This window comes from Amphiura filiformis, chromosome 8, assembly GCF_039555335.1.
Source record: "Amphiura filiformis chromosome 8, Afil_fr2py, whole genome shotgun sequence".
In the NCBI taxonomy this organism is placed as follows: Eukaryota; Metazoa; Echinodermata; class Ophiuroidea; order Amphilepidida; family Amphiuridae; genus Amphiura; species Amphiura filiformis.
Window position 1 is genome coordinate 23,932,619 of NC_092635.1, and position 121,896 is coordinate 24,054,514.

Genomic DNA, 121,896 nt, shown 5'->3' on the forward strand with positions numbered 1-121,896 from the left:
TATTATTACTCTTGTTACAAACAAATGGAGTACACATTTTAGTCATGCATTCCACTACCTTTAATGATAGCGAAATGAAACTACTCGCAATGCCCAAACCTGGCTGAAAATTTATATCCTGTCCGCATAGGCGTAGATCCGGGGATGGGGGATTTATCCCCCCCCAATATTTTGCCAGGGGGGGATGCTCCATACAATCATCCCCCCCAATGTTGACGCCTGAATATAGGTTTCTGACCAAATTAACCTCATATTTGCCCATTTTAGCCCCAAAAGTGCAAATTTTCGCGCGCTTCGCGCGCATTTATTCCACTTTTGCACCATATTTCATCAGTTTAGCTTCAAAATAGTAAAATTTTTCGCGCGCTTCACGCGCATTTGTAACATCAACTTATTCAGTGCAAAAACGTGCTGAATTCACTATTCTTCAAGAATTTTTTTCAACGCCATCCCCCCCAATGTCAAAAAGAAATCTACGCCACTGCCTGTCCGACTTTTACCCGTGCAGCTACTTTCGAATAAGACCTTTGCATATCAAGATCGGAAAACCGCCGTATTTATTCAATGAATCAAGCGGAATCCCTTTTGAGTGAAAATACAACGTATTTAGCCAAAATGACTCATCACGAGAAATATTTTCTGAAGGTATTGAACTAACATTTCCACTATACTATTTGGCACTTCACAATGTAACAGTAGAAGAAAGAATAATGTAAATGTTTGTCGTCTGTGTCACATTTGATTTGGTTTTCGTGTGGTCTTCGCAATATAAATATCCATCTCTTGCACGCTTGACCGTGTCTTTCACGCAGATTTGTGTCCAGACGTAATAGTTGCGTTTGCATTAGGGTCGATGACCCGGAATTGTAAACTGGGTAATCCATAACAAACTTCGGAAAACTTCTATTTGAAAAGTTCTATAGTAGAACTAGTTCTAGTTCCCCGGCGGGGAGCGATGCGCGCAGCGCCGAGAAGCGATGCGCGCACCGGTAATAACTTGAGCTATCGTAACGAAAAGATGGACAGAAAAACAATCGAACTATCTACTGGCCTTAGTAGAATTTGCTGGACGATCATCAAATTTAATTTCTTATCTTTTTCAGCCAATGCCTCGAGCGATATTTGGAAGTTGTACACATGTTTTAAATCTGTTCTAAATCTACTTTGTATCTTTAGGGAATGTAATTTCGTGTCTATAAACTTCCCACGTTATGTCTCCCAAGGTTTGTTTTTCAATCTACTGGATCTAATGTTTACTATCTGAATTATAACAAGACATTTCTATGAGACGGAAACCTCGAGCTTTTACAGTCATGCTCAGAGAGATAACACTTTTCTTTGGCCTAATATAGTATCGACAGCAGATGCTAATTGTGGATGTAAAATGCTGGGGAAATTGGAGTAGGAATGAATAATTATCTCGCCTAGAACCTATTTTCTTCCCAAACTACACAGACTTAACCAATTCTGATTAGTGAGCTTGGAAAAGTTGACAAATGACCTTGAGAACATTGTGACCCAACATTATATTTCCGTTGATCTAGAAGCATAGCCAACTACTTTGTAGCTTGGTACAGTGTGGACCTGTTATCTTTGTCGATCGTACGTGCAGGTAACCACGTGCAAAATAAGTCTTGCAAGTGTTTGAATATTTTAGCACATTCAAACACTCGGTCTTCTTAAAAGAAAGGTGTCGTCGGCATACTGGTAAATTGTTGAATTTAGGTGTAAGTGGAGATCATTTGCATAGATGTTAAATAACAGTGGACCCAACACTGATCCTTGTGGAACTCCTGAGACGACATTTGTCCAACCAGATCTAGCAGCACGAAACATCACGTATTGGAGGCGGCCAGTTAGAAAGGATGCTATCGATTGCAGCAGATTACCACAGGTTCCATAGGTACGATTGATTTTCCAATAAGAACTTGATGCGAGATTGAACCAAATGCCCGACTATTATAGTCCACAGAAATAAGATCGATGCGATCATTTGGCCTTTGGGTTTGAACGATGGTCAAGGATTTCAAGCCATTCAGATGTGGTCTTACACAATGCCGTAGCATATGATTTCTAGGAGAGAAACCGTGTTGGTTTCTAGCATTTTAACAACAATAAAGTTAATGCGATGGGTTTGTACTTTTTCAACATCGAGCGATCACCTTTTTATAATTATACATAAACTACATTGGCAGTTTTCCAACCCATTCGTAATTCACTAGATGAGAGTTACATGTTAAAAATCCTTGCCCGATTTGGAGCCATATTTTTGGCACATAGTTTTAATATACGCCCTGATACGTTGTCAGGTCCAACGGCCTTGTCAGGAGATACTAGTAGCATTTTTATCCTTTTGAGCACCATTTCAGGGGTCACAAAAATCCCAGACAGCCGGGGAACTTCAAACACAGGACTAATGACCATGTTGTCATCAGTAGCTGTAAAATAACTGGCAAAAAGATTGTTGAAACCTCTGCCATTTTTGATGGATCAGTGCACAGCTCATCGTTGACAGATTTGCATATTCTGAGCGGGATGACTTTATAAAGCTCCAGAATGAACAAATTTAAAATATTACCAAAATCAGCCAGTGCACATAAACGATGATAAAAAACAAAAACCAGTCCATCTGGCCGGATTCGAACCGGCAACCTTCGTATTACTAGCATGACGCTCTAGCCATTTGGGCACACTGGAGAAGAGCGGAAGATTTAAATCTATAGGTATTAGGTTCGAATAATGTTCGTCGCATTCTTAGCGGAAGGCATCAAAACTGCATATTTTTATATTCTATTTAAAATCTTTTAAGGTTGTCATTTTGTTCACCGGGTTCTGCCAGTACTCATGATAAGACCTTTTAAGAGCACATTTGACATAATTTCTGAGTGTTTTATATTTATCCCAGAGTAAAGCATTTGTACTACTCTTAGCCGTTTTAAGGGGTTGTTTGGAATGACAGGTGAGTCAGGGGTCAAAAACAAAATTTTTACCTTTTTGACCTCAGCACATGTGTATGTATGATCTGCCATACAAAAATTAAAAAACAATACCTCAAAGTATCATTTTTAATGTTTTTGTCATAATCACGCTTTTCTACAAATTTCATCTGTTTGTACCGGGGGCGTGTCTGTTGCCAGGTAGGCCTACATGACAGCATAGACACACGTTACAACCTTGAATAATAATACAGAATGACGTTATATTCTTCTTAACCTATCTTAGAACTGCCTATTATTTCAATTGTTATACTGTTCTGGTTGGTTTATTGCATATACTGTATAGAAATTATGCAATATGACGTCGAGCATGACAGAGTCATCTTCATTCAAATAAAATTCAGGTACCCGTAAGGTACCACGGAGCAATTCGCACGATAATACAATAAAACAGATGAAAGGTATGAATGGTTGTGGAATCGAATTGCAGACCTGTCCCTCTGTCACCTTAGAACTGCATCTCGTAGGCAATGGTAGGTAATAAACCAACCGGAACGATATAACAATTGAAATAACAGCATGTCTTGGTCTCAATTCAAGATGTGCAATTTGGACACACCTACTCGTTGGCTGATTTATACTTCAACAGTTCCTCAAAGTGATATCAGAAAAGCCACTATCTCATTGTTCATTGGCCTGCAGTATGCGCTCGCCCTGGGGCACTCAACTTTAGAATTGATGGGTATATGTGCCTACATTTTGTACAAGCGTCGCGAAGTAGGCGCATATCAGTACAAAACGTTGGGGTTTTTTTTATAAAAAAAGGGTCAATTATGTACAATCAAAAAGAAAAAGGGGTCATTGGGTATAATATTTTGAAAACTGAAGGTGCCTGGTCGTCGGGTATAGTCGGCTTCAAAAGAGGGGCATATATTGACAGGCACATACCGTCACCTCTAAAGTTGATGCCCCCAGGTGCTCGCATTATATTTTGTTCATGGCTCGGCTTTTAAAACTCCCACACATCACAATAAGGCTATTGAAAAGTGTATAGAATAGCTAATGATAGACTGGTCCCTGCGATTAGTCGCGGACCCGAGCGACAATATAGTAAACACATCGAGTTTATAACACAAGTGACAGTAGTCGTGAATTATGGAGGGTTTCATTGAACTTCTACCAGCAAAATATGGAATAATACTAACACAAGACACCAATCGAGATGATGATACCAGCCATAATGGAAGGCTTGTATTTGACCTTCTTATGAATCCAATTTCGTGGCGAGAAGTTAAAAAGGTAATGTATATTTCAAGAAATTTGGGTTCAAAAATTCCGTATCAGCTCGTATCATCAATTCCGTAAATATGGCGTATAGAGGCACAACTTGACAATAAACTGAACTATTTAAACGTAAAGGACGCACTGGATACACATAAATTTGTGTTTCCTTGCTGGCGGAATAGTTGTAAAACTCTTTTTGTCAAAAAGTTGGACAATTTATGAATTATGATTGGCAAAATAGCGAAAGGAAATAGACTTTTCCAACCATGTAAAACTACACTGGGTTGTTGACATGGTCGACATACATTAAGACATACGCATGTTCCTAAAGTAGGAGGTAAGTACTATAATTAATTGTTTAAAGTGCTCAACATACCAGCAAAAAGTCATAGGGTCATCAGAGTACAGGGACTTTGTGAAATACTGGGTACAAAAATAAAGTGCGTGAGCCGATATGCAACATCAAATATAAAAGCCGATTTACATAATTTCCCATGACCTTACAGAAGTGATCGTGCTCAAATATAAAACTATAGAGTTTGGTCCTTGATATGCACCATCAATTGTGTACTTGTGATCAATATTGCTAGGCAAACAATCACAGCAAACATGCCAAAATCCTCCCATTTCTCCTCCATTTACACACATACAAACCCATCCCTTAAAGCCTTGCGCTTTTAAAGGCCACTCAAAATATCTGGAAAACACATTAAGTTGGGAGCGGTGTAAAGTTTGGTGGTATAGAGGTGAACATTGACTTGATTATATTTTAAGCCTACTTAATTGGGTTGCCCTTGAAAGTTTGCCTGGTCAACTGGATGGGTCTTTAAGTGAATGATTTTTTAACATCAGGAGTTATCCATGGTTTCAATGACGAGAGCATTTGGTAGTAGGCCTACTCATATATTCTATTAATGCATGAGAAGAAAGCATCATCAAAGCCGCTCCATGTTAAATTTATATTACCAACGATGATGATACTGTCCCGGTTTATTTTTGTATGAGTTCATTATTAAAATGATTAGGGTCAAACTGCTAGAACTTACGACGTGGGTTTGCAACAGATTTAGTTTGATCATTTAAAAGTGTGAAAAGTGACCATACTTATAGTGATCTGATGTAGCTAATTTTTTTAGTAACTGTGACATCAGACACTTGATCTGGATGTGTAGAATAGACATGACGGACCACAGTATATGTCTGTGGTCTGTGCCACAATACCACAATGCATCATTCTGCTATTGTCCATCTCTTTATACTGGCATCATTATTGTATTGATTGAATTTATGTTATCATCCGTTACATCCTCGATGACACTTCTGTCACTTTCAAAGTCATCAAAATTCAGATTTTGGCACATTTGTTAGTGTTAAATTGAATTAGCTTGAAATTCCCCTAGACACTTACTGCTAATTGTCCAGTAACCCGTATGAAACTCGGGGAGCTGATCCTGGTTCCGAAGTTCTATTGTGGAATGTCTAGGATGTGAACTCTTGAAGCTGCAAAGTCACTGAGTTGTTGTTAAATGGTTTATGGAATTATGTGGGCCGTAGTGATCAGCGCCTTTTTACTTTTTTTTGTTATAGATGTGCTAACATAGCCTGCTAGTAGTTAAGCCAAAAGTGGTGTATTTAAGACAGAATAAGACATTATATCTCTAATTTCTCTACTTATTAGAGAAATTAGCTACATGTATTGGAATAGGGTTTCAACTTTTCCAATATTGTTGTTTTTGCTAAATTAGTGACAATTTTAATGATTTATCCTTCACCTTTAGGCAATATATACACAATTTGTTGACAAAATTTAATCAATTGGTTCTGAGAAATGAATGTTCATAATGTAGTTTGAACAATCGAAAACAAGAGAAATGGCAGAATCTCAAAATTGACAAACATTGTTTGTATCGGCTCATCATACGAATGTCCTGAAGTATGAAAGAAACCCGTGACACAAGTAGTCTGCGACAATGTTTAATGCAAGGAACTCAGTGTAAGTTCTTAGTTTTAGAAGCTATGATCATTTTCTTAGTCATTATATACTGTTTTGTATACTGTATTGTCATCATTTATACTGTAAATTACATTTGACATCAAATTACTCGTAATTTATTTCACATTTCATTTAAAGTGTCCATGAAATTATTTTGTAAGTATTATCATGATCATTTAAGGGCTGGGGTATGAACGTTTGGACAGTATTTATTTTGGGACATTAGAGCACATCAGACATATCGAATTGCATTCTGAATACGGAAAAGGTCTTTCTGATATCAAATAATTTTGATTTTTGAAATTCGCAATTTAATACACATTTTATGGCAAATCATTAAAATTGATATTTTGATATTTAACAGTACTCGAAGTAAACTTTATAAACTGATGATTTATACTTAAAGAGTATGTAGGTGGGATGAAAAGCCGACGATCAATTGAAAATTTTGACCTTTCGTATTGAAGATATGGATTTTTTTTCCAAAACACCAAAAAAAAAAGGTCTTTTTGGGAAAAAATCCATATCTTCAATATGAAATGTCAAAATTTTCAATTGACCGTCGGCTTTTCCTCCCAGCTATATACACTTTAAGAATATATCATTAGATTAAAGTAATTTACTTCGAGGACTGTTATATATCAAAAATTTGAAAAATATCAAATTTTTATAATTTGTCATAAAATTTGTATTATATTGTGATTTTCAAAAATGAAAATTATTTGATATCAGAAAGACATGCTTCGTATTCAGAATACAATTCGATAGGTCTGAGGTGCTCTCATGTCCCACAAAAAAATACTGTCGAAACGCAATAAACGCTCATTCTAGATCCCTTAACGTGACAATATTAAACGTGTATGCGTGGCTGTCTCTTTTTTGTGTGTTGTCCCAGTGCAAAAACACAGAGCAATAATCTGTTCCAATTTCAGTGTCACTTAAACGCATATTATGCTGGATAGGATATGTTCACCGGAGGGGCATGTGATATACCTAGCGCTTCAGAGTTTATCAAAGTAATTTGTTAATGTATGAGGAGTCAATAGAACTGATAATCACATCAACTATAATTTACTATAGTCTCCACTCTCCATGCATCTCTGGTAATATTTCAATGGTCAGAGATCTTAATTATAAACGAATGCTCAGAAAACAGCCGAGGAAAACGACTTTGATAGTAGGGGGTGCTAATTAGATCGGATGAATTTGATGACAATGGTATAAAATGCTCAACAAAAATAGGATTGAAAGGTCTTTGCTCTACAATGCCAATTTTTGACAAATGTAAAATATTATACCCAGAACCAACAGCCCAGAACCTATACTTTCACCCTAAAAATAAAATTGTTTTGCAGTCTTTTTTTGACAAATTATAAGCATTCTACTAACCGTCCAGTGCGAATTGCACAAGGTCCTATGCATACGCTTGACGTCGCGCGCGTAATACGCAAAATATTTTAGTGATTACGCAGCTTCATATTAAAGGGCATATCTATTGCAAAAACAAGTTTAACTCCATTCGAAGAAAATATTATTATTAAATTACAAGTTGACACGCGTTGCAATTTTTTTTTTATTCGTATTTCTCCTGTTGGTAAAATGCTGGCTCGTACGGCCCTTTTCAGCGTTCGAAGCCAAATTGATTTCCAATGTAGCAGACTGATGACGTACATTATATGAATAGTAGCCAGTTTGGTTACGCGTAACCAAACTGGCAGTGTAGGACACTATGTTCACGAGCAGCACATACACATGAGCTCTCGGAGAACTTTTTGATGGTCATTGTTGTATATAAAGCTCGACCTTCTTCTCGTGAAATTGGGAAAACACAACAAAAGGTTAGTTCCCGGGCTATGGAAATTGGTAATTTGCATAATAAATACAATAATATGTCATGCTCAAATCTACTCGTACGATGAAATTGATCTAAAATATTTATTTTTTATTTTTAAGTATTTCAAGTTGATATACATATGAATTGTAATCACAATTTACTAATATATAATAAAGAAGCGGCCTGATTTTATTCATATGGGTAAAAACCATTAAACTTGATTTTCGTTTCTATACCAAATGATACATTTTTTTCTGTGATAATTTTTATTCTATCAAACATTTGTGTGTAAATTGAGGGCGCTATTTACATATATGTTAAATTTAAATTAGCCAAATAATATGAGTTATAACCCTAAATTTCATGAAAAAAAGTTGTTAGAAAATTCCCTTATCATTTGTTAGTCTTTTTGCTGATGATCCCAATGTTTACCAATATACAAGTGTATATACCTCTTGTAAAGATGCAAACAAGATTTAAGATAAATAGCGCCATCATTGTTCAACTTTTCTTTAAAATTATTCCGTTTTACATGCCATCAAACAACCGTGCACAGTATACAATGCACGGGGACTTTGGCTGTTGGAAAATAGTCTGTACTAGTCTATGCTTTGGTGTGACAACAATGATAGCCTCATTGGGTAGTCGTTGGCCCAATTTTTACAAAACATTTGATTTCCCTCCACGTGATAATAAATTATGTCCGCTTTTGATAAACAGAAAAAGCATCAGCCAACACAGTATATTGCATTCGAACAATCCGCAGACTCAGACCTCTCGTTCTCAATTAATCTCGAATTACAATATCAAATGATGGCTCTTCTCGGACCCACTCACTAGCTGGACAAAGAGCATTTATATTTGCATCACTTTTATCGCAAAGTGTGTCTCTTTAATCCAGCAAACTATCGTTGTTATAGTATTTTCTGGGTCGGGCAGCTTCAGTGGTTTTATGTTTCATTCTACGCCCGCTCCTGAGAGTCGGAGAGAAAGAGCATGTCAACGCGTGGGCATATAATACACTGTACTTGAAGTAATAAAAAAATCAAATATTTCAATGACTATGTGTTTACAGTGTTATTTTATCTCTTAGTCTCTTGACTACCATTCTCGCTTATGACACTCTCGTGTTCCTTAAAAGATACTTAAAATGGGTGACAATGACAATAACAACGAGAATAAATCAAAAAGATTGTCCAAAGGAGCAGATTGTTCAAAGGCAATAAACTGTGTTGGCTGAAGCTTTCATCTGCATCAAAACCGGACATATTATCACGCGGAGTGAAATCAAATGTGTTGTAAAAAAATTGGGCTTACGACTCCCTTTTTTTGGTTATCATTGTTGTCACGATCGTAACGTCCGTATAGCTTGCTTCATCGTATCACTTACAACTGGAGCTGTGGAATCACTCAAATATTTTGCCAATCCTTTTCAAGCGTAGTCCTCGCGTATTACTCGCACGACGTCAATCGTATGCATATGACCAAGCAATTCGCGCTGCGCTGGAACGCTTAGAATTTGTAAAAATAAAAGATTTGGCATCATACAAATACAACATGTTTTGAGGGGAAGTGGAGTATTATTCTTAGGGTGAAAGTATAGATGTGGGTGTGCTATTTTACATTTATCAAACATTGGCATGCATTGTAGATCCCATTTCAGTCCCATTTTACACCATTTGTCATCAAATTCATCCGATCTAATTTGCACCTCCTACTATCATGACCATCCACGGGTGGAACCAAACTATTTCCCTACGGTACATTTAAATGAACTTCTATATATTTTGTTATTAAGATCTCAGAACGTTGAAAGATTTATTAGAGAGGTATGGAGACTATACTTAATTATAGTTGATGTGATTAACAATTCCAGTGACAACTCAATAATTGCTTTGGACCTTTGAATACACTATTATAGGTATTAGAAAATTACTTTGATATATAACTCTGAAGCGCTAGGTATATTAACAACTAAAATCAACACATGCCCCTCCGGTGAACATATTCTATCCAGGATAATATGCGTCAAATGTCACTGAAATTGGATCAGATAATTACACTGTATTCTTATACTTGGAAAACATACAAAAAGGAGACAACCACGCACACACGTTTAATGACCTAATCATGATGCCCGTCATGATGATACTTAAAATAATCTAATAGGCACTTTAAATCTTTAACTGACTGTAAGATGTATTATACACATAAATGACAAATGTTAAATAAATTACGAGTAATTTGATGTCGAATGTAATATACCATATTATATCGAAATTGTAGCTCATTTACAATTGATATAATTTGATCAAATTAACAAACATTTTATATAATGCAGAGAAGCTGTATCAAATTAGCAACACAAATTATTTTTATGTTCATTGGATAGGTATAGCTTCTCTCAAATGTAACTTCCTCTTGAAATGGGAACAACCTGTTTCTCCAAAGGGTCATTAGTCCGAAAAGGGTTAAGTTTTTCGGTTATATTAGGGTTTGAGTTACGATTATGGTTAGGGATATCAGGTTTGGGTCAGTATTAGGTTTAGAGTTACGGTTATGATTATACTTAGGGTTAGGATTACGGCTTAACTTATAGATTAGGTTAGGGTGACGGTATAATGATTATGAGTACCCTTATTGGGTTTTCAGACTAATGGCCCTTCGGACTATCAACCTCTATGTCTTTCTCCGTCCATACACACTTATAAAACAAAAGTTGAACGATTAAGGGATCGAATAGCACCATTCTGAACGTGACGAGGAATGCCCTTCTGATATAAAATAATTTGATTTCTTTGAAATTCGCGGGATATTATGTCCCCGAAGTAAACTTTATAAATCTAATGATATGTACTTAAAGTGTATGTAGCTGGAAGGAAAAGAAACACGCCAATTTGGGCAACAAAAAAGAGGAAATCAGCTGAAAGAGGAACGCTCACACCCTTGTATATGCAACAAAATGCCACTTTTTGTATTGTAACCTACCGTACTTCCTATACTTCTACCAAACAGAGTATACAATGACTAAGAAAATGATCACAGCTTTAGAAATCAGGATCCTCTTGCAATAACCATTGCCGCACAATACATGTGTCAAGGTTTTCTTTACTTCTGGACATTCATAGCATAAGCCGATGCAAACAAGTCCAATGTTTGCTAATTTCAACATTCAGCCAGAGCATGTATGCCATTTCTCTTGTTTCCGATTGTTCAACCTACACTATAAACATTCATTTCTCAGAACCAATTGATTGAATTTTGTCAACATTCTACTTGTTTTGCTAGCTAGCATCACGTATTACTTAAAGGCTCATTCAGTGATTTGTTCATCCGAACTATCGCAAAAATCATCAAAATTCAGCTTTTGGTACCTTTGTCATGGTCCTAAATGTGCTAACATAGCCTGCTAGTGGTTCAGCCGAAAGCTGTGTATTTAAGACAAAAATAAGGAATTTTTACACTAATCTGTAATTTATATACTGACAGTATATAAATTAGCTATATGTATTTGAATGGGGCTTCAACTTCGTCAATACTGCTGGTTTTTTTCATATTTTGCCAAATTTGTCATTTTAAAAATACCAAATGACAATTTCAATGACTTATCCTTCACTTTTAAGCAATTTATAAACAATTTTAATATTTGTACACTTTAGCTGGGATCACTGAATGGGTCTTTAAAAGGAAATTGTTTACAGCAGACAATACATTGGTCAGTATCACCTTGTAATCCTGACATTTGAAAATGAAACAACTTGGGCTGAGTTTCTAAAATAACTTTAATTAAAGTATACAACTCTTTCAGTCAATTTAACTTCAAATTTCCTGGGCTATTGAAAGTACTCAATTATGATTAACAAAATATTGCAAAGAAATACAAGGTCATACACGACTTTGACATTTTGTGTAATCAACAACTACAAAATTGGACTCTTTTTCAATATATTTCCATTTAAGATCCATAACTAATTACCTCTAATAGCTAATAATTTACAGGAAACAGGTTTCAAAAAAGTCGTTTTCTGTGAGGCATAATATAATACAGCCATTATTGACTAAACTACCTTAAGATGGATTTTATAACTTCCCATGATGCATGTCTTAACCCTGAAATTATGGAAACTTTCGGGCTTTATAACTTGCTTGTTGGTCTAAAGTATAGAAAAGTATACATATTAAGAATGACAAAGACTTGATGAATCCATCTGTGATGTCAAATTTGGGCAAAAATGCTTAATTTTGGAGGATATAAAAAACAGGTTTTTTTTTCGGACAACATGAAAAAATGTTTTTATTAATTTTTAAAAACTAGATATTAATATAGAGGACACGTTTTTTATTTTTTGGAATTTTGATCAACAATACAAAACAACGTCTAAAATTTACCACTTGAATGATCCTGTGTGCCCCATTAAAACTCTAAAACTTAAACCTTATGCATGTAAGGATTTCAGCATTCGCACCTGTGGTTCCTGTGCAAGTTGATTTATAAATATCTCAATTTTAACAATTTGATTCTTCGGTCTGGTGGATGACCAGCCTATTTCAATTTTCCAAAATTTTGCACTGAATTATGGGTTAATATCAAAATATCTCAAATTAAACCAACCATCATTGTCTTTCCTGAATACTGTTAATCTCGAGCAATAAAAATGACAAAATATGACATAAAAATTAGCGAAGCAAAAAAACCATTAGCACATTATCTGTGCACAGAGCATAACATATCTAGCAGCAACAACACAGCAGAAACGACTGCCTTATCAAGACACGCATGTCAAAATTTTGATAGAAATTCAATCTTGTTTTCAAATCTGATTTTTCATTTTCTCCATAGTTTAATCTTGCAATACATTTTCTTCTACGGATTTTTCTATTCAAATTTAAATGACAGCAAAACGGTACAATTCACTAATGCGTCTTAATTGCTCAATTTTAATTATTGTTATAGTTTTTCTTGCCGCTAAATTTATGGTGATGCGTTACAGTTTGTGATTTCAAAAACAGTATGAAAACCAATACAGATAGATCGCCGATATCAAAATATAATTTGGCATGATTCAAATGTTATTTAACCTTTGGCTCAAAATGTAACACCCTTGGTAACACCACACTCAAAGATAGGACTGTGAATTCCCTTCCTAAATTCAAACCTGCGGGTCAGTATAATAGTAAGACTTTGTTGAGCAATTTCTGTTTGTGATATAAAATTGTAGCGCATTATTATACTCTGCTTACCTAACGATGAGTTTGTTAAAGAGTATGCATTGTATGTCCCAACTCAAGAGGAAACTCGGACGGCAACAAAGCTTGTTCTGGAAATACATCCAGTGTCTTTTGGGGGATATGGACAGCATGCTTAGTCAATGTCGACTATCAGCGATGGCCCCAGACCGACGTAGGAGGAGGGAGCTGGTAGTGACCTGCGCCGCAGCCGAAGGATGATGATGATATAAAATGCTACAATTTGTGGTTTTCTTCTGCATTTATTTGGAATATCCACTGTCATTTTGCACCTAATTGATTAGTTTTGTTCTTCTTATGAATGTTTAATCACTGTGATATATTTTTGCGGCTGAAACTGCTGAAAATTACTGCAGTGCTGCTAGGGCTGCAGTGTTTCTTATAACAACTAAACACACGCATATTGTACAATGTACTAGCCCAAATGGCATTTGTTCTCAAGTACAAGATATATGATACAGTTTGTCAAAGGTTTTTAGATATCAGTGTTAATGCAATATAAAACTAAAATTGTCTAAAATACACAGAACTGAATGGGGATTACCAGAGGTCAACAGGCAATTACTGATTAAACAAACCACCTTCTCTGAACTCCTCGTATTTTGATAAGTAATAAAGGGTATCATATCTGAACACAATCAGATTTTGGACAAATTTAATGGTATGGAGAGGAAACAATAAACATAATTGATATTACCAAAGTTGAATACAATATTAGTCTTCTGACTATATTCCTGTTGTACATGTATTCTGAATACTACTATAGTTTAGTAGTATTTTTGTGGTTGAATGTATTCTCCTGGTTTCAATACTAATTTCTTCCATGATTTCAGTGAGTATTTAGGATTATATTCTCTTCATCAATAAGCCAACACTTTTATTGGCCAAGTATGTCTCTTCACATGTTTAGGGATTTATGGGAACAGTAATATACTGACTTATTACATGATCATTTCCTATTAAATGATTTATAAGGATGTTGTCTGCACAGTCTGAGCCCCGGCTTATTCGCTACTACAGGGTGACCCAGATTGATCTATTCAAGTTGAATATTGTTGGGTATGAATGTCATTGCAATTGGTCATATTGTTTTGAAATCTAAGTTCTATATATATTTTAGCTTTCTTCGAAATTTTCTATTTAAAAATTTGGATATTTCTAATAGATGTCAAAATAGTGAATCTTAAGTTTTAACAACAAAACAACCTATTTTGAAAATTTATAAAATTACTCACCGTTCAGCACAAAGTTATTTGGAAAAAAGTTCAATGTGCATATATTTTTGTTGTGTCATGTTACAAAGCATTCCTTGTACTTATATGGATTAAAGGATTTGTGATGCTTGAGTGACCTAACAAGATTCTTTATTTGGCAGCAGTTTTGAGGATAATGATTGTGGTGTGTGAATTTCATCATTTGAGTGTCACAGCATGTTAAATTATTGATTGGCTCCAAACAAAGGATTTGAACAGGTATCCTTCGCCGTACTCATAGTGCAGTGCAGTCCATTCAGTTGTTATTAACCAAGTTGATCATTCGCTACTTGCACGGTTCCGCCATTATGTACTATGTGCGGGGAGAGCCTCGAACTGGCAGGATACATGAAAGGAAGAATTATGTAACCTTACACAGAATGTTATATGACTAGTTCAATTCCCATTCATGTATGCTGCCAGTTCGAGGTTCTCCCCGCACATAGTGCATAATGGCGGAACCGTGCAAGTAGCGAATAGTTGATCATTGTTATGTGTGTGAGACGAACTGTTGCAGTAGATTGCAATCATGCTTTTGTTGAAACCATTTGAGTAGTCCGCCATATTTATGGTATGATACGTCATATGCACAATCTCTATACATTGCAAACCTATATCTACGTTAAGGTGAAGATTTAATTTGCAGCAAGGTTTCCTTGAGCAAATTATATCCTCTGTAATGACATTTTTGGCTACAAATTGTGATAAAAATTGCATAAAAAGTATGTTTAAACTGAACTCTCAGAACACATGTTCAAAAATATCACTTAATCCCATATCAAGAATTATTTAGCGTTTTTAAGCCCAATATCTGTGCCACATTTTGTGCATTTCCTATGAACGAATGCATAATTTCTCCAATATATTGCACAGTATGGCTGCACCTTGGTGATACATCCATATGTTATGAAGCCTTTGCATTGTAAATTTACACATCCAGATTTCAACCATTTTCAATATTATCAATGTCATGCCAACACAAATCACACTATTTCAATGAAAGTAAAAAAATAAGTAGGCAACATGTGTGCCATTGTATTTCACATATTAAAATAAGATACACTGTTGATTTATATATTTTTTTTTCAAGCATGGTGTAGATCATTCTGGGACACCCTGTATCTGTTGTAACTATCACTATCAAATTGTGTCATTTTCACAAGCAAATTAAATTTTGCAAACTTCACATAGACAGACAATCAAATATATATTTATAAAGGTATCCAATGTTGGCAAAACAAATTAATAAAAATTAATAGATGTTGAAGAGTGGACTCTTGTGAACAAATTGTTGCCTCATAAATAAGTTGTTGAACACATTTCAAATATTGATACTGTCTGAGTCATGTCTGAGTGTCAGACTGACAAAAATATATCATTGGTCATTATAATTCATTGAGATTGGCCTAGATTTTCAGTATTATTTGCAAAATAAAGTGTTTTGGGATTGATGCATCAGCACAAAAATAAAATGGCTGCCATAAATATCATTTCAAATTGTTGTTCACATTTCCTTCAAGTACCTCCATTGAACCTTGGCTAAAACAGTAAATTCTTAAGCCCATTCTTTCCATAGTAAAGACCCTGTCAAAATATTATTCTTTTGACTCAAAATCCAACCAGTGGCATAGCCAGGACCTTTAAGAGGTTTTGCAAAGGGCTAAAAACAGCCAGCATCCCACAGCATCAAAATCACTGGGAAGCTGCCATTCCCCCTCCCCCAGCTACAGCACTGTCTACAACCCTGCTTTCCAAATGACACATTCCCTGTCTTATAATTCATTATCAATTTATCTGGAGACCCGTTCTTGGCTGTCCTGTATGTAGAGCCCTCAAGAGAAAAGGGTTCTTGAAATTTTAGATCCAGAACCCTTTTCAGAATCCTTTTCAGGTCTGAAATGGCTCTTTTTCTTCTTTGTAGAACCATTTAAGGTTCCACATACAGAACAGCTCAAGAACCATTTTAGGTTCTTCTTAGATTCTTAGTGCAAGATGATTGATGCCATCCTGCCCTTCCCAGACAGATGTCATGTGTGATTTGCTCACAGCAACTCCCTCAATTTTTTTGAATGTCTACTTTTTGCATGATTGGTGTACAAAAAATACCATCTGAAAGACTAAGCCTAAAGGCAATACAGTAAAATTGAAAGAGTTTTTGATTAAAATCTGGGCTCCCCGGTTTTATTCCCCACTTGCCCCAAAGAGCTCCACAGTTAAACGGCTAAGTGGTTTTCTTTCATTTCACCTCATTATGTCGGCTTAAAATGATCAGAAAACCTCCTGGACAGTTGTTACTAATATTATGTGATATTTTTTGACAAATAAGAAAATAAAAATTTGACCGAAATCATCTCCACTAATAATATTTGGAAAAACAACAAAAAATTTATACATAAGGCAGCTAAAAGTTTGGCACAAATTTGTTTTCCTGAACACAAATAAAGTGTTGTGGATACAAAAGTTTATACATTATCTAGGTCTACATCATTTGATCAGACTAGAACATATAGCAAAGTAGTCCACATGATGCTATACAAAATTGGGAAACTGCAGAAACTCTACATGCAACTCTTACAAAGACACAACATAAGCAAGATTTTATGCGATATTTATCATGTACAAATATATTTGAGTACTGATATTTTATTCATCATTTTCTATCATACCCACTTGGGTATTTAAAGATCAACTATGATTGTAATATAAACCAACACTTTATTTGTCAAAACATGTTAGCAAAAAGGTGCACCAACATATAAATCCAGTAGTATAAATCTCAGCTCATAGTATACAAATATTGATTGCTATAAGAGCATGGTTAACATTATAGGCCCAAAGTGATCTCAAAACCATGCTATGACCAAAGGCCTTCAAACACCTCCGGTCATAGAATGATTTTGAAGCTTTTTGAGATCACTCTAATTCAAGGCATTTTTGAAAATTGAGTTACTGTAATTATTACATTATACAGTCAATAGGCTATTATTTACTGAAAACACCAAAGGTCTAGCATACTTGGTTTTAAAGTTATGAAGTTTTTTGATGTCTATTTTCTTATGTATTTTATTAGTTTTTTAGTCCATATTTTTGCCATTATCTCAATTTCAAATTTGCCGCCTTTGGCCCCCAAGGACCAGATCGTGTCACATATGTGACATGATCTGGTCCATGGAGGCCAAAGGCTGCAAATTTGAAATTGAGATAATGGCAAAAATATGTAGAAAATGGAAATCACAAGACTTCATAACTTAAGAACCAAGTATGCTAGATACTAATTACACTCAGTAACTCAATTTTCAAAAATGCCTCATTTGGCCTCCATGGACCAGATCGTGTCACATGAGGTATAATCAGTATTTCAAGGGTCATTTGGGCCCTTGTGTCTGAAACTCTCTAGGCCCTTGTTAATACAGGCTAAAACTCAAACAGGCCAAAATTCAAACAATTCAGCACATATATATTGTGGTTATTTTGCAGTGTCAGAACAAAGCCAAAAAAAAGGAAATCTGCAGGTCCTTATTAATTTTGAAGGGCTTTTGGCCCACTGAGAGGCCCATCTTATTGCTAATAATATCCATAAAGTGCATCAATGAAAACTCATATATTTTCAACAATGCTAGACAATCAAAATAGGAAATTTGATCCTACGCGAATTACTTAAGAGGCAGCCTAGACACCTGAACATAATATAATATGGTAGACAAGTGTCTAATAGGTCTTGGCTACCTTGCCTGTTTAGTAGCCAAGTGCATTTTGTGGTCGACTCAGTAATATCATGTAACATTGTTTGTAGATCTATTCTGCTATTAAAGGGATGGGGACCAGATTGTGATCAGATTGTAACACATTGTGTTTTCTACCTCACTTATCCCCAAAATGTTCTTATAACTAATTAAATGCTCCAGCAATCTGGATTCTAGAAGCAAAATAATGTGTATCCTAGTGGTCCATAGAACAATTGATGGCTTTTTGTTAATACTAAACATATTCCAGGTCTAAATTTTCACAAGGGGTTATAAGAAAAATATGAGCTTTCATTTTCACCTGATACCAACATCTTCATTTTCATGGGATAATATAAAGAGGGGGCATGAGGATGTCAACCTGGCCAAACACCCTGCACTAGCTAGCACCATATTTGTTCCATTAACCACCCATGCCCCTATAAGCACCCACCCAGCGACTTTACTACACGGTAAACAATGTCAAAAATAAGCGCCCACCCAAAATGATGTTGTTAAGCACCCTTATTACCTGGACGGTTAATGGAATAAATATGGTATATACTTTTCTGGTATAGCCTGAGCCATATATAAAGCCCCTTATTATGAACAGAATGTGGCATCTAAGGTTTAGGCTTACCCGAGTCTATTTATGATAAACTTATTAGCCAACATCTTTGTATACTCCAATAATCATAGTTACCACACAATAAATTGCAGTGACTCATACAAAATGGGCAAAAGACTATTTCAGCATTATCTTTCTTTATTATTACAAAATCACATGGGGAAGTATACATATTTTTCAAGAACTTGCATTTAGTGCCATTCAACATATTTATTATGTGGAATTAAATATAGGCTAACAAGTGAGAACTGAAACCAAGTGGTTTAAATACTTTTAAAATTAGGTTATTCTTTTGGGTCAGAAAGGAAATGGGTAAATCAGAGCTTCATGATAATTGAAGAAGTTCTTACATATAGCCTTACCGATATAGGGTAATAGAAATATCTGTTACACACAAACATCAAGGTATGGAAAAAGTTATGTTTATACTAAACTGGGGCATGGATTGGAAAAAAGACTTTGGGGAAAAGGTAAGCTTAACTAAAAGTCTAGATAAAAAGGTGTACATGTAGGCCTACATTCAAATGTTATTTGAAGTTGTGTATTAAATAGGTAAACATGCTTGACAAACCCAGAATTTTATGACAAATCACAATTACAATTTTCTATACAATAAAAATACACCAGAAAATAAGCTTTAAAAATGTCAGCAAGATCATAATTGTATACTTTGTTCGATTTACAAATGGAAAGACTCATAACATCGTAGATAAATTGGGAGCAGCACCTAAGCAAGTTGCACTTTATGCAGTGCTTGACTGGCACATAATGTGAATTTACACAAGCACAAGTTGGGCTTTATTGATGTACACAGTATTAACAAAAAAAACTTTTGCCATTTAGAAGTCAAACAAAGTATTTAAGTACTTTTCAAGACACCGATGATTTTGTTTAGTATACCAAAGCCTGGAACTTCCTACAACTGCACGTCAGAGGTGCAACATCCACAAATACTTTCAAGAAACTGTTAAAAACTCATTTATTCTGAACACTTTTGTTGTTCTACTGTTTTGATGTATTTGTCAATACAATGTTGCCTTGCAGCGAATTGTGTCCTAAAAATCTTTTGCATGCATGTGTTTGTTTCATTGCTACTTTTGAAAAACAGGTTAATTTAGTGTTCTACTTCTACCACATGAGTGAAAGGGATTAACATAGCTTGACTGTTATATCCCACGGGTTATATCTTGATTGACTAATCCTTATTTCAATTGCAATGTTCATGTATTTGATAAGTCCCTAGCCCACTCAATAACCACTAAAGTACTTGTAAGTTTACAGATACTTAAAAACATGTCTTATAAACTTGCTACAAGATTTACATATTGAGGGATTAGAGCCAGAAGGTCCTATCTGCAATAGCTTCTCTATGTACATTTTCACAATTTCTGCATTCTGTATTGTATGAATCTAAAATATGACACCTGGCAGCTATTGCAGATAGGGCCTTCTGGTTCTAAACCCTATTATGTTCTATGAAGTATGGCAAATAAAAGAAAAACATCAAAATATTAAAATTCAAATATGACTTGTTCTTTATATTTCTCCTCTTCTTTTCTTGCATAGTTCTTTCATTACTATTCAGGTTTTTTGTCATATTCACTTTTACAAATAATTTGTTGTATTTTCACTACTTAAAGCATATTACAACAGAACTTGAGCACAGCCGATGGTACTCAAATACCGCGATTCACAATACGATACGCCACCAGCTGTTACTCTTGCTAGTCCAAATTTTGGCCATTCTAGCCACCAGTGGATTTTCATGCGGGTATGATAATAATAATGATGAAAAGAGTTCCGCAAGGGATTCCATGTGATCAATAAATAGAAAATTAATCTACTGTAATTGTAAATTGCTCTTTTAGTATGCATTCGCATGTAACATCACTATTGACATTTAAAAACTCAATGACATAATGTTCCTGTATATGGCGGGCTTTGAATGTTAACTTTTCCCATGATGCACTGAATATTTTAACCTCTCCCTAGCAATCGCTGGAGGCGCATCATATTGCGAATCAACCAAATTATTGCAATTATATTATTGACATAAAGGCACATTAAAATTGAATTTCCTTCGTTGTTAACTACTAGTATTTAGTACGTTGTTGCAGTTTGACTGCTAAAGGTAAAGGCATATTACTGCTCACAAAAAGTATCCAAACAGTTAAAACAAAAGCCATTTCTTAAAGACACTAAAACGAAATTGCAAAATAAAGTATTTGATAGATGGAGAATTTTGTTCTGCATACTTTGAAACCTCATTCGGCATGATGCAACTTTATTCCACTAACTATTTGAATGACATAAGGTAGAGTTTCAAAAGTGACAAATGTTGGTATTCCTCCTTCAAGGTGATTTCTGCTGTTCTGGCCTCAGTACAGCCTTGCAGATAAATGCTCACTCCACTGTGTTCAACATCTGTATGCTTCGAGGGAAAGGCCATTATATGAAAGTTCTCTTTCTTGTTCAAATTGCTATAAGTTGGGGAAATAAAGTTGTATTGTTTCCAATGAGGTATCAAAATATGCAGAACAAAATTCTCCATATGTTGCCTACTTTATTTTGTAATTTAGTTTTAGTGTCTTTAAGAAATGGCTTTTGTTTTAAGGGTTCAAATACTTTTTGTGTGCAATATATATATAACCGTATCAGATAGCACCCAATTATAGAAAGAAAAACAGTATCGTCATAAGGACCCATTTAAACCAAAAAACACAATATTACAACAGGACATTCATGTAAGGGAACAAACAAAAAGTTTGATTATATCCAATAAAACAAAGGTCCTTTCGTTAGGGGGGAGGTGTCAAAAGGTCCAATTACATGTGTAAACAACTGGTTAAAATATCAGACAAAGATGATCTTTCTGTATATTAACTCTTGATCTCAATACAAAAATATTTACCTCAGTAATTTTCAGCTTTTCTTACTGCAGCCTTCACCACCAAATGACCCAATTAATATATGATGTGGATGGCTTCCTAATCACCTCTCTCAAACCAATGGGCTCCCTATCCAAACTTTTGACTTTGTCCAAGTAAAAGTGATGGCCCAGTGACTCGATATGGATGCAATTGAAGACCTGAGATGAAGTGGTGCTTAAACATAATTTATGTGTTGATCATTTTGGTTGGAATTTTCAACATTTCCCACTTATGTTTCAGGGAGGGAGGGATGTGGTTCATCTACTAAAGGGGCTGGAAAAAATGAATATTCCCCTGGAAGATGATCAAAATTTCCCTTCAAAAAGACAAATTTTCCTCCAAATTCTTAAGTATTTCTTTCTTTAAGGACCTTCATTTCCCTCCAAACTTCCCGGGAAGGAGCTTCCCACTTTCAACATTTTTTCAAGGCCTGCTACTAAAGGAAGCACTTTCATTTATAGGACATCATTAAACTTTTGGTTTGTTCCCTAAATGAAACCAAAACAACCAATATTTACATTAAAGCAGTGGATATATCCGCTTTCCAGCTCTATACAGATAATTGACACAAACAAATCCATAGAAATAACATAAAAACATACACATAAAATAATATAATATAATATCCTGAAGTATTGGAAGACAATTGATTGATATCATTGACTTATTTGCATAAATATAAGTTGTTAGTTGAAAGAAATGTAGGTGTATTTGCAAATAAAATCTATAAATATCAAACAGCAACAGTTCAAATAAAAAAAAAGTATGGTGCAATAATATCTCCCTGTATCAGACAGACATAATGATGCTGTTAAAATATTATAATCGTAATTACAATAAATTATACTATAGATTGTCAATTATATTGCTATTATATTTCTATATTAAATAATAAAAGTAACAACATGCACCTATGTTAGAATTGAAAATAAAATGTTGGTTAGGCATGTACACTACAGCCTTGGATTTACCTGAATTTGCATAGCAAAATGCTACACAATTTTAATACTTGGTCTTCATTTTGCATAGCATGAAAATGTGATGCAAAACATGTCCAATTTCATTACAAAATAATGATCACACACAGATTTTTTTTAGGTATACAATTTGACAGTTATCGGCAGATCTCCGCAGTGGCGGCGCCAGGAGGAGGGGGCATTGAAGGGAAAAGTGAATTTCAGGGGGATAAAATCAACAAATTTTTGCAAATTTACTGTAAAAGTGGAAATTTTCAAAGTGTTGGTTTTTTACTGGGGGGCAACAGGGGGGGAAGAGTTCTGACTCATGCCCCCTGTGGCGCCGCCACTGGATCTCTGTTATTTTCCCCCTCTAGTACTAAGTTAATACAGAAAAATGCTACACAAAATTTAGGAACTGAATTGCTACACAAAACAATACTGCAAGGCACTTTTTGCTACTCAAAATAAATGCTGCCAATGGGCTATTCCATTTGAAATCCACACTACCCCTGTGGATGATTTTGGAAATATCTTCCACAGGGGGAGTGCCTAATGTGCTAATTCCATTTGAAATTCATACTCCCCCTGTGGAAAATATTTCGAAAATCTTCCACAGGGGTAGTGTGGATTTAAAAGGAATATCCCAATCCAACACTGGCTGTGTAGAATCAAGTAATTGAGAAATCTGTCCAGTTTGGAGGGGGAATATGGTCCAAATCCAAAAGGGACCATGACATAAACTGTCATTCTTCCTGTCCTTGTGTAACCCAAAAATATTTGTGGGTTACCGGCTTGGTGCACCAGCTGGTTATGCCCCTAATGTTGGTAATGGACAACATTAACAATGAAACAGGAAGAACCAAAACAGGATGCCATCTAAACAGTCATTCTTAAAAGAGCCATTACACCAGCACTTAATCCAATGGTGCAAGGCAATGTAACTACCCATGACAAAATAATATTGCCAAATAACTTCCAGTTAACTGCACCAGCACGGCGATCCCTAGCCCATCCAACGGCTACGACAGAACCAACCTGAAAGATAAAAGAAGAAAAAATGGATCAATTCAGATGACAAATGGGAGTCGAGTTGTCAGACAATTAGATAGTTACATTGAATTTATGATGTGATAAATATACAAGTTACAATTCCTCTTTGTTTTTCTCCTCTTTTCAAATATTTTTAGTGCCCAATTCAGGTTCATTTACACAAAATTATGGTAAGGTTAGGGTTAGTATTAGGCTTAGGATTAGGGTTTAGGGTTAGCTTGCTTGACATAATTACGAGAACGACCAACCCAAATTTATTTTACAACCAATATAATGAGCACTTGTTATTAAATTTGATGATTAATTTTCTCAATTGCAGAATTGTGAGTACTTTTGCCTTTGATCAGGCTCTTTGAAATGGGCTATTCCAGTTGAAATCCATACACCCCTTAGGAAGACATGACCTTAAAACTCCCACACAGGGAGTGTAGATTTCAAATGGAGTTACTCATGCACATAACCCCATTTAAAATAAGGTCATGTCTTCCACAGGCAGTTTATGGATTTCAACTGGAATATAGTTATACACCTGCCCCACCTGTACAAAGTGTTTGTTAATTAATTGCTCTGCCATAACTGGTAGCTGAATAGAATAATAGTTGTGTAATATGCTTGACAAATTCAAGTACCATCTGTATCATCATTCATCACAGTAGTCCATCATTCAAGGTAATTACAATCAGTGCTAATTTACTACATCTAGTCTCAGCTACATCACACAGCTTTAAAAACAAAAAGATTTTAGCTTTGACAAATTGTTTAAATTCATTCCATCACTGTCTCCACCCAAACAGCTGAGTCCATATCAACCCTTTTCAATGGTGTTTTACAAATACAAGCAAATCACATTATCCATCAATATACATGCATGTATTCATATTATCATAGCACCTTTCACACCTTTTACGAAAGCAATAGAATCATAAGACGCTATTGGAATCTTCTTCAACCAGAAGCATTCACTAGCTCGGACCTTAAGTGGCCCTACAGACTTTTTATTTGACGTATAATATTTGATGTAACATATCTATGTTATTTAATCTATTCCCATTCTATTTCTAGTAATGTTTAAGTTCTAACGAATGTTTGATGATGTAAAATCAATAATTATTATTGATTTTACACCATCAAACATTTGTTAGAACTTAAACATTACTAGAAATAGAATGGGAATAGATTAAATAACATAGATATGTTATAACAGCCCTAAACATCAATTTTGCCTGTTGTGGGATGAATTAACTCATCCTCTATAACTTGAGGCCCGGACTTGAGGTCAAATTTTGAGCTATGCTTATATTTGGGTTATTGAATTGTATCACTGTAAATGAAGCCATTATTTATGACTATCAAAATTTCTTCTTCACCAGTCATCTTCATATAGATTGTAAATTAATTTTCAAACAGTACCAAAACTGATTCATTGCCCTTTTTCTATATTCTAAAAGATGAAAACCACATGGACACAATTCCGTAACCTTGATATGCTTGTGAACTTTTGAATGTATTGGGTACAAGAAACTCATACTCCTCAACTTGAGGTCAACTTTACATATATTAAAGGTTATTGAACTGTGCCATTTCAAAGAGATCAATTTGGATCACAGCAATACAAATTTGAAATGAAAGGAATAACTCAATATTCATATGTAAATAGCGCCCTCAGTTTTCAAACAAATATATGTATCAGTGTAAAAGCTGTTCGGTATTGTCCAGGTCTAGAAATGGAAACTTATGTGATGTTTTGTTAGAAAAAATGATAAATAATTGCATCAAACAACAGTAGCCTTCTGTACTAGGAGGCACTAAGAGGTAAAATATAAGCAAGTAACTTGCATTCACATTTTCACATTAGTGGTTGCAGAACACCGATTTCAAAAAAGGTACTTTATTCTGACCATGTTACTTATAATACTTGTTTTGAGTAGTTGTTTCCAATTATTTGTAGATTGAGTCCAAAACACATAGGCTATATATCATATACTTGATTGACCCAACAAAACAAGTTTATGTGTGTTTATCAAATCCCATAATCACTCATGGGATTTGAAACAAACACATTAGACATGCTGCTCCTGCACATTTGATCATCATTATTTCAATGTGATGTCTAACCTACTTACGTCCATAAGTAGGACTGGATATGAATCTTACAATTGTAGCAGCAACATACTTTAATGTTTTACTCTACTTCACTTTTATCCTCCATAAAAAATGTGAATTATGTTCATTTCTTCTTTTTTATTGCACAATCTTGTAAACTCAATGCACAGTGTATACTAAGCTCCGGAGGAAGACATGATTTGGAAACCAAATAACGCAACCGTAAAAAAATTGACTTGGCTTATTTCAAAATTGAACAAAAAACGCAATTGCAGCCATAAATACCGTGATCTCGTTTTCCACCTGTGTTTACTGTATACCCTAGTGAGAACATTTGAAGTGTCCAACACTCTCTAAGCTCCAGCCAGAATCTTTCATACATTTTCATTGAATTTGGGCACTTCAGGCAATGCTTAAACTTTAACATCCCTTCTGATGGCCTCTTGACATATCTGAAGAAAATTACAGGATTTTTTTTTAATCTGAAGAAGGAATCTGTTACGGAGTTTTGCAGCTTCTGCATTAATAAATATAAGACCAACAAAAGTGGTAAAATGGGTTTCTTTTTCATATATCTACAGAGATCAAGAACTGTGAAGCCTATTGATGAGCTAAAAGTGGTGCTTGTACTTCCCACAGCATCTTCAATATTACTTTCCCTATACTAATGGGAATTGTGAAAAAGATCCTAAAATCTTTCAAACAGTGAAATATGGGTTGCCTTCACTTCAAAGATACACTCACTGCATTGCTGGATCAAAACACCCGAAAATTATAATCAGAATTCAGATGTTTGCTATTTCTGGAGCAAGTATGCATTTGTTATAGCAGTGCAAATAGAAAATCTGTAAGCATGGTAAGTTATCAAATTTCAGGTATATTGTCAAGTCAGACTAATCACCTCCGGGGGTCACTTACTATGTGACTTGCTACACACCCACATCCAAAAAAATGGGTCGAAAAGGGTGTCATTTTCAGCATAGTGCGGTGTCGCCATCTTTTTTTAAAAGGGGTGCTTTTCAAAAGAAAACACACTTAAGGGTTACCTGATAGCCAATAAAAAAAGCATAGACGTTTAGGGTTGCTGATTGACTTGGAAGTATATATGTGACACGATCAAGGGAAATGAGTCGGATGTCACTAATATTGATTTTGAGATATTGGCAAATAAAGTCTTTCGTTTTATATTGTTTTCAGCGATTGATAAATTGACATAACTTTGTCAAGAAAAGCTGTATCAACATGGGGTTTTCAGTTTCTGAAAGCTCTAAATGTCCTCTTTAGAAACAAATGTAAAACTCATTTTCGACCAGGGTCGACATGTGACTCATTCCCCTTGATCATGTCACATATATGAATTGTGAAATCAATGTTTTGTGAAGAAAAGTAGTGTTTTTGTTGTCTACTCATGGCTTCTCTTAATATCTTCTGCAGGAGATATTGAAATTTATAAGTAAAGCTTGTTATTTAACCATACAAGTATACGCCATTTAGGGAATTTTTTGCAGTATTATAATGCCATTTGGGGGAACAAAATTGATTGCCTGTGATACACCATTTATGGTGCATTTCAGAGGTAGTCGTACGTGGATGGATAGCACTCTTGTGTGAGAGTGATCCCCAAAAATAATATGAACATAAATGTTCTTGCTTGAGTATGAGGAAGGTTGTCAATCTTGGAACCTATGCTTACCGTGAGATTTCAATACTGGGGATAAAATTTCACTTTACAGTAATTGTTGGGCATTTTTATAAAGCTGCTTTATTAACTATTATGATCAAATTCACCAACTATGCATTGTGGAGCAGTTCGGGAAATGTTTGAGTTAGAAAATCTCCAAATGAACCTTTAAAGTGGGTGACTGCAAAGTCTGGTAAGCTCATATGGTCTAACCATCAAAAGCCCCTGAGGCTTCCATACATTTTAAACGAATTTGGGCTTTGATAGCAAGGACATCAGCTCCTGGTCAATGTAGGCTCAAATCATCAATATTTCAGGATGGTTATACTCTGCAAAAGATTACATTTGGATAGCTTAGACAATACATTGCAAAAAAGATTTGTGATGGGTCAGTGGGGGTATGACCTAGTGGTGTTTGCACTCACATATTGAGATAATAAAGCTGACGCAAAACAGAAATGGTATGGGTTATATAAAGGAGATTACAAGGCTTGATATAAGGGGTGTAATTTCTGCCCTTTCTGCATGATTGTTCTCAGGAGGGCAAAATGCCCATTGTAATATATCATTGGCCTTTAAACTAAAGAAGTATGCGTACAAGACCTATGCAAATGTAAATGCAAGTACTGGGTTTGTGAAATCATTTCCTGTAAATGTATTAATATTCATGCAAATTTTTATGGCTTAATGTGGGAAAATATACAAAATCTCCCACACCTTTCCATTGCATGTGGATGAATTATAATTAGACCTATTCAAACTTTTGTATGTGGTTGGGATTCTAACATCTTCCTCAGTGTGAGTGCAGATTTCAAATGGATTGGTACAATTCAGCTGATTCACTGCAAGACCCATGTATGATTGAATAAGCAACTGTTATCAAATCCAGCAGATGTAATTTGGGATACTTTTTTGTTCAATACATGTACATAGTAAACTATTTTAAAACTATATAGGCTATACATAGAGGGGGCAACATATCTGCTGTGTCCTAGCAGGACATCAGTCAATGTGAGACACTGATATTAAATGTGAGGATCACAGAGAATACATGCCTGATAAAATATAATAAATAAAGAAATGAAGCTCAAACAAACTGGCACTCATAATAAAGTGCCTGTGAGACATTTTCGAGCGAATAAAATCATTACATGTTAAATTCATCGGCAGGTGATGGTTAACTCAACGATATGTAATTGTGAGTGTGTGCTGGTTCGAATCTGAACGCTTCTGATTTTTTCTCTCCTTTAATATAATGCTAGTGCTATTGGAATCCTCTCCAACCAAAAGCATTCCCTCATCCTCTATAACTTGAGGTCAAATTTTGAGCTATGCTTATATGTGGGTTATTGAATTGTATCATTGTAAATGAAGCCATTATTTATGACTATCAAAATAACTTTCTTCCTCACCAGTCATCTTCATATAGATTGTAAATTAATTTTCAAACAGTACCAAAACTGATTCATTGCCCTTTTTCTTTGATCTAAAACATGAAACCACATGGACACAATTCCGTAACCTTGATATGCTTGTGAACTTTAGAATGTATTGGGTACAAAAACTCATACTCTTCAACTTGAGGTCAACTTTTGACATTATATTAAAGGTTATTGAACTGTGCCATTTCAAAGAGATCAATTTGGATCACAGTATTACAAATTTGAAATGAAAGGAATAACTCAGCATTCATATGTAAATAGCACCCTCAATTTTCAAACAAATATATGTATCAGTGTAAAAGCTGTTCTGTATTTTCCAGGTCTAGAAATGGAAACTTATGTGATGTTTTGTTAGACAAAATAATAAATAATTGCATCAAACAACAGTAGCCATCTGTACTAGGGGGCTATAAGAGGTAAAATAGTAAGTAACTTGCATTCACATTTTCACATTAGTGGTTGCAGAACACCGATTTCAAAAAAAGGTACTTTATTCTGATCATGTTACTTATAATACTTGTTTTGGGTAGGTTTTTCCAAAAATTTGTAGATTGCGTCCAATCAAGGCCATAGAACCGAGTTCATGTGTTTTTATCAAATCCCATAATCACTCATGGGATTTGAAACAAACACATTAGACATGCTGCTCCTGCATATTTGAACACCATTATTTCAATGTCTAACCTACTTTCATACACAAGTAGGACTTGATATATATTTATTTATTTATTTCTTAATTAACCTGGGGTGACCAATCAATGCACTGGCACTGTTCTCCCTTGGTTCCCAGGTAATATGAATCTTACAACTGCAGCAGCAACATACTTAAATGTTTTTTGTTAAGTATTCTACTTCACCTTTATTCTCCATGAAAAATGTGAAGATAAGTTATTTCAAGTACTAGAGTACCTGTAGCTGTGAGGGCTCTGTAGCTGTACGTGAGAGCACCACCAGCATCAGATAGTGATGCTGTTTTACCCCCAATGACCCCATATGACATCTGACCCTAGATGACCTTGGCTTGATACCCTTTGACCTTTGATGACCTCAGTTTTATTTGATACATCCGTTTGAAATTTAGAAATCATTTTCAGCTATGAATGCTGGGAAGACATTGCAATCCTCACAGGGAGTGGTGAAATCTTCCTGTTCCTGTCATATTGAGAATTATACCATGTTTAAGCCCTCGTATCAAGGATTCCACCCACCAAGTCTGTGCTCGATCGGACAAAGTTTGAAATTTGACCCCCTCCGTAATGACCTTTGACCTCGGTTGACCTCAATGGTATTTTTGCATATATTCCCCTCAGTAGCAAGGATTCCACCCACCAAGTTTGAGCCCGATCGGACAAAGTTTGAAATTTGACCCCTCCGTAATGACCTTTGACCTCGGTTGACCTCAATTTCATTTCGGGCATATATTCCCCTTGCATCAAGGATTCCACCCACCAAGTTTGAGCCCGATCGGACAAAGTTTGAAATTTGACCCCCTCCGTAATGACCTTTGACCTCGGTTGACCTCAATTTTATTTCGCGCATATATTCGCCTCGTATCAAGGATTCTACCTACCAAGTTTGGGCCCGATCGGACAAAGTTGAAATTTTGACCTTTGACCTTGACCTCCGATGACCTTTCAAACCACCCCATAAACATGGAATGCCCGATCTCTATCTATATCCGAAATATCGGAGCGATGCGTCGAAGCGTGGCGAAACGCATTGCCGGACAGACAGACACACAGAGCTTATTATTTTATTAGTATAGATATTTTTCAGAATGTTAATTGTTTTATATTCATTTCTTCTTTTTTATTGCACAATCTTGCACAGTGTATACTAAGCACCGGAGGAAAACATGATTTGGAAGCCAAATAACGCACCTTGATTCTGCAAAAAAAGCTTCCAGAAAAAGCACAATTATTTTGGTTGCTTATTTCAAAATTGAACAAAAAACACAATTGCACCAAAAACAACGCAATTGCAGCTGTGAATACCATGATCCAGTTTTCCTCTGGTGTTTACTGTAAACCCTAGTGAGAACTTAACATTTGAAGTGTCCAACCCTCTCTAAGCTCCAGCCAGAATCTTTCATACATGTTCAATGAATTTGGGCACTTCAGGCAATACTTAAACTTTAACATCCCTTCTGATGGCCCCTTGACATATCTGAAGAAAATTACAGATTTTTTTTTTAAATCTGAAGAAGGAATCTGTTACGGAGTTTTGCAGCTTCTGCATTAATAAATATAAGACCAACAAAAGTGGTAAAATGGGTTTCTTTTTCATATTTCTACAGGGATCAAGAACTGTGAAGCCTATTTATGAGCTGAAAGTGGTGCTTGTACTTCCCAGAGCATCTTCAATATTACTTTCCCTATACTAATGGGAATTGTGAAAAAGATCCTAAAATCTTTCAAACAGTGAAATATGGGTTGCCTTCACTTCAAAGATACACTCACTGCATTGCTGGATCAAAACACCCGTAAATTATAATCAGAATTCAGATGTTTGCTATTTCTGGAGCAAGCATGCATTTGTTATAGCAGTGCAAATAGAAAATCTGTAAGCATGGTAAGTTATCAAATTTCAGGTATATTGTCAAGTCAGACTAATTACCTACGGGGGTCACTTACTATGTGACTTGCTACACACCAACATCCAAAAAATGGGTCGAAAAGGGTGTCATTTTCAGCATAGTGTGGTGTAGCCATCTTTTTTTAAAAGGGGTGCTTTTCAAAAGAAAACACACTTAAGGGTTACCTGATAGCCAATAAAAAAAGCAGAGACGTTTTGGGTGGCTGATTGACTTAGAAGTATATATGTGAATTGTGAAATCAATGTTTTGTGAAGAAAAGTAGTGTTTTTGTTTGTCTACTCATGGCTTCTCTTTACCTTCTGCAGGAGATATTGAAATTTATAAGTAAAGCTTGTTATTTAACTATATAAGTATACGCTATTTAGGGTATTTTATGCAGTATTATGATGCCATTTAAGGGTACAAAATTGATTGCCTGTGATACACCATTTACGGTGCATTTCAGAGGTAGTCGTACCTGGATGGATAGCACTCTTGTGTGAGAGTGATCCCCCAAAATAATATAAACATAAATGTTCTTGCTTGAGGAAGGTTGTCAATCTTGGAGCATATGCTTACCATGAGAATTCAATACTGGGGATAAAATTTCACATTACAGTAATTGTTGGGCATTGTTATAAAGCAGCTTTATTATCTATTATGATCAAATTCTCCAATTATGCGTTGTGAAGCAGTTCAGCAAATTTTTGAGGAAAAAAATCTCCAAATGAGCCTTTAAAGTGGGTGTCAAGACGGCAAAGTCTGGTAAGCTCATATAGTCCAACCATCAAAAGCCCCTGAGGCTTCCATACATTTTAAACGAATTTGGGCTTTGATAGCAAGGACATCATCAGCCCCTGGTCAATGTAGGCTCAAATCATCAATATTTCAGGATGATTCTACTCAGCAAAAGATTACATTTGGACATCTTAGACAATACATTACAAAGAAGATTTATTTGTGATGGGTCAGAGGGGGTATGACCTAGTGGTGTTTGCACTCAAATATTGAGATAATAAAGCTGACACAAACAGAAATGGTATGGGTTATATAAAGGAGATTTCTGCCCTGTGTGAATTTTTCTCAGGAGGAAAAAAATGACCATTTTAATATATTATTGGCCTTACCTCAAGAAGTGCAAGATCTATGCAAATATAAATATAAGTACTGCCTTTGTGGAATCATTTCCTATAAGATCAATGTATTAATTGTGTACATCCATATCAAAACGATGCACTTGTCGGCTGCTACATGTGCCTCATTTCACATAATAGCTAGGAATAAATACCAGACTCATCTCAAGTGGAGGTCACTTCAAATCATCTCCAAGTGACATGGTTATGGAATGTTAAGCTGTATCAATAAGCCATGTGACTTGGGGATGATATAAAGTGACCCCCACTTGAAATGAGTCTGGTATTTATTCTCAGTTATTATGTGAAATGAGACACATGTAGCAGCCGACAAGTGCATCCTTTTGATATGGATGTACACAATTAATATCCATGCAATTTTGTAGTTGATGGCTAATTGTGGGAAAATATCCAAAATCTCCCACACCTTTTCCATTGTATGTGGATAAATTATAATTTATATTCAAACTTTTGTATTTGGCTGGGATTCTAAATTCTTTCTCATTGTGGGTGCAGATTTTCAAATGGATTAGTACATTTCAGCTGCTATTGCTACACTGCAAGATCCATGTATGATTGAATATTCTTTTATCAAATACAGCAGATGTAATTTGGGATACATTTTTTAAATTAAATACATGTGCATAGTAAACTACTTTCAAACTAATTCAGATTGTAATAGATTGGCAATCCATTTATATATTTAGACAAATTGGGATATTCAACCAAAATCCATAGACCCCTATGGAAGACATGACCTTCCCACACAGGGGTGTAGATTTCCATTACGTTTTGTTACCTGGAGAGATTTGATCATGTCTCACCTCCTTTTTCAACTAAATCAATAGTGAGGGATCAACATTTAACCACAAATCGCCACAGGCAAAACTCGCCTCTTGGGAACCTAATATCACACAAGGTCATTTTTATGTAACTCATTGACCCATATATACTGCCTCTAGCTATAATGACATCCTTGTGATCTGGTCAACTCATGGACAGATACTGAACCTCAGGAGGGATTTCAATTTTGATCAATTCTCTCCAGGAAGTGAAACGTAATGCAAATGGAGTCACCCATTCAGGTAACCCCATATGAAATTCTTGTCTTCCATAGGGGGGTGCATAGATTTAACTGAATAACCTGATGTCACAAATTAAGTCAATAAAAAATATCTTTATGACAACACAACTATCAAACTCAGGTTCTCCCCACTCCAGCTTATGTCATCATAACTTCATAAGACAGATTGAGCACTGTTAACATTACATGTTGCTAGAAATGATCATGTTAACATACTTTAAATTCATCCATATATCCCTCTGTGTCATCCATCAATCTAAATATCAACGTCTATCTCTCACTGGGGATTTAGTATTGATATCTTGAGCACGATATGTTATGTGATCAAACCAAATGAGAAGCATTATGTCCAAATAATTCAATTTAGATGCGGCCAAAAGTAGTACGCAGTTTGTTTTGAATATTATTGTTTTCAGCAGTATGGAAATTAATGGTCCTATTTCAGGAATACGGATGATCAGTTAAATGTGGCCTCTAAAAGCATAAATAATATGATGAAAGCAGAAAACTAAATTTTACTTGACATACCGTAAAACCCCGTCTACAAGCATACAGTGTGCTTCTGATAAAAGCTACATTAATCCAGTCGCCATTATGGAGTTTGAGCAAATAAATTACGGATCCAAGCATATGCAAACAAGTATTATTTTAAGACCGATCAATTGTAAATTCAGACTTCCGCTCTCCCCATGGTTCATTTGGAATTGGGTAAATGAATCATGAAAGTACTCCGTCCTTCGGAGGGGACGTTAAGCCGTCGGTCCTGTGTGCAGAGAGTCATACCTGTACATGTATCTCGCAGCCAGTTTCGAAAAGAGTAGGGTGTTAACCCCTGACTGTTCCCAAGCCGTCCCGGTTTTCAAATGGACCCCAATGGAAATAAGCTTCAATAGAGGCTTTCTTGGGTTATCCAGGGTTGTCAAAACCCGAACAAATCAAATAAAAATTAAAAAAATGTATTGGTATATTAACGCTTGCTTCGAATTAATTAAGCTTTTATAAAAAACACTATATATGCTTGTAGACGGGGTTTTACGGTATCTATATGACTCTCAATATGACTCTTCACATTGTCGGGTGTACTCATAAAACTTTGTATTCAACATAGATATTATATGACACACTTTAATAGCTGTATTTGATCACCAGTAACATAATGTAGTACCACAATGTGTATCTCAGATAGCAAGGCCAGAATCTTCCAATTTAGTCTGGGTCTAGAAGTGTGGTCAGGAAACAATGTAACAGTTTCCATGGCAAAAAATTGATTAATGGTGGTAATACACTACACTTGGAACTAGGAGGATGCTAATAATTGGTAAAATAAAATTACAAACAGAACATCCCTTATCAAGTTAGCAATGATGCAAAATAGGTTAAAAATAGGTCACAGGATGGAAAGAATGAAATTTTATGCCAAATGACCCCTTTTGTACACTGCTTCCCTCCAATCAGGGCAAATTTCTCAATTACCAGGTTTTTTGTCCCCTCAGAATAACCAAGAGGTTGCATGACATGTCCATCTCTTATTTTGCCATGTACCTTGATCAGGTCCTATCACGAAAAATAAACTGGACTTTTTGTCCAATATTCTCCAATGTTTGGACCTTTTTATTGGATAAAATAGCAAAAAGTGGACCTTCATGGATTTTTTTCCTATGGGGGGATGCTGCCCCCGGCATTCTTAACCAACGCCATGGTTCGAACTCGCAACCCCTCACACCATAGTCGATTCCCTTATCGTTTGAGCTTGACCTTACACTCGACTGTACTCAGTTAGTGTAGATTTGACAGAGGAAACCTTATTTCATATTAGACAGAGCAAACCTTATTCAGGCTGTAAACCTTTTTGGCCGATATATACCATGTGAATATTCTGTTTGGGACTTGTTTAAAAATTCAAACACTCTCACATAAATATTACAACTCTCATGTACAATTGAATATTCATCAAAACAATGTGTGTTTGAACTGCAACCTATAAATCATTTGCTGGGAAGAGAACAGTATTTTTTTTCTTTTGAGCTTAGAAAATGTTGCATGAAAGGGGCCAGACTACTCCCTCCTCCCCTGCACAGCTCTCTTACCAGGCAAGCCAGTTCAATCTGCCAGGCAACCGACAACATTTGCCAAGTACATCTTCTTTTGTCCATTGTCCAGTATATGCCACATGATGGGTCAAAATGATGTACACCACCACTGACCACTGATATGCCACTGGCTACTCATATCGCTTCTATTATTTCAAATTCGTGACAGGAATCTTTTTCCCTCTCAATTGTCAACCATTAATCTATTTAATAATAGATCACTTTTGGCTACTATATTATTTACTTTTTTGAACATTGAAACAGTTTTTTGCTTACTAGAACAGCTATTGACCAATTCTTCAACACATGCAATTTAGAGATTCACATGTTGAATTTTATCGATTTCAAATTTCTTATATGATTCACTATATTAACCCAATTGGGATCAATAAGAAGGCAATGAGCAATAAAACAAAAGCCAAAACAATCAATATACTATGCCATTTGTCCCTAGGGAAACCCAATTAGTGTGGTTTGACATACTTTTCTGCTGAAATACTTCCAATAAACCGCAAATAAATTAAACAAAATGTGCTACAAGCAGCCTGCAGGTTTGCCCATCACAATGTACGTGTTAAGTCATCTGCTAGAAAATTCATCTTCAGGTACATCTCAAGACTTGGAAACTGCTTAGCCTGTGACATTATGGGGTATATATATTAATTGGTAAACCCATGGTGCAGTACTTCACCCCAGGCTCAATGCCCAATTCCTGCTTAGTACATGTCACTATATGGAACGTTTAACGGAAGAAGCTTTCCTGTTTCTGATTTACCAAAACTTGTACATAGGAAGTTTTAAGAGACTAATTCATGAAACACGGTTAATAAGTAGAGTGCAGTATTTCTATTCATAATCCATTAAACTGGGAACAATTATCCTTTTATTAATTGCCTCAGTGTTTTTCTTATATGGCAAAGTTTCCCTCTATAAGGTAAAGTGTTTCCTTTATCAAGGCAAAATGAATCTCTTATATCAAGGCACATGTTCATTCCTATGACTGTCCCTTATAAATATCTGTGAATGGTATGAATTATGTCCCTTGCAGAAAAAAGTGAATCACTTGACTTTGGGCATTCTCTTATCATTCATCCTCAAGTTTAAGGAACCTCGTGCTCCTACATGTCCCTTTATAATTATTACTGACTTTTTAAAGCAGTTACTTGATTCTTTTGATATCAAACACAAACCATATTTTTGAATATGTCAGAAGAGGGACAATTCTTAAAGTGATGCTTACAGGCTCCAAAGCTAATAGGCATGAAAAAGAAATGATTTTGGAGTTTTGTTAAGCCATCTCACTCTCAACTTGAAAATATCACCTTTAATATTGGTAACTAACTATACACTGCTCTAGACAAAATCGCTCAGGGATTCAATGATCTTTTGCTAGTTTCTTCATACATACTGAATACTGATGATAAAATGGAAATTACATCTCCAGAACTTGTAGTTGAAACTGTTTAATTATGAAATGGTTCTACACAATTTTAGCTGCAGATAAAGCTAACATTTGGGTTGTACAGCCTGTCTAAAAAAAATTGTGCAAGTAAAAAAGCTCCCTCTTTGGCAATTAGAAAATACTGTTAAGACATGATGCTTACATCAACGTCAAGCAGGGCCGTAGCAAGCGGGGCGGCCGGGGATGCCATGGCCGCCCCACTTTTTGAGAAATTTGTTTTGTTTTTCTTTGTATCTTAATTTCAATATGGGCATAGATTTGTAATCTGGCCGCTCCATATTTGTGATGGCCGCCCCACATTTTTCGACCTTGCTACGGCCCTGACGTCAAGGGAGTAGTCTTAATTAGCTCTCAAATGCTGTTTGTTCTGTTCAATTTGCTTGTTTTAATCTCTACAAATGTTTAGTTAACAACAAACGGGTAAAATCGCAATTGTGCCACTTTTACTAGGGAAGAGGGCTGTACATGTAAATCGATGATAGCATCAAGTTTTATCAAGAATTCCTTCGTGAAATCAAAAGAATGCATCAATTACACAACAATACAAAATTGTCATTACTGTTTTTACTGTTTTATCATGATACAGGTATAATGATTCTCTTTTCCCACTTAAAACAGATTAAAAGATGAGTAATTATTTCACATTCTGCTGTAAATACATTGATGTGTCAGGCTCATCTATTATCAATGAAAATTGATGGGTACCAATCATTATCATACAGCTTGCACCACATCACACATCAATAACACTAGTCTTGCAATACTACTGATAACCTGTATCTTTCATGGAATTGTCATATCAGCAAAATCGTCATAAAGTGCAATAAATTACTTGATTTTATCAGAATTGTTTGAAATGTTTACAAGAAATACCATGTTGATGAACAAAGCCAGCATTGTGCTGCTAGGTCAATTCTTTGCCAGTGTAGGGGGATCAACCATATGAGAACAGACTCAGAACTTTAATTAATCTCACAACTTTGAAAACTAGGACTTATTTACTGATTTCCTTTGATTTTCATGTTTCACCTATGCTAACCTCATTCTTTTTTCAGGTAGTGTGTCAATCAATACTATAAATTAACTTTTATACAGTCCATCACTCCTAAAACGAATGTATACACAAACTGTCTTTCAATCAATTTCCCAGTTTTATGGACTGCAATTCCGTCTCTGAGACTCCTAGCTATCTCACCTGTAGCAACTCTGCTTTTAAATCTCAACTAAAATCTCACTATATGGGCCATGATGATTAAATTGTATTGATTCCTTTTTTGTATTCTTTTGTATATGCTTTGTGTAGTGTTGGGCTGAGCAGAGAGCACCACGTTTTGTGGTGACAGTGCTCTTTCGTGCCTTCAGTGCTCCCCGGCCACTCAGCAGACCTCAATGTTGTTGTTTTGTTCCAATTTTGTTATTGATTGCCAGATGAATAAAGTAAACAAAATAAAATAATAATGCACCAATCACAACATCTAAACAAATCAAAATCCTATTTTTGCATTATTGTAAGAAGCAAAGGAGTGTTAACATACTCTGCAAGAGATACGGCCAAAACCGGCCCAATTAAGGCAATATATGACATTTTGGTCAATGTTGGAGGAGTTTCTCTATGAACACATCACAGGTACATTGAACTGAATGGGGATTCACATTTGTCATGCTGGGTTTTTGTTTTTCATTTTTCATTTGAAAAAACACCTTTAATACACATGTCTCCATCACTTTAAGCTATTCTTACATATTTTAAACAATTTTACACTTTGATGGAGATCACTGATAGTACCTTCAATACTCCTGACAGTCCTTATGACAGCTTCATGAAACATTCTAAGATAAATATTTTATTTTTAATAACTAAGTGTATTTTAAAGGGAGTTTATGAACTCAAATATTGCACTTGCAGTTCTGTATGTCATGTGGCTCCTGCGTAAGCAGTTTTCCCACAAGTTGACATATTATCTCAAGAATTGTATGTGTTGTTAGGGTGAATATGCACAATATGAGCTTCTTAGAGCCTTTTCAATTAATTTTCACAATGCTCCTGATCATTTAGAAAAAGTCTTTCAAATGTTATTAACAATCATCTTAAAGGTTGGTGGTGAAATTCGTTCACATTCTGTTTTCTATCTTACATTGAGGCCTACTATTAAAACAATCTGTTTCCAAAATGTGAGTTATATTGCTTTCCAGCGATTTTTATTAGACACAAAAAACAATGTCCCATAGGATAGTACATACATACAGTGGTGGCTACCACTTTTTACCACATTTTTGTTTAAAAAATCTAAATGAAACAAATGTTGGGCTTTAAATTTTTTTAATGGACAATAATGAACCATCTTCTCATACTAAAATATCAGTTTTGATCTGGAAGAATAGGGGATACGGCTGTTGATCTTGTCAGAAACCTTTAAGAGCAACTAATTTTCCAGGCTGATGACATTTTTGAATATTAGATGAACCTACACAACTTGACATGACTGTTTATTTCCTAGGTACAAAAACTGGCCACCTTATAATGTAGTTCATAGTAATACCATAACTTTCAAGAATTTTTCAGTATAATTTTTGAATAGCAGCCAAAGCTTTTCATTATCAAAATGCGGGACATTGTGCCCTTCTTTCCGACACAAACCTCATACACTGCCTGCAGATACAAAATATGATAGAATCAACCAAAAATTAGTCAATAATGTATCTGGCAAAATCAATATTCATGTTTTCACTATGTACCATTGCCCATATTACATGCTACATTCAAACTCATTGCCTCTCCAAGTTACACTTGTTGTTCACAAGATATACTTAGTTTTGTGATATGGAACAGAAAACAGGGAATACAAAATAACACATCCGTTGGTTATAAGTAACTCAAAATCAATTTCACCAATAATTGACTCAGTTTGCTAAATCATATCATACGAATAGAGATGATTGTGTAGACCACTTGACATGTGACGTCATTGCCCGGCAGTATGCGTGTGAATTATGGCAATTTCCGTTGTTCTTTACCCTGCAGTGTGCATACGCATCGAAGTTTGCTCAGGGCATGTGCATTTTAAATTGCCCACCACATTTCATATAGTATAAGAAAGCCATTGAACAGTGTAGCGGTTCGTTCAAGCATATCGATAGACCAATCCCTTGCCTTTGTTGATAATGTCAAGTGGTCTATATACAATCTTGTTAATAAACTCACCTTACAATGTGTAGTACTAATTGGTATACCTAAATTAGATGCTACTAGTACTGTGGTTGCTGCTCCTAATTCAACAGAAAACCCACTGTGTAAATAAACAAACAAACAAACAAACAAACAAAAATTAAAGAAAGAGTTTAGAGGTAAAAACAATAAGGGATATATATATACATGCTTGTTCACATTATGACAATCGGCATTGTAACTTCCGGTTTTTGAGAGCAGTTTTGGGACACTTTGACCTCTGACATATCAGGGAAACTGCTGTAAATATTATTCATTCATTAATCATTAATATTTTAGATAATTAATCTATGAAATAATCATGCTTTTATTCTAGTAAACCATTTTAAATAATATTATTTTGTACGCACAAAAAACCAATTTTTTTTGATAGGTCAGAGGCAAAGTGTCCCAAAACTGCAAAAACTGTCCCACAATGCATTGCAAATTTCAATGCCAATTTGGCTTCCATAATCAAAACATAATATATACATTTGTGTTTGTTAACAATGACAAATTATATAAAGACCACACAGTGTGTAGTACACACAAGCCAGTACATTTGAGGCGAGCAGTTTATTTACAGTGAACGATTCATCACTTACTATAACCTATAAGATTACTTGCCGAAGAAGGTTAATTAACATGAGCAATATCTGTTGTGTGTTGTTTGATGGGGTAGCAATAACAAAATTAATACATCAGTTGAATCCATCACTTCATGATGGTTGTATTTAAATATCAAATAATGGCAAAAAAAATGTACAAGTCTGCTTACTTATAGTCATCAATATCCACATAACCTTATTTATGCAAACTATATAGTACAAGTTAAAAAACTAAACTGTCTTTATAAAAAGCAACCATCAAAATAAGGGATCCAATGGGGAGTATTGCAACTTTCAGATATTGTATATATCTTCACTTCTTTTGGTAACTCCAACTCCCTCTCTGCTTTTTGCACAAGTGGGAGGAATGAAGGAAGGAACAAAGCAAGAAGATGAAGAGATCCCCACCCAGGATTTGACCCACCGACCCCTCGGGTACCAATCAGCAGAATGGCTATAGCAAGCTATGCTTGTAAGTATTGCCTGGCCAATGTTTTCATGCGTATAAGTAGGTTGGCAGTATTGCACAATAGGATCATGTGGGGTGCATGGTCTTACATTCGCTTCGTGCTGTATTGTTTTGTAAGGTCTAGCAGTGTTAGGGTTAGTTGAGGCATACTTCTATTGCTTTTTGCTTAAGTGGAAGGAAGGAATGAAGGATTGAAGAAAGAAGATGAAGAGAAAAGTTATTTTTCCTGCCCGGGATTTGACCCACTGACCAGCTATGGCTATAGCAAGCCACGCATGTGAGAGTTGCCAATGCCCGATTAACATTTTCATGCATATATATGTAGTATTGAACAATCGGATCACCTGGGATACATGGTCTTTAAATCACTTTGTGCTGTATTGTTTTACATGGTCTAGCAGCATTAGGGTTAAACCTTAAAGTTGAATTGCGCTCATTCTGCTGTAAACACAAATACTATTTTAAGAGTAGCATAATGGGTCAAGCATAGGAATAAAACAATATTAAATGGTCATCCTTTATATTTGCACATGCTTACAATTCGTATAAAAGCATTTAGACAGGTTTAAGTGGTTTACAGTCTAAAGAATACATTATCAGACATTGTGAACATCTCCACTGTTGCCAATCTATCACAAGTGTTCCTGACTTCACAAAATTTACCGGACCACTTCATTCATGTTGTCATGACGTCAGAACCACTCAAGACGACAGCCAGACATCTCAAACTAGCCCTGCAGCATTCCCTGTTATCGCCACTTGATCGTACATTTTGATCTACAAAAAGCTTATTCAATTTCAAATAAAAAATCTTTTTTAAGCATTTAGTTACAAGAGTTAATTCGTTTAGTGCTGAGACCAAGAGGAAGTGTACCAGTTGATAGTAAGCTGGTTAAAGCATTTACTGCATGATTTCATGTATTGAAAGCCGGAACCATTATTGAACATTTTAAAATGAACATGATGGAACCTAATTTTGCCTTGGAGTTTCACACTTTTAACCGACATTGTGACCCAGTTCATACTTGTTGTGACTGGTAATGCTGTAACCTTAGACTAGAACAGGTTATGTTCAAAATAGAACATCAATGGCCAAATTGAGTTTTGCAGAGTACCAGAATGCCACGAAAAATCATTTTTGGTATTTGTCAAATTTCAAAACTTTCTGATGGGGGAGGTCAGTCCCTGCTGGGAGGACTACTTCCCGAAGGTTACTGCCAGTCTGCCATGAAGTATATAGGGATGTGGGTTTTTTTATAGAAAATCCTTAGACATGGGTAAATGTTTCAATAGAATTCACTAAAAGAGCAAAGTTCAGCTGTTTTTTAGTAAGCATTACCCCTAGAAATGGAATAAGATTTTGAAGCTTGTGAGGTACACGTCTGTCATAAAATAATTCAAGCCCCCCCCGACTGCTTCCTATACATACCCACTGTCACTATATTGGTGGTGTTGCTTCCCTATAGAAATAAACTCTACCATGAGGCAAAAATATGTGGACTAGCTTGCTTGATGACTATGAAACACTGACAAGAAATTAACCATCTTCATTTGTGAGATGCATTGCTCCAAGCTCATGCAAGCTACTTGGCATTTTATAGTTGGCTTTGCTGGTTCTATATTTGGCTTGCTATCCCCATAGCTACTACCATATTATCTTCACACTTGTCAAAAGTAGTTGCCAGAAATAAGTAACTTGTAGCAATTTTAAGGGGAAAACTCATCTGCTACTTTGGTAATAGTGTGCATAAGATATATAGATAAATTGATTTATTGATTTATTGATTGATTGATTGATTGATTGGTTGGTTGGTTGGTTGATTGATTGATTGATTGATTGGTTGACTGATTGATTGATGGATTAATTGATTGATAGATTTGATTTGGCAAATTATAAACACATTAAAAATACATGTACATAATAAATACAAGACAATACGGGCAGATTGACTTAATAGGCTTGGTCTAAAGAGGCTAAATGATGCTACAAAATCAATCTACTTCGGCCAAAACATGGGTCCTTGAAAGTTCATACAGATAAAAAAATATTTTAATATCCAAAATGCAAAATCTGGGTCGGTCAGGCCCAAGAACAGATTTTTGTTTTTCATCCAGAAGAGATTTTTGCTTGTCAGAAGCAGAATTGAAATAGCAATATCTGAAAAGAGTGGTATAAGGAACTGATTCAAAATATAAGTTTCAGAAAATTTGTGAAGATTATAGAACTGATTAACCAAGAAAATGGGTTTCTAGGCCAAATGAATCTATCAATATTTAAATCAGATGTTCCTCATTTTCAGTAGGATTTCAATGGAAAAGGAAGTCTTAAAAATGTATAATATTTTCTAACATTATCAATGAATTCACTTTTCCCTCTGAAGCCAGTTCTACTGAGAACCTTTACCGTGTCCAACATGGGTCAACCTGTTACAGCTCTGTAGAATTGCCCATACTGTTATTTCAGCTCAACAAAGCATGCCAAAATCAATCATTCTAAGTTTGAACCATGTTGCATACTGATAAGCATACAATGTTCCATTTAAGTGCTCGTAAATGGAAACCGCCTGGATACCAGTGAAAGGCGTATTGGTAATGGGTTCGCTGTATTGTCAGTAGAAACACTCTATATGTTAATGCACTTGCAGTTTATACTATTGACTTCATGAATTGTACTTTTGAAAATTTACAGAGACTTTGTATGGTTCTTGAAAAAAAATTACTGTTTGTCAAAATCTAAATTCTCTGGAAAGTACAACTTTTTACAAATTGGGAACTTTATCAAAAAGAAAAAATGCACCTAAACCAAGAACTACTTGTTACTAATAGGTGCAAAAGATTTCAATCTTATTACAATCCAATCAAATTGATAAAATACTTGGTTAATGCAACGTGCAGGTTTTTTATAAACAAAATAATATCCTCTGTATGTAACAAGAACTCTTTATCATGATCTTTGTGGACACCAATAAACCCTCAAATTCCTATTTCATTAGAAGAAAAAAACCAAGATGGACCAAAATCACCACTTCCTATTTGATTTTGTATTATCCATGCACTTCAGTTTCCTTGCAGACTATATTTATTATCATCTCTAACGGAAATCATTAATAATATGCTGCTGGACACAGACAGACCCATAAGGCTCAAGATTCCTCAATCATGGCCGAAATACAATGTATAAAGTGGTTCTATATGATTAGATCAACTAGGGTCAAAGGCTATGCTTTAAAACACAAGAGAATAACAAACAGTATGCATATAGCATTGTCTAATATACGTACCTTGAGGTACGTATTACGGATGGATACAGACAGGTAAGTATAAGTACACTTAAAACTGGTTTTGACCTCAACAAATAATTGCAATTATTGCTACTTTAAGTCGAGGCATTCGGTGCAAATTTTACAACACAGAAATGATAAAATTGCAAGACTTATCAAAGATCTAATGCTAAAATTCCAGACCCACAGAATGTCAACAGGTGTGGCCACACAGTAACATACAAATCAGTCTGCATCTAAACCACCTCAAGCCCATCTCAATTCCCACTTTAATGTGCAAACAATGTTTTGTTTTGTTTTCTCTGTTTTACAAAATTTGCATGCTATCTTTGAAATGAATTTCACAATGTGAAGTTTTACTGTTTTAAAATTCAGTGATATTTCAAGCATGCACCTATGGGAACTCAGTCTAAATTATCATCAAATATCACCAAATCTAAGAAACACACATAAAGTTATCCAATTCCACACCCTACAACACTTTCACTTTTTAACCTGCTTTTCCCAGTTCCACAATGCCACTCTGACATTTTCACTTCAGCAATGAACCAGTTTTGCCAAGTTTCACATTTTGATGCATGGTAAGTGACCCATTTCTAATTATCAACTGCTTAAAGCACCTACAAGTTTGGCTTCCAATTTCAGTCAAATAGGAAGTTGGATATATTAAATTAATATTAACAACAACTTTGTTTTGATGAGGAATGAGTGAACAGCATCCTTTGGTCTTATAATATCCACATTAGTTTTCTTACAGACACATAACTGCTTCTAATGGATATTCTTACAACAGTGCCTGTCCCACAAGGCTGTAATACTTCAATTATCTAAGTTACAACCTGTGAAATCCAAGAGACGTGCAACTACTGACACTACTAATGCCCCAGAAGAAGCTCCTAGATATCCTGCAGCACATGCAAACCTAAATAATAACCAAACACTTCAAAAAATCTGATCGATTTCAATCACTCAACACAATATTGTTAAGAAAATAAAATACTACAATTTTATTGCTCATCCAAAATTTTAATCATTTTGGACTTCTTTGAAAATGAAATCCTAGCTCACTTGTGCAAGTATTAAAAGTTCAATCACTAAACTTATATGGCATGATTTATTTGTTTGTTTGTGGAAACAAACCTGGTCCATAAAAAATCCATGAAGCATGTATACACCTATGCAAAAATCATGCTAGCTTAGCTTATAAAAGCATTCTTGCCCTTATTGTTACAAGCACAGATCCTTTCTTTCCTTGTTAAAAGGAAGAAAATAGAGTAAGAAATAGAAGGAAGCCAAGAAGGCTACTCCCAATAATCAATATAACAATAAACCCCCCCATCCCCCCATCCCCCGGATCTACGCCTATGGTGAACAGCATCCTTTGGTCTTATTATATCCACATTAGTTTTCTTACAGACACATAACTGCCTCAACAGATATTCTTACAACAGTGCCTGTCCCACAAGGCTGTAATACTTCAATTATCTAAGTTACAACCTGTGAAATCCAAGAGACGTGCAACTACTGACACTACTATTATGCCCCAGAAGAAGCTCCTAGATGTCCTGCAGCACATGCAAACCTAAATAATAACCAAACACTTCAAAAAATCTGATCGATTTCAATCACTCAACACAATATTGTTAAGAAAATAAAATACTACAATTTTATTGCTCATCCAAAATTTAAATCATTTTGAACTTCTTTGAAAATGAAATCCTAGCTCACTTGTGCAAGTATTAAAAGTTCAATCACTAAACTTATATGACATGATTTATTTGTTTGTTTGTGGAAACAAACTTGGTCCATGAAAAATCCACATCTACATGTATACCTATGTTAAAATCATGCTAGCTTAGCCTATAAAAGCATGCTTGCCCTTTTTGTTAAAACCACCGATCCTTTCTTTCCTTGTTAAAAGGAAGAAAATAAAGCAAGAAATAGAAGGAAACCAAGAAGGCTACTCCCAATAATCAATATAACAATTTTACTCTTATAGACCTTGGGGAAAGAAATAAGAAACTGGAAATTCTTATCCCGTGCCACTGTTAAACTGTTACTATCATTAATGGCATTGTTAAACAATATGGCATCTCGTAGATGATACTATTACTCTCACAAGTCCCACCCATGCATCATTTAATATCAAAAAACCTTGGAGGATATTTTTCATTGCTAAAAGTAAAATTGCTTTGTAATATTGATTTTGAAACATCAAAGTACAGATGATGCTTGAAACTGATCAGATATTGCCAGCTTAAGATGCATGGAGTGTCCTTGAAAATAAGATTTGATGTAAAGTCACCAACTTTTGAAGAATATTAATGACAATATTATCAATTCACCATCGCACTGAATGATTCATACCTTAGTTATTAGTTTACGCTTGATTTGCGCACCTGTCAGCAACACATGACTTTGTGTTTGATAATTGTAATGGTGGTTCTGAACATAGATTGATTGACCTGACAACAATTGATTTTGATGTCATACTATATACCGTAAATTTACAGCATATTCTTTTCAGTACCCATTCAATGTTACAAACAAAATGTAAATGATATTAAACATCAAGCTGAAGTGCTGAATCTTAATCACTTGACGGCGGTGACACTGTAACATTACAGGCAAAGACCTATTTCTGCCTCCTGGCTTCTCAAAGGCATAGGCAAAACATCAATAGTACTGTTTAAATTTGGGTTGACCTTGGAGAGTTCAGTTCATTGCCACCACTTTTACTATATTCATATGACACAATTCCATTATAAGACAATGTCTCAGAGGTATCTCAATGTGAAACACTATACAGGGAGCATCCCTTAACAAACCCACAGCTAGGACACATTGGGACAGTCAGTACAATTTCTGATGTATATGGGACCTGTGGCTTAAGGTTAGCAACTATTTTAAACTTTTGCGATTTGGTAGTTCACATCATCTTGCGTAATGATAGTAAGCTTTGGCAAAAATTGCATTGATCATTTCATAGTAAGTGTGTAGAAGAATTCAAATATCACAAATATACTTTTGTAGGTCTTGTGGTTCTTGAGTTATGTTGTAAAGAGGGCTGGAACAACAACACTTTTGTAAAATGTACATAACTCATAAACAACAATAAATCAAGCAAGTTTTCAAAGAATGATTGTAGAATGAACTTCTGCAAAACATCAAAGTGTTATATTTCAATTATATATTGATTTAGATATTGAAAATTGATATTTTGGCTGCTTCGACCAACAATATCACATCTACCCTTAACATTCCTCTCTGAAGGATGGCACCCATTCATTTACCCAATTCCAAATGGAAGTCTGAATTCAATATGTAGATGCTATCAATTTAGGTCAGACTTAAATGTTTCATTTTTCCCAAGGCCAATACTTCAGAAAGTTGCCACCAAAGAAAATTAAACCTCATGCACCACAGTGAGTACCGTAACTGCTGCACCATGCTATTTGGTGCATAACTTTAATTAATTTGCTTGTATATCTTGCATGCTCTTTACAGGTAGCTATGCTTAATACTTTCTGTTCTATAAGTGAGGAAAGTTATTCCTGCATAATTTTTGGGACCATCCTTCCCCTGTTATAGTTCTTGAGTGCATGTCTTACTTTCCCTTGCATGCCTCTTGGGTGTGACTCTGGCTCCTTCCTGCTTGAAGTATTATTATTAAACCGTATTTGACCAGATAAGTGCTCTCTCCTAATAAGCACCCCTGTCAACTTTGCTAACATCAGATATCTTACTTAATTGCCAAGTGCACTTATAATGTCAAATGGAGTATGATTCAGCATGATTGTCCATAAAATTACAGTTCAAAAGTTCATCATACGATTCACTGCTTGCACCATCGCACACTGGGAATGAGGCTAAAGCTAGTTCCGCAGGAGCAGTGAACCAAGTCACTTTTGAGAAAGCCATCATCCAAGATGGTGAAAGCTAAAGATGTGAGTAATATAGTCTGGATTTGTCTACCTAATAATTTCTGAAAATATAGCTAATGTCTCTACAGTTTCATGCAAAATGTCCTATTTTGTCTTTTTACAAAGCTTTGGGCTTAGCACTTGCAGGCTATGTTAGTACATCTATGCTACTAACAAAGGTGCAAAAAACTGAATTTTGATGATTTTTACGATTATTTTGAATAACCAAATCACTGAATATACCTTTAAGTGTTACAGTGTTTGGTACAATTGACTGTATCCATGACATGGCATTAATACTTGCAGTGTAATAAAGGTTCAAAGCTGTTTTCACACAAAACTAGTTTAGTTTGTCAAACTTGCCACCTTTGTCCATGAAAACTTGAATATGTTATTGGATACAGTAAAATGGTGAGGATCAAGTTGCTGCAATTTACTGTTAGCAATTTGAGACATAGGAAAATAGGAAGTTGAACCACAGACATTTTATTGTAAATGAGATATAATGACACCAAATTGCAAGAATGTGATAACATTCTCATATTGTACTCAACTGGGAATATATTATTACATACAAAAAACTCTCTGAAGGTTTTAAATTTGTTACAATTAAAGCAAAGTGTGTATAAAGAGCCATTGAACAGATACTATGCATACCTGTGCTCATTTGAATGCAATTTTCATATGATTAAAGTATGGTCATGGTAAACAAGAAAGTTTAAAAAAACATTTTTATTATCTTAGTATTTTTGTTGATATGTTAATTCTACTAGCACTGAAAGGGTTATATTACTTACGCAACAAGGATTGAATTTCCACTTTATTTTCTCTTTTAATACATAATTTACCAATTTATTCTGCCCAGTAGTCCCTTATTTATTATTACCAATATAACAAGTTATATCAGAACTCCCCAAAAACGTATTAGTATTTGGTTACACAGGTACTTTGTGCATCAAGGTGATAATGTTTCAAGCTATCTAAATAATTGTTGAAATAATCAACAGGGACCCAGCATATACAATAACGATTACCACTTGTGTAATGTGTCATTATGTTGAAATCAAGAGATGGGTGGTACTCACTGGTACATTTCAAAACAACAGAGATTTGTACAGGCTTTTCCGTACATTGACTTTAAATGGGTTGTTATGTTTTCTTCAAACTAGAAAAGTCAAACGGACCTTGAAATTTCAGGAAATGCTAGATTTTTGCTGTTGTTTTTCTAATGTAAAATTTACAGACAGATGTGCACTGACAACATTATTTCTCATTATTTGAGAAAACCAATATTGACGATCCCATCATGCATTGTAGAGGACCTGATTGCTCCATATTATGTATACAACAAAATATTAAGAGCTGCTTAAATATTGAGAGTTATGGACAGTTTCACAATACATCAGGGTCATATTTGTTCAAACAAAAGTCTAAGCACCTCTGATTTATGTGAGTAATTTGAAGCTGAAGTGAGGGATTTTGTGAGCATTTTCTATGGCATGTGCAGTTCTATTATTGTAAGGCAAAGCATAATGGGATAGTCCATTCAGCTGCTGTCCACTATTGCTTAATGTCTTTGGGTTTTTCAGAGGAGAGGCCTGGATCTGCCCCTAACAGGCAAGCTGATAATAATAATAACTCAATTTTCAATCCTTTTGCCATGTAAGATCACGTCATGTCAGATTTTTGATTACTCACAAAAAAATTGGATTTTTAAAGCTTTTTGGTCAAAAAAGGTCCAAATTTGGGGAAGGAAGTCCACCTTTTACAAAATTGCCCCCCAGAAAAAGTCCACTTTTTCAAAATCAGCAACCCCCCCCCCACACACACACACACAAAATACTGTATTCAGCATCTACAGTAGGTCACTCTATATTGGAAAAGTGACTACTGATCAGAAGTCCCTCGCATGCCCAGCATTAAATTGCTTTCAGTTGAACTCAAATCAACTTGTGAATGACAAAAATCACAGTTGCTAGCAAACTGCCTGAAGGCTTTGCACAATCCCACTAGCACTGGATGATTTGTGTTTTGATTGCTACAACTGCTATAGTTTTCAGCAAGGTTCTTCAGCAGTCTGTCAATTTGGGGCTGTTATGGCATAAAAAACAAAGAAGTGGGATTCTGATTGGCTAATTGAATCACATTATCATCACATATGCACATAATTTGCTGTGTATCGCATGATCTACTTCTTTTTATGCAATAATCAGAAAAAGCAGACAGACACCGCTGAAGGAATTGGCTGAATACAATACTATGATACAGGCATGCGATTAACCCCACAGGCACTACTGCCTGTTTTACATTGTCAGTAATTTGCTAATTACATGATATAATCATCTGAGTAACCAATCAAAATAGAACTTTTAGACCTCTCAGCAATTATAAGCTTAAACCCCTTCAACCCTACTAACCATTGTTACCATATCTCTGATTGGTTCAATACATGATATAGCCTTCTTTGTAACCAATCAAAATAGTTCTTAGAGGCCGATTATTCCACTGGTAGTGCCCATGGGTTTAAGTTTCTTCCACTTCATTTCCTGTTTTTAAAAACCTTGAACATCATAGACCTTGATAATAATATATATCCACTCAATATTGACAGTGAAGCATGGAAATTGTTTAAACAATTTGATATGGAATACTATCTACTGTAAATAGAGGTAGTTTGTTTTTATTAAACATTTCAAATGTTATTGTGGAGTTCGGGGTAAAATAGAAATAACAATAGATGGCCGGCAGAAATGAAAACAGTTACATTGAAACTAATATTAACTGTTTAACCACCGATAATCACAGACTTGCATGTTTTATATGCAAATACTACCTACATTGAGATATGGGTAGTAAACTTCTTTCATTTTAAATAAAACTAAACTGCCAAACCAAAAATAAAACTATAAATTGTCAAATTATTTTCAAATGAAAATGCTATTTTCAGATGATAGCAACAGCAAACAGAATTCCAAATGAAAATGCTATCTTTTGAAGATAGCAACAGTAAACTGATTTTCAAATGAAAATGCTATCATCAGTAGATAACAACATTAAACTGATTTGCAAATGAAAATGCTATCTTCAGCAGATAGCACAAGGAGAGTTGCAAATGAAAATGCTACCTTCAGTAGATAGCTAGAGTTAACTGATTTTCAAATGAAAATGCTATCTTCAGAAGATAGCAAAAGTAATTATTTTCAAATGAAAATGCTATCTTCAGTACATACTAGATAGCAACAGTAAAGAGCTTTTCAAATGAAATGCTATCTTCAGAAGATAGCAACAGTAAATTGATTTTCAAATGAAATGCTATCTTCAGTAGATAGCAACAGTAAATTGATTTTCAAATGAAATGCTATCTTCAGAAGACAGCAAAAGTAGACGAGTTACAAATGAATATAATATCTTCAGTAGATAGCAAGAGTAAACTAATTTTCAAATGAAAATGCTATCTTCAGAAGACAGCAACAGTAAACCATTTTTACAATAATATTTATCTACTGTAGATAGCAACAATAATGTGATTTTAAAATGAAAGTACTACAGAGAGAGTAGCAGTAATATAAGCTTAACCCCAGATAGCTAATGCTTTTTTACTATAATTCTGATTAGTTAATTCATAAATAATAATTATGCAATAATTATGCAATAAATATTACTTAAAATACAGTTTCAATCCTCTCAGCCCTACCACCATTTTTCCCATGCTGCTGATTGGCTCAATAGATCACAGCAGTCTTCTGGTAACCAATCAGCAAGTAGTATTTTTGGCGTTAATGAAAATATTATCTGCTGACGGCAACAAAGGGTATACATATAAAAAATGAAACTTTATACCGTAATTAATGTAGTAAATTGTAGAATTGTGGAATCTTATTTACTGTAGAAAGAAGTAGGCCAGTTTCAAAGTGAAAATGCTATCTAAGGCAGACATAAGAAAATATAAGTTTATATAAGATACTGTCTTTAATACTTCCTTATTTCTAACCAAGGAAACTAAGACTTACATAGAATTTTAAAACAGTGATAAGTGGATTACCACGCTTGTCTACTTGTCTTTCTCTACTTATCGGGTAAAGTAGCTTAAACTTTTATACAAAACAAGATGAGTACTGGGTTTGCAAATCCTCTTGCCACTGGGCCTTAAAGGCCAATTGCAAAATGTGGTACAGAAAATAACATTAATTCTATAGTTGATTCCATGACTACATGCACAGCAAATAATAGACTGTCAGGAATGAAAACGAAATGCCAAAGACAATGGAACACAAAATGAAAACAAAAACAAAGTACCGTAAAACCTTGTCTACAAGCATATACAGTGTTTGTGATGAAAGCTAATTTAATACCAAGCAGCCATAAATATTCCAATACAATAGATTGGTCTTTCAATACTACTTTTTTTGTATATGCTTGTATCGGTAATTTATTTGCTCAAACTCCATTTTGTGATAATTTTGTGAATGCAGGGTACCTGGATTAATTTAGTTGTCATCAAAAGTACTCTATTATAACCCCAGTCAAAATTAAGGCATGATATTTTTTCCATCTATCCGATTGCTAACCAAAAATGTAATGAAAACAATTCGCAATCTGTGTGACCTAGCACCGATGAGTGAGAGCAACTCTCATTGGCTGAAAGGAGATCACATACCCATAGCAACACCCTAAACAGCAGACCCGGCAATGCATGAACATTTTCAGTAGAATTTCAATGGAAAAGGAAGTCTTAGAAATGTATAATATTTTGTTATGTTATCAATTCATTTTTCCCTCTGAAGCCAGTTTCAACTGAGAACCTTTACCATGTCCAATATGGGTCAACCTGTTGCAGCTCTGTAGAATTGCCCATACTGTTATATCAGCTCAACAAAGCATGCCAAAATCAATCAATCTAAGTTTGAACCATGTTGCATACTGCTAAGCATACAATGTTCCAGTGCTCGTAAATGGAAACCGCCTGGATACCAGTGAAAGGCATATTGGTAATGGGTTTGCTGTATTGAGAAACACTCTGTATGTTAATGCACTTGCAGTTTATACTGTTGACTTCATGAGTTGTACTTTTGAAAATTTTTGAAAGACTTTGTATGGCTCTTGAAAAAAAAAACTGTTTGTCAAAATCTAAATTCTCAGGAAAGTACAACTTTTTACAAATTGGGAACTTTATAAAAAAGAAAAAATGCACCTAAACCAAGTACTATTTGTTACTAATAGGTGCAAAAGATTTCAATCTTATTACAATCCAATCAAATTGATAAAATACTTGGTTAATGCAACTTGTTTTTTTTATAAACAAAATAATATCCTCTGTATGTAACAAGAACTCTTTATCATGATCTTTGTGTACACCAATAAACCCACATATTAATTCCTATTTCATTAGAAGAAAATAACCGAGATGGACCAAATCACCACTTCCTATTTGATTTTGTATTTATCCACTTCAGTTTCCTTGCAGACTATATTTATTATCATCTCTAACGGAAATCATTAATAATATGCTGCTGGACACAGACAGACCCATAAGGCTCAAGATTCCTCAATCATGGCCGAAATATAATGTAAGTGGTTCTCAATGATTAGATCAACTAGGGTCAAAGGTTATGCTTTAAAACACAAGAGGATAACAAACAGTATGCATATAGTATTGTCTAATATACGTACCTTGAGGTACGGATTACGGATGGATACAGACAGGTAAGTATAAGTGCACTTAAAACTGGTTTTGACCTCAACATAAAATTGCAATTATTGCTACTTAAGTCCGGGTTTTCAGTGCAAATTTAACAACACAGACTTTAAATGATAAAATTCCATGACTTTTCAAAGATCTTATGCCAAAATTCCAGACCCAACAGAGTTACATACAAATCAGTCTCCAACTAACCGACCTCAAGCCAACCTCCATTCCCACTTTAATGTGCAAACAATGTTTTGTTTTGTTTTCTCTATCTATTTTATAAAGTTTGCCTGCTATCTTTGAAATTAATTCCACAATGTTTAGTTTTACTGTTTTAAAATTCAGTGATTTTTCAAGCACCTATGGGAACCCAGTCCAAATTATCGTCAAATATCACCAAATCTAAGAAACACATATAAAGTTATCCAATTCCACACTATGGGTCCTATAACACTTTCACATTTTAAACTGCTTTTCCCAGTTCCACAATGCCATTATGACATTTTCACTCTAGCAATGAACCAGTTTCACATTTTCATGCATGGTAAGTGACCCAATTCTAATTATCAACTGCTTAGAGCACCTACAAGTTTGGCTTCCAATTTCTTTCAAATAGGAAGTTGGATATATTAAATTAATATTAACAACAACTTTGTTTTGATGAGGAATGAGTGAACAGCATCCTTTGGTCTTATAATATCCACATTAGATTTCTTACAGACACATAACTGCCTCTAACGGATATTCTTACAACAGTGCCTGTCCCACAAGGCTGTAATACTTCAGTTATCTAAGTTACAACCTGTGAAATCCAAGGCACATGCAACTACTGACACTACTATTATGCCCCAGAAGAAGCTCCTAGATGTCCTGCAGTACATGCAAACCTAAATAATAACCAACACTTCAAAAATCTGATCAATTTCAATCACTCAACACAATATTGTTAAGAAAATAAAATACCACAATTTAATTGTTCATCCAAAAGTTAAATCATTTTGAACTTCTTTGAAAATGAAATCCTAGCTCACTTCTGTGCAAGTATTCAAAGTTCAATCACTAAACTTATATGGCATGATTTATTTGTTTGTTTGTGGAAACAAATCTGGTGCATGAAAAATCCACAATCGGCATGTATACCTATGCAAAAATCATGCTAGCTTAGCCTATAAAAGCATGCTTGCCCTTATTGTTACAAGCACAGATCCTTTCTTTCCATGTTAAAAGGAAGAAAATAGAGCAAGAAATAGAAGAAAACCAACAAGGCTACTCCCAATAATCAATATTACAATTTTGCTCTTTGACCCTGGTGCAAAAAATAAGAAACTGGAAATTATTATCCTGTGTCCTGATACAAAGGCTGCAATTGGGATGCACAAGATTAAACAAAAAAACAGTGATGACCATTGTTAAACTGTTACTATCAGTAATGGCATTGTTAAACAACATGACGCCTTTTAGACGCCTATTACTCTCACAAGTCCCACCCATGCATCATTTAATATCAGAAACCTTGGAGGATCTTTCATTACTAAAAGTAAAATTGCTTTGTAATATTGATTTTGAAACATCAAAGTACAGATGATGCTTGGAACTGATCAGATAATTGGCAGCTTAAGATGCATGGAGTGTCCTTGAAAATAAGAGTTGATGTAAAGTCACCAACTTTTGAAGAATATTAATGACAATATTTATCAATTCACTATCGCACTGAATGATTTATACCTTAGTTATTGGTTCACGCTTGATTTGCGCACCTGTCAGCAACACATGACTTTGTGTAAGATAATATTGATGGTGGTTCTGAACATAGATTGATTGACCCGATAACAATTGATTTTGATGTCACACTACAACAGCGAATATTGTAAAATTACAGCTTATTCTTTACCCATTCAATGTTACAAACAAAATGTAAATGATATTAAATATCAAGCTGAAGAGCTGAATCTTAATCACTTGATAGCGGTGACACTGTAACATTAAAGACAAAGACATATTTCTGCCCCCTGGCTTCTCCCATGCATAGACATAAATAAGGAAAACATCAATAATACTGTTTAAATTTGGGTTGACCTTGGAGAGTTCAGTTCATTGCCACCACTTTTACTATATTCACATGACACAATTCCATTATAAGACAATGTCTCAGAGGTATCTCAATGTGAAACACTATACAGGGAACATCCCTTAACAAACCCACAGCTAGGAAAGAATGGGACAGCTAGTACAATTTCTGATGTACATGGGACCTGTGGCTTAACAGCCCTCTCTGAAGGAGATTCATTTACCCAATTCCAAATGGAAATCTGAATTCAATCTGTAGATGCTACCAAATAAGGTCAGACTTTTATTTTCCCCAAGGCCAATACTACAGTAAGTTGCCACCACCGGGAATTAAACCCGACACCTCATGCACCACAGTGAGTACCGTAAATGCTGCACCATGCTATTTGGTGCATAACTTCAATTAATTTGTTTGTATATCTTTCATGCTCTTTACAAGTAGCTATATGCTTAATACTTTCTTATCTATCAGTGAGGAGAGGTGGAAGTTATTCCTGCATCATTTTTAGGACCATCCTTCCCCTGTTACATGTCTTACTTTCCCTTGCATGCCTCTTGGGTGTGACTCTGGCTCCTTCCTGCTTGAAGTATTATTATTATACTGTATTTGACGGGATAAATGCTATCTCCTAATAAGCACCCCTGTCAACTTTGCTAACTCAACATCATATATCTTACTTAATTGCATAGCGTCAAATAGAGTAGAATATATCAATGCCGCAAATAGATTCATCAGGATTGTCCATAAAATTATAGTTCAAAAGTTCATCAAGTATATATATATATACGATTCACTGCTTGCACCATCGCACACTGGGAATGAGGCTACAGCCAGTTCCACAGGAGCAGTGAACCAAATCACTTTTGAGAAAGCCATCATCCAAGATGGCGAAAATAAAGATGTGAGTAATATTCTGGATTTGTCTACTTAATAATTTCTGAAAACATCAGCTAATTTCTCTACTGAAGTTGAGAAATTACAGTTTCATGTAAAATGTCTTATTTTGTCTTTGATACACAACTTTCGGCTTAGCACTTGCATGCTATGTTAGTACATCTATGCTACTAACAAAGGTGCAAAAAACTGAATTGATTATTTTTACGATAATTCTGTATAAGCGAATCACGAAATATACCTTTAAGTTTTACAGCGTTGGTACAATTGACTGTATCCATGACATGGCATTAATACTCACAGTGTAATAAAGGTTCAAAGCCTTTTTTACACAAAACTAGTTTAGTTTGTCAAATTTGCCACCTTTGTCCATGAAAACTTGAATATGTTATTGGATCTAGTAAAATGGTGAGGAAATTTGCGGCAATTTGCTGTTAGCAATTTGAGACATATGAAAAATAGGCCTTTGTCCTTAAAATAGGAAGTTGAACTGCAGAAATATTATTCTAAATGAGATATAATGACACCAAATTGCAAGAATGTGATAACATTCTCATATTGTACTCCACTGGGAATATATTATTTACATACAAACAATTCTCTCAAGGTTTTAAATTTGTTACAACTTAAGTAAAGTGTGTATAAAGAGTCAATGAATAGATACTATGCATACCTGTGCTCATTTGAATGCAATTTTCATACAGATTTAAGTATGGTCATGGAAAATAAAAACTTTTTTTTAAAATTTTGTTTATTATCTTTGTATTTTTGTTGATGTGTTAATTCTACTAGCACTGAAAGGGTATATTACTAACGCAACAAGGATTGAATTTCCACTTTATTTTCTCTTTTAATACATAATTTACCAATTTATTCTGCCCAGTAGTCCCTTATTTATTATTACCAATATAACAAGTTATATCAGAACTCCCCAAAAACGTATTCGTATTTGGTTACACTGGTACTTCGTACATCAAGGTGATAATGTTTCAAGCTATCTAAATAATTGTTGAAATAATCAACAGGGACCCAGCATATACAATAACGATTACCACTGGTGTAATGTGTCATTATGTTGAAATCAAGAGATGGGTGGTACTCACTGGTACATTTCAAAACAACAGAGATTTCAAAACAGAGATTTCAAAACAACAGGCTTCTCCGTACATTGACTTTAAATGGGTTGTTATGTTTTCATCAAACTAGAAAAGTCAAACGGACCTTGAAATTTCAGGAAATGCTAGAATTTTGCTGCTGTTTTTTAATGTGAAATTTACAGATAGATGTGTACTGGCAACAGTATTCCTCATTATTTGAGAAAACCAATATTGAAATATCCTACTCATTCTGCCCTACCTGGACAATAGAATACAATTGATCAATTTAATTGCATTGTAGGTCCTTTTCAATACTTTGTTTTGTTAAAAGAAAGGTCATTGAACAACTGATTTTTTGTCAAGGATCACTCAAATTTATAACTATGATGATCAAGTACAGTATATGAAATCCCATTTGAGGTGCACCAATCAAGCCATAGAAAAAAGAAAAGAATAGTGCAGTGATTTATAGTGCGCTACACATAGGCAAAATGCTCAGACACATGCCTCAGCACATTTTACAGGTTGTCGCTGTCCACTACAGACCCATATCATTCCACCATACATGTGAAAAATTGGCATAATTATTGATCATATCCAAGTATACTATGGTTGCAAAAAAATAAGTAAGAGTTGCTTAAATATTGAGAGTTATGGACAGTTTCACAATACTTTAGGGTCATATTTGGTCAAACAAAAGTCTAAGCACCCCTGATTTATGTGAGTAATTGGAAGCTGAAGTGAAGGATTTTGTGAGCATTTTCTATGGCAAGTGCAGTTCTATTATTGTAATGCAATGCATAATGGGATCATATACTGTAAAATGGAATAGTCCTTTCAGCTGCTGTCCACTATTGCTTGTCTTTGGGTTTTTCAGAGGCAGGGTCTGGATCTGCCCCTAACAGGCAAGTTGATGATGATAATAACTCAATTTTCAAAGTTCCATCCTTTTGCCATGTCAGAAGGTCAGGTCAAATTTTTGATTACTCACTTAAGAAATAATTTGAATTTCACAGCTGGTCTGGCTATATAAGACTTATCAAGCTTAAATAAAACTTAGAGTTGTGGTTATACATTTATACAGAAATATATTCAGCCATACAAAAGTTTTAAAGCTTTTTTGGTCAAAAAGGTCAAAATCTGGGGAAGGAAGTCCACTTTTCACAAAATTGCCCCCCCCTCTTGGAAAAAAGTCCACTTTTTTCATAATCAGCACCCCCCACACAAAAAAAAAATCCTGGCTACGGGCCTGTATTCAGCATCTACAGTAGGTCACTCTATATCGGAAAAGTGACTAGCTGATATACTGATCAGAAGTCCCTCGCATGCCCAGCATCAAATTGCTTTCAGTTGAACTCAAATCAACTTGTGAATGACAAAAATCACAGTTGCTAGCAAACTGCCTGAAGGCTTTGCACAATCCCACTAGCACTGGATGATTTGTGTTTTGATTGCTATGACTGCTATAGTTTTCAGCAAGGTTCTTCAGCAGTCTGTTGATTTGGGGCTGTTTATGGCATAAACACAGAAGTGGGGTTCTGATTGGCTAATTGAATCATGTCATCATCACATATGCACCTCATTCGCTAGTCAAGCTGTGTAGTGTCTCGTGACCTAGTTCTATTTATGCGATAATCAGAAAGTGCAGACTGACACTGCTGAAGGAATTTGCTGAATACTACAGTATAATATTAATAGTATGATACAGGCATGAGATTAACCCCACAGGCACTACTGCCTGTTTTACATTACCAGTAATTAGCTAATTACATGATACAATCATCTGAGTAACCAATCAAAATAGAACTTTTAGACCTCTCAGCAATATTATGCTTAAACCCCTTCAACCCTACTAACCCTTGTTACCATATCTTAAAGGCCGATAATTCCATTGTAGTGCCCATGGGGCTAAGATTCTTCCACTTCTTTTCCTGTTTTTAAAAACCTTGAACATCATAGACCTTGATAATGATATATATCCACTCCATATTGACAGTGAAGCATGGAAATTGTTTAAACAATTTGATATGGAATACTATCTACTGTAAATAGAGGTAGTTTGTTTTTATTAAACATTTCAAATGTTATTGTGGCGTTTGGGGTAAACTAGAAATAACAATAAATGGCCGGCAGAAATGAAAACAGTTACATTGAAACTAATATTAACTGTTTAAACACCGATAATCACAGTAGTGCATGTTTTTATATGAAAATACTACCTACATTGAGATATGGGTAGTAAACTTCTTTCATTTTAAATAAAACTAAACTGCTGAACCAAAAATAAAACTATAAATCGCTACAGAGATGGCAAATGCATGCCAATTTTGAAATCAAAAGCCAACTGCTGCAGATAGCAACATTTGAAGCTATTTAAAATGAAGATTATATCTATTTTGAGATGAAACTGCTATCAACAGTAGAAAGTAACAACAGGTTTTTCAAATATAAAATGCTATTTGCTGCAGATAGCAGCAGCAAGCTAATGTTCAGAAGAAAATACAGCCTATTTTATATAGCAACAATTTGCTGATTTATTAAATTGAAAATGCTATCATCAGTAAAATAGCAACACTATTTTATTTATTTTATTACCTTTATTGCACAAAAACATCAAAATACCATGTGTGGTGCAAAAGGGTAACCCCGAACAGGCACAAGGCCCACAAACTGGGGTCCCTTATACACACATCAAACTAAAAGAGCAAAATATGAACATTATACAGTACATTGACCAGAGTATAAAATACAAATACAATTAGGAGAATATTAATATATACATAATTAAAATATGATGTAACACAATAAATAGAATTCATCGAAAATAGCTATATTTCACCAAGGAAGTTACATGTTAAGATAAAAGTCAATTGGACCCAATTTAAATTGAGGAAAATTCTAGAGATTTCTAAGATCAGCTGGGAGACCATTCCAGTAGTTGTAAATATGATTAAACAAGGACCGTTTTGAATGGAATTTCAAATGAAAATGCTCTCTTCAGTAGATAGCAACAGTAAACCGATTTTCAATGAAAATGCCATAAGGGTGATTTTAGAAAATGCTATCTTCATAGCAACAGTAAAGAGCTTAATACAGTCAAGAAAATACAGTCTACCTTATATGCCAACAATTTGCTGATTTAGTAAACTGAAAATATCAGTAGATATCAACAGTAAAGAGCTTTTCAAATGAAATGCTATCTTCAGCAGATAGCAACAGTAAAGTGATTTCAGAAAATGCTATCATCAGTAGATAGCAAAAGTAACATTATTTTTAAAAGAAAATGCTATTTTCAGATGGTAGCAACAGTAAACAGATTTTTCATATGAAAATGCTATCTTTAGAAGATCGCAACAGTAAATGGATTTTCAAATGAAAATGCTATCTTCAGTAGATAGCAAAAGTAAACCAATTTGCAAAAGAAAATGCAATCTTCAGTAGATACTAGATAGCAACAGTAAAGAGCTTTTCAAATGAAATGCTATCTTCAGTAGATAGCAACAGTAAAGTGATTTTAGAAAATGCTATCTTCAGTAGATAGCAAGAGTAAAATTATTTTCAAATGAAATGCTATCTTCAGTAGATAGCAACAGTAAAGTGATTTTAGAATATGCTATCTTCAGTAGATAGCAAGAGTAAAATTATTTTAAATGAAATGCTATCTTCAGTAGATAGCAACAGTAAAGTGATTTTAGAAAATGCTATCTTCAGTAGATAGCAACAGTAAAGTGATTTTAGAAAATGCTATCTTCAGTAGATAGCAAGAGTAAAATTATTTTCAAATGAAAATGCTATCTTCAGAAGATAGCAACAGTAAAGTGATTTTAGAAAATGCTATCTTCAGTAGATAGCAACAGTAAAGTGATTTCAGAAAATGCTATCATCAGTAGATAGCAAGAGTAACATTATTTTTAAATGAAAATGCTATTTTCAGATGGTAGCAACAGTAAACAGATTTTTCATATGAAAATGCTATCTTTAGAAGATCGCAACAGTAAATGGATTTTCAAATGAAAATGCTATCATCAGTAGATAGCAACAGTAAATGGATTTGCAAATGAAAATGCTATCATCAGTAGATAGCAACAGTAAACTGATTTTCAACTGAAAATGCTATCACCAGTAGATAGCAACAGTAAACTGATTTGCAAATGAAAATGCTATCTTCAGAAGATAGCAAAAGCAGACCGAGTTGCAAATGAAAATGATATCTTCAGAAGATAGCAAGGGTAAACTGATTTTCAAATAAAAATGCTATCTTCAGAAGATAGCAAAAGCAGGCCTAGTTGCAAATGAAACTGATATCTTCAGAAGATAGCAAAAGTAAACCGATTTGCAAAAGTAAAGAGCTTTTCAAATGAAATGCTATCTTCAGTAGATAGCAACAGTAAATGTAAAGTGTGCTGAAGCTTGTGGATCAACGTCTAAGCATTGTGCCTGTGCGTAGCACACTATAAATCACTGCGCTTTTTTTTAATGGATTTTCAAATGAAAATGCTATCTTCAGTAGATAGCAAGAGTAAACTGAATTTCAAATGAAAATGCTATCTTCAGAATATAGTACCAGTAGACCGAGTTACAAATGAAAATGCTATCTTCAGAAGATAGCAAAAGTAAACCAATTTGCAAAAGAAAATGCAATCTTCAGTAGATACTAGATAGCAATAGTAAAGAGCTTTTCAAATGAAATGCTATCTTCAGTAGATAGCAACAGTAAAGTGATTTTAGAAAATGCTATCTTCAGTAGATAGCAAGAGTAAAATTATTTTCAAATGAAATGCTATCTTCAGTAGATAGCAACAGTAAAGTGATTTTAGAAAATGCTATCTTCAGTAGATAGCAACAGTAAAGTGATTTTAGAAAATGCTATCTTCAGTAGATAGCAAGAGTAAAATTATTTTCAAATGAAATGCTATCTTCAGTAGATAGCAACAGTAAAGTGATTTTAGAAAATGCTATCTTCAGTAGATAGCAAGAGTAAAATTATTTTCAAATGAAAATGCTATCTTCAGAAGATAGCAACAGTAAACCATTTTTACAATACTCTTTATCTACTGTAGATAACAACAGTAATGTGATTTTAAAATGAAAGTAGTATCTAGAATACAGAGAGAGTAGCGGTAATATAAGCTTAACCCCAGATAGCTAATGCCTTTCTTACTGTAATTCTGATTAGTTAATTCATAATTGTGCAATAAATATTCATTAGAGTGACTACCAGCTTCTATTAAGTTCAATCCTCTTCAGCCCTACCACCATGCTGCTGATTGGTAGACTAATTCCAATCAGCCGTCTACACTTCACATGTACTGTGTTATGTTGCGTAGTGACGACTGATTATCTTACAGGCCATATCGTGACGGACTTCTGAAAATATTAATTGCGACTTTGGTTGTGCGCTATAGCGCGACTGACTAGCGGCGCCTGTGCACCGCATCGCTGTACCGCGCCATTTGTAACAAGATCGCGCTCTGAAGTTCTTAAAACAACAAGCTCGGTCAAAAGTTAAATTTGGACACAACTGCGCACGCTCTATGCCACAGGAATCCTGTTGCAAAATCCGTCACTTTTTTTCAACGTAGTTTTCTCAGTCATCAATACAGACGGTTGACGACTGAGGGCAGCAGTCTAGCTGATTGGCTCAATAAATCACAACAGTCTTCTGGTAACCAATCAGCAAGTAGTATTTTTAGCGTTAATGAAAATATTATCTACTGACGACAGCAAAGGTTAAACATATAAAAAATTAAAATTTATACCGTAATTAATGCAGTAAATTGTGGAATGAAAATTCAATCTTATCTACTGTAGAAAGAAGTAGGCCAGATTCAAAGTGAAAATGCTAAAGGCAGACATAAGAAAATATGACTTTATAAGATACTCTCTTTAATACTTCCTTCTCATTTCTAACCAAGGAAACTAGTCTGACATTTAAGACTTACATAGATTTTTAAAACAGTGATAAGTGGATTACCGCTTGTCTACTTGTCTTTCTCTACTTATCGGGTAAAGTAGATTAAACTTTTATACAAAACGAGATGAGTACTGAGTTTGCAAATCCTTGTGCCACTGGGTCTTAAAGGCCAATTGCAAATGGAGGTACAGTAAATAATATTTATTCTATCAGTCTAAATTAATGGGTATATTTTCACGGGAAAATATTCTGGACATGTGACACCCATAGGCGCAGATATGTGACCATCCACGACGAAACGCTCGTAAAGTCGGCCCCTGGTCAAATTTGTTTTCTTCTGTGTTTAGAAAATATATATCATAAGCTTTACAATGATATATCATTTGACTTCAAACGATATCCAGAAGCGGAGTTATGGCTTGTTAAACTTTGCTCCTTCAGTAAAAGGGTGCATTATTTTGGTGCTACATTATTTCTCTTTTTCCACATTGCTGGTATTAAATATCAAATAGTCATAATTGGCGGTCACTTCAAATCATCCCCAAGTCAACGAGGTTCAGGAATGTCCTCTCTTTGTTAATTGTTGGTTAACCCACCACTTGAACAGGATTTAGCAAAAGCAAACAAAGACTAAAGCTATTTACTAATTCTATACATAAGTATAAGCTTGTTATCCCCTTCAACAATATGATTGAAGATTAGTGTTTGACTGGACTAAAATGAGAAACATGTAGGACAAACATTAGGTACATATGAATACAACCTTTATGCACATTTTGCACTGTAACTCGAAATACAATTTGCCGACTTTACGAGCGGTTTGTGATGGACGGTCACATATATTAGCATTATGGAATGTGTCCCCGAGCACAGCGGATGGTCTACCAATGTATTTGAATAGGAAGAATGCCTCCTTTGATGCAAAATAAGTAACTTGTCGCAAGTTAATAATATTATAGTATGAGTTTCCATAGGTAGATTTTACAAATTACGTTTTGAAGAAATTAAGATTGCATAATATTCAATATATTTGCAATGCACAAATTTCTATCGAAATTGCGGCCAAGTATACTATTCCAATTCAAAATGACAAAGATTTGGATCAGGCTTGAGGTTACACTCACATTGATACGCATTGGTCACATGTCCAGAAAATTTTCCCGTGAAAATTTACCCATTAATGTTGACTATGGTTGTCCTACAAGACTACAGCAAATAAAAGCACCTACTGTCAGAAATGAAAACAAAATATCAAAAACAATGGCAAGTAAAAGGAAAACAAAACCAAACTATTCTGTAAAATTCATCACTCACACAAAAACAGAAAGCGCAGACAGACATATTTGAGTCTGAGTCCAATTAAAATTAAAATTCAACATTGAAGTGTTTAAAGGTGGGTGACCTAGACTTGGATCAAGGCTATGGGTGACCCTACTGACAGCCATATCCCCCTAGCTCATAACCCCAGTCAAATTTAAGGAATATATTATGTTTCATTCAGATGGTATACCTTGGTACTGGTGTATCACCCCAAGAACTTGCGCATTTTAAAAGATTTTTTCAAAGATTTTGGGCTTCTAAACTGCTGATTAATAGGGTTTGAAGCCATGACATTTTTGTGTCTGGATTTTCAGACTTATTAACCCTGTTCTTTCAGTAGATACAAAGAAACTCAATATTTTGTTCCACTTTTTTCGTCCGCTCTCTTGGTCTTTTGAAGTAATGTGACTAAACACAGCTCCAATAAAATGGCAAGATTACTAGTCAAGAATGCAAGAATGTTCAAGCACAGTCTTGTCTCCTAAATTATCATTTATGTTTTGGACTACTTCTGTTTTTAGGGAAGAACTTATATCCATTAGGCCTTATTGGCCTTTCAAGCCCTTGTTTAGTAAATACGTTTTTGTGTTTTTTGCCCCGGTGCTTCTGTATGTAAGATATTTAAATAACAGTTGAAACTTAACTTGAAAGGTTGTTCTCATTAGGCTAAAAAAAATAATGTTATGTCTCAAAGCCAATGGCAGTTTCAAAAATGAATGCGGAATGTGTTTTTTTACAGATTTTTTTTTTTTTTCAAATCTTAATTTTGAATTAAAGATGTCATTTTTCGAGTGTTCAAAAGTACACATCATAAAATTGTGGTTGATTTACACATTTGAAGTACATATATCAATAGTTTTATACCTAAACAATTCAAGTATCTATAACCAGGTAAATTTTCTTCAAAATATGTTACATAATTTCATGATTTTATGGCAAAAAAACTATTTAAAAAAAAGAAAAAAGGAAATGAAAAATAAATTTGCTGTTTCAGCTGACATGGACGTGCTAAGAAAGATGAACGTGTGCAGCGGTTTTGAGACATAGAATTTTTTAAGCCTTATGAACGAACATTATAAGAGGCGACAAATAAACATTACTTCAAACACAATTAGGTCAACAAATTGGAAACCCTTCTCACACTTGTATTACAAAACAACTCATTATCTTAATCAATGTTGTTGTAACTTACCTAGATGGCGTCAAAGTCGTCAAATCTTCACCAATTGTCTCGATAACTCGTTTTCCGAGCAGACAGAGACCGACAGATATTCCCACTCCTCCATAGAATAATATCCATAATGGCGTTTCCTCTTCCTGTGCTACTTCTCCTGTGGTAAATATCATCCATAGAGCTACCAGGGGACCAATACCATTACTAGAGATAAATAACAAAGAAACATTGACGACTTGAGTTGACTTGGGTTGTGACTATCAACAACATGAATTATGTATTTTGAAAAGGAAAATAAATTACCCCTGAAACAAGGGTGGTCAACCGAAAACTTTTCTTACAAAAAAACACTATATGAATTAGGCAATAAAACATCAGGTTCATAAAATGGGGTCTCCAGAACCAAAATAGGGCTTTTTTCAGATCTCTTTTGCCGAAAATTTCCAAGCGTTTCGCAAGAATAAGCGCTTGGAGCTCAGATTTGAAGCTATATTAAGTGTATTTGAAGGACAATTTACCCAAAAGGCTCTTGGAACTCCGGGATTGGAAAAAGAAATTGATGGGGGGGGGGTCTCCAGATTAGAAAAAGGACTTGTAAAGGGGGTCATGGGAGTGGCACTTTTCTATCATGCAAGGTATACTAAGTACCGGCGATCTTTTCTTTTAGACCACCCGAACTATATATGGTTAAAATTACGAATTTATCAAATTAAACTTTTCGCATCAAGGTTAAACATGTTCTTAGCTATACAAACATACCTTTTACTTTGTTGAACAAGCTTTATTTTGTTCCAAATTCCACGTTTTTATTGCAATTTTTGACGTAAAAGAGCTGAATGCAAAACCTGTGATGCAAACTTTAAAACTTTCGCGTAGCACGAGCGCTTGATACAAGCTCGTTTTGATCATGGGTTTACGCTATGCGTATCAAGCATTTTCAAGCGCATTTGACAGTTTTTCACTGCCTGACGCAATTCTGCATTTATTCAAGATGGCGGAATTCTCCAAAAACGTGATGTTTTTTATTTACAAAATTACTTCATTTCACAAATTCTCTGCCACTTTCCACTCATCTGATCATCTTTTCATGTGACGGAAGTGATGCTGATTTTATGAAGGTATGTTTCTTGCTTTTTCGATTATTCAAAAAAGTTGTTTTAACCTTGTTTTTTACCCCATAATTTCCCTCATTTATCGAAGCCCTGCCCTCCTTCCAATACATTAAACCTGGACTTCAAAGTGTTTGGCAACTGTTTAACCTTGATGCAAAAGTAAACCTTGATGCAAAAGTAATAATTTAGTCCCTATATAGCGAGGGTGGTCTAAAGGAAAAGATCGCCAAGTACCCCTGCCCTTGAATCCATAGAGGTTGGCCACCTCTGCCTTAAAACAATAAAACAGCCAGCAACATCACACATGTTCAATATAATATCAGATGTGCATTTTAATTATCCACACAATGCTTCTTTATTCTCTGTATCTAAAAATAAAGTTGCATTTTTTGATGCAATTGTCATGAGGTAATAGCATATGCAGAGTTTCTCATCATTTTAATAATTTAGTAGTGTAACACATGCGATATATTGTGAAGAGCGAGAAATATTGCAAAGAACAAAGCATATTCAACACTTTTGACATCCATTTTGTTCTATTTTTTTATCTAGATATTAAAAGCAGTTATCAATTAAGGTAATACTGATGGGTTGGTATCAAGAGTGCAAGCAACGTTCCGCTGGAAGCTCTGCAAATCCTAGTTTGATATAAAATTGGATTGATTGAGCCCATATTTATTGGTCGAGCTATGAGATTTAAAATATTGGACGAGACGTAGTCCCTGCAGAGTAGGGAAAAAATATTCAACAGCGCACCACCACTTTTGATCAGATTAAGGGTTTTAGGGTTAGAGTAAGATTAAAGATTAGCACTGTGTTAGTGTGCATTAGAGCTGTTGCGTAATAATGAATGGCTTGAATTAGAATTGTATGAAGTGCCTGAAAACAACTCAGTTTACAACCCAACATTGCACTAATATCAAATAAAAAGAACACTAAATATAAAATCCTCTGACAAAAGCAAAGCACAATGAATCAGATTTCAATTTTGTTCCCATAACAGAAAACTCTTATTCATGATGCACCTGTTTCCAGTGAAAACATCTGGTAGATATTTAATTATTAAATAGTAATTTTCATGCTGGTAACTTTTAATGTTAAGATTGTTCCAAATCCAGGGCTTGAAACATATTCTTTTTGTTATTTACAAGTTTCATACAGGGGATTTTTAAACTAAATTTATACTCAAACAAATGTTTTTATGTGTTTAGTTGGTGGAATACATACAAATTTACTAAAATTCTGCTTTTGTACATTTTTATTTTGCACTAATATCGTGTGTGGCGCTAAGGTATGAAACATAGTGCTCATAATAAGTCTCTACTTCCATAATTCACTGTGTGCATGATTGGCCATAAACATGTAGAGCAGCAGACTCCCAATAGCAATGAAAGGGAAAAACGCATAACTATGCAAGTCTGCATTGTTACAGAATGTATTTAAACATATAGAGCAGCAGACTCCCAACAGCGATGAAAGGAAAAATGACATATTCCTACCAGTCTCCATTGCTACACAATGTATTCAAAGGGACAACCAAAGAATTTCTGTACAAAAAAAGTCTTAAGTAACAGTTGATGATGTCCTCTAGATGAAAGTATGTTCATTAGGAGACTGACACCGACCCTTTCCTGATGTGAAAATTGTGATAGTTGTCCTCTGTCGATATTTTTCTCAAATAATTATAAGAAGGTGGAAAATATTACAATTCTGAAATTTTAGGAAGTTTTTTTTTGGTTCAGTTGACCAAATGACATCACAACATAGAAGCATGACATCGCAACATAGAGTTTGGTATGGTAGGCCCTATATATCATGTTCAATGCACCACTGCTCAACTACCAAAAAAGGTAGAATTAGGATTCAATCATGTTTCACCGTTGTTCATCTCCGTTTTACATCGATGCGGCCGTGTTGCGTGGTTTAGCGAAGTAAACCACGCAGATGCGCCGGACGCGAGTTGTTAAACGGTGATGAACAACGGTGAAACATGATTGAATTCCTTTCAACAACGAAAAGAAGCTAAATATCGTATAATTCACGATTATTTTACGAGGAATTTCAGTTAATCATTGCCACTCAGCCTTACAAAAACTTTGATGATTTCTCTTTTGATATCAGCAATAAAACTACAGAATAAAACGGCAATGTTTAGCCGCTACCTGAAAAATACTGAATTCAACTTGTAAGCTGGCATACGCACAAAGGTTCCAGGCATGACGAATTTTACGCTCTCGCGTAACGCGTAGTCTAACTTCGCGTCAGCGTATACGCTTACAGTAAAAGTGTGGGTTCATCACGGTTTAACAACGGTTGGCTCCAGTACAAAGGTATAGGAAGAGTTGTTGAATATACCATAAACTTTTGGCAAAATGGTGTTTTGAATGCATGACGACATTTAAACCATGAGAAAATGACAAATTCTACTGTACCTTATAACACATAAAAGATCAGGAACTTGATTTGGTGGTGTGATCCCTTTACAAACTTTTTATTTGATCTTCAAGTTTGCCATACGCATGTCTATTCCAAAAATGACAAAATCTGAATTCTAATTAAATTTTATGGTGTTCTGGTCTAGTAAAGCATTGCTTGTCCTTTAACATTTATTCCCACACAATCTTTCTCTAAGAAGCAAAAATAAATGTGCCATAAGTCAGAAAAAAAAGTTCATTTTGAGTTGGGTTAATAGAGGTTATCTACGTTACTCATGTGTGACTTCTAACAAAAGGCGCTGGTTCCCGTAGTATTCCTCATTCAAACCAATTCAATGCACGACCTCAGAGTTACTTGCATGACTTAGGCGGGCTATTTTGAAACAGTCATGGTTGCACATGCAGGTACTTCTTCTGAAAGTCCTAAACAAGGTATACCAGTTCACTGATAGGATATGCAGCTTATAGAACATGGATAACCTCTATATAATTATAAATGACCGATCCAAGTCTTACCTCTTTTTAACAAAAGAAGTAAGTATAGGAAAAGAGTTGTTTGGGTCATTCCTGCCAGGTACAGAATTGTGATATCTCTGCATTCTTTTGCTACGTGCCTGCTTATAGCATGCTTGCTTGTGATCTGTGTATAAGGTGTGCCAATTTTTGCATGCTAAAATTATATGCTTCATGCCAAACCTGTCACACTGAAGCATTATTAAAGACACAAATTATCATTTCATTTCCGGCATTTGCCAATAAATTTGTGCTCTTTGCGGTCGTGCAAAAGCGACAATGGACCAGACTGATAATTGCAAGAGATACCCTACTTATCTGGTAACCATATGTGATACAATAAAGCTAAATGAGGCTGATGTCAATCAAAATCAAAATTCAGTTTTCAATTCATTACATGAGCCAATCTCAGAGCTTTATTTTGCTGAAAATCTTATCATAATAATACAGTTCCAAGGATATGACCATTTTAGTGCTGCTGAGAACAATAAAATACAAAGGAAGTCGAGTACCATTTTTGGCTATATCTCAAAATCAATCTTCCTGACATCCGACTCACTTTGCTTGACCACATCACATATTATTTCCATAGCTTTACAAACAGAGCTGTACAGAGTCAGAGAGTCCTAGTCTATCCTCTTTTTGGTTTTTATGGACATGAAATGCTGCCCTCCCAATGTTGTACAATAAGGCAAAAATAGATCAAACTAACAGGGAATGATAGTTTAACTCAGATGAGGGCTCTATCACCAATAAATATATTACGATTCACATTCAGCTAGTGTCATGTATGATTATAAGAGGCAAACAAATGTTTCAATGTTGCTCCACAACTTGGGATGAAATTCTAAAAAGGTGTGTATGATTGGATGCTCCATTTTCGTTTCAGGTTTTCTTTTTTAATGCCGGCAAATTGGTTCACTCAAGGTGACATTTGTTTTATTGGATTTAAAAACACCACACGCATTATCTAACGGTGCAGGTGATTGGGCGAGGGCCAGACATCACGATTTGAATCTGCATAAAAAAATGCACACTGACGTCCGACTCGCCACGGTGAAATGTAGTATATACTTTGATCAGCTCATAATCGGCAGGCCTTGTAACAACGTGGATCAATATCAAAATATTTCATATTCAGAATTAAAGGGGCATTTCGTGATCCACAGCCTCATCCCCCCCACTTTTCCCAAAAAAAGTTCAGATTTTTACACCACTGGATACCTCTGGCTACATAATGTTTATGTACCAAATATTTCTTGCAGATTAATTCGTTTAGCAAAAATATCGTCAAATTTGAATTTCGTTCTGGTGCACCAGAACGAAATTACAACACATTGTCTATGGAGCAATGTAATACACATAATCATGCATAACTCGCAAACGCAAAATCGGAATCAACTGAAATTTTGGAATAAGCTTTTTTGTGGATATCTACTGAAAAATGTCATAAAAAGAGGATGCTAGGATCACTTAAATCCTCCTTTAATAATCACAAATTATTAATTCAAGTCATACACTTTGTCTACTTTCTTTAACACACAAAATATAGACCAGACAGGTCAACTAATTATAGCACTCTTAACGTGGGTCTATTTTTCGGGCGTAGTGGTAAAAGCCTAACATTTCCTGCCTATTAAGAGCTGATCAGACTATAATTGGTATTTATCTGTAATATCTGAAATGCCCGCATTTCAAACCACCTTTGCAATTAGCTTGTGTGTACATATCTATATCTATTTTTGTCCATTAGGCAATGGAAAAAATACTGTTTTATGGGTGGACAGATTTTTCAAGTAAGGTCAGTCAAAACTTTTTTTCTTATTTGCTTTTTCTGGAGTCCCTAAAATATAATCGAAAGCTTGAAAAGTCTGGCAAAAATTTATTCTTCAAAATCAATAAATTTTGGCCAAAAAACAGCTGATTTTACATTTAGCAACATAAAAAAAATTCTCCCAAAACGCGAAACCTGGGAGGGTCTGACCCGTAAAACAGGGTGTTTTTTTCTTCGTCCCCTTACCAATAATATCTCATGGCAAGGTAGTATTGTAAATACCCGAACCCTGGGTGGGTCTGACCCGTAAATCAGGGGTTTTTTCTTCGTCCCCTTACCAATAATATCTCATGGCAAGGTAGTATTGTAAATCTACAAATTGACAGATATCCACACCTAGTGTACCTATGATGTTATATAATTGACTTTCAATCTCCATTGACATGAGAGGAAAATGCACAACAGTGTCATCCTTTTGTTTGTTTCTTTGTTTGATTTCTGTACTTTTTTAATATCGGTCTTAAGGGGTGGGGTATGAACGTTTGGACAGTATTTATTGTGGGACATTAGAGCACATCAGACATATCGAATTGCATTCTGAATACGAAGAATGTCCTTCTGATATCAAATAATTTTGATTTTTTGAAATTTGCAATGTAATACACATTTTATGGCAAATGATTAAAAATTGTTTTTGATATTTGACAGTATTCGAAGTAAACTTAATAAAGCTGATGATTTATACTTAAAGTGTATGTAGGTGGGATGAAAAGCCGACGATCAATTGAAAATTTTGACCTTTTGTATTGAAGATATGGATTTTTTCCCCAAAACACACAAAAAAATTAGGTCTTTTGGGGAAAAAATCCATATCTTCAATATGAAAGGTCAAAATTTTCAATTGATCGTCGGCTTTTTCCTCCCAGCTACATACACTTTAAGAATATGTCATTAGATTTATCAAATTTACTCGAGGACTGTTATATATCAAAACTGTGAAAAATATCACATTTTAATAATTTATCATAAAATTTGTATTATATCGTGAATTTCAAAAAATGAAAATTATTTGATATCAGAAAGACATTCTTCAGTATTCAGAATGCAATTCGATATGTCTGATGTGCTCTCATGTCCTACAAAAAATACTGTCAAAACGCTCATTCCAGATCCCTTAAAAATTCTGAATTCTTACCTCACATCATTTCCTCCATGAGCAAAAGCAGAAAACATAGCTGATAAAATTTGTAGAGGTGAGCAGAGTTTGACGACATGAGGATGATCCTTGGCAACAGGTCCAGATGGAGGTGGTCCAATGATTTTATCAGATAGATCTAAGAGTCCCTTTTCAGCAACATGCAGACAACCTGTAGTGTTTTTACTATTAGGTGCAGATTTGTCCTCTGTTTCTTGACTGCTTGTCAGTTCATATGATTTGTCTTCTACCTCCTTGCTTGATTCATGTAATTTGTCATATTGTCCATCTGAAGCAAATTCTAGGAAAGAAGAATATCATCGACCAAAGATATATTTCACTGCATTCTATATTTTTTATGGCTTGGTTGTGATTAAATGGTCAACTAAACACCTTTTTGGTAGCTGAATTGTACTTTCTGTCTCTAATCACACTTGTCAAAACAAACAAAAAAGACAATTATTGACAGTGTTTTAGCTAGCCACCATTCATTTTGGACACAAAGCTTGCTCCTGGGACGGGTAATTGTAATTCCTTTGACAAATACTAAATTACAGTTAGTGACAGCCCTTATTCAAATATCTGCATATTTTCTATTTGCAAAATGTTTAGATTTTTCACAATGCACGACATATTACCAATGCAAAGTTATTAACCTCATTCATAACCATTTAATACTTCTCTCTCCACTTTACAAAAAAAAACACAAAATTTTCCTCAAAAGTTTCCCTTTTTAAAGATCGAACAGTTTAAAACAGGACAACCAATAACAAAAGTGCGTATCATAATCTGTGCAAATATTGTAGTGTGCGATCCATATACGATAAAATATGATTTGATCACACATCGTGTATATTCATGAGGTTATGAATGTCTCATATAATATGGACAGGAATCAGTGAAATTAAAGGAAAAATAACAACTTTTTAAGAATTGAATTCACCATTCAACTAACAAACATTTCCAGCTGGATTGAAAGTAAGGTGCAACTGGGATTGAGATGACAGTACAAATCTTCCACAGGGAGTGTGCAGATTTTATATGGAATATTCTAACTTACCTGTTTTGTCAATACTGTTATAATTGCTATTTTCTTGGCCATTCTTAAATATACTTTGTGATTCTTCTTCACTTTCCAACTTTTCTTCATTTTCTACAAGTTCTTCTTTTTCTGTAATGTTATGCAAAATACCATTAGTATATGTGACGTGTCATGTCAAAAGGAGACACTTTTGGGCAGGTTATCAATTTTGAGGTTTTTACATATCTTAAATATAGAGATATTTTGCTCCACAATGCCGTTTTCCCCAATAAAATCGGACATTCCTAAGTGAAGATATTGAGTTCGTAAGTTATGTATCATAAAATTGGAAATTGAGATATTGGCCTTTAAAAATATCATTGACAATGTTGAGAGTAGGAATTGCCTTGAATAAATGTCTCAAAAAATACAAGATGCCAGTTATATTCCGGTCTGAAACTATCAGACAATATTTTAAACGTTAAGAACATTACAAATTCAAGCAACAAACCCAAATTGTGAAAAAATCACCCCGGCAGATATTTGGCTATTTCTCCATTTACGATCCTGCCCAAAAGTGTCTCCTTTTGACATGACACGTCACATATTAAGAACTCTTGCCTATTGACAGATTTGTGGGTTTCCCACACATTTATTATATGCAGGGCTTAAAGCAATATTGTAACATTTCTATAAAAATAGATCAGTATTTCTTTTCTATAAAATGTTAGCTTTTACTGTCAGATATGTGCCCTTTTAATTTTGAGCCAAACAACTGAGGTAAAGCAAAGAAAATTGGAATTTACTACCAGCACCAATGCATGTTACTCCGGCGGTCGTAATACAGTACAATGATTTGATGTGTGTATTACCATTCCGCACACCATGTACGTACTGTGTTATGAACATCGTATACGTGTTCAAATAATATTTCCATCATAATAATAAACAGTCTTATAAAAGACAGTTTATTAAAAATCTCAGATTCTGACAAAACTACAGCACCTAAAGTCTTGATTCTTGCAGAGTATTTTTGATTACTAAAGTACATTACAATTGTGTAAAAAAAAGAATTAAAAAAAATATTGAGGGCATCCTCCTCAGCAAATGTTACAATACAGCTTTAACAGAATCCAAGCTGTCTTATATTAACTAATTTGTCTAGATATGATACAATATCATGTTAACATATTTATTGTGTGTAACTACTAATTATCACTATACTTGATAATGAAATCTTACCATTGATATTCTTTCGTAGATATGGTACTACAACAAACCATATAAACAGAGCTACTATTAGCCCACCACCAAAGCAAATTATCAATGATCCCCATATTGGCAATTCATCCAAGTGAAGTACTGAAAAGGAAAATAAGAGAGAGAAAGGTTTTAAAAATAAGAAGGATATAAAAATCATAAAGAGCAAATATTAAATCTTTTTTCTTTAATTAGGATGATAAAGATTCTTAATGAGTGAATTATTAACAGGATTTCTAAATTTCCACTCCACTACTTCCGTTGACATTTCTATAACAAAATTGTCCAATTCTGTGCTCATAATTAATGGCAGACTAGTTTCTGGTACATTTTATATAACTATACTGATACATCAAATTGATCAACATCTAATTCTGAGCCATCATGGATTAATCCATCTCTGTTTAAAATATAATGTTTTTTAACATTTTTAAACATATTTATATTGCCGGAGACTTTCTGGTCAGGTATCATCGTGTCCTAGATTTTAATACTGCCAGTGTGTTTTACTTTATGTGTATTTTATTGTTGCTATTTATTTTATATCATTTGTGTGGTTTTAAATGTGTGATTAATGTGAATAAAGTGGCATCATCAATACAATAGGATATACACTAAACAGGCCTGGACAACCTTCATGAAAACATTCCCAGGCTTATCTAGATTTTCTATGCCTGAAAGAACTCTTTTTAAATTTACCAAGCATTGTAAGAAATAAATGAGATGTGGGACCTTCAAGAACAAGTTTTTGAGCCTTGGTTATATTGCTCTATCGCTATGTTTTTGTTTGAAGCAACTAGTCGATATTATATTAATGAAAAGTCACTAGCACACCTTGTGTCAAATTCACTCTGCCAATTAGGTCACAAACAAATTGTTGGTAGCATTTGCACAATTGCTACCAGCATTTAATCACCAGCAATTTGGTGCAGAGCAAAATTTCACAAAATTTCAATGCACGTTTATATACTATTAACTAATTAGGTGGCAACATAAACAGGCAGATTGGGGCAAAATGTACTTTATTTCTTCACCATGCACAAGCAGTGCACACAAAATTGTCTGCTGTTGACCCCAATTTTTTTTTCACTAAGGCCTGTCATGTTCCGACAGCCTAAGATGTACCGATAGTCCATGATGAGCGGTGGGGGAGCCATTTTCAGCCATTTTCAACCATTTCTCAATGGTGATTTTTTGGTAAAATTGTGAATTTGATCAGGATTTGATTGGGGGAAAACACATTTCTCTGTACATCTATTAATCCAGAGCTTGGGCCAATAATTTTTAGTAGGTGTACATGTAGCAACTTCATAGTATTTCTGGTCCAGCTGGCTAGTGACAGCTACAGCCAAGATTACAAAATAATGAAGATATGTAGAGTCTAGACTGACCAGCACTGGTATTGGTTAAAGAAGGCTATCACTATTCAATTCAAACAACAGCAGGTAATATCCCACAAATAGAAAGCTGGCAGTATGAAAATCATTGCTCCATTTACAAAAATTGATAAAGATGAGGTCATTTTGATGTTATCATGAACAAAAATCATTGCTCAATCTTAAAACAAGAATTCATCAGTGATAGCCCTCATCGCTGAAAGATTTGAGAGTTGGGTAGAGCAGATTTAATCAAAACCAAAGGTACAACCAAAGAAGGGCGATGCATGTTCTACACTACCAGCTTCCTATTGCTGCTGACCCTAGAGGTACACTACTACCCATCAGTTTGTCCCAGTGCCATAACAATCCAATACCAGTGTGTATGTGTGTACTAAATGCAATGCGGGACTTTGTGTTCCATTCATGAGTGCCGAACAAAGCTTTGACTTGCTTTGATGCATAACCTGCTTTGATCATAAGCGTAGATCCCGGGGGGATGTGGGGGTTAAATCCCTCAACATTTTGCCAGGGGGTATGGTCCATACAATCATCCCTCCCCCAATGTTGACACATGTGGGTTTTTGACCAAATTAACCTCACATTTGGCCATTTTCGCCCAAGAGTGCAAATTTTTGGGTGCTTCGTGCGCATTTATTCAATTTCTTGTACCATATTTCAATAGTTTAGCTTCAAAATGGCAAAATTTTTGTGGGCTTCACGCGCATTTGTACCATTAACTTATTCTGTCACCAAAAGGTGCTGGATTCACTATACATCAAGAAATTTTTACCAATCCCCCCCCCCCCCCCCCCAATGTCAAAAAGAAATCTATGCCACTGGCTTTGATCCATAACCTGATCCAATGCATAACCTGCTTTGATGCATAATATGCCAATCAAATTACGGGTCTGTTATGATTGTAGGATGATTTGAATAGCCGATCAGGACCCCACTTCCATGTTTACACTGTGTACATGCTAAAAAGCGAAACAAGTCCCTTAAGTGTATAGTCTATCCTTGAATTGTCTCATTATGCATTTAATTGGGGGGCATGTTTGGATAGGAAGGCACCTCTGAAAAAAATCCATAGAGGGCATGCAATTTCCAAACGAACATTTCAAACACCCCTGCATCTATTCAAAATCACTCTCATGTGACGGGATTTTGAATAGATGCACAGGCGTTTGAAATGTACGTTTGGAAATCGCAAGCTCTCTATTATAAAATAGACTTCATAAAAGGGGTCATTGATATACAAAATGGCGAAATAAGAGCGGGAATAAGAGTACCCAAATTGTTTCACTAGCTCAAGAATGTAACAGTTGGAGGAAACTTATGGTTGCCTGTTCTGCAGTCAGAGGAAGAGGATGATGATGAGGAAGAGGATGGACCTCATGAATTACTGCATTACCATACTTATGGATATGAGGATTATACAACCTATATAATGGGGGAAAGTGTACATTTTTGAAAGCTTTTTACCAACAGAAATCTAAATATACAGTTAAAATGTAGGATACACCCTGATGAAAATATGTTAAAAAATATAACAAACTTTATTTGCATGACTTATACTTATATTTTCACACCCTGTATCACCACTTAAGTTAATCATAACATAGCAAAATTATATGTTTTATTGAAGCTCAAGAAAGTACAATTGAAAATGCAATAATATATCAATTTAAAAGTAAAATCTGGTATGTTTTATGATATCGCCCTATGTTTTCTTACTCATCACCCTCTATACTGTACCTACTAGATTTTATGACAGTTGGGTTCCTTGAAACAAATGCTTTCAGGAAATGTATAGTTTTGTTGTGTGTGTATAGTTTTAAAGATACATTGATTTCAAGTGAAGATATGGTCCGACAAAAACTGTGCTTCTAAATAGCCTGACCATGACAGTTGCAATTACTATAATGATCTGAATCTGAAAGTGTAATAGCTCCCGGTATGACATCAATTGTTATCAAATTCAAATATTTGTTATTATTATCAATTTCATATTGCAATACAAGTGAAAGTGTCATCACTGATACCACATATGATAATAATGGTCTGACATAAACTTTGCTATATAGCCTGACCATGATAAGTTGCAATTACTGTAACCACTCGGGTATAAGCCCACCCCAAAGATGGCAGATTTCTCTTCAAAAATGAGGGTGGGCTTATAACCAGGGAGGGGCTAGTACTTTAACTTAAAAACTGATATTCTTTTATATTTGTTCAAATGTGAGAGAAAGGCATTGATTTGATTTAAGAACTTAGTCGAAATTGCAACTGGGCTTATACTCGAGTGCACCCTTATTCACAGAATATTTTGAAAAATAGGGGTGGGCTTATAGCCAAAGGTAGGCTTATACACACATGGGTACGGTACTTTCATTTTAATAACCTTGACTTAAATATCACCCAATTTTCTTCCATTGTGTTTCCATGCAATCCAGACAAATCTGGATCTGACAGTGTTATAGTCCCAGTATGACATCAATGTTATCAAATTCAAATATTTGTCATCATTATCGATTTCATATTATAATACAAATGAAAGTTTCATCACTGATAACCTATCAACGGCCTTTTCTAACCAATAATTAAATTATATCAATTTTGCATGCGAAGTAATCACCCATTGTCAATGGCAATCATCATCATATGATTTTATTTTCCTACAGATTGCACAATGATTTGCTTACTGAAACATTTACATCAGTCATTTTTGGCTACTGACATTGGTAAATGACATACCTATCATATTTAGGATTTTTTCAGGTTTGATATAGTACCACTAAGGTTTGAAATAAATGATGAGAAATCAAGTGAAAGGTAACATACATCATGATACCCATATTCTACCCAATTAGAACCACACTCCCCTAATAAATGCCCCTATGGAATTTTCAAATGACAACCACCCCGTTCTCAATGCAATTGTACAACAAAATTCCATCAAATATCTAAATAAATAACTATTAAGTGGCTTAGGGTTCTGATGCGGTTGACTTCAGATACATTATATATTTAAAATTTATGTGGGAAATTCCCTTTTCACTTTCATTTTATTGCTTGGCCCTGAAAGTGACTGAACTAACACTTCAAGATATTGATATCAACTGTGGCACAATAACTGACTGACTGACTCTACTTGAAATTAAGTTCAATTCAATTTGAAGGTTTTATATAGATACTCACATGCTGGACCCTCATAGAAAATAGAAAAACTGTTGACCAAAAACACCAATGCATACCAAAATGGTAATGTCCGCAAGCCTGGTTCTAGTGGCTCATCCTGTAACAATGTGCACAAATCATATGACAAAATAATATAGGAAAACAGGAAGCTATTACTAAATAGGCATAGCAAATTAAAGGTAAATTAAGTCTTACAAATAAATAAATTATTTAAAGATAAAATTAATGCTGCAATTGACAGTACCATGATATCAGGATGTAATTTCATAATATCCCCCTTCGAGGGGGCCACTCATATATAAAAGTTGTAAGCATGCGTGTCAAAGAAAATACATATTTAGGGTGGTTTTGAAAAGCAAAACAGGGATCCGTGCGGATCCGCAAATAGGGTCTCAAAACTCATTTTACTAAAAGAAGTAGTGTTTTATTCGAGGACGATCCTTGCCAAGAGTAGTTTTTTTAATGACCCAATTAACGGCCATAGTGGTGTCTGTGGTGACATATTGATCAAGTTATTCGACACAAAAGAGTGGCTTCTGAGTAATTTTACAAACTAGATTTAAAACAATTTTGAATGACACTAATACCGATAAATGCAATGTCTATCCTTGTTTAGGGGCAAATTTCAAACCAATTCCTTGCTTAGTGTATTTTTACAATGTCTATTCTTGTTTTGGGGCAACTTTCAAACCAATTCGCTTAGGGTGTTTTTATTTGATTAAAACCCTTGATTAAGGTTAGTTTGACAAATTTTCTACATCCTAGCTTAGGGTCATTTTTGAAAGTCAATTCACACAGATGCTTACAACTTTTATATATGAGTGCCCCCGATCACCATTTAGTTAAAGTCAGATAGATAATTATATTATTGACTTGACCAAAGTAATATTGAAAACATCAAATTTCACAACCAAAAGTAATTTTTGCTAGATCTCTGTATATACACTGTAGCAATGTAGCATGCATAAATACATTGGTCTGCAAAACATAACACACAGAGCTGTATTGAATTTCAAGTGCTCATAAATTTTATTTATTAGAAATAAATCATGTGCCTTCCATGAATATGATTATAGTAAAGAGAAATTAAATCAAATTCACCAATAAAGACATTTCTTTTTAAAATCCTTACTATACTTGGTTGGTACTTGTTAGACCCAGGTAGGGGAGGGGTACTAAAATTTGGTATGGGTATAGTGTATGCCGCTGATTATTTGAAGGTGGACCCATCAATATACCAATTTTTCATGAAATTTGGACCCATCGATATACCAAGAGTTAAAATTTTCAACCAAATTTAACAAAAATTGTCTTAGCTTACAATCTTTTCTCCAAAAGTTTGGCTACAGTAAGGCAAAATTGGGCTATTTCCAAAAAGCTTGAGAACACTTTGAAAAGAGGATCCATCCATATACAAAAATTGGGCTAGAAAAGGCGGTCATTGATATATCAAACGACCAAAAATGCTTGCCATGTTTGCGGCAAAAAAGAGGGTCTTGAGGGCGGCATTTACAAGTAGTGTAAGTTATATGGATGGAGTACCTCCCAGGTCTTTTGTCTTCATGTTGACTTGATCAGATTATACATGAAAATATTAAGTCGGTTCTTGTATACCATCCTTTACTCACCTTGTTTACAAATGAGTATCTTAATATCAAGAAGGTTACAACTGAGATGATACCAGACAAAGCTGGCGAGATGAACCACGATACCACTGTAAAATAACAATGTCAAGATATATGATCAAAACTTTGTTCAAACATTAGCACATTTGCATAACTGGTTGAGAGCCAGCCTTTTACAGCAACAAAATGTCCACTCAGTGCAATGTTCATGTTCATGGGATGTGAAAACGGTTATAGTCAATAAAGTTCATAAGTACTCATCGTTATTTTGATACTTAATAAATTAATAAATACCACAACATGTAATTCAGGCATCACATTACTTGTTTAAAATCTGCCTGTAGGAAACTCGACAACAACCCCCAAATAGGAGACGGTTACTGCTCGCGCTATCCCCTCCCCGTTCTACCCCTGGTCCCAAGTTGACACAACTTAAGAGGCCAACTTCTTCCAGGAATGCCATTTTACAAGACAATCCTTTTTGGATGGTACACTATTTGCTCTAGCCATAATAGGTAACAAGAATTGACTAACTGATTCCAGTCTCTAACACCACTGGAGATCACGACTAAACACTTTTTGCAGCACGCTGACCAAAGGAAGTGTTTAAGTTTGGTAGAAATTGTGTCAGTGTGTGAGACTTACATAAATGATTTGGAAGTAAAGGAGGTATAATAACAAAATAGCCCAAAATAAGGAGCCCCATTAAAGGAACTGGTTTCGATCAAAATTTAATTAATACAAGCTTTAAAATTACTGCAAATAAAATCATCTTTAAAGTTCAATTCAGGTCGATATTTGAGCTGAAAAATAAAAAGTAATCAATAATTGGGCAAAAATTACCAGGGAACCCAGTCCTATGTCTTCTAAAGACCTTGCACTTAGTTTTAAAATCATCACAGAGAATCACAAAATATGCTTTTTGTTTTTAAAAAAATGCAGGAAAATGAGCTAGAAAATTTGGAAGCACTGAAAACTTCTTTTCGGGACTTATTCCAATGGGTACCCTATGAATCATAGTAGCTCTTCTTTTCAAATACAATCTATGGATGATACTACTAATTTTCTTATCATATTTTATTTACCTTTGAGCTTGATCAAATTAACAGCCAGTCACTGAACTGTCAAATTACTGTAAGGCATGAAATTTTTGTGTCCATGAATATTTTCCAGGAAAATGGAAAATTTTGCAGATTAGCGAAATTTTTATGTTAGCAAATATTTCTTTCTTATAGGTCTTTAAGGAGATTATCAATTTTGTGAAAATTACATGTCTCAAATCTATAAAAACAATTTGCTGCGGAAATACAGTACATATAGGTCCATACTCTGAACCCATTTTTGGAAGCTTTTTGGAAATATGTAAACATGGTAAAAGCAAAGACCAAAATTATACCATGATTTGGTGCACATGTAGTTTGAGTGGCAATGACTGCGGCATCATTGTGAGGCTGTTGTAACCATGCTAAGCATATCACAAGCAACATTTGTACTTTGGCTTTTGTTCTGTTGTACTACGTATGTAATTCAACCTATGAGATATGACTTTGTGCTATGAAAATCATAACATATCATACCAATTTGATATAGCATGTTTACTCAATTATATTTGTTTGTGGGCCATGTACAGAGGGCCAAAATAATTTCAAAGTGTTTGTGTTTGAGGGCCATATATACCATGTTTTGTTCTATTTACTGTACATTTCGAAGCTGTTCAGGGCCACCCAAAATTGGTCAGCGGGCCAGATCTTGCCTAAATTAATGCTGATAAATGTTTGGAAAAAGGTAATTGCCAGATCAAATTAAAATCTGATCGCTTTAAGGGGGTACTACACCCCTCGATAAATTTGTATCTATTTTTGCATTTTTCTCAAAAACTAATAACACAGTGGTAACAAAAGTTACGTGTATTATAGGGCAAGGAATCCAATTACTACACTGGAATTTCAGTGACCCAAGACAAGCGGTTTGTTATTTATGATAAGAAATAAGGTACCACTAGGATGTACCTCATTTCCTATCATATATACTGAACCGCTTGTCTTGAGTCACTGATATTTCAGTGTAGTAATTGGATTCCTTGCCCCAATAATATACATAACTTTTGTTATCAGTGTGTTATTATTTTTGAGAAAAATGCAAAAATAGTCACAAATTTACCACAGGGGTGTAGTAACCCCTTAAAAAATGGACAATAAAGTATTATTGTATTATCCTGGATTATGGCGGTAATGATCACAACATAATTCAGAAATACCAAATTCACATATACAATACTAACCTATGCTAACTATTTCAGAAATTTTAATGCCTTTCCCTCCAAATACGACCAGGTGATAGCCTACTGTAGCTCCAACTATGCTGTGTGTGGCAGAGACTGGCAGTTTCAGAGCTGTTGCAATGAACAACCATATGGCACATGCTGAAATTAGACAATAAAAATTTAACAGTGGTAATAATTGGAAGATTATGTTTATTTTATTCAAAGCTCTCATCTGTATTTTTTTTTTCATTTATTACTTACTTTGTAAATTATATTCATGCACAATAGTTAATTTTTTATTATACGATACTTCTATTCAATTTGACATCGTATTATAGCTGTTTTATTTGATAGCAGTATTGGTTTTTGATGCAAAAATTCATCACGAAATTCTTTTGGCCCCCCTCCCTTTTCAGATCTCAACAATTTCAGGGCCCCCCTTTTTGACATGAAAATTATAGGTCAACCCCATAGAAAAGCACATAAACTCAATTTTCCCAGGTAATTCTCAGGCCCCCCTAGGAGGGTCAAAACTTTTAATGGCCCAAACCTGTAACCAGGGGGCTGGGGTAGACCCCCCTATCCCAAACTGCCCAAAAAAATGGGGGGTTTTATGCCTTTTTGGTCAAAAAGGTCCAAATTTTGGGAAAAAAGTCCACTTTTTCCAAATCCGCCACCTAGTCCAAAAAGGTCCAAATTTTGAAAAAAGGTCCACTTCTTCAAAAGGCCCCTGAAAATAAATCCTGGTTATGGCTCTATAAAGGCCCCCTATTTTGCATCAGGCCCCCTAAACAAGTGTTTGTGAATGGTCCCTAAGCTCATAAAACAGACACCATAAACACAGTGGACATCCACAGTGTTTGTGTGTCCACATTTTATGAGCTTAAATTCATACACAATCAGAACTCTTACCCCCGATTTTCCCCAAGTAAAAACCCAAAATTGCATCAATTTTGTGCAAAATTTGTTGATTTTGCCACCTCTGAAATTCCATGCCTCGCTGAAAAAATTCCTGGCACCACCACTGGGCTTGGGGATATCGCAATGCCAACGTCCAATAAGGCTCCATTTTGAAAATAATCAGAAATCTTTGTACTTTTATAATGTTATGCTTTACATATAACTTATATGTGACCTGCTACCACGAAATCAGTGTAAAGTTGCCGCGACTTTATGCTCATTTTGTTGAGTTGGTAGTTTCGAGATATTTGGTATGACTAAGTTGATGTTCTTTGTTTACCGCCACGTACCTTTACAAGCCAGTAGTATTATCCTTCGTGAATGGCGCCCATTGTACCCCCATTCACAAAGGACATACAAACATATTTATATTTAGTGGCTTTAACAGGTGAGTGAACACCAACGCAGTAGCCAGGGCGTTTTGAGTGACTAACACAATGCGACTTTACGATGATTTTGTGGTAGCAGGTCACATATGTAAAGCAAACTTATATTGCTGTCAGTTTATAATACAAGGAATCCTGTCTATTTCTTTAATAAGCTTACCAGTTAGTGCAGAAATCTGTCCAACCATAAGTAACTTCTCATTTCCATCATACATGTCCACATCAAAGATACCTTTACGTATAGTGTCCGACACTTTGGAGCCAACTAACACAGCTCCTAGAGTCTCAAAAAAGCAGCCAATGGCAAAAGCTTGTGCCAAAGTTAGAACTTTGGCTCCAACAGATGTTCCTAAGGAGTTGGCTGCATCATTAGCACCAAGAGCAAAGGAGAGGATGAAAGCAATGATAAACCCTACCACTATCATCCAGATGACGCCTTCAATAGCAGCTATCGCCATGGTGATCGATCGATGAGGTGGAGGATGATACAAAGTTTAAAGAGGAGAAATGGTGCAGACAATCTGGTTCCTAACTCAACCAAGCAAGCTGACCATAGATCTGTAAAATGAAATATTTTACAATGGTAATACACACATGCACAAAGCCAATCTGATGTTGCTGGTGTACGACTTGTGTCAATTGGAATACCTAACTGGAACGTATCTCTTTGACAGTTAATACACACAGACAAGTTCTACAAAAAGCTGATATGGTCAATATGGTGTCAGATATGAACCACAGGTTAAATATATGGTTAGATAACAATAGTTAAACACCAGCCGGTTCAACTGCTTACTCCAAAGTATCATTTACTGCAGTACATCGCCATGATCACATGATTAACACATGAAGGCTGCATTTAATATGCAGAGCAACAGGCAGCTTAAACTGGACTTTATTCATATGTGCAATATTTATTCTGTATGCATATTTTACACCACCTATCAATTGGTGATTTGTTTATTACAAAATGATTTGAATAATTATTTTATGCTGGTTATAATATTCATACCTTTTCCTAACTCTCCAAAATCTTTTGCAATCTACCATATTAAACTATAGGAGATATGTGCCCACTAAGTATGACAATTTATTGTCATTAATGATAATAATAAATTTAAATAATATTAATATTAATATAAATCTAAGTTATCTTATCACTACAGAACTTACTGACTGATGTGATTTGCTATACTTCCAGACATATACTGCAAATCATAACTACATGGATGAGCATGGATGAACATGGATAAAACATGGATAAAAAGCTATTATAGATTACTGTGGATAATCTCTAAATCAAGGACTAGGTACTTAGTGGCATGTCTTACCAGGAGGTCTTGATTTTTGCCTTATATTATAGCTCCAAATTGCTATTCCGTACATGTTTATATTGATCAGTCCCTAATACTGATCTCTAATAATACTAGTCCCTAATAATAATATAAATACGTGCAGAAAAAAACTAAATTTAGATCATTATTTTTTCACTTTGCGCATGCATACAATCCAGGACAAAATATGTTGGATCACCCAAAGTGTTTTTGAAGCTTCAAACAGCCCCACATTCACTATGGAATTTACTTATGAAACATCTTGATTTCTAACGTGGAATTTAAACCCCTCCCTATCCCCCAACGGCCCAACCCCTTCGTCCCCTTTTCCCCAATCAATGTTGGGTACTTTTACAACAACAGAAACAAAATGATTCAACATCAATGACAAAGCACATATTAACAGTGATCCAACAATTTTGTTCCGAACTTAGTTTCATTTGCAAGTTTATTATGTAGTTTTTGACCATGAACTTGATTGTAAAATCTGGAATTATGGCATTATAAATATTTTAAAAGACTTGCCTTTGTCATGCCCTTAAATAATGATTTTAGGCCCTCCCTACTTTTTGTGGAAAAAAACACCACATATGTGACCCGTTACAGCGAAAGGTACCTTATGTCGGCTGCTACAAGTGTCTCTTTTTCCCCAATGTTGGCAGAAAATATCAAACAATAATGACAATCTGAAGTGGCGGTCGTTTCAAATCATCTACAAGTCAACGAGGTTCAGGAATGTCCTCTCATTGTTAGTGGGTGGCTATTACATACCTATACAAATACAATACAATGCTTTTGTAACCCACCACTCATGCCACTTGAACATGGATTAGCCATATCAAATAAAGACTAGAGCTGTATATAACAAACAGTTCTATAGACAGGTACAAGCTTATTATCCTCTACAACAATAGGATTAATGATTGGTTTAGAATGCATTTGTTACTAGCAAAATAAGGCATATGTAGCTCCCGACTTAAGGTACCTTTTGCTGTAACGGGTCACATATTTGCCCCCCCCCTCCTCCGAAGGAGAAATGACAGCCCGAATAATAAAAGAGGATGAACAGTATACAATCATTGTACAATGCATTTAGTCTCAGGTGGGGGTTCAGTACAAATCACCATGCAGGATATGCAGCAATCATGGGTCACAATTTACAGCTATTTGGTATATATCAATGACTGACTGGAAAGAAAAAGAGCATGGTACACCAACTTGATGTGGGTAAACAAGTAAAATACAGACTAGACATTACACAGAGGGGGGGGGGGACAAAAACAGCAAAATGTAGGCATAAGAAGTAGGTAAAGTTCGATAGCCAAAAATTACCAGTTCCAAGGCCTAAAGAACTGTTAAACAGAACAGAAACAAGTCGAAACAACATGAATCAATGGGAATACAAAAGTACACTAGAGCAAGTGATGAAAATCACTATGCACATAAACAGATACGATAAATCAAACAACCAATGTAGGCCCAAAACAGACAAAGTTTGATAGCCAAAAATTGCCAATTCCAGAGCCCACACAAGTGTCAGGAAAACAGTACAAAAGTGATGAAAATCCCTGTGTACGTAGCACACAAACATGTGGTGGGCTCTGGAATTGGCAAAACTCATTTGAATATATAATATATGTACATTTTCCTGCTCACTACACTCATATTTTTTAAAATATAGACCATTTAAGGATTTCAAATATGTTCCTAAAAATTTGGCAAGTGCAACTAAGGATGGTTGGGGATTTTGATATGCTGAGGTGGGTGCAAGGATTTGCAGGCCATTTTAAAATGTTCCCATGGGGGGGACACATGATTAGGGACCGTTCACAAACACTTGTTAGGGAAGGCATGATGCAAAAAAGGGGGCGGGCCCTTAAAAGTTTTGACCCTCCTATCCTAAGGGCTCTGAAAAAATTGAACACAAATTTACCAGGAAAATTTATATATGCTTTTCTATGGGGTTGACCCATAATTTTCATGTCAAAAAGGGGGCCCTTAAATTTTTGAGCTCTGAAAAGGGGGGGGGCCCAAATTTTTTTTGCGATCAGGTCCCCCTAACACGTGTTTGTGAATGGTCCCTTATCTCCACGCAGCAAAAATAGGGAACAAGCAATTTTTGGAAAGTCAAAAGCGGGGGTGTGGGGTATGGCAGGAGATTTGCCCGCATTCATGAGTACCGTTTAAATAAAACACTCCAAAACGGCTCAGGAAAACATTACAAAAACGATAATAATATGCAACATATTCTGCTCGCTACAACCACACTAAAGTTTGCAATATATAAACCTAGACTCCCTCACCACACAGTGTCAACACCCTGTATTATATATTTTTTCCATACAGCTCAATACTCCGTTGAAATCAATATTCTATTATTGACACAGATAAAGAAAGTTTACATATGCATTGTGTTATATGGCTTGCACCTGGATGGGCTAAACGTGTTCCTTTTTACCTATAAAGTAGAATTGTAATTCTCAAAATTAAATATATCACACTTTTTACATTGGAATTCAAAATCTTTACTTCTAAAATGCAGTAAAAGATATCCACAGCAAGCTGCAAGGCCCGCTAATTAGTGTACTGCTTTTCGAGTGAGTGTACTGGAAACAAAACCCTGGTTGTGTAGAATATAGAAACTCTGTGTGTATCTCATATGATAGTCATGGTATGCTTAGCCTGAGTCGCTCGGCCTATCTCGAACAAAATCGCGATGCGTAGCTGTTGAAAAACGAGAGGAGTCGCTGTACTATCACGGCAATTTTTGACACGAAGATATAGGGATGATGACGATGTGCACCAGTCCTATAGATGCGGAAGTTGTTGTATTACAGACCTTAGCAGGAGGTCAGGTCTGTAATACAATCCTATAACCCTATCCTGGGACCCTAAAACTAACCCTAACCTCCTAAGGGGTGGTGTAATAATTATGTGTACCCTGGGGTGAATTCTCAAAATGGTCTGCCAAAAATCGCTTGCCCCCCTTTTAACCGTGCCAAAAACCTTTGCCCCCCCTTTCGACGTGCCAAAAAACCTTTGCCCCCCCCCCCTTTTGATGTGCCAAAAAATCTTTGCCCCCCCCCTTACACATGCAAGATTTTGTACTCTGAAACAATGAATTTTAGCTTCTCATATGCCAAAACCAGGAGCGGCCCTGGACCCCACCCGTTTAATGCTTTGTGGCGAGCCGCCCGGGCGAGCCGCTCACGGTGTGATCTATCATTCGCACATAAATACTGCAACTTTTTCTCAGAAATTGGGAAATTTTTAAATCCTCCCCCCGAAGGTCAGGTCTGGTTACACCTGTATATAAACCTGGAGTCTTCGTTTTCATCCAAAAGTGCAGATAAGAAGAACCTGTAGCATTGGTTTTCGTCCAGTGATTTGTATCAAATGGCCAACAGATAAGGGGCTGTGCAATAATTATGAGCCCCCCCGAGGTAAAATTTCTGAACGGCCTGCCAAAAATTGCTTGCCCCAGCCAAAAAATCTTTGCCCCCCCCCTTTACACATGCCAAATTTTTTGGATCACATTTTGCAAACCTTGTAATGGTCTAGATAGACCTATATGTGATGTTGCGAGTGCAGCGAGCAGGAAAATTTGCATTTCCGTACTGCTTTCCTAAGTCTTTTTAGAGTGTTTTATTTAAAAGGCGCCCCATGCATGAATGTGTGCCAAATATCGCTTGCCCCCCCCTCTCGGCTGGCCAAAAATTGCTCCCCCCTCCCAATTTTACCCTCCCCCAGGGCTCATAATTATTGCACAGCCCCTAATGTCATAAATATGCCAGGCGCTGGCATAGGCCTACATGTGTATGCATTGAAGAGGGATTGAAGATGAGTTCCGCAGAAGTTTATCAACTTTATGTCAACCCATCAATTTACCTGATATCAGCAGTTTTGGTCCTGTGCAGCTGTGCTGTGTAAATGCCTGGATCTGATTCTGTACCGCTCCCGATTTTGGTTGCTAAAAACATTGATCTACATTCTTCATTACACTATAATTTGCAGTTATTTCGAGTATCATCTATGCTTTGGCGTGATGATATGTCTGGTTCCATACCGATACAGCAATACGCAGGAGGCCTATGTATTCAGATTACAATCGATGTCCGATGTCAACATTAGTATTGGGCAACATAGATACTTCTATTTCGATAGCTACTCATACTACTTTCGCTTCCGGTCACCAGATCTGACAGTGACGGTATCCCGCGGTACCAGGCCGGAAAGTTGAACAACTTGAACAACTTTGGGTGGGAGAGGGGGCCTAGTTAAGTACCCAGTACTAAATGTCGGGTTATAAAATAAAACATTTTAATAATAACATACAGAAAAAAACTTTGTTGAAATTTGATGTAAAATATTCAACATATAAATGTCTCATTGAATGTTGACAAAATATTTTGCAAACATATTAAACATATTTTGTAAATAACACTTGAGTAGCTATCGGGGAGTGGACAAAACCTCATAAAAAAAACCATTCAGAAAAAACAAATACATCCAGAATCGCTGTAAAAATCGAACCTCCACTTTGGCAATAAAATACTCGGTCTCTCTGTTGTTTTTAATAAAAAGCCTTACAACTCACAAATTCCACAAAATTAGGCTTCTTTTTTTGAAATTTGCAAACATAAATAATATAGTATTTTACACATAAAATTAAGTATAGTATGTAATGAAATTATCTTTACAAATCCCAAAGATCATATCAAAGTTTGAAATGTAAAAAGCAATATTATTTTTATCTTGAATAATTTGAACAAATTTATCCCAAATACTATAGGTTTATTTGGGTGGGGTATGAACCTTTGGACAGTATTTATTGTGGGACATTAGAGCACATCAGACATATCGAATTGCATTCTGAATACGAATCATATCCTTCTGATATCAAATAATTTTGTTTTTTTGTAATTCGCAATGTAATACACATTTTATGGCAAATGATTAAAATTGATATTTTTGATATTTAACAGTAGGCTACTCGAAGTAAACTTTATAAATCTGATAATGTACTTAAAGTGTATGTAGGTGTGATGAAAAGCCGACGATCAATTGAAAATTTGGACCTTTCGTATTGAAGATATGGATTTTTTCCTCAAAGGTCTTTTTGGAAAAAAATCCATAGGTCTTCAATATGAAAGGTCAAAATTGTCAATTGATCGTCGGCTTTTCCTCCCAGCTACATACACTTTAAGAATATATCATTACATTTATAAAATTCACTTCGAGGACTGTTATATATCAAAAATGTGAAAAATATCAAGTTTTAATAATTTGTCATAAAATTTGTATTAGGCCTATATCGTAAATTTCAAAAAATGAAAATTATTTGATATCAGAAAGTCATTCTTCGTATTCAAAATGCAATTCGATATGTCTGATGTGCTCTCATGTCCCACAAAAAATACTGTCTAAACGCTGAAAACGCTCATCCCAGATCCCTTAACATGATCACATTCACAAAAGATGTGAATAATTGATTCAGGAAATTTATTACAATGATCACAAAGTGAGGAATCTTTTTGATTAATTTTGAATAAAAAATCATGTATGGCCAGTGTTCGTGAAGCATGCAAAATGTTGCAATTTTGCCCTATTTGGTCTAAAACATGGTGTTTCTTGCAGTGGCGTAGCGTCATAGGGGCACGGGGGCATGTACCCCCCCCACCTCAATTGATCTGAATTTTTTTAATCCCATAGGAAAATTACCGAAAAACGGTTTGCGGCCCCAATCAGACCTGGTGCCCACCCCCCCCACACCCCCAATGTGACTACGCCACTGGTTTTAAGAGCTAAAAAGGAAGCCATCTAGCCAAATCCAGCCTTCATAAACCTATGCCTAACCTTAGGCCATATATGCATAGCATCATATCCCGAACTTTCAAAGGAAAAAAATATTACATTCCCAGCTATTCATTCTCAACCGGAATTCCGGAATAGGCTGAATTGCAGATTTTCTAAACAGTGGTGGTACCAGTAATTTTTTCGGGGGGGGGGGGGGGGATTTCAGGCGTGGGAGGGCGAAATCAACAAATTTTGCCCAAAATTGCCGCAAGGGAAAATTATGTAATTTGTGTTTGTTTGTTTTTTGCTTTTTGTCAAACTGCAAACTGGGGGAGAAAAGTATTGGGGAAATGCCCCTCCCTCCCCCATAGCATCACCACTGTTTTTACACAATTTTATTGCTGAAATTACTAGTAGGCCTAGTAGGCCTATAGGCCAATACTATACATCGCTGAGCAATAGTTAGCCCGGGCATAACCCAGACCTGACCTTCTGGGGGGAAAGATAAAAAAATTTCCCAATTGATAAAAAGTTACGCGAGCAGCCCGGGTGGGGGCCTTAGGGTCCCTGGTATAGGGTCCACCATCCAGGTCCTGGTTTTTGGCATGATTAGAACCTAAAAAATCCGATGTTTCACTTTCCCTTTCTCCTTTTTTCTTCTCACCTCCCCTTTTTCTTCTTCCCTCTTGCTTTCTCCTCTTTTTTCTCACTCCCTTGTAGTCTCTCCTTCCCCTCTCACCCCCTTCCCTATTTTTTTGCTCTTCTTCCCAGTTTTTTCCAGTTTTTTGACGGTCTGGGGACAGCTCCCCACTGGTTAGTGAGTGGTTACGCCACTGATGGAGCGTTTTGTTGCGTTTTGCATCCCGGTCGCTCATCGCTCAGCGATGGAGTATAAATTAGCAACGTTCAACTACAGCGCCCAACACTAAACGCGATGAGGTTATATCGTATATCCCCCAACACGAAAATTGCAAAGGTAAAAAAATTCGCGAAATTTTCACGTTATTTTGACAAGCAAAATGGCTTCAAACAGCGAAGATTTAGTGGAAGGGGCAATTGTGAGGATTAAGTTGGAAGATTTTGTGTAAGTAATACCTATATACCTACTGATTATCATGTATCGAGTATAAAAATGCTTTTAAGTAAAGTGTTTGTGTGTCGTGGTGAGGAAAAATATGCAGAATTCGGCAGACTTGCAAGTTTTACCACACAGATTATTACTAGTAATTAGATGGGCTGAATACTCCTTGTCATGCTCTGGCAGTATTAGGAAAAGCCATACAAACCAGGGTATGAGATATCAGGAATTATTTTCTGGCCCCTTTAACCACAGGGTTGTCGGGCTACCTCATGACCTACCATGCTACATTTGTTCGAAAAGTTCTAACCAACTTTTTTACTCGAGAACTCTCGATTCGAATTTGTACGATAGTTACGCAGTAGACAATGGTAGAGTGCGTTGCTATTATTTTTCGGTCGGACAGCGGTGCAATTTTTTTTACCGGAGGTTATTTATTCTGTTCATGTTGAAATTTGGATGAAAGTTATTTCGATGAGTCAACTGTATCTTTTGAGCAAGATTTACTTTGGACAGTCTAAAATTTTGCTGAAGTGTAATTTTAGCAACATTTTAATGCGATCGCCTGTCGTGATCGGCTGTGTTTACTTCTGAATCTGAACTTGTATTGCTTTACACGGTGTCATGCTTTAACGAATCCGACTAGATTTTGAATGCATCACAGCATGCCAATGCCAATGCAATGGTCTCTAGCCAAGAATGTGAAGCTATCGGTGAGCAAATTCTTGGCTAGACTTCTCAAGCAATAACTTGTGTATATATATATACGTACAAGTTACAACCCCCAGCACCCAGCAGGGGGCCACTCAAGTATGATAGTGACAGTGTACGCATGCAATATGCCTGACCAAATTTTCTTTAAACACCCCCTAAACGAGTTCTACCCTACCAGCAAATTTAGGCCTATGATGTCTGGTTCCATACAGCAATACGCAGTATTGCTGTCTGGTTAGCAGGTACGAATAATTCCGCGTGAATTGAGACGTCGGAGCCGGTCAAACACAGAGGACTAGCCTACATCCCGTATCCTACTATCACCCAAACAAGCAAATCTCTTCAGGAATTCACTCACCTTGCGATCCTACATCATCAGTTGAAACAAACATCTAAGTTTCCAAAAACAACTTTGTCATTCCTCAAAACTACACAAGTAACTTCATTAATAAAAAATTGAAATCCTACTATTACTCGTTATTGAAAATTTTGTTCGATTTATGTCAACCAAAAGAACGCACAAGTCGAGTTCAGTTGACCAAAATGGTGTCTGCTGCCTCCTGTCACCTCAGATATGACGTCAGTATCAAGCTGCTTATTAAATATTCCTGAAAGGTCACAATCGGTGGATCGGATTGGTTGAAATCAACGCCACGTTTTTGACCTTACAGGGGTCAGAGATATGCATATTCATGTATGAAAACAGCGATCGCGGATATGGTATCATCACGGGACTGAGAAATGCGACATTTTCGATGTTTGTACCAGGGAATTTCAGACACGGAGACTCCGCTGAGATTTCTACAAATTCGTCCAAAGGTAACCAAAGGATTGGGGATCGCATTTTTAACTATCACTAAATGTTTCGGAATTGAGGTCAGCTAAAAAGTAGACAGTTTCGGGGACTGTAATTGGTATAGATGTCACATTTTGAACAGTGAGCGATAAGTGACCAATTTGATGTTCAGCACAAGTGTTTATCTTTACACAGGGTAATTTAGGCCCTAGGCTATGGTAATTTAAATTATATAAAATTGACCCCCAATGAGTTTTTTGGCTAGTAAAAATGAAAAAAGTGTGATTGATGGAGCTTGGTTGCACAAAAATGTACTGTCGCATAGGATGCCTGCATGCAGAAGTCATTCTGCATGTTTCTACTGGGGAACGGTTGGCGGGTAATGCGGTTTAGTTTAGAGTGTTACCGGTTAATGTGCTCAGTGGAAACAGATCGGTTCAGAGTAATGCGGTGTGGACACCCGGCAACCGTGATCCACCTCATGAGATAGACCATGTGGTGTGACACCCGGTATCTTTGTCAGTGGAAACACAACGGTTAACGGTTGCTGGGTGTTGAACTTCTTTTATGTACCGGTACATTTTATGTATCACATCGTTATATCCAGTCTGGACACATCACAATTCATGTGTGATGTGTCCAGCTAATCGGCAAACGAACACATAAGGTGGACAAGTTAGCTAAATGGCCTGTCAATTTACGCTTCCTGAAAAGCACATAACATACAAAACCACAAACTCACTAAATTCAACATGCACTACTCACAAAATAAAACAAATATTAATTATTACCGATCCTGCAGAATACCTTACATAAGATTTCGTCAATTTTATGGAATCCCGTTGCTCAGAATTGCAAAATCTATGAAGAACTGTCAAATGCTCTGTGGATGCGCTTCATAAATCACAGGTGTGAAACTGACTTTATACCACTCGCTCGCTTTTGCAGAAAAGCGAAGTCTCGTGGCATGACGTCATGGACGTGTGCAAAATTTCCGACGGGTGCCATATAACCCGTTTTGTGATTGGTTGCAAAAAACATTCATTGCAATCGTAAGCCAATCAATGAACGTGGCGGCCTTTTACGGTATTAATTAATGTGACCCCCATGTGACCCGCCAGTAAAGTACGTCTAACCTGATTGGTTTACAAATTCTACTTTGATAATTGCTAATTAGCAATTATCAAAGTAGTATAGCCAGTCAGCGTGCTCGATGCTTAACAACAACAACCTCGTAGAGGTTTTCGAGAGGTGAATTCACGTGGTGATCCAGCGATCGAGTATAAATTCAGCTTGACAACTGCTCTCGCAGGCAGGGGTAGCGCTAGGTTGCTTTTTGGGGTCCCGGACCCACCAAAATAGAGTTCGGACCCCCTGTTTTTAAATTTTCTGCAAGTTCAGGGGTCCCTGCAGACCCCCAGTTTTTCAATCTAACGCTATTTCAGACATACTGTTTATGCTGCATTTGTGCAACTCGGACTCACCAAACTCTACTCCGGACCCCCTACTTTTTAATTTCCTGCAAGTTTCGGGGGTCCCTGTGGACACTGGAGTATTTAGTTCTAGCGCTACCCCTGCTCGCAGGTGCAATAACAAAATGGACACAATCGCTGACATTTACGCAATGAATTTAATGATTTATTTATGACATGCATGGGCTGGATTTTACGATGGAGGTAAGGTTTTCGGCCTGTCCCTGCATGAATATCCTTAGTTTAAACACCCAGATTGTTCCACGTAATCCCTCACTATGTCACACGCAGGGGTCATTGATGGATAAATATGTAGATATCAATAACCTCTACATATTTGTCTAACAAAATTGGGATGTACATATATGTGATGCGATCAATCAAAACAGGGTTCGCAGGTTTTTGACGCAGGTGGAAAAACCCGCGGTTTTAACCGCTTGGCAAAAACAGTGTTTGCCAGCAAAAATGGCAAAAACTAAAAAAGTGATTTGTAGTCCAGATTTTTCATCTCAAAACAAATGATTAAGGGATCTGGAATGAGCGTTTCGACAGTATTTTTTGTGGGTCATGAGAGCACATTAGACATATCGAATTGCATTCTGAATACGAAGAATGTCTTTCTGATATCAAACAATTTTAATATTTTGAAATTCACGATATAATACAAATTTTATGACAGATTATTAAAATTTGATATTTTTCACATTTTTGATATATAACAGTCCTCGAAGTAAATTTTATAAATCTAATGACATATTCTTAAAGTGTATGTAGCTGAAAGGAAAAGCCGACGATCAATTGAAAATTTTAACCTTTCATATTGAAGATATGGATTTTTTTCCCCAAAAGACCTAATATTTGTTGGTGTTTTGGGGAAAATCCATATCTTCAATACGAAAGGTCAAAATTTTCAATTGATCGTCGGCTTTTCATCCCACCTACATACACTTTAAGTATAGATCATCAGATTTATAAAGTTTACTCGAAAGCACTGTTAAATATCAAAATATAAATTTTAATCATTTGCCATAAAATGTGTATTACATTATGTAATTTCAAAAAATCAAAATTATTTGATATCAGAAGGGCATTCTTCATATTCAGAATGCAATTTGATATGTCTGATGTGCTCTAATGTCCCACAATAAATACTGTCTAAACGTTCATACCCCATAAACAAAAATAATTTCCTGAGTGTAACAAGGCCAAATTATAGTGCATTGGTGATAAGGCCAAAAAAAAAAGGTTTGTCTCAAAGCTCACGAGAAATTTAAAACAAATGCGAAATGCAATTTTTTTTTTTTTTTTTTTATTCCGACTTTATTTCATGGTATTTTGAGAAAAAAGTCTGATTTTCACGATTTTTTCTGGAAAAACTTTTAAAAACTTTTTTTGAAATAAAAAAATTTCCGCATTTCTTTTTTGTCAAATCGCGGGATTTTACAAACGCGCGCGCGCGCACAAGCTTTGAGACGAACCTTTTTTTTTTTTTTTGGCCTAAGTAAGATATGGATTTATTGATCAAATATTGGTTTTCCCTCATTTTTGACTGTAACTCCACAACTGTTGTCTGTGCTGAAATAAAATTTCCAGTGCAGTAGTTCTAGTCCTTGCCCCTATAATATACATATTACTTGTCACCAATGCGCTATAATTTATGAGAAAAATGCAAAAATAGGCACAAAATTGGCCAGGGGTGTAGTACCCCAGTACCCCCTTAATGAATTTTCATTGCTCAAGTGCATTTAACCGAAATGTGACATATATCAAATTCAAAACTTTTTAATTTTAAGAACTTGATGAGACAAAAAATATGTTGAATGATTCATTAAAACTTGTGTGTTACTGTTTATGAGTTTTCTGTGTTACTTTTTAATATTTGAGTGACTATATGTGAGTTTTTTGCCGGCAAAACCCGAACCCTGAAGCAAAATCACTCGGAACTTAGAAATATCAAATTTTCAGTTTCTTATAGGATAGTAAACAGCATTTACAAAGCTAGATTTTGCACAAAACCCCATTGAAATTAAACAACTACATGTATTTCCAAAGATATGTGCAATTAAAAGAGTTTCCAAAACAAGAGGAAACAAAAGGAAATATTTCCTTTGTTTGGCTACCGTATTGGTTGTAATAATCGCCCCAGGGGCGTTGCATTTTTCCAAAAGGGGGGCGTTTATTGGAAGTGAATTGTCAGTGAAAAAAGCTTAAAAATCGTGTTCAATTTCCCGATGGTGCTCCTATTAGAAGGAGGGATTTACACTAAACATGATGGCGGCGCCCACGGAAAATGATATTTTCGTGGGGAATACAACAAAATTACACCTGTAAGTGCATGGAATTGGTGAAATTCTACCATAACTAGGCAATGAAATGGATGGGAGTTGAGTCATAATAGGTTTTGTCCATTCAATTTAGCGATCGTGACTGACATGACTGATGCAAGTTTTAAGCTTACCTACACGATATGTCATGGAAATGTTCGCATTTTTGTCAATTTTTCACAGAAACATTGGAGGGGGGCGTTTATTAGAAGGGGAGCGTTTATTACAAACAATACGGTATATCTCAAAATCAATATATTCCGACTGATTTGCTTGATCGCGTCACATATGTTGTAATACACAAGGGGTTATAAATTTAGCTCCTTTGAACCTAACAACAAAAACCACAAGATAATCTATCTACAGTGTAAATAACTATTATCATTTTTTCTTCTTCCAGAACTTATGATTCTTGCGAGTTTTATCCAGGCCCCCATTTGAATGTTATAATGGGGCCCAATGGTACTGGGAAGTCAACAATAGTGTGTGCTATGTGCCTTGGTCTTGCTGGGAGTACCAACCTGCTGGGCAGAGCTAAAGAGGTAAATAAATACCACTACTACTCTGTGAACGTTACTCACTACTACTAGTACTAAGGTAAACCCACCTTTGGAGGTTACAGGTGGGTATGTGAAAATTGGTAAATAATAGTTTGTGTCATGTATCTGGTGTTGTCAGCAAGTACTAAGGCCAAGAAAAGAAAAACGATTGTCTCCCAATAGGTGAAATCAGTTTTGCCATGTTTGCAACCAGCCCATTTGGGCTTTGTTTTTTTTTTCTTCTAACCAAATTTGCTAAAAAAATGTGGTTATTCGCTTTTTTCCAAAGGTAATACCAAAATTTTGTTCAAAACTTGTTAATCTTTGTTGTTACTTTTAACTTTTGCTATTACCTGTTGTGCCACCATTTGGCAAGACTGTCAATCAACAGTCAAAGTCCCTATGCTTTGTATGCTATGAATTCTCGCATATTCATGAGGGCAGGTCATTTGTGTGTGTCTAACAATCACGCCAGCATTGCGTGCCAGCGATAGAGGATAGAGCGTTGCTTGCCTTCATGTTTAAGTAAAATACCACAAAAATATGCGGGATGTTGATAACAGTTTCGTTTTTCATATTGGGGGTCAACAAGTAAAAAATATATTGTGGTCTGATTATGGTTAGTGAAGCGCTCAAAAACCCTGCCCCATTAACCTGTGTACACCACTGTTATTATTTGTCCTCTCATTCATCATTTGGAAATAGCTCAGAGATACATAATACTGCCTGTCATAAAGAACATAGTTTTGAAATACCTTTTGGAATATGTTCACATTATTTTCACAATGTAATACATGTACATTGGCTTCCAAAGCCACAATATTACACCACTGCCACCACTCTGATGTTCCTCTTATCAGGCGGCTTTTAGTTTGAATTTCCTGGCCCTACCGGTCGAAGACTTGCTGCAACCAAACCCGCGTCAATCACGACACAATCACCCAGCTGCTTATAAAGTTATCACCTGCAACAAAGACTGTTACAAACAATCATTTTTCCCCAAAACGGTAATCACCTGGAACAATCTGCCCTACCCAATAATACAAATTCAAGACCCTGCCAGCTTCAAAACTGCAGTGATGGAACATCTAAGAAACGACTAAACAACCCATGCGCACACCAATTCCTACACGCCTGGTTCCAGCTAGGGAGCGTTGTGTAGTACCAACTACAGATACAGATACCTTTTGCCATTTATTTCCAGGTGGGAGAATTTGTGAAACATGGCTGCAACAAAGCTGTGGTTGAAATAGAGCTGCATAATACAAGCGGGAAGAACTACACAATCCGGAGAGAGATCCATAAACAGGGGAATAGGTCTAATTGGGAATTGAATGGACATCATTCAACGATGAATGAAGTAAAGAAGTTGGTGGGAGAGCTGAACATACAGATTGGAAATCTATGCCAATTCTTGCCTCAGGTATTATGACCACCAGCTCTCGAATTAACCCACGGCACCCATGGCATTTTGCCGTGGGTGCCCATCCCCACTGCCGTAATGCCCTCAAAATATGTCCTTTACCTTTACCCATCAAGGCAGTCACTTGCCATGCCCTCTAATGAAGTTGCTGTCGGTGCCCCAGCCCTGCCCCTTCATTATAAAATCATCTATCTATGTTTGTCTGTGTTTTCTTCACTTTTGAGATATTGCCTTGGTGCCCTTCTCAAATTTTCAAGTTGCCATGATGCCCTCTTGAAATATTACAAACTGCCGTGCTGTCTTGCCTTTTCAGTGAAAATCCAAGGCAATTTTCAACTTGCCCTAAAAAGTTGCCATGTCCCTTCAGATCCTTAATTCGAGGGCTGATGACCACAATCTTGTGTGTTGTAACCATAATCAATCAAGTTACGTATGTGATACGATCAAGTAAAATGAGTCTTTGTCGCTCAAAATCAAAAAAAAAAAATTTTTAGAACTTTATTTTGATTAATACGCTATCATAGTTGGACTTACGGTTCCAGACATATGATCATTTTAGAGTTGCTCAGAATAAAACAGAAGTTGAAAACCATTATTGGGCTGTATCTCAAAATCATTATGAGCGACAAATGACTCATTTAGCTTTATCATATCATGTATGTGGTGCAATCAACTATACATGTACTAACAGATTTCAGTTGAATGAACACAGCTTTCAACAGCCGTACAAGATCCAACCGTGATCATATATCGCATATTTCGAACTACAATGCAAACGTACGACCTTGATACAATAATTAAAATACTAACCAATCACAAGTGTGTTGGCATGGTTGGATTCACTTCCGTATTACGGGTGCACAAGTGCAAACAATTGTCACACTATGGCAGGCTGTGTTCATTCGATTGAAATTTCTAGTATAATAAATCAATCAAAATTGATTGCAAGTTTATAATTTGCACCAGCACTGTGATCTTCCCTATTGTCCAAGACAACTTTTAAATTTCGGACAGTCAACAGTAAGTCGTCTGGAAATTTGTGGATTTTAGGAAATGGGACCATTAATTTAAAACACATTTTGATACTGAATTTTGTTTAATGGTGATACCCCTTTAGCCTCTGTGTTCTCCTGATTTTGCATGCAAGTGCTTGATTTTCATAAATGGATCTGTTACATCCCTGATAAAAAAAAACTGCAGAAAGGTACTTATAAATGTTTGCCACAAACCCAAGATTATCTAGGATGAACATGTTTGACCAACATCTAGATCATCAGTCACTTTTATCTCTATACATGTGTTTTAATTATTTACTCTTATTATTAACAAAACTTCTTGCCTGCATTGTTTTACAGGATAAGGTAGTTGAATTTGCCAACATGTCCAACATTGAACTTCTGGATAACACAGAACAGGCAGTAAGTAAATAATAACTTGTTGAATATGATTTGGTCTCTTGACAATTAATTGTCCTGCCAATTGAAGTTTGGAAAGAAAATGTTTAACCTTTTGCAAAGAAAATGATAACCCGTTTGCTGATTTCTCCCACATACTTTGATTAATTTCAATTGGACTTGGACACAATGACCCTATAGGTACATTGACATGTGTGTTATCAATAGGTGTTAGGTCAAAGGTCATTTAGGGGTCACTTGAGGCCATTTTGCAATATGTTATTTTGTATTTTTGTGAATTTTTTTACCAACCACAAAAGTCTGAAACCCCCTCTTCTGGCTAGGACAATTTACTGATCTATTTGTTTTTGTTCTGAATAATATAGTTCTCAAGGTCAAAATAAATATATAATTTTAAATATTATGCTGTTGGGTTTGTCTGTTATATCTTTTGCCCATGTGAAAAGTGTACCTCCGACATTTATCAGCAAAAGACCGAAATCAAACAATAATTTGTGTCTTTAAGCTGTAGCGCTTAGTGTGTGCTATTGGCACAATGCATTACACACATAATGCAATGACCACAGAGGATAGAGAAAACAGAGGCTGTACAACCAGTCAAAGTCTCCGCATCACCCGATAATGAGGGCCGATTGTTCCATGAAATGCGACAGGCAAGACTGCTATGCAATTTCCGTGTATTTTCACGGTCTATCGCGTAATCGCGAAAGCACGCAACGCTCTATCGCGTATATGCAAAGGCACCCGGCGCTGACGTAATTGTTAGACACAGCACGATCGAACAATCGGCCCTCAAGAATATGCGAGAAATCATACTATACAATACATGGGGACTTTGACTGTTGATACATGGTCTGTAGTAGTCTGTGGGCAATGATGCATCTGAAGTTTGTTGTGGGTGCATACTGCATAGACAAAATAATCTAGAGGTACACTATTTTGCCCTCTATGAGCAACAAGCAAACAAGGCAGAGTCCCAACTCTCTAAATCTAATCTCTCTGGATCTCACTTATTTGACAGATTGGGCAGCCGTCTCTGTATGAGAACCACTGCCGCCTAAAAGACTACAGACATGAAGAGAAACAGTTACAACATAACCACAAGGAGAAAAAACAAACTTTAGAAAAATTAGTTCAGCAGAATGAGAGGCTGGAGACGGAAGTGGAGAGATATAACACAAGGCAACAACTCCTGGAGAGGGTGGAAATACTAGAGAAGAAAAGGGCATGGGTCGTAAGTATTTCACTAACAAGGTGAAGTTTTTTGTGTGCAGTCGAAATGGATACAATAGATTTTAGGCTCCATGGGCCAAAAACAAAATCTGCTCGGATTTTAACGAAATGCATGGTCTCATAAATTGTTTGTCATGTAAAAATAAGTCAAATAATGAATAGTACTCTAATAATCCAAACTCAGAACAGATTAGATGAACCAATAGAACAGGACATGTGTTTCTAAAATTACTTTATTTTATCTGCAGAAATTTAAAAAAAAGGGGGGATCCTAGCTGAAAAAAAAAAGATAATAATTGATATTGTTACTATCTTGATATCAAAATAAAATGTCAAAATTAGTGCGCAATCAGCATTGTTTTTTGCCTGTAACTGGGCTCAAAGCTAGGAATTTAAACACATCCAATATTTGATTTAAAATGCCCGGTGACTATATGTGATGCAATCAAGCAAAATGAGTCCGATGTTGGGAATATTGATTTTGAGATATAATCAATAATAGTATTCAACTTCCTTTGTATTTTATTCTGAGCAACACTAGCCATATCTCTGGAACCCTAAGTCTAATTTTGATGGGATCTCTGAGAATGGCTCTTATAATGAGATTGAAAACTGAATTTTTATTTTGATCGACATCAGACTCATTTTGCTTGATCGCATCACATATACATGCTAATTGCATCTACCAGGTTCATCTTGAAATGTGTCTACCATGATATGATTTAGCCTGGTCAAGGAATAATTTACTTGTGCTAATACTTATGCTACATTTACTTAACAACAATTGCAATGCTCTAGTTTACACACACAAAAAATGCCTGTTAGGATACTGAGTCATTTTACTGAAAAATTGGGTCATGTTAGAAAAGCTTATATGTGACATCAAGGAAAATGAGTCGGATGTCGCTAATATTGATTTTGAGATATTGGCAAAGAAAGTGTTAAAATTCTTTTGTTTTTTATTGTTTTCAGAGATTGATAAATTGACATAACTTTGCAAAGAAAAGTCATATCATCATGGGGTTTTCTGTTTCTGAAAGCTCTAAATGTACTCTTTATTAACATATGTAAAACTCATTTTCGACCAGGGTTGACATGTGACTCATTCCCCTTGATCATGTCACATATTTATTTGATCCAAATACACTGTATTGTGAATAGAGTGAATGTCAAATGAAAAAATATGAACATCATTTTCCATCAGGAATATGACAACAAGCGTGTGGAGTACATAACACAGAAAAACAGAAAGGAAGAGTTGACAAAACTAGTGAGGGATGCTAGGAGACAAAACTCTCCACTCCAGGCGAAGCTGGATGCTGCACAGAGGGATTTACAGCAAGTTGATGTGAAAATGAAGGAAATCGTAAGTAAAGTTTAAAAAAGGGACATGTGGAAGGGGCAGTAATTAGGCAACTTTTACAAGGTGCATTTTTTAAAAAGGAATTTGCCCACATTTCTGCACCTGGGGTTCTTCTGCATCCAAGAATTGACCTTATAAAGTATGATAATTTTGGTCAAACCTTTTCACAAGGCTTGCTAAAGTCACAGTTATGGAGTGAAAATTGAATCTGAGATATGAGGGGAATCCAGTTGATTCTGGAAATACCATCCCAAGTGCCCTAATATAATAAATGTCCATTGTATTCCTGTTATATGCATGTTATATAGACTCAAATAACATTTTGCAGACAAATGAAGTCCGACAAGCAGCTAATAATGCAAATCGCAAGCATGATCGCCTGGCTGAACTCAACAGTGAAGTACAGGAAGCTGTGGATGATTTGAAGGACAAGAAGAATCAAGAGCAGAAGAGGAGAAATAAGTAAGTTTTGTGTTGGATATTGAGAGAGAATGTAAATGAAAAAACAACTAATTCAGATGAGGAATTTACTCTTGTATTATCAGGCATAGGAACCTAAATATTGACCAAATGTAAGTAAGATTAAGTTTATTTTAGACAGTAAGTTTATTGTTAGCAACATTGCATGCTATATAAATAAGTAGCAGTCATGGTAAGATAAAGGTGCCGATAGGCAGTCACGTTGTGGTGCACAATTAAAGTTGGGCAAGAATATAGTTGTCACTACAAGCATAACACAAATACATGCGCAGTGTAGAAGATGAAGGATTTTAGCCTAGTAGGAACATGTGACCAGTGGAGTACACATTGAAATCAATCATCAATGCCAAAGCCATGTCACTACCCCGGTACCCATTTTGAAGTGTGAAACAGTGGTATGGGGTTTTTAAATGCTCTGTTGGGTAAACACAAGTTGGTCTAATGCAATTCCCTTCTTGGTTGCTAGAGAACCTTGCCATTGATAGAAAACGTTTCCACCAGGAAATACTTTCCATATCTGGAGTTTATTGGCAAACTGTTATTTGATACTGATCCAATACGGTTAATGTTTTGTTTTGTAGAGTGCAAGGGTGGAAGCAAATTATTGAGGGGTTGAGAAAAGAACTAGAAGAGATGGAACCGGCTGATGATCTGCAGGTAAGGTCAAAGGTTGAAGTAAAAATATTATTATCTTGTGACATGGTGATACCTACCTGAAAGACCCTTGATAGCTCAATAAAACCCATAATGGTAAAATATAGGGTCCACAGTCCTCCCCAAATACTTTTTAAAATGAATAAAAAAATGTTTGATGAAATGCACACTTGTAAAAAGGTATGGGTAGCCTTATTTGTTTTACACATGTGGACCAAAGTATAGAGTCACACGTCATTGCGTTCAGTCACAATGGTGCATTATGTAAAAAAAAAGAGACTGTTTTAAACAGTGTTAAAAGTTGCATCTGAGTCCATAAGAGTCAACTCTCAAACATTACAGTAGGCCATGTCTATTTGTGTGTTTGTTAAAAAAACTGACTGCTATGGACTCAGGTGCAACTTTTAAAATGGCCTCTACACAATTAGCCATTGTGACTGAAAGCAAATGATGTGTGATGCTATAAATTGGTCCACATGTGTAAATCAAATAGGGCTATACATACCTTTTTACATTTTTACATTTCATAAAATATTTTCAACTTATTTTAAAAAGGATTAGGGGGGCTTATAAGTTGTGGACCATGTATAGAGCAGCTATTCTTCAGAGTTTTGAGCATTAACACGCTAAAACTAGAAAATTAACCTTCACAAAAGTGGCAGAAAGAGAGGATTATAGATTGCTAAAAATGGCATTCTATATCATTATTAAAATGATTAGCTGCCAAATGTAAAATGCATGATCTGTACAGCACAATCAGTGCAATATTGTTATTATTTTGTTGTTTTTTCTTTACTTATTTTGCTTCTTGTGTAAAAAGATGAAAACTGCACTTACGATAGTCTTGCATTCGGCCATTAATCTGTAATATAGGAAAAGGATGAAGTTGTTCCTTACAGTCATAAACAAAGACTTTTAATACGCTCCGTATTATTTTTTTTAATGCAAATAAATGTAATTCTTTTCAGCCCAAAATAGACGAGAATCATCTTGCTCGCTTGGAAGTGTCCAAAGAAGTCCAGAAGATTGATAAGGAGTCTATAAAAATACGATCAGAACGAGAGACTTACAAGAGAGACATGAAAGGTAATTATCCTCCTTAGTACTTACACAAAGGATTTACCATTTTACCCCTATAATGTGAAGTCAGGGATGCGTATTAAAACATTGAACATCAAAATTGGGAAATTAAACACAAACATTAAAAATCCTAATTCTAAGCTTGAACCCAGAGGATTATCTAGAGTTTAGTCTAATTCAAAGTGCAAAATTCTGGACCCCTTAGATTTGGTGGTCGGCACCACCCGTGAACAGCTAGAATTATAATTTATATGCATGTGTGTTTATATTATGTGTGCTCTCAAAAAAAATCTTCATTACAACCAACTTTGGATATAGATGCAATTATTTTTTCCAGAAAAAGGTATATATTTTGTGTCTTATATTCTTACCATCACAGAATGTGAAAAAAGACTAAAGAGGTTAAATGATCAACGCAACCAGCGCTTGAACACCTTGAGGAATAAGTACAGGGATACATATAATGCTGTGGAATGGCTGCGTAACAACCCAAATAAATTCAAAAGGACAATACATGAACCCATTGCATTAGTGGTAAGTTAATTACAAATTGTGTGAGTCTAAAATCATCTTATATAAACAGTGGCGGTACACTATTTTGGACTCACACGTGACAATCCAAAATACAACATGAACATCCATCCCCTTGGGTAATGGTGAAAGCAGGCAATACTTGTGGTTTTGGGGGAGCATGGTGGCAGAGTGGAACAGGCTCCGACTCATAATCAGAAGGTTGCGGGTTCGAGTCCCGACGACACACTTTATCTCGATTGCTCCTCTCCACCCAGGTGTATAAATGGGTACCGGTATTCTGTGGAGGAAGTGTGGTGATCCCCCCCCACAGCAACATTTCACGGTGGAGTCTGGCCTAAACGCTAACAAAAGAGAGATGGGCACTCTGTCCTCTAAATAATACAGGTTCGATTCCATTACCTTTTTTTACTTGAACTGTTATTATCACAAGTATATGTTAAGTTTGTCACTAATTACTTTATACCACTCACAGATCAACGTCCTGGACACACAACATGCAAGATACATAGAGCACTGTATTCCAATGAATGACATGATTGCATTTGTGTGTGAAGATGCTGATGACATGGAATTGTTTCTTAGAGAGGTAAGTTAAGGGTACTACTGACATTTAATTCCAGAGGGGTATTGTTTATAGCAGAAATAATAATAATAATGTACACTTAATAAAGCGCCGGTATCCGTCAAGAGACGCTCATGGCGCTTTTGCAAAAAACAACCTATGTACAATGATACAAACATATTACAACAATTAACACCAAAACAGTTCATCATTGTTGTATAGTTCATGATATGCAAAGAGTCAATTAAAAGCATTTTGGAACAAATGTGTTTATCAAATTTGATTTGAAACTACACAAGCTCTTGGCAGAGCGAACTGAAAACGGCAGATTGTTCCAAATGTTTGCAGCTGAAACATGAAGAAAAAAATAGCATTCTTGCAAAAAAAAATTTGAAGCAGAGCCGGATTTGAACCTAAGACCTATGGTTTCTAGAAATGTATGTCCACACCAATAAACCAAGAAGCGATTAGCTGGCAGAAGTGGGATTTTATTCCTTGAAATGTCCCTGAAACATTGACTTTGTTTACATGTATGTGAGTGTATGTCCACGGTAAGACCAAAATAACCTTTTTGCATCTGTGGAGCTTCACAGTGTGAGACAGCTCCAAAAACTATGTCTTTCAGCCATAGAGGTGGGTATAACACCCCTAGGTTGTGATATGAACACCCCACAGTAAAGCGATTGTGTATGGGTGTTTGTGAAAAACTTCACACTTCGGGAGTATCTGTCTGATTGGATCAGATTGTGTCGTTTTAAGTTGGATATGAAAATGTAAATATCAATAATTCATTCAAATTCTTGCAGGTTCGAGACAAGCAAAGGTTGAGAGTAAACGCTGTCAAAGCCCCTACACAAGGAATGGCGAATTACAGATCACAAAGAAACATCTCACAACTCAAGTAAGTCACTCAAATAAATCAACATTATATTTACCTGAGGCACACCGGTCCAATTTAATCAGATTTGTTCAGATTTATGAGTTTCCAACCCTTCCAAAAAATCTGAATGAACAGAAATTTCAACTTTTCCAATGAAACAAAATAGGTATTACTTACTGAAGTAAACAAAATGCATAATATTTTGTAACAGTTAAATAATTTCTGAAATTAGCCTTATTGTGTCTTTTAAAAATATCAGTAATCATATGTGACAAGATCAAGGGAAATAAGTTGGATGTTGCTAATATTGATTTTGAGATATTGGCAAGGAAAGTGTTAAAATTCTTTTGTTTTATATTGTTTTCAGCGATTGATAAATTGACATAACTTCACAAAGAAAAGTTGTATCAAAATGCGGTTTCCAGTTGCTGAAAGCTCTAAATGCCTTTCCTAGAAACACATGTAAAACTCATTTTCGACCAGGGTCGACATGTGACTCATTCCCCTTAATCATGTCACATATACTTCTTGGAAATCAGTGGCACTAAGTAGGTACTAGAACTGTGTCATGAATATGTATAGACAAACTGGCTTACACTGAATTAATACTCCACCGCTGAGCAACGAGAGCTTCTTTTCTAGCCAATGAGGTAGCATGCTTTTTGTTGTGTTGGGAAAAGCTAGCTACCTCATTGGTAAAAATACCATCCACTTGTCGCTCAGCAATTGGGCTCTTCCATTTGAAATATGCATATAACAATGTTACCTCAATTCCAGTTGACCGTTGATTAGAATCACAAAACCTTCTCAAGGGAGTGAGGTTTTCCATGTTCATAGGACACCTCTGTCATGACTCTAATAGATTAATTAATTGATTCGTTTCATGTGCAGTCCATGGGGATTTACTGACTACCTCAGTGATTTATTTGATGCTCCTGAAGCTGTAAAGGCTTACCTCTGTAAGCAGTACAGACTGCAAGATGTGCCGCTGGGCACCCAGCATACAGAACGAAATAAGGAAAAGGTAAGTTGTGGCACATTCTTTTACACATAAGGCCATCTTAATTAAATCCTGTGTCTCAAAGCTTGTAAGAAATTGAAAACCTAATGGGGAATGCGGTTTTTTTTTATTGTATTTTTTTTAATGTTTATTTTTTTATGTGTTAGTTCAGGATTTCGAACAAGAATTTTGTGCAAAAATTATCCAATGTTGCAGATGTTGGAATAGTAGACAAATAAAGTCACTGCTACAAACTAGTATTCTTCTCTTTTGTTGCTTTCATGTCCAAAATTTGCAAAAAAGATCTGAAACTCATGATCAAATATGAATTTTGGGTTTTATTTTTGCCTTTTTGTTAAAAAAAAATAAAAAGACATAAAAAAAAAGGATTTTCTTGATTTTAAAAGAGGACTATGCGCACAATTTTAATAACGCGCGCGGCAGCTTTGAGACACAGGATTTAATTAAGATGGCCTAAGAACTTTATTCATTTATATAGATGTTTTCAGATCTAACTTTTCCGAAAATGGCTGCCATTTGTTTATGATGACCCAGTTTATAATAATATTTTGGGTCGTCATTGCATCTGTGGGATGCAGCATGTAAGCATAATGTGTGTCACTGGCGAGCACTTATGTGAATTTACACGAGGTATACATTATTACGCTGCTTCCCATGCACCTGGTGCACATGATCAGGTTTTCTGAACGTTTCCGATATTGATTTGAAACTGTCTATTGATTGCTAATGCTATATGATACTTTATAACACTGATGCAGTACAAGCATTCATCAGTAAGTGATACCATTAATTTAAACTGAGAATATCTTTGGATTGGGCTTTGTTGCTCCCCTTTCTACAAATGGTATTGCCCATAATATGAGTTGAGTATATTTTTTCCACTTTCTTGATTGATAATCAAAGAGACATTTAACAGTTGCTTTTTAAAAGAGTCAAATAAAAGAGTCAAATAAAAAAATAAAAAAATACTCTTAAAAGAGTCAAATAAGGTAAAATTGGGACTAGAGGAAAAAGGTGATGAGTTGATCTTGTAAGAAATGAAAGACCATTGTATATTAATGTGCAGACTGCAAAAGAATTAAGGTTATGATCACCCCTGTATACCATAAACAAAGACCAATATTAAATATATCTGTATAATAATATCAAAATTAAATCAAGCAGCCAATGCCTGTACTCTTTTTTAGCTCTGATTTAAGACCTCATTTGTCGAAATTGGTTGAGAAATGAAGAAACGGTGATCGAAAACCCAACAAAATAAGGAAATCAAATGTTGCACTTTTATGTTCTAATCATTAATCAATGGAAAGCACTGTGCTATATATTTTTAATGTGCTAATCAATGGAAGCACAGCTCTAGTTCGCTTTTTCGATAACGCTTTGTGAACAAATCAGTAGGGTATGCAATGGAGCAAACTGCAACCTTTGAATGCGAATCTTCCTTGGGTTTTTGGATCATTGTATCTTTATTTCTTAAACGATTAAACGGATGAGGTCTTAAATCCAAGCAAAAAGATGTAGCTACATTTTGTATATTGGCTTCTAGTTCTAATTATTATCTGAGTGTTGAATTTGAGTTGTAATGATGCACACTGATATCTTTGTATTTCAGGCCATCAAGGAGTGCCAATTGAGGCGTTTTTACACGCCCGGTCAATGTTATAATATTAGACAATCCCGATATGGTAACAAGAATACGTCATCTACCAACACGGCTGTCGGTGAAGCCAGGTTGTTGAACATCACTGTGGACCTGACTGCTAAAAGAGAAGTAGAAGGTCAAATCCAGGTAATTAGTTTCTATTAGAACATAACACATCCACTTGGATCAAAATGGGTTTAACTGTAAGAGCCCAGTCTAAGCTAAGAGACTTGATAGTTTGTAAGGGATAGCCTTTGTGAGCAGCATGTTGTACTGATTTTAAAATCTGAACTTGTTCAACAAGCACACCCAGCATTTATCTTTAAGTGCTTAGTGATACTCTGCCAAGACCTGTCTAGTCCAGACCTATCAAACCCAGTCTAAACAAGGCCTTGGGAGGTCAATATCTAGCATATTAAACTTGTGAAACACAGTCTTCAATAATAAATGGGGTAACCAAGATGGCTCTATTCAGTCCCCATTCTAAATTGTTTGTGTTTGTTTTTTAAATGATTTATATTAATTTCAAAGTAATTTTATTTTTAACCTTTTTACCTGTTTTTGGGCTATCGGAATGGAAAGGAGGAGCTAAAAAGGAGAGAAGATGAACAATTTTTGACTTGGCACCCGGGATTGAACCTTAGACCCTCGGGTGCTATGCACAAGATCACCAACTTGTAGCTACAGGGGTTTAGCTGGCCCAACCAGCGATTCCCTAGGGTGTTTATGACTTGGGCTGAATGCGTCATGCCCGACACATGCATTGCATGCATGCGCAGTGGTTTCCTTTGTAAGATTTTACGAGTTCGGGTTAATATTAATTTCAAAGTAATTTTCAAGTACTAGATCATGGTTTCTCAAAGATGGCCCGTGTGCAGTAAACATAGCAAAACCTGGCGTATTTGCCACAAACACAGATCTTTGACATTTGTTAGACTCATGTCCATGGCCTGCATGCAAATATAATTGAGAACCCTGTACTAGATGCATATATAATCTACATTGCACCAAGAATTCACTTACCATTTATTTCATTTGTACAGGATTTGGAGCAACTAATTCGGGAGGAGAGGCGCCGCTATGGAGACCTGTCAAGCGAGAGGAAGGGCTGCCAAGCTAGACTAAACCAGCTGACTGAAATCAAGCAGGGATTGTTAGCACAAAGAGATAGGCGGAGACTTAACATGCAGCAGATTGATGCCAAAACGAAGGCGTAAGGTTTTAACACATGGGCACTACTGCCTTGAGAACAGAGCTAATGATTTAGATTGGTTTAGGGATGAATTCAAAGTTCGACCAGCGGTTGACCACCAGTTCTGACCAGTTTCCATTTTTTAGAACAATATAGGTTAAATACCACTAATAGGCCTGGGCGATACATTGAAATACGATGAGTAACTATTTGTTTTCATGGCATTCGAAAAGACTGCATTAAAATCGCTGAAATTGATCAAGGTATATAGCCAAAAAAGTACTTTTTAGAGTTTGATGCTTCAAAATGGTACATGTTCTCTCATTATATGACATTTTTGATGTAATAGTACCAAAATTCATACGCACGGCTTCGGTTTTTAGTAAATAGTCGCCCTATCATATTGTAACTTTCAGCTTCGAGGGCGCACTGTCATTTTAAGGTGTTTACGGTTCAGTGCGTTAAAACAAGAAAAGTCTCAGGTCAACCTATGTTGAATTTTTGATCATTTGGCATCTAAATCGTATAGTTTCACCTGATATTGGTGGCATTGAACTGTGAGAGTTCTGAATATGAGAAAATTCCACCCGAAATTAGGAATTTTCCCATTGAAACCTGTGTAATACATAATTAGTGGTATTTAACCTAGAGACTGGACGGAACCGGCGGTCAACTGCCGGTGGAGTTTTGATTTCATCCCTTATTACATGATATAATCTTCTGAGCCAAATCTCTGTTTGGCTCGATATAGCCCTCTTTGTAACCGATGAAGAGAGTTTTAAGGAGGGGTCTCTATTCGTCCCCTATTTGCTCAAATGTGAGGCAATTTGGGGAAGAATTTTAGGAACTTGGGTCAAAAAATGAAGACAAAAACCCACATCAGTAAATTTATAATGAATTTTGGCCCATTTATAACCAATTTGTGCAAGTTCCTTCCATTTCCTGCAACACTAGGCCTCCATAAGTTTGATTGAGTACATTGGATGAGGACCATTTGTGAAAAAATCACAGAATGGACTGGAAAGGAATTCTTTTTGAAGAATAGACACCACTAGTTCTGAGAGGCTAATGATTTGGCCGGGAGTGCCCAAAGGCTTACGTGTGTCTGTATATGTGACAAGTATTGTAATTGCCATCAATCGGTAACATACACACCCCACACACTTAATAGAAAGTTATCATTGCAAACAAAATGATAAGGTATTGGTTCATTTTTTATTATCTCGTAGCATTAAACGGAGTGAGACAGAGGCCATGGATATTAAAGCGGAGGAAGAGCAATGCAGCAAGAAAATTCGGTCCTTGAATGCCAAGAAGATTAAGCTGATCAACGAGTTCAAGAAACTTGTAGCGGTAAGAACAGGCTTTTTAATGGAAATCATTCAGAGATACAGAAGCAGGGGAAGACAGGAGGAGACAGACAAACAGAAAGAGTTAAAGAGATATAGAAAATGAAAAAGAAAAAGAATGGGAATGATAAAGGGGGTGCATCAGATAATTACACAAAAATCATGCCAATAACAAATAAAAAAGGCAAGACTTTGCTTTGCGTCAAATAAGACGAGGGATGTGTGGATTTTTCAGATGTGGTGTGTTCTTTTATACAGTGATTGGGGTATGGTATTTTTTGCAGTAAATGAATAGAAATAAAGGTTTCTGCCTTTCATTTACACCCAAATAATGTGCCTTCGGTAGCAATAACATTTAAATAATTATTTATGTTTTAAGTGGCATTTTAGATGGTGCTCAGGTGTAACTCATTCTTTGTGGAGCTCATCACTTGTATCTGACACCCTGTAATTCTTTTGAGAACTGCAAATCACGGCTTGTTTGAAAGCATACCTGGGTGTACAACCTAACACTGTTTTTAGTTTGCAGGATTATTGTTTTAATGTTGAGTTTTTGCTTGATTCTAGGATTGTGTTGTGAAGACCAAAGACAAAGTGAGGCTAAGCTTACAGTATTCCTATGCTGTGCAGAGGAAAACCAAACTTGAAAATGACATCAGAGATATGTCACAGAAACTAATAGCACTTGAGGTAAAGTTAGGCAAAAGTAATGTTAGGTCAGATGTAAGGTGAACCAGTGCTAGAAGGGGATCAACAATTTGTAACTACAAAATTGTGAGTCTCAAAGCAGTAAGAGTAAACTAATGATCTTCAAGATTATCTATTCAAAACTACTCTTCTGTAAACCCACTGTGCCTCAATTATATTATTGCACACCATTCACACATTCTCCAACATTTGATGATTGAAATTTCAAATAATAATTCAAATAATAACAAAATATAAGGTCTAGCATAGTTTGAACTGTGATTTTTGTGCGTTTTTTATACCAATATTGGCATGCTAAAGCTGCGGGCATGAACATTGTTTAATCTCAGCTCTCAACCATTCATGCACCGTTAGACAACTTGTATATATGAACAATGAATGAAGTCGCCAGCACATTGATAACATTTCCTTGTCATATTTCAATTTTAGTGAATAAATGTGAGCCTCAAATTATTTTTTTTATCTGCAGAGTGAATTTAAGAACCTACAGACACTTGTACGCGAAGTTAAGGAGACAGCAAAACGGTTAATGCAAGTCGCTAGGGAGAAAACTGGAAGTGACGAACCGTCCAATACACTCAAAGAGGTAGGGTTTATGTAGCAATTTTTATATTGCTTTTTAATTTTTCTAATGATTTTTTCATAATGACAAATACCGATGAGGGTGTTGTTATTTACTTTTTAGCAGTGCAAAAAATTATTGTTGCTTTTGCTCTGTGCTTCATGGTTTGTCGTAAGACACACCACAGGTTTGTATCTAGGCTTATAAAAAGCAAAAGTAGAGAAATCACTTTGTCCAAGTTGGACATAATGCAACATAGTGACTTTGCAATATTGAAATCTGTAACTGGTTTGTTGGGCACATGAGGAAGCCTATATATGCTGCATTCTTTTGTTGCTCTGTACTTGTTAGTTGGATACCAATAGACAACACATTATTGTCTCACCTGAACTAGCACAGGCTCTGTGCTGTACTCTAATGCCTATGATGATCCAAGATATTCCACCAATACACCTCGATACGCTTGGTGCTCGCTATTCAAGAGGCATCACGGTTTGTGAATGAGGCTAATTCTAGCCTGAACTTCTTTAGAAAGAGAGTATGCGGTCACTATTCCTCTTTGCATGTGCATGAGTATAACCTTACAAGAGCTTATATTGTGGAAGTAAAAAATGGGCCTTGTAGCATTAATGGGCCTTGTGGCATTAATGGGCCTTGTGGGCATATCCACACACTCACAGTGCATCATCCTACCAATTGCTTTTTAACACCTATAGAGGGTGAAGATACAGTCTTAAACAAATAGATTTGCATACAATTAGATCCACTATGTTGTTTCCTCTTTATTTCTCTATATTTTTGCCTATATCTCAATTTCATTATTGTTGATTTTAGTCTGATCAGATTATCTTATATTATGCATCGGATGCCTCTAGGTTGCCCAGGATGTTGTATTTGGTATTATGTAATTAAATTCTTGGCTTATACTTAGTGGTGGAGTTTCATCTCAAGCTAGTATTGCAATTGTTACTAACACTTGACATATTTTCCGTTGCAGGCCTTCAAGTCGTACCCAAACACCATAGAGGAAATGGATGTGATGATCCACAGTGAGAGAGCCAGAGCAGAGTGCTACTTTGAGACAGACCAGAGTGTTGTGGAAGAATACGAGAATAGAAAGGAGGAGATTGACAAACTCTCCAAAGAGGTGAGTGTACTGGATAGCAAAATGTAAAGGTTGAAAAAAGAAAGGTTATCCTAAAGGTTAGCAAAATAGAAACAAGATTGAGACTCACAGAAGGGGTACGGGTATTGTAACTTATTGCATGATAGGTAACAATAGGTAGGGATGCTGAAAGGTTGCCAGATATAATTGGTTGTTGTAATGTTAATACTGTGAAGTAATATATAGAAGAGATTGAAAGACATGTTAAAGGGTTACCATTCTTTTCTTTGATTTAGCTAAGGAATTGGGCTATTACAGTTAGAATCCATACTCCCCCTGTGGAAGAATTGAACTTAAACTTCCACACAGGGTGGAGTCAAATGGAGTTCATTCATTTTGAAATTCACACTCCCTGTGTGGAAGATTAAGGTCATGTCTTCCATAGGTGGTGTATGGGATTTCAAATGGAATAGCGCAATAAAGTAATCATCCTGAGGATTTCAAACTGTGATCACTGATTGCCAGAATAGGAATGAAGCGATTGAAACACTCATTAAAAAAGTAGGAGAATGTAAAGGTTGACAGATAGAAAGGAAGAGATCCAGAGATAAACTTTGGAGTTGGAATTACTGCTAGAGTTGGCAAATGTTTGAGAAATGCTGTGATTATTTGGCAGATAGAAAAGAAATCATTCTTGTCATTGTACCTTCTGTGCAGCTGGACAGTCAGTGCACACTTAAGCAAGATTTTGTCCTTTAAAATTTCCACAAAGTAAGTTTACTTTACAGATGTAAGAAAATCTTACAACCCCCAACATATTTGTTTTCAAGTAAAAGTATAAGTCAATGTTCTTTATTATTAGAATTATAAAACAATCAAATGTAACATTGCCATATTCTCCATTTTTAGGTTGAGACAGAAGCTGTTAGATTAGATAACCACATGCAGGAGATACAGGCTGTGAGAACAGAATGGTTGACAGCATTACAGAAACTCATTGATGAAATCAATGCAAACTTCTCTAAGTTCTTCTCAGCCATGGGCTGCGCTGGTGAGGTGGATCTACACAAAGGAGAAAATGAGGTGAGATTAATTCTTGTGTCCCTATTAATACTACTGGTAGTTGCAGCCATCGAGAGACAAATCACTAGTAATGCTCGCGATTGGGCAAATGCTACCAGCAATTTTCGCAGTTCACAATACAATACGCTGCCAGCGGTTGCTCTTGCCTGTACAATTTTTGACTTCCAGTTTGAATCAAACATGTGTGATTCAAGCACACTGATTAGTATGCGCAATTAATACACTCAGCATATTTTTATAACAGCTTTTCTGATTGGCTGCTATAATAAAACAAAAACACAGATTTCTGAAATCCTTTTTCAATTTTTCTACAGGATGATTATGACAAGTATGGTATTCGCATCCGAGTCAAGTTCCGTAAAACAGAAGCATTAAGAGAACTAACATCACATTATCAGAGTGGTGGAGAGAGGAGCGTATCCACTATACTATATCTAATGGCTCTGCAAGAACTGAATAGATGTCCATTCAGAGTAGTAGATGAGATAAACCAGGTGAGATATAACACAAAAAATCATAAATAGGAGCTAAATGCTAAGTCATACTGTCCAGTATGCCAAATCATTATACTGTCTACTAGGAAACTTTGGTTTTTGCCAACGGGCATGTTATGGGATAAATAGAAGTGCTGCTTGGCTTATTCAGCAAATATATATATCATTTCAGTAGATAATACTACAATTTCGGGTAAATAGCTGTTTAAAATATTGTGGTTTATACAGATGAAGTTGGAAATTGTGTAATACAAAAGTCTCATTGTTCAGTCCTATAACAAGATCATGTGGGTGTTATTTTGCAATTAATTCCACATATGCAAGAGTCCTCATATGTATTCCAATAATGCGATCCAATTCTTCTTTCTGCTGGTGAAGGTATTTGTTATTGACTGCACTTCACTGACAGTGTTTAACACTCAACGCTTGAATATAAGGTGGTACAGGCATTGTTAACAATGCTACGCACCTCCAACCTTATTGCATTAATCTGACAAACAGTTGTTGTTTTATCTTTCCAACTCAATGTTTCCATTCTCTAAAACTATACACCATAAGAGTCAGAAGTCATTATTAGTTACGTTATTCATTCCACCAATTTACAGGGCATGGACCCAAGCAATGAAAGGCGGGTTTTTGATCTGGTTGTGAAGACGGCATGTAAAGAGAACACGTCACAGTACTTCTTAATAACACCAAAAGTAAGTTACGTTCTTTTAACTGATTTTATGTCAATGGTTGATGACCCATTCTTAGTCGATGGGAGTGGTCTATTACGTAGACATATAATCTGATTGGACAATCGCATAATTTTGGGTGTCGTCTATCAGGCAGTAGACGACCCTACATCATGATGTTGATAACGTGTAACACGCTCATAGAAGTGGGCGTTTGTATCGCGTTGTATGCGTAGACGCATAAATGAACAATGGATATTTGAAGATGCATTATAGTATACAGTCCACACAAGTTCCCCCTCCCCCATACTTTTTAAAATAAGTCGAAAAATATTTTACGAAATATAAAAATATAAAAAATGTAAAAAGATATGTATAGCCATATTTGTTTTACCCCTGTGGACCAATTTATAGCGTCGCACATCATTGGTTAATTGTGTAAGAAAAGAGGCTGTTTTAAAAGTTGCATAAAAGAGTCCATAGTAGTCAGGTTTTCTTTAACAAACTTTAACAAACGCATGAATAAGCCTGGCCTACTGAATTGTTTGAGATCTGATTCCTATGGACTCAGAAAGCCACTTTTAACACTGTTTAAAACGGTCTCTCTTTTTTCATAATGAACCATTGTGACTGAACGCAATGACGCGTGACGCAATAATTTGGTCCATATGTGTAAAACAAATAAGGCTACTTCTGTTTACACGTTTGCATTTCGTCAAATATTTTTCGATTTATTTAAAAAAGTATTGGGGGGGGGGGACTTATAAGTTGTGGACCGTATAGTTTCCGTGTAAGTTGTAACTAAATTGGGGTTAGGTCTGTTGCAACACCTTTTTGTTTTTGTTATTTTTTACAAGTGACAGATTGAAACAAAATCCTTACAAATGTATAGTTATTCTTTTTTGACATTTTCTTTTCCACAGCTGCTACCAAATCTCAGCTATGGGCCAAAGATGAAGATAATGTGCATCTTTAACGGGCACTGGATGCTCCCTCATCCAAAATGGGTCATGAAGGGCTTCCTACGCAGGAGGAAACGGATTGATGCTTTGTAAGGCCATGTAAGCCTGCATTTTACCAGTACTGAAGTTGTAACACAGAATTCTTGTGTAGTAAAGCTGTGTTTTGGTGCTATTAGCCAACAAAGAAGTTGGAAAAGATGTCAGTGCCTTCAATGTCATACTTTATGTGGCCAATATCAAGATGGTTGACTGGATTATGAGTAACAATATTTTGGTTCATAAGAACATTGCACTGATTAGAAGGTATTTGGGCTGGTATGACATATTATTTTCCATAAAATATTGAAGTGTTAGATGTTACCAGTTTTTTCCATGACCGAAAGAGAGCATGCATCATAAAGTTGGGGTACAGGGAAATTAATTAACTCTTCATTTGGAAGAAAACATTTCAAAATCATATGTGGTATATAATTAAGCATACTTTGAGCAGTTAAAATGATGTAAAACGTACCCATTTCATCCATTATCTCCCTCGGGCGGATGTCACAAAGCGGACAATGCTCCAAAAAACCCAATATAGGCATGTGCAGTATATGGGTGCTACTTTTGGTGTCTTTGTATGCACTGTTTCCCACACATCACAAAAAGGAAGCACGCCAGAATGTCCAACCCGAGTGTTGCCATGTACACTGCTGTGTCAAAGTATATGTCACAATAGAACCACATAGGGCTATTCCAGTTGAAATCCATACACCCCCCATGGAAGACATGACTTTAATCTTCCACACAGGGAGTGTGAATTTCAAATTAAGTTACCTGAATGGGTGACTTTATTTGAAGTCTACACTTCCGTGTGAAAGATTAAGGTCATGTCTTCCATAGGGGTGTATGGATTTCAACTGGAATAACCCATTGAATTAATACTGTTGTGTATGTGTCACCAAACCAGAAGATGTATAATTCCATATGTGATCCATAACATCAGTTTGCCGTGTACCCCAATTTTTTTACTCTCATTCATAGCCATGGATCCAGCTGATATGCAGTCACAGCTATAGGTCCAGCTGATATAAAGTCACAGCTGTAGGTACAGCTGATATAAAGTCACAGCTGTAGGTCCAGCTGATATAGCTATGGGTCCAGCTGATATGCAGTCACAGCTATAGGTCCAGCTAGTATAGCCATGAGTCCAGCTGATATGCAGTCACAGCTGTAGGTCCAGCTGATACAGCTGTAGGTCCAGCTGATATGCAGTCAC

At 35.7% G+C, this 121,896-nt stretch overlaps 2 protein-coding genes across 2 annotated transcripts; one reads left to right on the forward strand and one right to left on the reverse strand.

Annotated features, from left to right (window-relative positions):
* Positions 1 to 23,458: 23,458 nt before the first annotated feature.
* On the reverse strand, positions 23,459 to 91,539 carry LOC140158825 (sodium-dependent phosphate transporter 1-B-like). The gene is made up of 11 exons (XM_072182055.1): positions 91,389 to 91,539; positions 86,327 to 86,724; positions 84,839 to 84,979; positions 82,561 to 82,646; positions 80,933 to 81,029; positions 76,338 to 76,457; positions 75,135 to 75,245; positions 74,075 to 74,375; positions 67,064 to 67,249; positions 40,609 to 40,693; positions 23,459 to 23,821 (listed from the first exon to the last, which is right to left on the reverse strand). The coding sequence occupies exons 2-11, from the start codon at positions 86,622 to 86,624 to the stop codon at positions 23,663 to 23,665; spliced, it is 1,584 nt and encodes a 527-aa protein (XP_072038156.1). The 5' UTR covers positions 86,625 to 86,724; positions 91,389 to 91,539; the 3' UTR covers positions 23,459 to 23,662.
* A 2,719-nt stretch (positions 91,540 to 94,258) lies between these two features.
* LOC140158826 (structural maintenance of chromosomes protein 5-like) lies at positions 94,259 to 121,440 on the forward strand. Its single transcript, XM_072182056.1, has 23 exons — positions 94,259 to 94,380; positions 100,081 to 100,222; positions 101,424 to 101,642; positions 102,998 to 103,060; positions 104,079 to 104,291; positions 105,495 to 105,656; positions 105,982 to 106,115; positions 106,715 to 106,790; positions 107,756 to 107,873; positions 108,247 to 108,401; positions 108,874 to 108,987; positions 109,770 to 109,864; positions 110,735 to 110,867; positions 112,477 to 112,653; positions 113,550 to 113,719; positions 114,928 to 115,051; positions 115,615 to 115,737; positions 116,225 to 116,341; positions 117,315 to 117,464; positions 118,332 to 118,505; positions 118,820 to 118,999; positions 119,605 to 119,700; positions 120,600 to 121,440. The coding sequence occupies exons 1-23, from the start codon at positions 94,316 to 94,318 to the stop codon at positions 120,729 to 120,731; spliced, it is 3,132 nt and encodes a 1,043-aa protein (XP_072038157.1). The 5' UTR covers positions 94,259 to 94,315; the 3' UTR covers positions 120,732 to 121,440.
* Positions 121,441 to 121,896: the final 456 nt, after the last annotated feature.

Excerpts from the sequence above, each read along its gene's own strand:
- LOC140158825 (XM_072182055.1), bottom strand. The coding sequence starts at position 86,624 with ATGGCGATAGCTGCTATTGAAGGCGTCATCTGGATGATAGTGGTAGGG. Across the intron at positions 81,030-82,560 it reads GATACTCATTTGTAAACAAG|GATGAGCCACTAGAACCAGG; the intron begins GTGAGTAAAGGA and ends ACATTGTTACAG. Across the intron at positions 23,822-40,608 it reads TTAGTACTACACATTGTAAG|GTTGGTTCTGTCGTAGCCGT; the intron begins GTGAGTTTATTA and ends TTTATCTTTCAG.
- LOC140158826 (XM_072182056.1), top strand. The coding sequence starts at position 94,316 with ATGGCTTCAAACAGCGAAGATTTAGTGGAAGGGGCAATTGTGAGGATT. Across the intron at positions 100,223-101,423 it reads TGCTGGGCAGAGCTAAAGAG|GTGGGAGAATTTGTGAAACA; the intron begins GTAAATAAATAC and ends ATTTATTTCCAG. Across the intron at positions 103,061-104,078 it reads TGGATAACACAGAACAGGCA|ATTGGGCAGCCGTCTCTGTA; the intron begins GTAAGTAAATAA and ends CTTATTTGACAG.